Raw genomic sequence first — 144,179 nt, 5'->3', positions numbered from 1 at the left:
CATCAGGCCGGGGTCTTTCTGTGTGGAGTTTGCATGTTCTCCCGTGTTTGCGTGGGTTCCTCCGGTACTCGGCTTCCTCCCACCGTCCAAAGACATGCAGTTTGAGGGGATAGGTTAATTGGATAATCTAAATTGTCACTAGGTGTGAATGTGAGCGTGAATGGTTGTCTGTCCCTGTGTGTTGGCCCTGCGACAGACTGGCGACCTGTCCAGGGTGTACCCCGCCTCTCGCCCTATGACAGCTGGGATAGGCTCCCGCGACCCTGGAAAGGATAAGCGGAAGCGAATGGATGGATGGATGTGGGCAGCTACAAATTTCAGTCAAGCATCACATTGTCGATTTTGTAGCAGAGGCTTCTTCTTGGTCGGCGCCCTCTTAGTCCATGCCACTGTAAAACTAACTTTACTGTAGACAGTTTTCCTGTTTTTCCAGCAGTTTCCGGTTCATGTTAGGCTTGAACCTTGGTGGTCTTTTAGTTGTTCCTGAACATCTGAACCAATTTCTGCTCATGTGAGGGTGACAGTTTGGGTCTTCTTCTAGAACCCAGGAAAGTTGTGACGCGTCTGAATAGCTTGTACTTATGTAAAAATAGTTTGCACTGATTATTTCGGAATCTGCACTTCTTTAGAAATGGCCCTAAGAGACATTCCCAACTTGTGTTAATCTACAATTCTATTTACTAGATGTTCACTGAGCACCCATTGGATTCCATTGAGAATCCAATGGGTGCTGCCAAAGAAATTCACTAACAACATTGCAGAAACGCCAGTGCCGCTCATTATTATAACTTAAGCGCTTGTTCTTGTTTTTTAAAGTCATTACAGATTTATGCTGTACAATCACTCCACCCTGGAAAAAGAACGGTTCAAAGAAATCATTAAAAACCCCAAATTATCGTGACATTCAACCCCTCGAAGAGTGCGTGTAAACTCAGTCAGATTTACTGACCACAGTTTTACCTAAAGAGTGCTTCCAAACCACAGGCAAAGATGATGACAGGGAGCCAGTGTCCCCAGCTTTGAAGAAGAGGAAAGCTGCAACTTCTGGTGGAAAAACTGACGAGAGCTCGGCGTCTTCTGGTTCTCCGCAGTACAGTCGCTGGCTGATGAAGTCTGAGCCCGAGAGCCGCTTTGAGAATGGCATCGACGTAAAGGTATGGAGCAGCACCAGCTTTGTCAGCACATGTTAAAGTGTGAGCTGGTCTCACTTGTCTGATGCTTTCTGTTCACTCTGCAGTTTGGCATCGAGGACCTGAAGGCTCTGCCTGATCAGACCAGCTGCTGGGATGGCGTTCGCAATTATCAGGTAGAGCCGCAGCACCGAGTCCTGCAAAAAGAAGATGTTTATCTGAAATAAGGGAGCAATGCGCTTCTACTCCTGAAAAGGCGTTTCTGTCTCTGTTCACTGCACCACTGGGCAAATTATTTTTGAATTTGCTATGCTAATCTTCTGCAGGCACGCAATTTCATGAGGCAGATGAAAGAGGGACAGCTGGCTTTCTTTTACCACAGCAACTGCAAGGAGCCGGGGATAGCAGGAATCATGAAAGTGAGTCGCTCTTCTATATTTAGGTAAAGCTCGAGACGGGCCTGATGTTCAGCTTCATTTCCTCTTTCTAGATTGTGAAGGAAGCTTATGTGGACCACACTCAGTTTGACAGGAAAGATGTGCATTATGATGCAACCAGCAAACCAGACGACCCCAAGTGGAGCATGGTAAGCTGAACGCATTAAGCACAGTTAATGATAACACTCAAGCGTGAAGGCTGAGCTCGTTCCCTTCTCTCTCAGGTAGACGTCCAGTATCAAAGGATGATGAAGCGTTTTCTTCCTCTGTCGGAGCTTAAAAAGTACCACCTGCAGCATCGCGCTAAGGGGGGCCCCCTCAAGGACATGGCGCTTTTTACAAGGGCTAGGCTCTCTGTGCAGCCTCTCACCACCGGTATGACAGAAGAGGAAAGAAAAAAAGTAAATAAATAAACAAATAAAAAGAGAAATAGCTGTGAACACTGTTTCTTTCTCCACAGAGGAGTTTGACTTCATCCGGAGTCTGGAGGACAAAGAGCCACTGTAAGGATTTACTTCACAATGCAGCACAATCATCACAAGTACCATTGCTTCACTGTAACTGTTAAAGTCTATTAAAGATATTAAATGTTTTTATTAGACATCATAGTCCAGATTAAATCTGTGAAAACACAAACGTGTGGTTATGACTTGAGTTTCTAGGAACTGGATGGAAAGCAGTGCCTCTTTTATAAAGTATAAACAGAAGCAGCATTAATTATGGCTGGCCTTTGCTCTCAGAGTAGCGTCAAGCATCATTTTATTGATGTTATTTAACTCATGATTTATAAACGGCAGCATATTTTACGACTCCTGATACCCTTTCAACGCTTGTTTTATCACATGAACATAACTTGACATTGTGTGCTCGACTGCTGCCCGGTGATGACGGAGTGAGTGGGAAAATAAAACCTGCAAACAGCCTATGTGCCATGTCCTTCTAGGTAACATGCAAAGGGCTCTTGGTAAATTTTCCCCTTTGTAGATTGTGGGGGACCCGCATTAAATGAATTTAATATGCTGAATGCTGAAAAGTACCTTATATAACCTATAATGTTGTTCAATGAAATTAATGCTTGGCAGTCTGAGTGAGAAAGGAGATGCTGGTTTGGAAGTATTGATGCTGTTGCTGTCAGATCCGTGCTATTTTCAGTGACTTAGGTAAGGCCCAGCTTCACAGTTTCTTATTAGAAGTGTCAGGTATTGATTAGAATGTGCTGACGTTGTTTTTAACAGCAGAAGCACTGTTTTAAGTGTGAATGATCCTCATCAATAAACTGAGACCAGTTTATGCAGACTATTGTTGTAAATGAGAGCTAGGTGTCCACCTGTGACTGGGCAGTCCTCAGTTAGAGTTGACAGTTTCCAAGCCCAAAGGCAGTTCCTCAGGTTAGGCGTGAGACGACCTTTAACTGTAAATTTGCTCACGTCAGCAAAACTGTCAACTTAGTTCTGATTTGACTTCTTGAGAGAAACACTCTCCCTCTTGTGGGTCCCCAGAGCTCATAGAAACTACACCTTCCAGAGGTTCACAAGACGATGACCTTGAGTGTGAGATCGGCCAAATTTAAGTCAGATAAGGCTTTTGATTTTCAGACCCAGCTGCTGCCCGATGCCCTTTATTACATCTGTATATCACAGTCAGTCAGATGGTGTAGCACCATTTATCTCCTAACTGACATCACTGTTATTTAAATAGTTTTTATTAACTATTTACAATTGATTTACTTGAATAATTGTGTGTGCTGATGCAAAGTAGCTACTTTGAACAGCAAAGGCTGAAAAAGCCCAGCCTGCTTTGGAACCCGAGCCCTCGGGCACACTGTGTGTTTCCACTGATGAAGTGTGCCTGAGGGCTCGGGTCACAAAGACTGAATCAGTGTGTTGATATCTTCTGTGATCTTTTTCACAGTCATAGTTTTATGAAAAATGTTCTCCGTCGCTCTGGTTGTCACATTAGGATAACATCACCTCGTTAGTTGAGACCTTTCCCTTTACGTGTGCAAATTACACCTCAAAGCACATGCATGCGTGTCCTCTTTCACCTGTTACTGTTGTTAAGATAAAACTTATAATTTTGACACCGATCTCCTAAGAACTCACCCGAACATAGAAACCTGTTATAAAACAGATATACAGACAGTGTCTCATACCCTATGATAGTTGGGATAGATCCAGACCTGATGAGGAAAAGTGGAAGAGAATGGATGGAAGGACATTTTGATGATAAATTCAAAATAAAAATCCACTAATTTTGCAACTCATGAGAACTTAAAAATCAAACTGTACAGTGATATGAAATATGATGTCACGTGAAAAACTTCAGTATATCGTATCATTCAGTAGCTTGTAAAACCACCTTCAGCAGCAATAAACTGATCATTGTCTGCATCCCTTTATCAGTCTCTCACATTGTGGATGGATTTTGGCTCACTCTTCTTTACAGCATTGCTTCAGTTTTAGGTTTGCAGCATCTTGATTTTTCTCCCCCCCTCCTCCTCAGTCATTCTGTTGCAGATCTGCTAACCTGCTCACTACTCTATAGAAGTTGAACATTAAATAAATAAAACCACATTAGCTATAAGTATATTTTAATGAATGCTCAGGTTCATCAAGTCAACACATTCATTCGTTTTCACAAAACCACATCAGAGAATTTAATTCATTTGGCATCAATTTATTTGACTTTTGGGAACAAGGAGTAATCGAGTAGCATTTTGCAAAAGATATTTCTACTGTAACTTTCTCTGGTTAAAAGACTAAAATTATGTTAGAGGCAGGAGGATTCAATTAGCTTGATACACGTAGGCACAACTTTTAAGTCTCTAATAAAGAGGATACAGAAGACTTCATACTATCAGACCTCAAGACAAACACTTTGACATCCTTTCCTAACACCACTGGAATGCTGAGGTAAAGCTTATGGACATGAAATGTCATTTTGTAGCACTGTGTACTAGATAGTCTGTGTACACGAGCTGGAAACAGGATAACAGGTTTAACTGGCCTTATTTACAGGTTTAAAAACAAACGTGTGGATTAATACTTTAGCTCTCTCACTCAAACAGCAGCAAGAGATTAGAGTTTCCACTTCCATCCTTTTTTTGTGCAAACACACAAACACAGAAAAATGTGTTCAGCAAGGTAAAGCAGTGCAAAGTTATCTCGGATTTCTTGACCTTAGAACAATGTTAGGAATGCATTCATTAAATGTGGAATGTCGGAGATGCACTTCGGAGCATTCACTTGAAATAATTATGAGATTAGAAATCAATTGATCCCAAAAGTGTTAGAACGTAACAAACAGAAGGCTTAAAAATTCAATTTCACATGGTTTTACCCAGCGAACAATGAGACACGCGTTTACTTTGATTCCCAAAAAGAAACCCCCCCCCCAAAAAAATGCATTAATGAGGAAGGATAGGACCAGCAGCCTGAAGCCCATTTGAATGCCTCATGCAAACTGTTTCATAGTTCACACAGTTTTACCGTATGTCGGTCTCCCTTCTTTCTTTACCAGAAGCAGCAGCTACAAGTAAAGCAGCTGCCTCTCCAGATGTTGTACAGTTGACATGTACCCCCCACCACCCCAGTGCAGACCCTTTGTGAGTCCCGTGAGAGGAGAGCTGCGGCTCTACCCGCTCTCCTCTTTTGCAGCCTGTTCCAGTGCGCTCTCTGAAGCGGCTGATCCTTCGAACCTCTGAGAGGCGATGGCAGCCTGGTGAGACATGCTCTTCCTCACCACGTCCCCTTTTCTCCACAGTGTGATTTCCTGGAGGGGAGAGAAATCAAAGACAAATGTAAGGTGATGACACAAAGAACGCCTCAGCTCATGACCTGTAAATGAAGGAAAAGGTACCAAACTGAGCACAGAGTTTTCCTGGCTCTCAAATGTGACTGATAAAAATTTTAGCCTTTCAGAACCAGTCAGTGGGACATCAACCAATAAAAGCACCACTACTTCTTATTCGCTGTCAGACTTGTTTTCTAGTGTAACATTTTCACTCTCTAACACACAGAAAAAAGCAGAGCTCCACAATAGCGCATAAGGTACTGTGTTTAAGAATTGCTATCGATAAGATTTTACTGATGGTGTTCAGTTTCAAGGTTTCAAGCAGATTCTTTATTGATTACTGATCGATTTTCACCTACACGTTTTTTGTTTTGTTTTTTTTAGTGCCAGTGCAGCAGGTCTATTATCTCTTCAGCTCCACTGCCATGAAAAAAAAAAAAAGACATAAATAAAACATGCCAGCACTAATAAAAGGCACTGATAAGCTGGGGGGCATAAGCTTTGGATGGAGTACCATTCAGAACAGAACCAGTTGGAACCTGCTCTCAGTTCCCACCTCTGATTATTCAGTAGCGCTAGCTGTAACAGTCAGAATCGCGATACACTCACAGCTCTATCATAGCCTGTACCCCCACATTTAGAAAGCAAACAACAGGAGGATGTTCGCCAGCTTTCTTAGTGAAACAGTCTTCAGCTGCCATTACATCCTGGCTGTAGGCACGCTTCAGTTATTACAGTTACAGCTGTGACACAACAGGATGTAGCACTGATTGACTGCATGCAGGCGGCTTTGTGTGTCTATAGTGGTAGTTGGAGCCTCCTCTTGAAGCCACGCTGTCCTTTCACTCTGACACAATCAAACTACAGAGGCAGTCAAAATCAGAACCACATCCAGCCACAGCTGCACTAATGTCAGCCAGGCAGAGCAGCTGCAGCTGTGCCCACATCCACCAGCTGGATACTGTTTGAGAGCTACCCTTCACAATGACTAATAAGCACTAAAAATCACATTCACATGGATGTTTTTAAACTAGTGAAGTAGAAGATTGAGAAAAATGTAAAAACGCTGTCTGATGTTTTGCTTCCAATCGTACCTGCTGTTTGAAGTAGCGTCTCTCCTCCTCGTCAATCAAAACCAGGTTCAGGTAGTAGCGCACCGAGAACTTCTTGTTGATGTCTCGCATGGTGGGGGTCAGATCATATCCAGCCAGGAATAATCGGATGGGGATGGACTCTCCTGAAATGTTAAACACACTCTCAGAGGCTGAGCAGTGTTTGCATTGTGTGACTTGTTGAAACTGCGAATAACTTTTGTTTACCTCTGACCGGCGCTCCATCCATGATCTCGTACTTGGCAATAGTGTCATTTTCGTGGTAAACGCTTGGGCCTGTGCCTGTTGTCTCACGTTTGATGATGTCAATTTCCATGTGTTTAATCTTAATTCTCACCAGCAGGAAATAGATTTTTCCCACAATTACATCTTTCAGATGGTACCTGGAAAAAAATAAAAGAACAGGCACCAACTGCAAATGAGGTCTACAGTTTAGTCACTAACAAGCACAATGTTCAGTACATGCTTTTCATTTAAATTGATAATAAATCAATCATTGTTTCAGTCACTGGTTCAGTTTATAAATAAATAAATCTTTCACTTTAAAAGAGATGGTTTTGCTGATACTGTACAAAACTATTTCACTCTTAAACACAGCATAACAAAGTCACAGGGAAAAAAGTGAATGATAGTGGTTTGCTGCAGCCCTGCAAGCCTTACTTGGATTTGTTATACTCAAACTCGATGTGGAGGCAGTCCTCAATTCCAACTTCCATTTTAATGGAGGAGTTGAGCTCAGGGTAGGTGCTCAGTGTGTGGACCACAATGTCCATCTCTTTAGTGATGTCATTTAGTCTTCTTATCACCGTGGCACGAAGAAAATATCTGAAAATGAAGCATACACACAATCACAAAAAGTGCTGTCTCCTCCTTAGTAGAAAGCCACAACTACACACTAATTGACCATAATGTCAAATCCACCTGCCTATCCTATCGTTTACTGCTCCACCTCATGACAAAGACTCATCCAGATGTCTGGTTGCAACACTGGAATGCATATTCATAATGCTGCCACCTCTTACACTGGTAAAAGCCTACCTTCTTCCAGCACTGTTCCAGCTATGACGCTGTCACATTCATCTGTAGGAACCTTTGTGGTAGACCGGGCTCACCATGGTCAATCTGACCAGTCTGACACCTTCCAGTCAAGTTTACGTCATTTTCTGTTCATTCAATTAACAGAGCCCAACCCTATTATCCATTCACCTTGGACACGTTTTGATAGGTACTTATCACTGCATACAAAGAATACCCTGAAAGATCTGCTCCTGTCTTCAAGCATTCAGTCTAGCCCTTGTCGAACATTTGCAACACATATTAAGAAGTCACAGTTCACTTTTCACCCCTCGATTGGTGACACCATAATGATTTAACGTTACTCACTTCCACAGTCATTGGTCTGAGCAGCGTGCATGTACTGCAAGTCAAATGTGGGCAACATCAAGCTTCAAAACTGCTCAGTTTAAGTGTAACCACATGACACGCAGGTTAACAAGTAACGCACTCACTGTACTGCTGAGAAAACGACAGTGAATGATCAAACTTACCTTAGCTTGACATTCTGGCCTGTGTAGGACTCGTAAGGTTTCTCAACATGAGTGAACTCAAAGTCAAAGGTCTGGGACTGAGTTATTTCACCAGGTCTTGCGAGATCTTTCACCAGGGAAACAAATTCATGATGGTTTCCTCTGTCATAATACAATTCTAGAAAAAGAGGAAAGACAGTATTAAAAAAAACAACCCCAAAACAAACAAACAAACAAACATATTGTGCATGATTTTGGATACAACTGAGCTCTTGGACTCGTAATTGATTTTAGTGGCCAGAAAGACATACCATGTGAGTTTTACTCATAAAGCTAGTTTTAGTACTCTAACGTGAATTTTACTTATTAAAATCTATTTGTGTCAAAGTTTTCACACAGCCCTTTCACAAATGTAACACTCAAGCAGAGATTGCCTGTGTTGCTTACAATGTCACTGCGGAAACTTTTAAAAGTCCAGCTGCAGCTGATTAAGGACACTAGAGTGCAGCATACAGGTGATCTGAAACAGGTCTATGCAGGTGTAATATGCGTTTCCTTTCATGTCTAATATAAAGTTGAAAACTGAAGCATCTGTTTGTTTCACTGTTGAGGGATGCCTCCATGTTTCTTCACTCCACAGTGTATCAGTCGCTGCTATTTTTACATACCTATTTGTCCCACAAATTCAATTTTGATGCCGTGGTGCTCCAGCCTCTTCCCGGGGTTCTTCAGCGTCACATTCACCTTTCCACTGACAGTCTCGCCGTCGTAGAAGAGAAAATATTTGTCTTTCTTCCCATCTTCAGTTTTGTGCTCAACCTTCTTCCTCGTTTCGGCGTCATTCAGGACAACATCGATTTCTGCGCTTTGACCAAAACTAAAGAAACTCATTATAACGCTGCGTCCGCGCTAACTCTTTATCGTATCTAAGTGCGAGTTAACTGACTTGTTAGCACGCTGCACCGAACCTGCTAACGTTTCAAAGTAGAAAACAAGCGCACGCTAAGGCCTGCGGGGTGCGCGAGCTTGGCTGCTTCTCGTAGCACGAATTACACCGACTGACATTAAAAAGTCTCAAGATATGTCACAGAAACCTCCACACGAGCTACATGTCAAGCAAACTAGCGCATCGATGCTAAAACACACAGTATCGTGATTAGCCGTTTTCTTTTTTTCTGCTCTCCGTTGCTGAGCCTGGATCTCACCGATAAACAGCCCGCAGCAGCGACGGATGGGTCTGCTGTTCACACAGAGCTCGCCGCGTAAATGTATCTTACATGTTTGTTTTCTGTGGAGAAAACGACGAACGCTGTCAAACGACCAGGATATACCACCAGCTTTCGCTACCTGCGTTAGCTGAACTACTTCCGGGTGGCGTTTTTTCACAGTAAAAGCGGAAAGAAAGGCGCGGAAGTCGCTAGGCACTAGCAATTATGCTTGAACTACAGCGTGTTTAAGACCTGCAAGTGTTAAACGGAAAAGAAATATAAATAAACTGCATCATAATACTACACTCATGCAAACAATATAAATATTTATAAGTACTTTCAAATCATTAGCAAAAATTATGAAAATACTTAAATTATCAAAAGTAAAATTATTATTATTATTATTATTATCATTATTATGTACAGAGTATGTAGTATGTATGAATGCTATTATATTTAGCGCAAATAACAAAATAACTAGATTGTTTAAAAAAACCGATTTTGTGAACTTCAAAAAAATTAAAAAAATAAAAATGTCGAGGAAATATCCTCAATTTTACTAGCCAGTGTGGTTAAAATAAAAAAAAATTTCTGAATTGCTAAAACACTAAACTCTATTCTTTAAACCAAATTCTCAGTGGCCTAAACTTATTAATCAAACACTGTTCAGGTACTTAGACACAATTTCCGACACTCAATTACTCTTTTTTTTTCAAAACCTTAAACACGTTCTCAGTCACTAAACACATTTCACACTAATATTGCAAAACTGTAAACACTGGCAGCAAAATGTGAACACAACTCCAACACAGCTGTCATCTTTCGCACACAGCAACTCACAATTGAACATGTGATCAGACCTTTTGAGCGAAACTACGCAAGAGTTCTACGACATCAGTATGTGCGACCTACACACACTTTTAGCAGCGACGCTTAGAATTCTATGCCCATAGACTTACTATTACTCTATATTGTAATGTACATAAATGGAATGCGTATACTGTACACTATTTCATAATTCTGTCTTTCTGTATTACTTATAGTACACTACTTATTTATTTTTATAGAGTGTTTGAATTTGATTTCATGAAAAGGACCCATGAATATATTTTCATATGAAGCAGGGTTCAGTCTCACAAAAAGGAGGCGGAGAGGCAGGAACATAATTGGTCAACATGCCATTGTGGAAGTCCCTGGCCAGCGTGGTGGCAAAGTAACTGGGGGGGATCTCCACTATCATGCAAACCTGGGGCCATATAACACTGCACATCTTACATTTCTGGGTGGTCTACAGGATATTAGGGTTGCACGTGAACAGCTGGATCAGCAAACAGTGCATCCTGTATATGTCATAGTTTGGGACAATGTGAACTTTCACTGTGCTGTCCTGATACACGAGTAGTTCACAAACAACCAGCGCTTTATAAACGTTTCCCTTCCACCTTACAGCCCCTTCCTGAATCCAACACAAGAGTTTTTCTCTGCGTGGAGGTGGAAGGTCTATGACCAGCAGCCCTACACCAGGGAAACTTTACTGGAGGCAACAGAACACGCCTGCGATGACACAACTGTGGAGTCTAGTCAGTGCTGGGTTCTGCACACAAGACGGTTTTTCTCATGTTGCCTGGCAAGGGAGAATATTGCCTGTGATGTGGACGATGTGGATGAAGTTCTCTGGACAGACCCCACACAAAGACGTGATGATGTGGAATGAATCTGTGAATTACAGAAATGTGCTTTTCATTTAGTTTTTTTTTAAAGTAATTATTTTTTGTTATCTACATTCAGCACTTCTTATCATTCTAATTATGGTCATTTGTTAAATACACTTAAATATTTCCTGTTAACTACATGCCCTGGATGCCATGTCTTCAATTATCTGATGTAGCGTCTAACGAATGTTCTGTGGTGAATATATTTTTACTTGCTGTGTGTATGATATAAAAACATCATTTGGTTTTGAACGCAGCATAACTGATTTTGAAGTGATAGTTTGATTCTGACAGAAGAATCTGGGGTTTTGTGAATGTAGTTAAGGTTTTTGGATGTGTTTAAGGTTTTGAGAAAATGGGTGGAGGGTTCAGGAAATGTTTTTTAGCAATTCAGAAAAACTGGAATAATAATAATAATTACAACTTGCTTAATGAAGCATTGATTGACCCTTCAATGAAACTCTGGATGTCTTGGATGTCTACAAAACTATGAGCCAACTGATTTCAAAAAGCTTTTTTGTTTTACAGTAATACCTGTACTAATTTTCCTCCATGCTGTAATATTTAAAAAAGACTAAAACTAACACAATACTAAACTGAAATGAAACATTTTTTAAACAATAATAGCTAAACTGAAATGAGAAAAATTCACCCTGGATTTTTTGATTTGCTGATATAATGTATGTGTTGTGATTTTAGTTTTTTTTTTTTTTTTATTGTTTGAAATAAATCCATATAGTGGATGGAAACAACTATTGTGACAGAAAAATCGCAGCAAGCACGAAAGGGAAATTTTACAGGATGGTAGTGAGACCTGTGATGATGTATGGTTCTCCTGCCAGGCAGGAGAGTCTCTTGCAGAGAGAGCGAGAGCTGCAAGAGGAAGACCACAAAAAACATTTCTGGATGTAGTCAACATGGACAAGCTATGTTTGTGTTTGTGCATGATTTTCCCCTCACTACACAGAAACCTTGTTTGTCTGTGTATCTCTATATTTCACTTTAATCATCTGGACAAAATCCATCAAAACATTTGAGACTCCAAAAATTCAGCTGAAATATATTTAATAGTAACAAAATAACATTAACGTATAACATTAATATCAAATGAACAGTGGACATTGTACAACAGTTCCTGAGTTGTTACACACATCGTTGACACTAATGTCTAAAATGACACACTGTTGTTACTGACAGGCTCAACACTGCAGATACACACTGAACAGTGAATACTGTAAATGTATTTCCAATAAACAGTTTATTGCAATATTTACAATAAGGTATGGAGTGCTACGCATTCAAATTAAAAGCTCCAAAAAGTATATGTATGTATGTACATTTATAATACTGAGTCAAACCTGGACAATATGTCCAATACTCACAAAATAATTAGTAAAGCACAAAAGGTCACTTATACACAGAAACAGCACTCCAAGAAATCATCAACACCACCTTTATAGTACATATTGAGTTTGCAGCATATTGGAATATATTGTGTTAAAATTCACACTTTATTCTGTACTTGTACATGTTTGTTTTCATTTGTAAATATAGTCATAGGCTATTAAATTGTGCCTTCTAGTCAGCTCATGAGCCTTTTGCAGCTTGCTACTTATTGCCTGTTTAACTACAGTATGTACAAAAACATGTTTCGTCCTCTGCATGTGAAACAAACTAAGAACAAGGATGAAGTAAACAATTTACGTACACTGTAAAAAATTGAAGAGCTATAAAAGAGGATTTGTCCAAAAACAGTGGGGGAATGTAGTTTACAGTAACCTTTGTGATGACACTGTGATATAAACATCGACCTCCACAGCTTTGAAATCGTTTTATTGTACAGTAGCTTTATGTTGAGTATAAAATGAGAAAAAGATGTAAAAACCAAATATTTTCATGGAATTTAATATTAATAAACAACAACAAAAAAAATCTGTGGCATTACAAAACTCAACCAAGTGCCACAAAATGATATTAAAATTACTTTGGCAAGTCGGCTGATTTGATTTTGATGTGCATCAGAGAATAATGTGCCATGTTAGACTCCAAACTTCACCAAGTGGAGCATCGTTGTTGCAAGTTTATTTTGTCGCGGTTACATCGCGTCCTCCGTGTCGGCTGTCAAATAACGAAGGAAGACTTGTGGCGGAAATGACCCTGTGAAAAACAGGAAGTAGAAAGTTACCTTAAATTTTCTTTTTTTTGGATTTGACTTCCAATGAACGCGGCGTGCTTTGTAGGTTTACCTCGTCCGCGTCTCCATACTCAACACCGCTGTTCTGTGCAGGCCAATTGTAGCTGAAATAAAGTGAAATAGAATGCATTTAAAAAAATAAAAGTCAGGATTTTGTATCCTTTCATCAGAGCTGCAGATTGTACTCACTTATTTTCATTGTGGCCTTTTTTGTGGAAGCATCCACGTCTGAAGGAATGACAAATGGAAACCGCCAAGCATAAGAACCCAACCACAGCACCAAACACCTTGAGGAAAATCCCCAGGATGTCAACGTCATCTGCAGGAGGGCACAGAGAAGTGCTCATGAGAGAGTTACGTGGCCGGAGACATATCGATAGCCTATAACCATGACTTATATCTTTGCTGTATTTTCATTTTTATGTATATCTTGTGTAATTCCCACACTACTAAAATCCTCACTTAATTGTTATTGGCTTCAATGAAAACAAGAAGAATTTCATGTTCATTAAATACACCAACTCAAGATACCAAACAATGAAACAAATACCTTTGTCTGCCTGCTTATCACATTAAATAGGAAGAATTCAGATGATGTACAGTAACTAATTTTGACATTTAATAATAAATGTAATAAAAAGAACAAATTAGATTTTTTTACATGAATTATGGTGGATGTCTTTTGTTTTTTCTTTTCATTATTTTCTCTATGAAAATGTTCAAAAATGAACAACTCATACAACAGAATGAATGCCTATAGTGTGCACAAACACTTTAACTGTGTGGACAGCTGCTTTATCCTTTCTGTTTCATGTTCTGGCTGCAGAATACGCTGTCATGGGCATGTTAGCATATCAGGGACATGGGTGTCTGAAACTGTTGCTTCCCAGCGAGGTGCTGGGATCAGACTGACCTGGACAGCTGGAGCTTTCCTGCATCCAGTTCGCTTGCAAAGGGATGACGCTCAGCAGAGTGAATTGGTTTCCCTTAGCTGCCTCCAAATGGCAGTTATAAGCACAAAGTATGCTTGGCCTTCCAATAGTTCATGTAATATTTAGTGGGAACGGTGGTGCTTGGGGTAAAATTAATGAAAAATATTATGTTTGCTTTGAGATAAAGTTTATCTCATTCCTACATGTGAAGCCTCGCCTGTCTGTCCTGTCTGTGTCCATATGTTTTAACATCCTTCTGTTATTTCACACTTTTTCTCTTTGCCTGTGTTAACTTGAAACTTGAGAGTGAACGTGTCTGATTTTGCTTTTGGCTTAAAGTCCTGTCCAAAGATCTGCTTGGCTGGTGTGAATGTCACTCACAGACTTCCATTAATTGCGTGGGACACTGTGCATGCCCTGCATCATTCTTTGCCTGGCAGTAGTACTCCCCCGCGTCTTCCTTCCTGACCCTTCGAAATTTCTGTGGAGACATTTTTAGAAAACTGTCAGGGCACTGACACGCAGATGAACTGTCAACAATAGGATGTCTGGCTGTGGTTGAATATAGCGACATTTTGGCCTTCAGATGGATTTACGGGCTGCATTTAATACTGCTGTAAGATTTTAGATTAGAGGGCATCGCACTATGTTTTATAACATGGTTAAATTTCTGCCAGATGTTAAACTTTTACCTGGAAACACATCAGCTTGGCTTTAAATGCAACATTATCCTTGTTCCATATGCCAGGTTTTGGTTAAGCGTTCTTACTGGCTCTTTTTACACACGAGGGTTAATCCTGCTCTTAGTCATATAATGCTTAAGGTTTTATTTAGATTAAGCGGGTAACATTTACATTAGATAAGCTCTGACAGAGAATACTTGGCACTAATGAGTCCTGGCTACAAACAGAACAGACAGGCAGGGAGAAGAAGTTTATCCATTTAACAATAATAATAGTAAATACTGAGTGCTGCCATGCCTCAAGAGATATTTTGCACAGACAATAGGAACTGAAGTGATAAAGTCGTAAATGTAGCAACAACAGGATGCTTGTCATTTTTGTACCAGGCCTCCGGTGTCGGGGTTGATGCTGTAGGAAGAGTTGGCAAACTTTGCGCTGTTTTTGGGATCCTGTGGAAGCTCTTCATTGTTGTGAAACCAACGGTACTGAGGAGCAGGAAAGCCCTCATTTTCCAGACATCGCAGCTCTGTTGATGTTCCCACTGTGACGGCCTCTGGCACGCTGCACCGTGGTACAACAGGTTTCACTGCACACAAAAGCACAGATTCACATCAGACTGCTGAATGTTGTGTAGCATTTACACACTGCTGAAAGCGATACTTTTACTTATTAAATGATAAAGGATAACATTTCATCAGGAAGTGTGTTAAGTTTCACCAGAACCTTTAGACTGTTCTAAAGTATTTATGCTCACACACTGAACATAAAAGATGGACACGTGATAGATGTCGCTTCTACAGTCTCTGTCTTTATGCCTTGAATTCAGTATCTTGTGTTTTGAAACCGGAGGTGATGAGCGAGTGATCTGACTGAGAAACGCCGAAATCATATCCTGCCTTACTGTCAATTTTTATCTTAATGAAATCATAATTTATAGAATTAGCAACATACTTTGCTGGCCAGGATTTAAAAGTAGCAAATACGTCCATAAAATTAATCAGGAAACTGTTGACTGAGCTCAAAGATCAAGTGGGTGATTTCCTCATAGACTCCCACACAATCTGTTTGCAACCAGAGGTGTTGCCACCTGCTGGTCACTATAAAGAATGCGGGTTTAAAGAGCATCCACACTGGCTTCACTTTTCAGACACACAGGGTTATTGTCCATAGAGTCCATAGTGGTGCACAGTTTATATACAGGCAGTGGTGATGTCACATACAGCAAACACTGCTGGCACTCGTTTTTTGTGTTTCTCTGTGCGCAGGCCAGGGTCTGCTACAGGCTCCGTGTCCAAAGACAAGTCTGCGACTCCCTGGGGTAAAGTGTGTTCTCAGCCACTGTATGGTGGCAAAGAGAACTGTCATCAAGTGATACGTAAGGTTAAAGTTGGAATTGTTATAACGTCGCCACAAGCCCCTGATATCCCAAGTGATTTATGTAAGTGGGTGTTAAATGGTTGTGATTGCTGTCCCAGCAGGCCACTAGCTTAATCTACCAGCACCTCAAAGGCAACGGCTAGATGCAAGGCAACCTCACAGTGACAGCAATCATGATGTAGCTTTATATTTCAGGAGTAAATTAAGTGTAAAATGTCTAAACTGACACATAATCTAAATATCTATTCGATCATAAGAACAAAGTGTGATTAGAACTTTAGAGGGTTGATGATATAGACATGCAGTGACTTTTAGCTCTGCTCTCCATACCTCTTACTGCAAGACTAATAAGTATTTCATCAAAGTCCCTTTGATCATCGATGGCGGCCACCTCGCAGCGGTACTCTGCTGTGTCTGATCGAGTGGCGTTGAAGATCAGAATGTTGGCCGGCTCTCTGAGCTGAGCTCTGTTCTCCAAGTCCCCTTTTGGAGAAAGACAGAAAGAGAGAGAGAGAGAGAAAGAGAGAGAGAGAGATGGGGGGAAAAAACACTTTACAATTGCTCATTCAAATACACAGCGTGACTTCACGGCTTGAAAACAGAATTCTGAGCCAAGGTCTTTCAAGGTAGCATTCACTCAGCTAAACTTTGAGTGCTGCGACTTTGCTTTGAAACACTGTGCTCTACTGGTTTCTCTAAAAGACAGTTTCCAAGAGGTTTACCTGCTATCTTGTTTTGAAAGTACACATAACTGGGAACACCATTTTTAATCTTTTTCCACTCAATCCTTGGGTTGTTTGTTGAGATGGACTCTATTAAGCAGGTCAGTTCGATGGCTGGGAAGAAAACAGAACGCATGACAGCATGAGAGAGAGGCAGGCTAAATCTGGAAAAAAGAAACGGTACTTTGGTTAAATAGGTTAGAGTCATTTTCGAGCAACTCACGCTCAAATTCATTTGCCCAAACAATCTTGTCCGTGGTCCGGAGGATTACCCCAAGTGATGATGGAATGTGACCTGTGGAGAAAAAAAAACACAGGCAGTAAACGATGAGTAACCCCGATTGGACACGCGGAGCATTTTCATTAGCAGACATTATCAACCGGGCACGTTGCCTAATAAACACTGGATTAGACCGACAAATATAGCTGACATATGTGTGCCACATATGTTTAATGAACTCCTTGTATAAATATCCCATCATTAACGTTTAACTTGAATCTTTTGTGGTGTTTAATTGGATTATAATGTGACTTATGATGAGTCGTTGGAAGAGAGCAGAGCTAGTTGTAAATGATAATGAAAGAAAACAGAGATTTGACACGGAGGACTCTGTAAATATTTGGATAGTGACCCATTTTTTGTTGTTGCTGTTGTTGTCAGCTTTAATCCTGCGCAAGAAGGAATCCAGACCGAGAATGCAGCAGACAATGTAAGTAAGCGAGCAGACAAGAGCCAAAGTCACTTTAGCTCAGTTACTAAGGCTCAGCAATGCTCCTGGAATAAGTTGCAGGACAGAATAAAAGGATTTGTGTTTAGTGCTGCAGCACAGCCGGCTCAGACCAAGTAAATGACACACAGGCTTTAGCCATTAGCAAACATGACAGTTGCTATACTGACTTTATTTCACACTGGTTGTTTTATAACAGAAAGGCTCCAAACATTAACTGTATATAGAAGATGGATGTTGCCACTGTAACCTCGCTGAATTCCTATGTTGTAGTCTCAAGCTACACACTCACGTACAGTAGTAACTAAGGATGCTCCTGGTAACTCATTTGCTAGTTATTTAAACAAGAGAAAAAGTCAACCCTCAGAGAACAATCAGAACTGAAGTGAATCTAATGGATGAGGTTAAATATTAGCCATACAATAACTGCACATGTATTTGAGAGGTATTTGAAACCGCTAATCACATGTTTTGATAATCAAGTTGAGTTTTAAATTTAAATCTGTCAGTAACAGTCACAGTATTCTACGTCACAGTATCAACAAACCACAGCCCTGGTTTGTGGCTGGTGGTCTCACAACATTTCTCACCAGGATGGGAGCTGCCACTGCTTATTAATAAAAACCGAGTAAGTAACTTAGCTAGTATCTCTGGTGCCAACTAGCAAGAGGCGGAACACTTTAATGTGTAATCAAGTAGTCGCATGCATCCCTAGTAGCAACTTGGTAACTGCAAAAGCAAGCCTAACTTGTTGGTTTGTTTTCAAAAGGATGTGAAACTAACACAGATCATTCAGGAAAGTGTTTACTGAGGTCATAGGTCAAGTCAACAGTCCAGTAATTTTACTTTCTTTTTGCAACCAGGAGAAAATCCTGGAGAAAGAATGGAAGCAGATTTGAAGCAGATTTCCATCTGGCCTCACTTTTCCAGCCTGGAGCTTATGTTCAAATTTTATGCACAGCCTGTTGTTCCCATCTTCTGTATGGGCTTCTCTTGCACAATATCTCACCTGCATGTCAGGTTACCAGGTTACCAGGTTAACCAGCGATTTTTAACTGGCTGCAAGTTTGAGTGTGGTTGGCCGTCCAAATGTTTACCCACCCCAGCTCATCACCTGTGACAGGGATCCTTTAGCCATTACAAGTGAGTATAGTTAATGCACATATGGTCATATTAGTTGATCATAATAAGATAAGACACACATAACAGAGTTTTCTTCCTGTTCTCCCTTTCCACTGTCACATACTCGATCAAAGAGTGTCATTTAATTGTTGGGGTTTCCTCTGTATTTAACTTACAACAGGTGACTGATGTTGTGATTTGGTGCTATGTAAATACAATTTAATTGAACTGAATGCGAGTTTTAATTTCTTTTTTTAAGCGACCGTTACAGTGGAAACCATTCTGGGGACATTAACTATTAAAAAAGGGGAGTTAGAGATGATATCTTTATATTGATTTCTGACAAAAACATGGTTGCAGAGATAGTTTGCATCACTAGTTCACTACATATCACGATATTATGGATGACGATGCGCCCCTGAGGAATAGCTGGAAATGGTCAATGATGTGTCACCCAGTAGACCAGAAAGCCCCCAAGTCATTTCAGTATTTGGTGCAGTGTACTATTAAAGCGTTTACTCACTGAAGAAAAAAATACTGGTTTAGAGAAAGGGTGCGCAGTTCATCCACTTAGCTGTAATAACGCTCGTTTAAAAACCATTAAAAACCATATTACTAGATGTACATTATATTATTATAATGTATATAGTATATTATATTACTAGATGTACATGTACATTTTTTTTATTTTTTCAGGGCTCCTTCACTAAATCATAATACTAATTTATACTGAGGTTGCGAAATAAATAATTTATCAAGATCCCCAAACAAATCAAATCAGAAGCACAAGAATAACTTCACAGCGGGAATGAGCTCACATTTGAACCATACTTAATCAACCATCTTCGTTTCCCTCTGGCACAAACACAACACATGAGACGCGCTTATTTTAAGTTCAGTGCTTGAGTGAAATGCTGAAAGCAATCAGTGTTATTTTGCAAATGTCAGATTATAACGGCGAGAGGCGTAATTCACAAGTTTTGTTCAATTTGGGCCAGCCGAATGCCAATTTAAGTGGAAAATACGTGAATCTGGGGACGAGACGGGTGTGCAGTGTGACATCGAATTAAGGAAATGTGAAAACTACTGCTCAGCAAACACGAATAATTCAACAGTGTGTCTTTGCTAAGGCTAAATAAGTAGGTTTCTACCTTCCCCTGGTACCCTATAGTCAACATTTTTTGTTCCAAATTCAGTAATTACTGAGTACACGCACAACGAACAGCACCCATGCTGAGTAATGAAGGCAATCATGCTCCCAGTGGGGGCAGTAGTTAGGGTTTCAAATAGAGGCTGAAATTAGACAATAATAATCTGAGCCGCCCCTGAATACGACAAGACATCCCTCCTGTTTTCCCGAGGCAGCGTGCACTCTGACTAACTCCGAGGGATTTGAGCAGCCTTGTTAGGACACGGGCATCCCTGAGTTGTACATTGTGACTGGGAGCCAAAGCGAGAGCGAGCATATAGCCTGGAAGTGATGAAAACATGGGTCCAACCAAAGCATCCGGTCTTATAAGCACAGCTGCGGACAGTGATGAGATCTGACTCGCAGGTCTCAGCTTCCGTCTCTGCTGCTGACTTTCCCACCCTGTACATCAAGGGCTATTTTTACCACAGCAGTGACTGGACACCCCGAGAGACATGACGAAGGCCCGTCCAACTGAAGCTCCCTCGACATACGCACATACTGACCCTTCAAAATGCCCTTTGAACTGCTTCTTCCAGATCCGTGAGGTACTCATTTTGAGGAACGATATTTTTGAAAAAAAAGAAAGAAAGAAAAACAAAAGCTCTTTCAAATACTGGAACATTTAATTAAATCTGCAGCTGCAATCACACTGCAGACTCAAAGTATCACGTAAGAGAAAACAACTGCTTTCGCAGTGTTATGGGTTGCAACACAGCCGTGTGTGATGTGCTTTTCAAAGTTTACAGGAAACAGATCTGCTTGAGTTCATCTGTTTTCATAAGTATGTTGTAACACTGACAAAAACTCCTTAGAGGATACATCTCCCATGTTCATCTGAACAAAAACCATGGTGAAAAACAAGTTTTTAGCCTTTATTATCTGGGGCGAACAAAATCTAGAATCAGTGCGCACCGGTTGTATAAGCAGGCATGGCGTTAACAGGATGTTATTAAAGGTTTTTCTCATGTCTCTCCCAAATAATGCAAAATGTAGGACGTGGGAAAGAGTAACCAAGGTGAATTAACATGACAATGTATAACTAATTACTAATGCGAGCTTAAAATAAAAGCACACAGACAACAATGTTTGGTGCCCTCCCTTCCCCCGTGACACGGTGCAGGCTGAAGAGAAGACAATGTTTCTGAATTATGAAAATAATCTCAGCGCTTGCTGGAAAGCAAACAGGGGCTCATTTTTAATCCCTCTGTCATTCTAATGCAAAGACAAAGTAGGTCTATGGTCAGTTCTGAGAGAAACTGGCTTTTAAATAGCCACATTCAGCAATCCTCTTACGCTCTAAATATGAAAACAACCACCCATCGCTGTCCCTGCAACAAAAAGTTGTTGATCCAGTGAATCTATAAAAAGCTTTTTCCCAGACATTCCAGTGCAGTCGCAGCAAATATGCCGAGGACAGTGGATGGAGCGAGGAGGACCACTGGGATTCACAGCATACTGGAGTGAATGCGTAATAGAACAACTCAATGCTCAAGCAGATTTGATTAAGGCGGTTATGTTGTTATAAGAACTGGGAGGAAATAAACTGTTCATTCAAGCTACACACGTGACACAATGACTGCAGCACCTCAGACAGATGAAATATAAATGAAGTCTCAAAAAAGCACAAGGCAGATAAAATATAACTCATTTATTGCAACCTATAACTTAAATTACATAAAATAGCAACATTCACATTTTCATCAATGTAAAAATGTGAATCTAGCAGTTTTTTATTATGTATTGACAGAAAAATGTATCAATTGCTCCTGAAACAATCATTCAAGACAATTATCATTTAATGAAATCCTAACACAAAAAATCAACGGCCAATTCATTAGGTACGCTTTGCTCATACCAGGTTTTTACTTTTAGGAATGCTTTAATTCTTCATGGCATATGTACAACAAGGTGGGGGAAATCAGATATTTTGGACCATACTGACATGATAGCATCATGCAGTTGCCGTGATCTGTAACTCCCGCTCCACCACATGCCAAAGGCATTCATTGAGACAAGCTGTTGAGATCTGGTGAGTTCAGAAGCCATTTAAGTATGGTGAAGTCATTGTCATGTTGAAGAAGCCAGTTTGAGATGATTTGAGTTTTGTGACATGGTGCATTGCCCTGCTGGAAGGAGCCTTCACAAGATGAGTACACTGTGGTCATAAAGGGTAGACATTGTTAAAACTGCTCAGGCAGGCTGAGGCATTTAAATCATGCAAACTTGGTATCAAGCAGCCAAAACTGATCACAGAAATCATCTCCAACACCATTACACCAACAGCATAAGGATGGATCAATGCTTCCTGGTTGTTTACACCAAATTCAGACTCTACCATCATCAGATCAGATCAGTAAACATTTTTCCAATCTTCTCCTGTACAGTTTTGGTGAACATATCTGTTTCCTGTTCTTAGATGACAGGGGTGGCACATGATGTGATCTTCTGCTGCTGTAGTCCATCTGCTTCGAGGTTCAACATGTTTTGCATTCAGAATGCTCTTCTGCGTGTCCTCATTACTTACTTATATTTATCTTCTTATCAACTCAAAACAGTTTGGCCATTCTCCTCTGACCTCTGGCATCAACAAAGCATTTTCACCCAGAGAACTGCTGCTCACTGGATATCTTATCTTTTATAGTAAACCCCAGAGGTGGTTTCATGGGAAATTTCCAGTAGATCAACAGTTTCTGAAATAGTCAGACAAACCCGTCAGCCATCAACAATCATGCCGCAGTTCAGTTTAAACTTCAGCATGTTGTCTTGACCATTTCTACATACATAAATAGACTGTGCCATGTGACTGGCTAAATAGCTATTTGAGTTACCTGTTGTACCTAACAAAGTGGCTGATGAGCAAATTATTACAGATTTTTTTTAATGCAAAGTCTTCTCAAGCATAAAAAACATTTTTGTTCATTAAATGGGCAGTGATATCAGGAATATGCACCGACTTCTATTAAGTAAGGTAAGAGATTGACACGCTGCCCAATCATTACAATGTCCAAAGGCCAATTCTGAGTCAGGAAAATCCCAGAAATAGTATTTCTTTTTTTAACTTTTCAATTTTCATGCAACATAAAGGAAAAAAAAATTAACAATGTAAAAATTACATCCAATTTTCTGCACATCAGAATCACAAGAAGGCATCTATTTTTACCTTAACTTAAAATAATCCAGCTTTACGCATCAGTGCGTTCCAGTTATATGCAGCATGAATCACAATATGCTAAATGCAAAACGTTTGAATAACAATTCATTTTCATTATTCAAACATGACAGCACCCTAAAGCTCAAGGTCAGAACATAAACCAAATCGTGAGCTACATTCACACACAGCTCTCAGTTTTTACAACCAAAACTGGAGAGCATAACAAATGAACCTCTGCCTGTCATCTCTGCTTAGTCATTTGATTTACAGCTTGCAGAGCACCTGGGTGAAAAGTTCAACACTTAGTGGTGCACCCACCCGCAGCCAATTAGCCGACGCAACCACCCAGCATCAGCTGATCGCCACAAATCTCTAGCTGTTGCTGCTGCACATCATCCTGACACCGCTGCCCTCGACCTGCCTCACTCATGGCACCCCACTCACCATCACCATCGATCAATCACCACGTGATCAGGAGAGGTCAAACTACAATAAAATGAAATTCAAGCAGCCTCATATGTATATGATGCATATAGGCTACATATATGCAACAACCAAAAAGACTAAGCATTTTAAATATATATTATTCACAGGCCCGTGTTTCTGTGTACCACAGGTCTCCACCATGTGGCTGCCGTCTTTTCATACTAAAGTAATGTTTGCATTGTTTGTATTCTGGAAATTTCTTTAGAAATTAGTCGACAAGTGAGCACGCAATATGTGTGGTTTCTAGGCTATGTTACACGTTTTTAAAATCACGTAAAAAAAATTCAAAACGTCAAGGGTGCTCTGACAACTACGTCATTTTCCAGCTCGGATGTGAGGTTTGCTCAAGCGTAAAACAATCAAATACAGTCTCAAATCGATAATAAGCAGACTGTTAAAACGCCACAACACACACCAAAAACGTTTTCCTGACATTTCCCAGCCCGTTTACACGTCAAGCTAACGTTAAAAAACGTCCTTGTCGGCTCGTAGCGCTGACAGGACCGTCACAGCTCGGATTTAACTTGACTGTAGTCGCACCTCGCCGACTCCGATATGATAATAGCTTTGTGAATAAGCGGGGGAAAACTCACCTAGGCTGCTGTAAAGCACAAAACACGCTACGAGTCGCGCAATCGCCATCTTGCAGCGTATCATTTATCGGCTACAGCTGCACACACTCAGCACCTCTGAGAGGTAAGAGGAGGATGAGGGCACAAAAGACTGGTGGATGTTGCCATCGACGAGTTTCCATAGCTACAAGGGCTCCGATGTGGGGTTGCGCCCTGAACGCAGTCTGACAGGCGGTAGGCGGTGCCAAACATGCCCTCTACCTCCTCCTCCACACACATATTCACACACAGACACACAATTCTGACCGTATGTTCTCGTGGGAAAGTGGCGACCTACACCCTCTAGTGGTTATTTTTCTTTTTGGGACTTTAAAAGGCCATAATAGGAAGATTTTTTCCCCTTTATTAAAAGAAACAGGTTCCACCTTGTTACATATAACAGCTGAAAAACAAGCAGCATTTTGAGATCTCTTGCTCACGCTGACAGACAGACGCATTATATACATGATCATAAATTACAAGAAAAGCATGTGCAAGAGTCGCTGCAGATTAACAGACTGGATATAATCTTTTACGGATGATGCTTTGTTTTGTTCTCCCCAGTTCAGTGTGAATAAGAGGTACAGGTAATGCTAAAGTCTCCAGTGAGCTGACACTGTAATTGGTGTTTAAACTGAATCAGAGAGGAGAGGGAACAAGGCAATCTTTGCAGCAGAGTCTTGTAAATAAACATGTAACGCTGCTCTCTTCTGTTTGCTCGTGAGGGCTGTCCCTCTTTTTCATATGAGATAGAATGGTGAGAAGTGCAGAATCAGGGTGATTTAGGATGGATGTAGGTCAGTGTTGGATCATCAAAATCAAAACAGTGGATTTTACCATGACTTTACAACTAGTGGATGAGAAACTGATTCATTTTTATGAAAAAAAAAAAATCTAAATTCTCTATTTAATTTCCTTGATACAGTAGGTGTGAGTATATTTATGGCAATCAGTTTCAGTTTCAAGAGCTTTAAAGGGTTTGAATATGTTGTCTGGACATTTGAATACAGTGAACGGATGCTCCTGTTTTATGCATGGGATAGACATCGAAATTGGAATGAGAAAAAAGTCAAAAGAGTGATTTAAAGGTCCATGCACTATAGCGTCAACTATCAGTTTGACTTTTCACACTTTCATTTAGCTTTCATGACTCATTTTTTACACTGCCACTTAAAAAGAATTGTTATGATGAAAACCTGAGACACATACATGTACAGTCATGTGAAAAAGAGAGTTTTCACAGGCTTAAAAGGACTTGTGGAGTAATTTTGGCACACTGTTCTATACAAAATTGCTTCAGTTCTTCGAGGTTTGTGGGCATTTGTTTATGCACAGCTCTCTTAAGGTCCAACCACAGCATTTGATTGCAGCATCTTGGTTCTTTTGTTTTTCAGCCATTCTGTTTTAGATCTGCTGCTGTGCTTGGGATCATTGTCCTGTTGCATGACCCAATTTTGCCCAAGCTTTAGCTGCCAGACAGAAGGCCTTATGTTGGACTCTAGAATAATTTGGTATATAGAGGACTGAATATACTGAGTTCATGACTAGATGGTCTGGTTTTATGGCTGCAAAACAAGCCCAAATCATGATCCCTCCACCACCATGCTTGACAGTTAGAATGAGATGTTTGTGCTGATAAGCTTTGTTTGGGTTTTTGCCTAACATAGCGAAATATCTCCACTTCTGTCTCATCTGTTCCGAAAGTCTTTGTCCCAGAAGTCTTGTGGTTTGCTCAAAACAATTTAGCAAGCCCAAGCATGTAGTAGTGATCTGCTTAGATTTTCAAAGGACTGCAGAGTCTGAGAAAACTTTCTTTTCAACATGACTGTAAGAGCATCTCTATCTATCTATCTATCTATCTGAAAACAGTTGCCTGTAAGACCACGCTGAGGTCTTCGGCAACAATTAATCAACACTACAAGGGCATAAAGGCAGAGGATGCTCCCTTCACAGAAAGGAAATGCCTGTAGTAGTGTAGTGTAGTGCCGAGATCTACGTTGAATTCTTGCTCTCCCCCCCCCGCCAAAAAAAAGAATCCGCACCAAAACAAACATAACAAAAAAATCACTGATGATGCAACATTTATTTAAAAAGAACCTTATTTTTTTTTTTTTTATCTTTATTTCAATTTCAAAAGATTGCAATGGCCTCTATAAATTGTTTTATATTCCCGACATCAAAGTGTCCTATAAAGATTCTATTAATATGATTTTTATAGAGTTGTATTTCCTATAATTGTTTTGACAAATATCAGCTTCTTGGATTCCTGGAAAAAGCTGCAGGTGGCAGTGTGAAACCAGAAATGATAATCTGCCAATACATCACACTCACCCAAAGATCAACAGCATGTATGTCGACATAAGGACTATAATTAGGTATGCATATATTATATTTTGCATTTCCACAATTTCACAGTCACATGATGTGAAACTCTTCTAATGCAGTTAAGGTTTAGCCCACTGAATACAACCGTGTAGTCCACCCACTACAAGAAAAAAAAGAAAGAAAAAAAAGACATAAAAAAGGCAACATATTACAGATGAACTTGTTGCCCTCTTTGAATACTCATGCTCCATCAGACCATGCTGCCCTGCTTTCACTGTTGGTAGTGTTGCTAGGCAATGATTCCTCTGTTGAGAAGCTCTTTGTGGCTGCCCTTTTGTTGCGGCTCAGACAAAACTGTACATTTTGATTGTTTTACAAAGAAATATCCAGGTTTGTCATGTTCCTTCTCTGAGAAAAAATGTGGACTTCATATCTCTGAGTGAAATGCAAAAAGTATGTGCCATGCTTCAACTAATTAAAGAGCCAAATTAGTGAGAGCATCACAGTGTGACAGTGAGTCATATTACAGGTGTTGCTTATTGGCACCTGCATCTGTGCTATGTAGCTGTTGTACAAGGCGGTGGCTGTTTGCTTGAGCCATCGTGCATCATTTGCACAGTGATTATATATCTTCCAAGCTATGAATAATGCACTGCAGTTGGATTTAATATCCACCCAGTCTTTCCAGTCTCAAACCCGCAAGCCCTCTTCGTGCAAGCTTGATAGACAGGTCTAACACCAACTAAGCTATTTAAGGGGCTGAAATAAGCACAGGATATTAAAGCATATCAGCAGGTAAAACCTACAGTGAATTAAAACAGCAAATTTCTTTCTCTAGTTCGTGCTTTGCGCTCCTTCCTGTGAGTTTTGACATTTTGCAGTATATCATGAAAAACAGAAACTGCTGCTGAATGGATAAACGCCTGATAAACAGATTCTGGATTTAAAAATTTTGATTATACTCTTAAGCCTCAGGGTTTTTATTTGCAGTACAACGAAAATTCTGTAAAGACTCTTCATCTGTGAGGCCAAATGGACCAACCTTGGCCTTTGTGAATAGGAGACAAAATTCTGAACTACAATAAGCCTTTTGTTATTGACTGTTCTCTGCATCTCTCAGCTACAACTCCACTACATTCAATGCAACAGAAATAAAGCACAACAAACACCACATCTTTTTTAGTCAGTCCCCCCAGTCAATGTGCCATGCACTATAACCTTTAAAAAATGGTTGATCTGCATTAATCTGCATGCAGTACATGTATAATGTATTTTACTGTTTACTATTTTGTCCATGATTTCTATTTTTTCTTACAAGACTTAAATGGTTAGTCAAATGGAGGCACTTTAGTCCCTCAAGTGTAGCAGCTTCTAAAACCAGTGTTACAATGTGCTTTAATCTTAGAAAACAATAAAAACAGAGATACAGGAAACATGGTAAAATAGCTGTAATTGTACTTTTCTTGCTGCTTTTCTTGCTAGAGGTTTAAACTTGGACACAGCTTAAAATTTAGTCTTGATTCTGGCTTGGAAAAGCTATAAAACTATTCACTAAAAATCTTAAAATCAATCTCTTACAAAATTAAAAGCCCATGTGGCAATTCTCAGCATGGTGTGATCTCTTTTCCTGGTTTTAGTTGCAATTTTAAACACTCCCTTCAGAGTCATGTGATTTATTTCTGAAATCTTAGCAGTCATGAGACGCAGGTAAGTAGGGCATCTTCTGCCTCTTTCAACTGGACCAACCTTGGAGAGATTATTCAGGTAAATAAGATATTTAACATTTGCCCTTCTTTGCCAAAACAGTCGTATTTTCCACTTGCAGCCTACCATCTCTAAACTGCTGGAGTCATCAGTCAGTTACTGCAAAATACACAGCGAGCTGATGGTAAATATGTGTCTATTGTTGCAGAGAGTTCTGCAGGTTATTCACAGCAGATCGTTTCTGTTTCATTTCATTTTAAAAAATCAGGGCAGAAGTTAAAGAGCATGCCAGGTCGCTGTCTTGCACAACGGCAGTAACGCGCTGTTATGCTGTGCAGAGACGCATCATTATAAACCTGCTCAAGATAATGGACATCTATATCCAAACTTTAGACCTTATACACTTATTATATTGTGTATATAAATGCATTATATGCAGTTCAGGGCCCAGTATTTTTATATACTGCTGTTTCTCATGCTTTTCACACTGAAAACAAATGATACATATGTTGGATAGATGAAGGTACTCCACATCTTAAGGGATTCAAAGAAATGCTAATGTAGACTATCTCTGGCTTTATATTGGTCATAACTGTCACACTTCTTTGATGGATATTCTAATCTAAGTAACCTTCTGTGAGAGTCAGAAACCTGCTCTTTAAAGATTCCCATAAAGCCTGCCAGCCCCCTCCGTGCAGCCATCATTAGTGTGTGTGTGTGTGTGTGTTTTTCTCTTCCAAATATTTCTGCTGCATATTGTTCCTGTTCTAACTGTATAATGTAAGTACATTTAAGCTGCATTGTGCTTTTTAAAACTGCGAGATTCCCGAGGCTGTGTAGCTTGCGCTGCTTTTGATCTTTCATTTTAAATGTAACATTTTCCTGATTGCAGTTGACACACATTCGGCTGGAGCTTTCATTAAAAAGCTGCAGCCAGAAGAGTCGGTGGGACTTTAAGGTGCAGCTCAAAGTCCCAGACACAATGATCAGACAGAAAAGGCAGGAAAAGGAACAAATGCTGGGGAGGTTAAAGTTTCACATCATGTCAGATTGAAGGAGACGAATGTGTTCGTTAGGGAGGGATTCAGTGTCCTTCTGCGGCATTATGTAGCTATTCGCTTAAATTAAATTATCTCTATATAATCCTAATGCTTCAGCTCATTGTGACCTATATGGATATCCTGATAACTGTTTATCTGTGACCTTTATACTGCATACCCAGCATGCTTAGTTACCACACAGCAAGAAGCCCGGGGCACTTCTGTGTGGGTTTTCTACAGCTTCTCCAGTTTTTTCCCACAATCCAAAGACATGCAGCTTAGATCAGCTGGTGATTCAAAATACACCGTAGATGTGAACTGGTTGTCGGTCTCTCTGCATTAGATCAGTGACCTGCCCAGGGCGTACCCTGCCGCTCTATCCATGACAGCCAGGAAAGGCTCCAATCCAACTGCAACCCTGAACTGGATAAGTGGAGGAAAATGGAGGGATGCATTATTTATCTGCACTTTCTCTAAAGCTGCAGTTTTCTAATGTCATTCATTAGAAATGACAAATGCTCTCTGTATAAAATTTCAATATCTCAGCAAATAGAAGAGCTGAATTATAGATCAGGTTATGACCAAACTGAAATTACAAACTTAAAATAAAATAGCTTCTTATTTTACATCTGCTTCCCCTGTAAAAGCAAAACAAAACAAAAAACATAACCTGTAAAAGTGCAGTACAATTTACTGAAGGAATTTTCCACGTTCATTTTTATGGATTTGTTTAACCACACATGAAATTGAAATTTATGATTTAAGGAAGAATCTGTTTATAAAACAAAACTAACACTTTTGCCAGTACATTAAGTTTCCAGTTCTTTTGTCAATATTTAACAGCATCACTATCAGTAAAGAACCGAATATGTGATTAATAAAGCATAGACAGAATAACAGGTTAGTTTTTGTGACATTGATTTCACATATGAATCATGTGATCAGGATAAGGAAAATACAAGATAGCCACAGTGTTATTAAAGGTTTGCAGACGTAAAAACTTGAAAATCAATAAAATCAGCTGTGCCTTCATTGTCTGTATGATCGTTGTCATTAGAAAAAGGCAGAAGTTGGCTAAAGCTTCAAAATCACCTGTGAGGATATAAAGCTTATTTTATCTGTCGTGCAGAACAGTAACAGAGATTCTTTCACCAATTCTCTGAAGCCACTGACCCCTTACATCCAGTAATTTTACTGAGTGGGCCAAAGTGAACATACATTATCTGCTTTATACTCATTTATATGAGTATAAAGCTTTATACTACACATTTTTCAAGATGATGCTGAATGTGATGTGAATGATGTCTTGTGGTCTGACCCTCAAAGAACAAAAGATTTAGCCAAGTTTTTGTTTTCCTACTGAGGTTTTTCAAGAAAATTGAATGAAAAGTGTTGTGGTAGAGTGATGTGTTCAGAATAAATGCTGAATAACTCCATATTTTGCATATACTTGAATACTTCTGCACATCTGTGTTTACAGTACATTTTTTTTAACAAAAAGTTCACTGAATTGTTTGAGCTAGTGATGAGTGACAGTTTAAATTCTACTGTAACAAAAGGAATAAACCATAGCGGTATTAAACACTGGGAACAGACTTCAGTTTGTAGCACTGTAAAGTTTGTCTGCTGGTTGCAAATGGGATTAACTTTATAAAAGTTATGGGAAAAGTCAAAAGCAATAAGCGAGTTCTTTGTGTTCTTTGTGTTTTGCTCACGTGCAGAGATTCCCGCCATCGGCCACAACAGCTTGAACTCCTTCATCAACTGAGCCTCGCCCACAGTGAAGCTGATCACATTCAGAGAGGCTAAATATCACTGTGATGCTGCACAGATGAAGACTGAAGAATTAGACAGCGCTGCATCTACAGCTCTTTTTGCACTGTGGTATTTATAGATTTCACAAATGAGCCGGAAAATGGTGTGATGCACAAGGGAAAAAACTGAAAGATGTTTAGAGGCTTATTGATTTTAGGTTGAACTTCAAATTTCTGCTTTTCTTCCACACCCTGGTCTTTTGCTTTATAATGATAATAGCTGGGCGTGTTTTCATTAAGAGGAGCTATTTCTGGAAGTACTGTACACCTTTACAAACATGCAAAACCATGGCAACTACACTTAGCTAGATGTGTTTTAATATAACCGTCATGGGAAAGCTGAGCGCAGGGCTTTTGATGGTTGTAGAGATGCAGGTAGGTAGTTATATAGACTAACTCCAAATCAAAACGGAAAAAAACGTTAAAATTCAATTATTTAACCTTCTGAGCTAAGCTGACAGACACATGTGAAGGATGGTGCTGTGATTCGGTGCGCTGAGAAAAGCAAAGCGTGGCGCTTCGCTACTGCCATATTTTCCCTACAGATACACAATTTGGGCGGGCTGTTCACAGACTCTACTGATGACCACTGAACATGACAAGTGATTCTCATCTGAGGAGCACTGCAGAGAATCAAAGTGACTTTGAGGCCCTAAGCCCTCCTGCCAACACAATGGATGTGTCAGTCACATCTGCTGCTTCATAGACAAACAGAGACAAAGGACACAAAGATATCAAATTGTTTTTGGATCCTGGTTTTAAAGGTTACATTTAGCATTTACGCCTACTTTAAATTGTTCTCATCAATACAACAAATTCTGTGAAATGCTGCAGTGTGTCAGCAAAAACGAAAAAAAAAATTGTTCTAAAATAATTCACTTTATTTTTTCTCTGGGAAAAAATCTGCACTTATTCTGCAAGTCAGATGAGAAGGGAGAGTCCACAACAAGACATAATTACAACTTTTCGAAGGTTACATAAGATTTTTCCGAGACACCACAGAAATCTCTCAAGGTTTACTTAAGGATTATTTCTTTGCCTCACACTAAATCCAAATGGCCCACATGTTAGTTCACACAGTCCACAAAGTCAAGCTCAGCACAGTACATCAGCTGATCTCAATGCCAGCCCACATGAGCTGAGAGCTCAGCTGATGCCCTTAGCTAGTTTCAGGTATGGCACACTAATTAAGCTAATTATCCTCATACATGCTTATACAGTTGCAGCACATCTGCAGGCCACTTCGCAACCCACCTCCATCTTTCATTCTTTCTCTTAATTAGTGTCATGGCAACTCGATTTTGAACGTGCAGATATGGTCAACACTGAAGTTCAAGCTGAGCTTCAGAATGGGGAAGAAAAGTGACTTAAGTTAGTCTGAAGGTGACACGGTAGCAGACAGGCTGGTAGGAGTATTTCAGAAACTGTTGAACTACTGGGATTTTCCCATATAACCATCTTTAGAGTTTACAGAGAATGGTCTGGAAAGGAGAAAATATCCAGCTGTCTGGGTGAAAATGTCTGGTTGATTAGTCTGGACTGGTTTAAGTCTAGGGAACAGTGGCTCAAAAAACCCACTTGTTACAACCAAGCAGAAGAGCATCTCTGAATGTACAACACGTTAAACCGATGGACTAGATGGGCTGGAGCAGCAGAAATCCACACTGGGTGTCATTCCTGTCAGCTAGAACAGGAAATGAGGCCACAATTCACACAGGCTCACCAAAATGGGACATTCTCTGAGTCTTGAGTCATGAGTTGTGATTTCAGGGTCAGAATTTGGTGTAAACATGAAAGCATTGATCTGTGCTCAACAGTTCAGGGTGGTGATGTTGTAATGGACTGGTGGATATTTTCTTTGCACACTCTGGGGCTCTGAGCATTGTCCGAACACCACAGCCTGTCTGAATATTCTTGCTGACCATGTCCATCCCTTTGTGACCACAGTGTTCTCTTCTTTTGATGGATGCTTCCAGCAGGATAACGTACTATGCCACAAAGCTCAAATTATCTCAAACTAGATTCTTCAACATGAAAATTAGTTCAATGTACTGAAAGAGCCTCCACAGTGACCAGATGTCAGTCTATATAATTGACATCTGATATAATTCCTTGCTCTAGAACAAATATCAAAGTATAGCGTACTATTATTTCCCAGATTCCCCGTTTTATCCCATCAAAAAAAGTCCCACAGACTGAATATTTGACATTTGACAGGCTAATTTGAGGCATTTGTGCTTCAAATGTAAGTGAAACAGTAATAACAACAATAAAAACTAAAGACACTGAGCTAAAAGCAGTTCTTCCAGACTGACTCACGCACAAGTCATTTTGTCTATCATATGACAGAAATTTGTATATGTATACATGTTTTCTGTTTCTGTCCCAGATGGATCATCATTATTATTAAAAGTAGTAGGAGCACTATGAGTTAATGCAGCACACCATCTATTGATAATGACTGTTTCATCAGGCATATGAAAGGGAAAGTGAACTACAAGCTAATCAATACTCTGAATTTGTAAAACTCATAGTGAGAGCTGATTCATATTTTGAAAAATTAATCCCACAGTTTTTTTGCACCAACACAAAAATAAACCAACAAATAAAAATACAAGTTGAAAAGCAGGGCTATTCTGTTGTGTAAAACACTGCTGACCACTAATGGCCAAAAGTGTGAATTATTCTTAGCAACAGTCTGAGATGATCGTGACCTACGGAGCTTTTAAAAACACCATAAACAGACATGCAGCAGAACATCTGCTCAGCAGCCGACGTCCTTGACATCTTGTTTGGTGCAAGCAGGTTAGCGAGCTGCAGCCTGACTGACTGATGCTGGATGGGGCCCTCAGTGTACACACCCATATGTCTCTGTCACTAAAGCATCCGAGTCTGTGGGAGCATTTGAGCCTATGCATATTGCGCCGGATTTTAAATACACTGCAATAAAGGAACAGAGCCAGGATTTGCTGTGGGTTTTGTTTGGAAATTGTGGATTAAGGACACTATAACTGTATTCTTTCCCAGTTTTTAGAGTAATCTTCTGCTGTGGAGGACATGAAAAAAAAAAACTTGTCACAGTGGCGACAGATTGAGACGATCCCACCGGATGATGACCCTAAAAATAAGCAAGTGTGCAGGACTCAGATTTTGATCAGTGGTAGTGGAGTGATATAATCTTTTATTCAAGCACAAAAAAACATATAATAAGCCTCCTTTAAATGTAGAAATTCAGCAGATGCAACATGCAGCAATGTGACTTTGAATTATCAAAAGCAGAAATGCTGCACCAAAGTTTTACTGATACACTTTAAAGCATTCTGCAGCAAGGATGTGGTGAAATCGAAATCTGATTAATGATACATTTATTAAAAGAAATTACTGTTTTCCACAAAAAAAATCCCTGAAATTATTTTCCAGACAGCACGACTGGTTCGTACTACATTTAAAAATATAGACTTTTTCATGCTCTCTTGCTCCATTTGGTAATAACTATCCTCAGCCTCCTCGATTGGAGCTGTAAAACTAATAGAAGTGGTGTTACATAAGAGCTTATCCTAACTCTTCTCTTTTCTTTGCCATTCGTTATAGAAAATCAAGTTCTACATAGAAATTACAACAAAAAAGGCTCTCCTGTGGTCTTTTGAAGCAAATGTCATGTTTGTCCCTGTGGAAAAAGGCTCATCAAAGGTTCGGGCTATTCAAGGTATAGGCCTATAATGTGTCCTGGTGTTGTGTCAGCACTTCTGTAACTTTAGGTGAGGGTTGGAGAGGGAAGGGGGGTCTGGCGGTAATATGACCTTGTTTTGCCACGCAGCAGCCACAGCACAACGCTGCACAACTCCACCGGCAGCAATTGTGAGAATCTGATGGATGCTCCACCTTCCAAATGGCTCGAGCTGCATTGCTAACACTTCTTCCATGCACCTCTCTCTGCAGAGTTTAAATGTAGGGGCATGACTAAACAGGAGCTTCCTGCCACACTGCTATTGATAATTAGGACTCATAATTTATGACTCATAACTTGCATTGTATATGCCATTGAGCCTGCTGCTGAGTAAAGCCTTCCTTCCAGCAGCAGCAGCAGCAGCAGCAGCAGCAGCATTCAGGCTGTTCTCTTACTGGCACAACATGAGCTCAGGGAGGCTTTCTTTAGCATCCTGCACTGGGTCTCACACCTATAAGAGCTTGCACCGAAACATGTATGCAGCATGCTGTGAGGGAGGAGCAGATGCTACCTCTACCTCATATCTGCATGAAGTTTGATTCATTTGAATATGTTTTAGAGGCTTGATACTGCAAAGCTCTGTGGAATTTCACAATAAAGATATATTCAATATAAATTGCTATTTTACTTATTTCCTGTCTTCTAAATCCTTAAGCCCTCATCTTGTGTGAGCCCATGGGGAGGCTGGAAGCAATTAACATAGAGAGGGTGAAAGAAAAAGAATCTGAATGGGGGTAAATGCTTGCTTACAGCGTAACAATAAGTGGAAGGTTTCATAAAATTATCTGAATCATGGTGGGCGGCTTAGTGGAGCAGTGGTTAGCACAGTTGCCTCATGGCAAGAAGGTCCTGCATGGGTTCAAATCCACCATCTGGCCTTGGCCTTTCTATTTGGAGTTTGTATTTTGCGCAGGTTCTCTCTTTCAGTCCAAAGAGATGAAGGTAGTGGGGTCAGGTTAACTAGTGATTCGAAGTTGCCAGTAGATGTGATGTTAGTGTAAATTGTTTTCTGTCTCCACGTGTTAGCCCTGCTACAGACAGGTGACCTGTCCAAGGCGTACCCTGCCTCTCGCCCTATTGCATCTGCGATGGGCTCCAGCCGCACTACCACCCTGAAAAGGATGGATGGATCACAGCTTTGGTCTTGAAAGTAACCACACCTGAATCTGACACCTGTATGAGAATTTAAGGTGACATTAGTGCATCACCACCATCACCAAAAAAAAGAATGGGGAATTATCTTTTGTTTGAATATTCCATCAAAATGTTCCACATCTGAGATAAAGTGCAACTCATCTCAAAGATGAGTTAGAGACTGTATTCTGTATGATACTTCAGTACGCCTGTCCCTTTTAAATGCTACTGCATTTAACACATATGCCCGAGCTTATGTGGAGGCTTAATGCTTGAGGTTTAATCCCAGTAAAAACGGAGAAATGCGTGCTAAAATATTCAAATGCCTTATGACAATATCACTTTACTGCATGGTTTCCAGACAAAAAAAAAAGGGGGGGGGGTCTTTGATTTTTTTGGTCACATTTGTAGATTTTTCTTTGATTTCACGCAGGAGCAAAAAAAGAGAAAAAAGGAGGGAGGGGTGAGACAGACAGACAAGACAGACAGAAATGTCGAGGCAAAAATGAGACAAATTCAGCTGCAAGACTTTACTAAAATGATAGATCACCCACATGTTTATCTTCAGTAACAAGGCAGCAGTGGCGGCGGCGGCGGCAGGACCGTGTAAGGAGTGTAGTTTGTGCGCGATCTAAGCTGATGTGGAGCAACCAGAGACGCACAGGCGTTCTGAATCCTCTGTGGTCATGCATGTAGAAAAACAGAGGGGGTGAATCTGAGGCAGCCTTATCAGTGGCAACCATGTGTACGCAGTGGGCAGCGTGATGGAGCTGCATCCTCACGCTCGCGGCCATCGAGGAAAAAATAGGGGAAAACGCTCTCGCATGTGTCGCCACACCCAGCAAATAAAGCCAGACACGGCACGGTAGCGGAACCCCCCAAACCCCTAAAAAAACCACTGTTTTAAACCGGCAACAGCGACATGACAGCTACCGACGGCTGTGGAGGAGCCACAGATGAGTCACACAGCTCCACCAGCGTCCCCCATTTTCATTACACACACAGTCAACCTGCAACCTATGTAGGGGGGGGGGTTGCCAGTATTGATATGAGGAATAATGCAAAAGGCAAGTGGGTGGATGAATGGATGGCGTGCGGTGATGGTGCACGTGGGGACACTTTAGGAGAGGTGTTCAAAGATGTGGACACGGGCTCTCTTGTCAATGCGCATGATACTGCGGTTCCACTACTACGGCACGCTCCAACTCACCTTGAATCGGCGCACGGCCGATTCTCCTGTCATTCGGGTGCGGGGCGTAAGGAGAACCAATACACGCCCCAAAGACTCAATCAGCAGCCAATCCAGTGACAGGAGAGGCGGACCTGTGGCTGCATTCTCACACTTGGTTTCACTATGCGCTCGTAAAACGGCTCCGTCTACTACAAACGCGGCGGTGCAGGTGCTCTGTCTCTTCGGGAGAGGATGCGGATGGAAGGACGGGGGAGGGAAGGGATGAAGGGAAACGCCACGAGGAAAGAAAATAGGATATGAAAAGGGGCTTGTGCTAAGAGACCGCGAGGTGCAAGGTCGAATATGAGAGATTGGTTGAACGGGGCACTTTGCGTGGTAATAGCTGGTCGGCAATAGTACTATGATTTGGTATGTGGCCACTCTGATAGCAAGTGTATTCAGCACCAGAGGAACGGCCGCTCAAGGTGAGTTGAAGTGCAATATATCTTGTGCCGCACATAGCTTTTGATTTCTGCTGTCTTCGCGTGCGCTTGGTGCTGCTTGTTCTGATCGCATGAGATTTTTTTGCCCCCCCGTTCCTTCTTCTTCTGTATGTTAGGTCATAGGAACTGTGGGGCAATTTGATTCTAACAAATGGCTGCATATCTCATATGTCACGTGAAAGTTTAGCCCTGGTTAAAGGCTGTCAGGAAAACAAGAATTGCCTTGAAAACGGCCTGGCTCATTTACATGGTTACCTGAAATGAGATAGCCTAATTCTCGCGCCGGTGATAACACATCCATGTGTCCACGATGACTGATCACGGCAAAGATAGCTCTGTTAATGTGGCTGGTGGGTTTGGCCCGTGTATGTGAAATATGTGAGGCTCATTTGGGTGATAAAGCAGCGAGCAGATTGGAAGATAACGTCCCTGCTGCTGCTGCTGCTGCTGAGGGGAAATGTGTGCATTGTAGGCTATCATAGCAAGCAGTCCCATTTGAGTTCTCTAGAGAGGGGTGTGACCGTCTCAGCCCTCAAGATGGAAAAGTAACTAAATAATGCATCACGTGTCAGATAAAATGCACTCTTGGATTTGATAGAGCCCGCTGCAGCATGCATGGGATTCGTATGCTGAATTTCACATTGCACATGGATGGATGGAGGGAGGGAGGGGGGTCACGGTGCTGTATGTGATGCACTAAGCACCCAGGCTGCAAGACTCGCCTTGTGCTGATCTAAGAGCTTCGTAAACTAGTCATTCCTGCAGTTACAACCTGCACAATCTCCCTTTTGTTCATATTTATTTATTTATTTTTTACCGAGCACTCTGTATTGACCCATGTACTTACTTAACCTTGCTTTTCCACTTGTGTCCAGAGGAGGGAGACATGTGCCAAGTTGTCCCCTATTACTGATCCCAATGACCCCCACATACCCAGTCAAAACTGGTCTGCTCACAGGTCTGACTCCTCCTGTGATGTCAGCCAAGGCCAAGATAAGCCCAATATGAAGTCTTGAGCCAATGTAGTGAAACAAGTTTGATTTAGGAATAGAAACCACTCAGAGGGTGTTTTTTTAAACACTCATCATCTGCCTTACATAGATGGGGATGTGTCTTAATGATATCGATTCAAAGGTGTTGTCTGATATACTCACTGCACAGAAGGTGATTTAAGTCTCACAGGCTGCATGAGAGAATCACAAATCACGACATAGGCTATTAGTGACTACAAATGAGAGGCAGTCTACTTCAAATATTACAGGGAACCTAAATATACCATCTGATTGTAGCCTGCTACCACACAAAATCACTGACAAAGCATGAAAACACCAGCTGTGCCTTTTTTGAAGGTTTGTGAACTACAGCGCACACTGAACTGTGCTCAGTTTGAGGATTTCTGACAATAAATGAGGTGTTTTGATGTAATTTTTTGTTAATAGAGAACAAGAACAGACATGTTAAGTATCAGTATAGGTACAGTTGAAAATAGTTGAAAATTTAGCATAGTGCTAAAACATTAACATCAGTATTTACTATGACAGCTAATTAGTTGGAAGAATATTACTACTTTCATGTGTGTCCATTAATTGAGAATCTACACCCTGCCACTATTTAGCCTAGCTTAGCATATGCATTGTAGGCAAGGTGAAAGAACTAGCCTGTTATTAAAATGTTATATTTTTCATAAAGTTTGATGGATTTGCCACTGCAGATTATGTCATTTATTCTTGATCATTGCTTCCATGTATGGAGGCTTCAGGTCCGATTTTTATATTTCAATGGACAAAACAAATGGCCAGAAACTTACTTGCGCCAAAACAAGAGAATCAAAGTTGGATCTCAGACGAGCTGAGACTTGGCTCATTTTTCATGGCTGGGATTTTGTTGTATGTGCACTTTGCTCAGTGTTAGGGATTAATAAATGACCATGAGCCTACAGCAAAATGATGACGTTTCAAACTTAAATTCATGATGTCTGGTGACTTGTCTCAGAAACAGTTGCACGTATATATTTTATTGCATAAATGGAGAATGTCTTTTGTAATGAGATATAATTATTATTATTTTGGATACTATCACATTTATATAATTAATTTTTTAAAGCTACATAAGTTGTTTTTCAGGTTATTTAATGGGGAAAAAGTTTTTTTTTTTGCTTACTAATATACATTGACTGTGTGATTGTGTCTTCCAAAAATAAATTAAATTCTCATAAACTTAGACTTAATCAATTAAAAATGCATAGGATCAGACATCGGTTTGAGGTAGTGGCTGTGATCCCCCGCCTTCTTGAATATACTGGCTGAGATGGTTTGATTACATTCTCACATTGTATGAGAATTCATTCACTAAGTGTCCAAATCCAACAATGTTAAATCCACTTTAATGATTGTTGTAACAGAGGCTAACAGCAGCTAACAGAGGCTAACAGCAGCTAATACCCACAAAAACAGCAGCACTTACTGACAGAAAAGTTCTCAGCCTCAGCACCTCTGTATGGCTGTCATTTGAGAGAAGTGAGCTTCACTGACTCATCAACTCGTATTGGACTCCTTTTAAGTTTTACAGCCTCCTCCAGCAGAAATAGATGTAGACACGTATTGACAGCTAGGGTAAACAGCAGACTGACAGCCTACACTCACTACAGATGAATGGTGACCAGAGTTGTTTGTCCTACAGTGGCTACTGTAGCTAGGATTGTGCACCTAAATTGGGAGGGATAAAAACTTCTCGAGGTAAGATTTTACACAATGTAACTTTCAGATGAATTTGCATGTTAATAATTGAGAATGTATTACAATAAATCACATTTAGATATTTGAATCAACGCTACAAGATAAAAAGAGTTTTAGGAAAGACAGTTCTAATTGACCACATACAGGATAGATGGATGCCTCAGAAAGGAAATCAAAATATAACATACTGATAGACCTGCAGTGACAATAAAATAGATTTTTGGACTAGAATAGTCTTAAAACACTAAGTTGTGTTAATGGTACAACAGGGTTTTGCACAGGCCTTACGCCTCCTTTATAGGTACTTAAAGTGCATTTTGGGATTTAGACGAGGCATCATCTGCAAACGTGTTTGCTGTAATACACTGTGAGGCATGCACAGAGCTTATAAAATTACAATGAGTAGTTTAGAAACCCTTCTGGATAGGTTCTGATCCTTCATGGGTTGATCGATCTCAAACAGTTCTTGGCAAAAATTTGGATTTCCATCTGAAAGAGACATGATTGCTGGAGTGTGACCAGGACTCTTGGGTAAAGCAGCACTGAGTTATAAGAAAGTAGTCCCATAATTTGTTAATTGATTTTCAAGAGTTATAAAACCATTCCTCAAAGTATTCTGCAGAAGGTCTCTTCCTGTTAAAAGGGAACTTTTTCCTTCCCACTGTTGCCAAGTGTATATTCATAGGCGGTTGTTTGATTGTTGAGCTTTTTCTCTGTATTATTGAAGGGTCTTTACTTTACAATATAAAGCACCTTGAGGCAACTTTTGTGATTTTTGCACTATGTGAATAAAACAGAAAAAATTGAATTATTGAATGGAATTATTGTAAAGTGTAGGAAAGTTTCTGATAAGACTTCAAACTCATTAAATTATAATGCAAACTAATAGTTTATGATCTATCTTATTTGATCATCTAACGGCTATCTCAAAAAGTAGCATATTAGTGAACCACGAGGTAATCATTAGTTTGTAGTCATTCTTGTTTTTTAATTAGTAGCTCCCCTCAAGTCACACAACATTAACTACTCATTTGTTACTGATTACTTCCAACATTTGTTACTCTTTTTCTTTTGCCCCAAGTAGTGAAGCACCACAGAAAGAAGGTGTTTAGTAGGATTTAAGGATTACTTCACTGTTACTTGTTGTTTCCTTGTCCCCAAAAGCAAACAGAGACATTATTTATGGTTAAGCTTCAGCATCCTCTTTATAACCTCTTCACCAAATGTAATCAACAGCTTCAACATATTTTTGTGATTCGGTGAACAATCAGTCACAGGAACTAGACATTTCTTATTTTTTATTTTTGCCAAGTGCCCATTGGGGAGACGGCATATGGTGAGGGACAGCTGAGGTTAGCTCAACAAAGTCAACAGTGACTTGGCAACCAATGAAGGTGAAGCGTGAGGGACACTGACGGCAATACAGAAGTAATTAAATGTCATTGGCCATTGTTGGGAAGTGGTACACTTGAAGGACTATTTTCAGAGTCACTGATGGCTTACTGATCTCCTCCCTGGTCCTCTGCTGGGACTCTGTGTTTTTTAAGAGTTTGTCGAGCTGGCTTTTGGCCAGATGGTATTCATCTGTAATTCTCTTCTTGTGAGCCACCTCCTTGATGTTTCACTGGATCCGGAACTCCCTCATGAGCCATGGCTTGGCACGCTTGCTCTTAAACGAGATGGATATACAGATGCAGATGGGATTTATGAAGGTGTCAGAAATGTCACTCACATATCTGAGGGCTCCCCGAAGCACCGAGGCACCGTGTGAAAGCCCTCCTACTTGCTCTGTGGGTCCTGCTTCAGATTGTCGTTCAGATAAATGGGTCTGCCTTCGGTTTTTGTCTGGATGCTAGAACTGTCTGGGACATTAAGTGAGGCTGCAGTTCGTGATATGGTTGAAATACTGTTTTGACAGCAGAGTTTTAATTTGTCTGACATCCACTGTGGCTTCTTTCTTTAAACTTCCACTACAGTTGGGTTTAATGATGTTTTATGTGATGACTGAATAGGAACTGTGATTTGTCTATAAGATCTAATCTTTGTGAACAGCAGTCAAAAATTAGGTTTAGGGAAGCAAGGCTAATCTGGTGATAGTTTCACAATTTATTTAAAATGACTAAAAACACAACAAAAAGAGTTAAATTTGGTTTAGATTTAATTTATGGTGTAATGTGATTATAGATTTATGTGATCCATGTTTGATTTTTTTTTCCTGCTTTTGATTTGTTGAAACCTGATTTTGATATTTTATGCATCCAATTTCCATGATTTTCTGACTTCTGTGTCAGACAATCTTCAAGTCAGACAATCTGCACTTAATGAGCACACAGTTCACTGTGGAAAAACAAGCTGGAATAACCAAAATTACTATAGGGACTGGGTGCCAGTGCGTCTGCATTAGAGCTCTTTGGCGTTGACACCATGGCCTCACTGGACCCAAAAGTTAATTTAATTAAAGATTTCAGATTTTCTTTGTTGTCAGTGGTTTGGATTGGATAGTCTTTACTGTCCTCCAGGGAAAATATAGTTTGGAAACTGCACTTAGCCAAGAGGCCAATAATTCACATCATAAAATGAGTTAAGAACATAAATAAATACATATGTATACAGTCTGGACTCACAGCAGTTCATAATATAGTCATGACCTTTTATCTATTGATTCGTGCTGCAGGACATGAATTTTCCATTTTTTCTTTGTGCCACTGAACATGACGTTTGAAATGTACTGATTAAAAGAGAGCAAAAAAATCCAGCTATTTAGGGTGAAACAGGGTGGAGGAGAAATAAGTCATCTTTCATACCGGAGGCCCAAATACAACTCATACATGTCACAGTTTCATTTTTATGATTTTTAAATGCATTATAAATTGCAATTAAGTTAATTTATTAGAAATTACTGAGTTAGATTTACAAAAGTATCATGCTGTAGGTTAAAATACTGGCTCCCATGTCTTTTCCTGGTTGCCACAGTGACAACTTCCTGCTTTCTCTACAAAAAAAAACTGTCATGTTTTTGACATGAAATACATTTCCTATTTAAATGCTTTGCTTACAAATTCATGTTCACTGACATGAAAACCATAACAGCTCGTGTCCATGAACACAAAAAATTGGATTAATTTTATGTGGCTGTTTTACACACTGTCATGTGACCCGGCTGATATATCACGTGTACATCATAATAAAAACATGCAGCAAACTTCTTTCAGACACACAAAACATAAACAGATTTCGCTAACATTTGTTGTGTGTAGTTATTTATTTAATAGTTTACACTCTGTCAGTGACTCTGATCAGATCAGCTGTTCCTGTGTTTGTGGCCCTCCAAACACATTTGTGGCCAACGGGGAAGTTATAGTGGGCAAACTATGAAACATCAACACTCATAACATGGTTAAAGGTTTTTTTCTCCCATCACTTCTTTTTAGGTTTTCATTATATTTGTTGACAGTATGAGCCCAACAGTTTAGTTTCTCTGAATAAGAAGCTTTCCATTATTTAATCGCCCGACTGAATAAAGTTGATTGGTAATAGAGACAGTAGCTTCTGGCCCACACAACCTGGGCAGTTCAAAGTCATGTGAAGTCCTTGGTTTTCTTTCCTGTTGTCAAGTTGAGCGTAAAGTTATAAGAACATAAACCTTTTTTAAGTTTTGGGTTCTTAGTTAAGAATGAAAAAATCCAAATGATACATTGATTAATTACTGATTATTCATTTCTCATTGATTTTTGTTTCTGCTTGTTTTGTACCAATTTCTAACAACTTTCAGACGTCTGCACCTCCCCGTGTGCATCAGAAGTATTTATCAGACCCATATTTACCCAAAAACCACCTGTATCAGTAATTATAAGAAAACTTACGTAATATATATAACCTACTGCAAAAGTCACAAGTTCTTTTAAATGCTGCAGACAGCTTTGTATATGGGCAGATGTGTCTAAGAGCAATAAAAAGAAGCCTTCTCTGCTGGCCTATGTACTGAATCAGTTCATGTTGGTGTCTTTTTTAATTAGTTTATTTTTTAATGCAAATTAAAGTTGTATGTTGTTAAAGAAAATCATAATGAAAAAAATTCAAATTATCATCATAGAACTTGAGCAGTATTGTTAAATCAAGCCTCATCATACTCAATCCTCATCATGTGCTTCATGACAGTGCTACCTGCATGAGTGACCCAAAAAACAGATTATTTAGCCAATGGCTACACCAAAGTAGATAAATATATAAATAAACAATGAGAAATTAGTTTCTGTGTCCCAACAAAAGTAAAGCACTCAGCCTGTTCATTGCTATTTAATTATGTGCCTCTGACACTCCACTGCAAGTTTAACTCTTAAAAGCTACTTAAATAGCCATATTTGTAGTGGCACAGGTTGAAAGTATTAGCAATGCATTCATTGCACCGATTGTTTTCACTCCTGCTCATACATATCAGATTAAACTTGAAATATTTGTCCAGTGCGACTTTGCTTGATATGCCTGCCAAACAGTTCTGCAATGATCCCCTCCTGATTCTGTCCAACCAATCGTTTTTCTACTGACATACTGTACAAACTCTTTCTCTCACTCTCTCAGTTTTTCTCTGCGCTTTACGTTGTCGCTTGCTGTCGTGAGAGTAAAGCTTAGTAAGCTTAGGAGAGGGGCCGTGCTCAAGCTGTGGATGGCAGACTTTCAGTACTGGGCATGTGCCAGCTCTTTCTGCTGATGCCCCCTCCCTTCTCTACTCACTCCTCCTTCAGCCAGTCCAGTCCCAGCGGAGTCTCCAAACAAAGCCTGCAGCATTCTGGGAAAGCCAGTTTTTCAGATCATGTGGTTCTCGTTGGATGGACTGACACCCGCAGCCTTTAGATCCTCATCTCTCTCGAAGCATGTAGCAGTTCACTGCTTGCAGTAATAAGAATAATGTAATGTGCTTCAGTATGTCAGGTTTAGTGATCTGTACAAGTTGTCAGGTCGGCATTTCTTCACATGTGGCTAAAAAGTAAATAAAAAGTGAATTTGATTAAAAAGGCAGTGGATCAAAAAATGTACTTAAAGATTAATCAGGGATTTAAACTGAGAGGAAATGAACAATAAGTGGGTCACTAATTCAGTTAGGTGTGGGTGATACAGCTTCAAAATTCTATCATGATATTTCAAGCAAACTTGTGATAACAATATTTCTGACAATATAGAAAAAATACTGAACAGTGTTTCACTGATGCGTGCACCTTACAGGCAGAAGCATTTATTAGTGTAAGTAAATGCACTTTCCATAAATCAAATGGACGCAAATGGTAATATAATGTGTTTCAGAAGTGTTTTTCCTTCACATTACCTTAGTTACTTTGGTTTAACGGTAACTAAAGTAACAACTAGGGCTGGGCTATATCATACCGTTCACGGTAATACCGGTGTAATTTTGGGCAACGATAGGAAAATGAAATATCGCGATAGAATATGGGTAAAACGCGCATGCGCAGTGCCTGTGTTTACATACGCACATGGCGGCGACGCAGAATGAGAAGAGCGAAAGTGGATTGACGGGCTGACATGCTGCTCTCGCTCTTAGACATGCCTTGGCTTGTGTTGCATTATTGAACGTAAAAACATGGTGTTGCTATAGCAACTATGTTGCTATATGACATTTTTATATCATGCATTTTATTAACATGTATTATCATGTACATATATATATATATATATATATATATATATGAACACCCAGCACGCCCCTGCGGGCGGTTTATCCTTCAAGCTCGGGTCCTCTACCAGAGGCCTGGGAGCTTGAGGGTCCTGCGCAGTATCTTAGCTGTTCCCAGGACTGCGCTCTTCTGGACAGAGATCTCCGATGTTGTTCCCGGGATCTGCTGGAGCCACTCGCCTAGCTTGGGAGTCACCGCACCTAGTGCTCCGATTACCACGGGGACCACCGTTACCTTCACCCTCCACAACTTCTCGAGCTCTTCTCTGAGCCCTTGGTATTTCTCCAGCTTCTCGTGTTCCTTCTTTCTGATGTTGCTGTCATTTGGAACTGCTACATCGATCACTACGGCCGTCTTCTTCTGTTTGTCTACCACCACTATGTCTGGTTGGTTAGCCACCACCATTTTGTCCGTCTGTATCTGGAAGTCCCACAGGATCTTAGCTCGGTCATTCTCCACCACCCTTGGGGGCGTCTCCATTTTGACCTCGGAACTTCCAGGCCATATTCGGCACAGATGTTTCTGTATACTATGCCGGCCACTTGGTTATGGCGTTCCATGTATGCCCTGCCTGCTAGCATCTTGCACCCTGCTGTTATGTGCTGGATTGTCTCAGGGCATCTTTACACAGCCTGCACCTGGGGTCTTGCCTGGTGTGACAGACCCCAGCCTCTATGGATCTTGTGCTCAGAGCTTGTTCTTGTGCTGCCATGATTAGTGCCTCTGTGCTGTCTTTCAGTCCAGCTTTGTCCAGGCACTGGTAGGATTTCTGGATATCAGCCACCTCCTCTATCTGCGGTGGTACATACCGTGCAGGGGCCTGTCCTTCCATGATGGTTCCTCGTCTCCCTCCTCTTTCTTGGGTTTCTGCTGCCTGAGGTATTCACTGAGCACTCGGTCAGTTGGGGCCATCTTCCCAATGTATTCTTGGATGTTCGTTGTCTCATCCTGGACTGTGGTGCTGACACTCACCAGTCCCCGGCCCCCTTCCTTCCGCTTAGCGTACAGCCTCAGGGTGCTGGACTTGGGGTGAAACCCTCCATGCATGGTAAGGAGCTTTCTTGTCTTTATGTCAGTGGCTTCTATCTCCTCCTTTGGCCAACTTATTATACCAGCTGGGTACCTGATCACGGGCAGGGCGAAGGTGTTGATAGCCCGGATCTTGTTCTTACCGTTCAGCTGACTCCTCAGGACTTGCCTGACCCTCTGCAGGTACTTGGTGGTTGCAGCTTTCCTAGCTGCCTCTTCATGGTTCCCATTCGCCTCGCGGGATCCCCAGGTACTTGTAACTGTCCTCTATGTCTGCAATGTTGCCTTCTGGTAGCTCGATCCCCTCAGTTCTGACTACCTTCCCTCTCTTTGTTATCATCCGACTACACTTCTCCAGCCCGAATGACATCCCGATGTCATTGCTGTATATCCTGGTAGTGTGGATCAGTGAATCGATGTCTCGTTCACTCTTGGCATACAGCTTGATGTCATCCATGTACAGGAGGTGGCTGACAACTGCTCCATTCCGTAGTCGGTATCCGTTGCCAGTCTTGTTAATGATCTCACTGAGGGGTTCAGGCCTATGCAGAACAGCAGTGGGGACAGAGCATCTCCTTGGTAGATCCCGCACTTGATGGTGACTTGTGCTATGGGCTTGAGTTGGCCTCTAGTGTTAACACGCCACATCCCCATTGAGTTCCTGATGAAGGCTCTCAGAGTCCTGTTGATCTTGTACAATTCTAGGCATTCCAGTATCCAGCTGTGGGGCATTGAGTCATACGCCTTCTTGTAATCAATCCAGGCAGTGCACAGGTTGGTCAGCCTGGTCTTGCAGTCTCGGCTGACTGTTCTGTCTACCAGTAGCTGGTGTTTTGCGCCTCTGGTATTCTGGCCAATCCCTTTCTGTGTCCCGCTCATGTATTGACCCATGTGCCTGTTCATCTTAGCCGATATGATGCCTGACAGGAGCTTCCATGTAGTACTGAGGCAGGTTATTGGTCGGTAGTTGGATGGGACCGGTCCCTTCTTGGGGTCCTTGGGGATCAGGACCGTCCGACCTTGGTTAGCCATTCCGGTGTCTCTCGTCAACTAGCAGCTGGTTCATTTGTGCTGCCAGACGCTCATGGAGTGCAGTCAGCTTCTTCAGCCAGTAGGCGTGAACCATGTCGGGGCCTGGTGCTGTCCAACTCTTCATACTAGAGACCCTTGCTTGGATGTCTGCCACCGTGATGGTTACTGGACCCTGTTCAGGGAGGTTGCTATGGTCTGCCCTCAGATCCACTAGCCACTGAGCATTGCCGTTATGGGTTGTGTCCTTCTCCCATATGCTCTTCCAGTATTGCTCCGTCTCCAGCCTTGGTGGTGCTGTTCTCTTATTGTTCCCTTGCCACTGAGAGTAAACCTTTGCTGGTTCTGTGGAGAACAGCTGGTTTATTCTCCTGCCTTCTATCTCTCTGGTGTACCTCCTCAAGCGGCTGGCCAAGGCTGTGAGTCTTTGCTTGGCAGTTTCAAGGCCTCAGGTATGGACAGCTTGCTGTACTTCTTAGGCACCTTCTTCATTGTGCCTTTCTGCAACTCCGATAGTTGGCTGACCTCCCTCCGTGCTACCTTGATTTTAGCCCCTAGCCTCCTTTTCCATGGAGGGTACTGCCCCTTGTGGCTGTTCAACTTGTAGCCAAGCATCTCACTGATCACTGCTGCCGTATTGTAGATCAGCTTGTTAGTCTCGCTAATTGTGGCTGTAGGTATCGTCCGTAGTGCTGCATTAACATCATCTAGCAGACCTTCTGAGGGTACCCCACGCAATCTTGGTAACCGCCACGGGGGTCCAGGTTTCAAGCTTGGCCAAGATCCTATCTTTCAGGTCAGTTCCTCTCGCACTCAACCGATCCTTCTCCTATCGCACTTGGGGCTTGGTACCCAATCTCGGGTGGGGTGATGATATCTCCTCCTGACCTGGCGTCCTGGCTCCCCTTGCCGTAGCATTTATGTTGTACCTCGTCAATCTCTAGCTGTGAGAGCAGTCCCTTCTTTCGAATGTTGGAACACTGAGCTACTAGTTGTTTCGCCGTCATTGTGGATGTTGGGTATCGAAGAATCCACAGTTCCCTCATCCTATTCACGTAACCCCTTCCGCCAGGGTTACTTGCGTAGTAGCACTCGAATAAAGCCCTGTTTTACGCGGACCTTGTTGATCCGGGCGACGTCCGAGCCGGCATGCCTTCATATTTATCTGTCTCGCTCATATCTTAGCATAGGGGGTCTAGCCTTAGGACCCTTACTGATACAGACGCCCCAGGCAGGAATCGAACTTGCGATCCTCTGCTCCAAAGGCGTGTAGTCTATATGTTGAGGGTGTTAGTAGAGCCGTGGTGGTGGACGGCACTGCGTTATATCAACATATCTTGTCCATCTGATGTAACATAAATAAGATTGCACAGATACCGGCTAAAGGAGTATGAGACAGAACAGAACGCTGTTTGTAAAGCTCTTCATTATTTAGGGTGGATTGCAAAAAAATGGCATTTTGGGCAGTCAGTGTTTTCTCACTGAGCAGGACATACCTGATATAGTAGAAGGAACGCAGCATCTCTTAACTCTTGCTGGATACTCAAACATGCTGTCATAATCTAAAGTGCTGTCACTGAAAGTCTCTGTTTTTACTGCCTGTGTTTTATTAATTGCATTCTTGTGTTTTTGTGGTTGTGTGTGAGTCTCTATAATGTTATATGGTTATGGTTTCCTTTTATCATTCATGTTTCTGTCTCTTAGTGTCTAAGCTTGCGTGCTTTTGCTTCTTAACTTGGTACTGCAGCTAAAAATGAGCTTGTATGGTTGAATCTGGCATATTTGCACGATGAACTTCATGTTAATGAATGTGCAGGTTCCTTTATAAATAACTTAAACATTCAAAAAACAAATATGGTATTATATAGATCAGTGCATAATATTGAGGAGATCCCAGTGGTAGCACCACCATGGACTTCTGGGAGTGTGGCGTCTTGGCACTGGGATGTTGGCAGTGGATCCTTTGGGTTCTGTGGGTTGCACAGTGGGGTCTCTATGGATCCTGCAGATGTTCAGTCAGATTGTGTTCTTGTGCTAATCAAGCCCTGTAGCTACTTCCACTGGCCTGTTTGGGGAGGCTGTTGCCATCAGGGAGTGCTTTAACAATGAGGGTTGTGCTGGTCTGCTAGGTTAGATCAGCAGTAAAGTAATCCCCAAATAAATAGCAAACTAAAGTCTCATAGTAGAACATTGCATTGTAAAGAGGTGATCAGTGGCATTCACTTTGGCTGTCAAAGGTTTTAAGTTTGTGGCTTATTGGCGTGCATTTTAACAAAACAAATACTGTTATCTTATTGTTATCTTAATATAATCACTGCTAATTTGATATAAAATGAGATTTGACAAATTGTGTGTGTTAATATGTACGAAAAGGAATTAAACATAGTTTAACTACAGTTTACGGAACAAAGTAAGGCAGGAACAAAACTGCATATGCTGAATGATGATAATACAACAGTTCCTATTCCTATCCTTCTAGGTCATTAACAAGACATACTCCTCCTAAGAGTTAGTCCCATGTCTTACATCTTAAACGTGTGTATTCAGGAGAAACATTCACATGCATATGCATATGTCCAGCGATAGATGTGGATTCCACACTTACGTCGTGCTGAACTGCAGCTTGAGTGTGACAGTCAGTGAAAGAGGAAGCAAGCGTGTGAGAGAGGGAGGGAGTGAATGAGAACTGATGGAAAGATATGTGCAGTTGATGTATGAGGAGCTTATATGGAATATAGAAGCTCTGTGTCGTGGTTGCATACGGTTTACTGATGCAGTCTTGTGTGCAGCTTTAATTAGACAAGCCATGTGAACTCTCTAATATGTGTTATTAGCTGCGGTGTGTTTTTCTAAAACATTTATAAATCATCTAAAAATTGCAGTGAGAGACTTTAAAAATGACTGAATGGTTTCTGTGGCTTACAGCTACTGCCAGAGATCCCCTATAATGTGCAGCTCTGCCAGAGCAGCGCCCAGTGATGTTGGTTTGCCCTTTGTGCCTTTGGCAGGCCAAGCTCATTTCACACATCCATCTTCTTTCTCCTCTTGCTGCACGTTCAGGTGTCAGCACATCCACTGCATCCCTGACTGAGCATTGCTTGTCAGTGAAAGGGAACCTAGACATTAAAGAGGACTAAATAATGAAGAGATCTCTGTCAGATTGTTCCTGTACAGAAGAACACAGAGTAGACACAAGGTGCAGCTTTAATTTATGTGCCTTTTTTAGATTGTACAAAAAGAAAGAAAAACAAGCAGGAACTTAAAAAGCTCACAGATATTTAACTGACAGAGAAGTTTTTATTCCTATCTGAGGTGGAAAAGTTGGTAGAAGAAAGGAAGAAATTCAAAATTCTGTTTTAGATGTTTTCTGCAGTGGAGTGTTTATTAGCAGGATGGTATACAGTAAACAGAGTATGAATCTTTGAAATTAAATGATCAAAAGCTTAAGAGAGTACAGCACATAGGACAGCATGGAGACATGATGTGGTAAAAATGGCATCCAAACAGGAGGGGTGGGGGGGTGTCTGCAAAGATGGATGCTGAATTTTTAAAATACAGCTATGTCATAACATGTATATAAACTAAATTAATAGAGAATTTATGTTGGTTAAAATATTATTCATTCAAAAGTAAAGTGTGACAAAGTGTTAGTACAAAAGGTAAATTGAAAATAAAGTCATCGGTCATTAATGATGTTATAATTATGTAAAGTAAATGGCAACTAAAGCTAACAATCCACCAGAACTGATCCTTCCAATACCTTACAAGTATGTTTTTTAAGTGCAGTAGGGAGCGTATGGACAGCACAAATGTCATACAGTTACTAGTGCTGTGGTCGTTCCTTTAATGCTGAGGAAGAAGGACAAGGATCCTCACAAGCACACGAAAAACTACACATGGAAGATTGCGGCTAGTGTAGCTGCTGCTGCGACTCAGTAATTAAAAAAGGCAATTATGTTCACACATGGAAGTACTTTGCAAGGAAAGGGAGATACTTGATTCACAAAGGTACCATATATATATATGAGTGATGCTTTTGTGCATTTTTGAACCAAGTGAGGATATTCTTCCAATTTAGCAAAACGCCTAAAAGACTGGCATCCAGATCTGTTAACAAAAATTCAAATGCAATGAGTTTCAGTTTAACATCCAGTGTAATATCCCTCTTAAGTAGTCCTAAAACACACGTTACTATTGCTGTTGTGCATTCAACTGTGGTCCATAGGCTAAAATGTTTAAGCTATTTTTATGCAAGCATTGATGCTGTTAAGCTACTTTGCAACCATCTTAACATTTTAATCTGTGTCCTTTCAACAAAATATAATGTTACATTTGAAATAAGCAGTCCACCACTACCTTAAACGATAATCTTTATTTTTTAATTATGGTATCAAATTGTGTATTGAGTGGCATTAATTCTACTACATTTCTGGGATCGGGACATCCCTACACTTCACTGAAGAACCAAAATATGTAGAACAATGTGGAGACTACAGGTTTGTCTAAATCCAGGATTTTCTGTGTGCAGTTCTTAGGGTTCCACAATCACTTGAAATGTAATCACAATGAGTCACAATAGCTTGCCACAATTAAATGAAACCGATTGAGTGATACTGAAAATGCGTGCTCTGCCAACAGAACACAAAGCAAGCGTTCACTGCCTGACGACATGTCTGTATGTGCCAATCACAGCTGTTCCCTGAACCCCTCAGCTTGAAGTTGGGTCTGGAGAAGTACCACCATGTTAAAAGACAACTATACCAAACAATTCAAATGTCTGGCACAGTAGAAGGCTAAGAGCTTGTCCTTCGAAGCGGATTATTATTCGTTATTAGGAACTGCTTTGGATTTAGTGAAAGTGATACTAACCACGAACAAATCATATCCAAGCAACACAGCTGACTTATTCAGCCGCTTGCAAAGAGACCATAAACTAATCTGTACTCAATGTTTGAAGGCCAAATAACTGAAGCACCAAGGGGCAGCTAGCTTAATGTTAGCAAAAACTAGCAAGAAAAACTGCCAAGAATTCACAAGCTCGTTTCATGAGAAACATGTTTGTTTGAAATGTTTGTACCATACAGAACTAAAAGGTCTTGGACACACAACCTTTAATTTATTCCACAGTAACTTGGAAGTTTTAGGTATTACTGGCAAAAAGTAACTCAGTCCAACACAACTTTTTAAATCACCCAATGACATTTTTTGATTTTAGAGCATTTCCAACGCATCTCATGACTTTCACTGTCATCTACACGTTGTAAAACCATTTTCATTTCCTGTTTTTCTCTTTCCATCATTTTTACTACATTTCCTTCCATTTCTGTTTAAACCCTTGATCTGTGTACAGATGACGCTAACTTCCAAATCAGTGATTACCCAGAATCCCCCACACCATCTTCCATTTTTCCTTCGTATCCTTTGGTATCTCTTTGATTCCAAAACATGTGTCAGTCCCCATGAAATTATGACTGCCGTGTTAATTCTGCATGTGTGTTGTTTATAAAGATGTAGTGATGAGCTCGGGTCGTATCAGTTTATTACATAAAGAGTTTTGGATCCTTAATCCAGTGCAATGCTACCAGTCATAAAATGTTAGTGACTCACTGGTGCTCTTCCTTGCTTTTTAAATTATACTGTGGGACAATGAAAGCTGCTAATATAATTATACTCTTAGATGCACTGCTATAGTTATAATTGTAGTTTAGGTAACTATATAGATAAATATAGCATGCTAACTACAAATAAACGCCTTGCCTTTTCTTTGCTAATATGGTATCATCTTTTTGGACCAAGGTTTCCAGTTTCTTTATAATAATTTCCAAATAATGTGTTCCCATCTTGCACATTCCTCTGTAATCCATTCTTTGTTTCCTTCAATGTCGTTATTTTATTATAGTTTTTTTTTACATTATTATTTACAATATATAGTAGTGTTTTATTTTCAGCAAATATTTCCTAAATAGTTATTTCCTATTCTGATTTGTGTTATTCTTTTGAGATAAAGGCCTTAATCCATATAGTATATCTGACCTTTGATACTCAATTAACAAAGTCTGATTAATAATCCTCTTTCACACATCAGATTATAGGCTTTTCTATACACAACCCATACACCTACACTCTGTTTATCTGTGCATTTTTGAAATTCCTCTCAAATAAGACGGTTTTAAATAAGCAACTTAAATGTAGTTTATGTTACTCATTATTATACTGACACCAATTATAATCCATTGAATTTTTTAAAGTTTGAAAGCATTTTTGTTAATTCTTTAAAAAAATATATTATTTTTACATGGTTTTTTTTTTTTACTTTCTGCTGCATCTTTCCTTGAGTGGAATAGTTTGTATTCTGTTGTAGTTTAGGTGCTGCGTGTTTTAATTGTGCAGGCCCAGATTAGCGCAGTAACACAGATATGTATAGGCACACACAGACTCAGGCTATTTGCTGATGTGACCTTCAGCACATGCAGGCTGGCATTCAATTACCGCCCTGTCAGTGGCCCCTCCAGCCCAGTGGCTGCATGTCCTTGAGATTCTCTCTCCAGCCTCTGTCCAGTCTATATTCCATTACATCCTCCACATCAGGAGCTCTGTCCAGCATAAAGCGCCATTCAGCTCCCCATCACTGAGAAAGCACGCACACATGCACCCACCCACCCACCCACACACACACACACACACACACACAGCATTTTAACGTTTGATGTATCCCTTACAAAATCTCTAACTGCAGTGAGCAATGGTTATCCTCGCTCATGTGCTGAATCAAATCCAAACACGAGGTAAGTATTAGATTTTAGTTTTACTGCCTGAAATATTGCTCCAGTTTCAAAAACAATGTTTAGGCTGCCTACATCAAAAATCTGAGCAGAGTTAATCAAAAATTGTTTCTCACTGAACTCCCTTTATTTTCATATTTTGTGTTATTGGGCCTTATTACTGTCAAAACATTTTCCCAGCTCCTCTCTGCCTGATTATTGCCCAAAATTGCCTTGAGAGGCTATTTACGTTACAAATCTGGGACCATTACTGAAAGTACACTGTAGTGTTCTTTTTGTGTGAAGAGCCATTTAACCCACTGCCATTTGAAAAACGCTTTGAGTTGAAATCTGTGGCAGATTTGACCCTGCGTGCCACTGCTGTTCTGTCGCAATGATCCAGGTGCTGGTCTGGTTGACCAACAGCTGCTATTTTATTGATTCATGGTGGTTATGACATTGCTATATGTGAGTCTTTATATTTTCCAATTGTAAAAAAATGTGTAGTATACCCAGAAATTATATCAAATAAACTTTGTGCATTTACCACCTGATTAAATTCAGTTTTGCTGAATCATGTGAAAGCTTGTTTCCAGCACTGAAAATATATTTTTTGCTATCCATAAATCAAATTTTTGGGTCACTATTCATAATTTTCGATAAAAATACAGTGACCGTGTCTTTTCCCAGTAAGGATGTGTTAAAAATCCTCAAACCTCGTTATGAACATTTTCATATAAGAGCTATTTCCTTTACAACACATTAGAACCATTGACTGTGTCTCTCTGCATAAGGAAATGTTTGCATTTACCAGTAATGAGAGGCTTGAAAAAAATGAAAAAAAAAAGTCAACATTATTGGCATACCTGTTTAGCTGAGCTATATTGTTAGCTACCTGCATGTTGTCTATTTTTGCCAAGTGAAATTTGGAAAAATAAATAAATAAATCCATTTTTTTTGTTGAACTACTGGCCAGAGGACGAACTTGTGTTTGATTTTAGGGTTAATTGTATCATTAAGGGGTTAGAAGGCATAAAGGGGTTGATTCAGTCAACTGGATTTTGTTGCTGTTGGTTTGCAGTTTTGCAACAAAAAAAAGTAAAATGTTGGACATTTGCAAATGGGCATATTTCGATATCTTCTGACATTGTGTCAGCCAAATGATTCATTGACAAAATGATTTGAGGATATAGAAAAGTCAAAGTCCAAACTAGTATCTAGTTTACACTCTGACTAGCTCACTACCCCTTTATTCCTTTGTGTGCCAAACACAAGAGACGACTTACTCCCTCTGTATTTTGCTTTTGTTCCTGAACTACTGCCCGTATAGAGGATGTATCTTGACAGGTAACTGAATTGTTACCCTTCAGAAATTCATGATCTTAGCAGTAAATCCACTTCAGGCTGAGGACAGAAACATAAAACATAATAGTCTGCAGGATTTATTAGGTGTCTGATTTATGCAGATCTTACTCAACAGATTTCTACCTCTGTGTCTTTGAATAGTTTCACTGTGCAACTTGGGTTCAGCTGACATTTACAATGCCAAAGCAATCACTAGTTGCAACCATCCTAACTGCACCGATTCCTTTATATCTATAGCACTCTTTATTTGGAAGATCTTAAGCATGGACCCTTGTATCACATTTATGAGTTGTTGAGCGCATAAATATTTCCCCCTGAATAAGCCCCTATAAACCCTATCGGGTCGCCGTGTCTCCATTAAGGAAATGAAAGTGGTGACCAAGCCTGCGCTGATTGTTCCCTCATGAGGATCTCATAAAAGAACTTGAGAATTATTGGCCCTGCCATATATTATCTCAAGCCCTGAAAGCCTATTCTGTGTCCAAGGCATGCTCTCTCTGCCACATAGATCCAAAAATAATGTGAGCTAGAAATCTGAGCTGCTAAACTCCTGCAACCTCAACTGTCTGCAGAGAAAACAATGGATTTCAGCAGCATGCACTGCTGTTCCACCGGGTTTGAGCGTGTGCTTTATGTCAAGTGACTCTACTTACTCAAACCAAACAATGTATCCACTGTGCTTCATTATGGATAGGAACTTGTTTTTTTTTCCTCTGAAAGCCTCGAAGTACAAATGCTGAACAATGTTCTACACCCGAAACACTCACTGCATTCACCCCCCAAAAGAGATAGCAAAATGTTCTTTTATGATCACCCTGGTCTTTGGCTAAGTTTGTCATCATCAAAGAAATTTTAGTATTAGACAAAGATAACCTGAGTAAATACAAAATGCTGTTTTTAGATAATGATTACATTGATTAAGGAAAAAAAAGTTATCCAAACCTGCCTAGCCTTTGATGAAAAAGTAATTTCCCACTAAACCTAATAACTGGTTATGCCACTCTTGGCAGTAAGAATTGCAGTCAAGCATTTCTCATAACTGCCATGAGTCTTTAACATCACTGTAGAGGAATTTTGGCCCATTCCTCTCTGCAAAATCCAGCTATATTAAGGGGTTTTCAAGCATGGACGACCTGTTTAAGGGCATGCCAAAGCACCTCAATCTAAAGTCTGCGCTTTGATTAGGCCGCTCTGAATTCTTCATTTAGTTTTGGACTTGCTGATGTGTTTCAGTTCTTCTGCGTATCAAGGGTCCACCTGAAATTTAGGGCACAAAATGATGGTCAGATCTTCTCCTTCACGATTTTCTGTTTAAGAGTAGAATTCACGATTCCTTCAAAACTATATCAAGTCATCCAGGTCCTGAAACACCAAAGGCATCTCAGACCAACACACTACCACCATCATGGTTGACTGTTGGTATTGTATTATTTTCATGTAAGGGGGCTCAAACTTTCCAAAAAGTTAAACTTTTGTCTAATCAGTTCACAGAATATTTCCCCCAAAGTCTTGAGAAAATCAAATCAAATCAAGATGTTTTCTGGTAAATGTTAAATAAGCCTTTGTGGGTTTTTTTTTTTTATCAGTAGTGGTTTTTGCCTTGGAACTTGCAGTTCTCTTTCTTGTTATTGAGTCATGAACACAGACCTTAGCTAAGGCAAGTGAGGACTGAAGCTCTTCAGATGTTGTTCTGCGCTTTTTGTGACCTCATGGATAAGTTAGTGTCCTTCTGGTAGTCCAGCCACTATTGTCACTAACCCGTTTAGATTGGGAACACAAGGAAACTACTAGCCTGTCTTTGTTTGGAGGTAACACAATCCATCTACTAACATGGATTATAGGGACCTTTACTGTTCCAATGGTGTGTGCAGGATTAAACATTTATCAAGTCAGTGTATGTGCAACTAATCCCAAAAGGTCAACCTGTGGACACACACAATTTAATTCTACTCTCGAGTTTGTATGATGCCATAGAGAGGGCACTTGTTTTGTACGGCTGTCTAAGGCACACAGCTCTGGCTGTGAGTATAGAAAGCCCCACCAACCTATTGTTAAAGTCTTCTGCTCGTGAGGGGCAGCCAATCAGGTAGCTAAAGCAGCTTCTTTCAGACAATGTTTTATGTGTTAAATTATTTTAAACTGTGAATCACGCCAAGCTGCTCTAGTAGAGTCCAAGAAAAAAAATGGATCTGAAAATAATGATCAAAATTCGCCCTCCAATAATTACAGCAGTACAAGAAATATGGTTAAAAAGTGTATTTGGCTGCTTTTTCTGGACCAGTCCAGCTCTTAGTGTTTGGGTGACAAACAGTTTTCAAGAATGCGAGTAGGTCTGTTTTTTACATTTTTTGAACCGAGAGCTTTAAGGCACTCTGGGATTCACTGATCTAGAATTACTCTTTCATCCTTGTTTAAATAGAATTTAACAACTGAATGTTGTGTGATATGCCCCGGGACAGTCACCTGATGGGCGTTGAGGGGGTTATTATAATCGTTGTGAAAGTGTTAGAAATGAGCCTGCAAAGGAGCATGTTCAGGTGTGAATTTCAGACTTTTGGCGAGCCTGAAAGGATTAGTATAGCAGATTTCTGATTTTGCTGCGCTTATATGGACTGGACAGGTTTCTACAGAAGCTCATTAAAAGGCTTGTATCGCTTGCAGGGCAGTTTTATGCCCACAGAAGCACTTTTCAACCATTAGCTCCCTTCAGTGTTCAGTCTTAGCAATCTTTGTCCATTTTGACATGCTACAGTTTACTTATTTTAATGAATAATGTTTTATTACTGACATGATCTAGATTGTACAAAGTGGTGTGTTTATGCGATTTCTTTCCTTTATAACTTCTTTTATAGGCTTGTAAAAATTGCATCACCCCAGTTTTAGGTTATAGGCCATGTTTGAATGGTTACAGGGAGTCAAGCACACTTGTTTCATTTGGTTTATGCTGCTCATTAGAGCTTAGTGTTGCACAGTATGCCTCCTTTTCCTTGTGACTAAAGAGGCACAGTAGCAAAGCAGATTCCAGCACTGAAGGCTGTAACTGGCAGACCATATCTCCACTTTAAAAAGTGTAATTTGATTAAATCTGCTCTGTTTCAGTCTAGAATCTGTGCTGAAACGAATAAAGTGGATTAACTCTGTCAAAGGATAATGCAGATTAAGCTGGTAAACACAATCACTAAGTGGTGCATATGGCCTGTAGGGGTGGAGTCAAAGCTTCATGTTTTTTTGATAGAGGAAATGGGTGAAGAGATTTGCCCTTTTTTATATGCACAGGTGAAAAAGCATGTGTTCATATTTTCAATTGTGACAAGGTGATCCAACATCATAACATACACGCATGGCCGGTGTGTAACAGCAGCTCTGCTTGAGCCCAAAATACCTCCAAGTCGTCACACATTTGTTCTTCAGTAAAAATGATCCCTGATAATGCAAACGTTACTGCTAATGAAAGTGTTAAGTTATTCAGCTGGTGTTTCTCTGGAGTGAAACGTCAGCATGTCTCTTGATCCCTGAAGCGATTTTCCCCGTGGGTGAGGGCGGGTGGTCATGCTTGCTCTGACGGTGGAGATACAGCCAGCTCAATGGAAGGCGGGGGTGGCAGCTGGAGAAAATCCATTCCCAGAGTGAGCGTTCTGCTGAGGCAGGTATGCCGACCTTTGAGTCATCTGATAGGTCAACGCTCGGCAGCGTGCCTGGACATTCATGGCTAAACGCCAGGCCTGGTGGTGCTCATAGTAAAGCTCATCTGAGCAACGGCCAGCTATGATCAATGGAACCCCTTGGCAGCTCATTTATTGTACAGTATGGCACAGCCGCAAAACACTCAACCAACAGATGCAGGTGACAGATGATGATAGGCTGATAGGATGAGGGGAGCTGATGAAAAAGTGTTTTCACATGTGCGCGGTCACCGGTGCACTGCCACCTCACTGTACAGTACAGCGCTCTTTGAATAAAATGTACTTTTAATCCATTAGTTTAGTCGATCACGTTGAAGTGCCACCCCAATTATTGTTTGTAAATTAGTCTTGGTTGACTTGAATGAAATGAGATTTTCCTGCTTAGTCTGCAGGATTTCAGCGCATGAAGATTTTCCTGCACCTTGTTCTCCTGCATGTCACGCACCAGCTGTGCTGCGATGAACATGAAAATGACGTGTTTGCCCACAAAACGTCTTCCTTCTCCTTCCAGGTGCCCACGGAGTGAGAGAGGAGCCCCGGTTTGTGACGGCGCGCGCTGGAGAGAGCGTGATCCTGGGGTGTGACGTGTCCCCTCCCCTGGACGGCCAGCAGCCCCCCTATGTGGTGGAGTGGTTCAGGTTTGGAGTGTCTATTCCCTTCTTCATCAACTTCCGCTTCTACCCTCCTCATGTGGATCCAGAATACACTGGTAAGACAACTGTAGGTCTGGCTAAAGTAAAGTAATGCGGCTACAGAGAGCAGACAAATACAGAAACATTGTGAGTAATAAGTTTTATCCATGATGGATTTAGTCTAAAACCTCTGAATTAGTGTGGACTTGGATGCCTCCTGGGATAAGTGAGGATCAAAATCTTATCAACTGCCAAGCACGCTGAATCTGAGACTTTTTATTGTTGACACTGCAGCAGAAACAACGTCGACAACAATAATTTCACGCTACATACAGCAGCCAAATTGAAGAACACCCCGAGGGACGAGCACACATGTTTATCTGTATGTAATATGAACTGAATTCGAGTGCATATCGAACAGTGAATGGTGCCAAAATCATAGTTAAAGCTGCATATAGGTTAAGATATATTTACCTACTAGCACCTCTAAGACTCTTTACATTGACATCTAGATATAATCCACACTTGATTGTGATGTATCTATCTTGAACTTGCTCATATAAACCCAACTGCCCCATCTAAGTTGTTGATAGGTGGATTCTGTCACTTTTCTAACTGCTTCTTTCTTCTCCTTTAATTCTGCATTGAAATAAATCTTTCCCCACATGCCACAGTAATTCTATAAAGACAAAAAAAGATAACAAAACATCTCATTTTTTCCTCGTTTTAGTTGTTTCACCTTGTTTCAGTAAAGACGTCTTCGATCAACCTGTCAAGTCAGCCCCCGATCTTGTGGCTCATGGCTATAGTAATGATATATTAGTACAGAAACATTGCAATGTTTAGCTCAAAGGGTCCTGCATAACTATAATCATTCGGTAAACATTTCTATGATTGCTCAGGATATAGATTTCCCTGCACTGCTGCAGACCTTATTATGAGCTTTTGGTTGAGAGCGGGACCATTTCTGACAGCCGGTTTCAAACAGATTGTAGTGCAAATGTGCTGTGTACATGTGTACCTCTCAGTCGTATTTCATTGAGAAGATTGACCTGCAATTTCAGCTTGATCCACAGTGTTTTCCCCTCAGAATCGTACTTCAGCTGTTTGAGCATCAGGCGAGTGGCTCATCGGGCACCGAGGCTTTTATGTGGCTCGAGAACGACCGGGTGTTCAGAGCTGTGCAGGAAAAGCAGAAAAAACCAGTCACAATAATTGAATAGTGCATTGAACATGTATGCCGTCCCACACACTCATAAAATATACAGAGCACATAAAGTACAGAGTCAGTAAAGTATATCAAAAAAGCCCCCACATGTACATGCAGAAAAAGTAATCTCATGTTAGTAAAGCCTAACAATCTTTGCTTTTATAGAGATGTAACTGGAGTTTAGAATGATTTAGATGAATGTGCCTAATGTGTGAAGCTGTATCTTTTTAATGGGGGATTTATTGCAAGTCTGTTTTTATTTAAGCAGATGTGCAGATGGGGAGCAACATGAGCATCACTCTGTTTTTACTTTACTTGTTTTTTGGTCTACCAGCTCCTGAAAGAATAACCTGGCTGTTAAATGCATTTCTATGATCACTACCTATGTCTTAACCGTGTCTGTCTGCTGCCTGGTGCCGGCACAATACTTAACACTGGGATTTTTCTAAACTTAGCTGACAGCTGTGGCCAAAGTGATGTCCTAAAGCAGTGAGAGTGAACGAAAACAATAAAGCCGTGCGCTGTAAAATTAAAACTATGATGCCGCAGAGCTCCGCAGAGCTCCGCAGAGTCGAAATTGAACCGCAGAGTCGGGCGACCCCTTTTAAATTTGATCCGCTGTTAATATAAAATTATTGATTATAGCTGGTTTAAGGTTAGGGTACAAAATGTGTTTACCTCACATTCATCACAGCGTAACACAAGTCAAGACAGTATGTCTGCAGCAGCCTCTGTGCTGAGTCCTTACAGCAGGAAATTGGTTCTTCTGATGTTGCCTCAGCGGCTGTGATAAGATGGTGAGTTGTCAGAACGAGGTCAGATTTAGCCCTTCCCTTTTCTCACCTCTTTATAAGTACAAAGCTTCTGGCTGACCTGGTAATAGGCTGTGAAATAAATGAAGACGTGGCTTCTCGAAGAAGCCGAGGATTTACCTCCTCAGCTCGAGTGTCCTAAATGTGGACGCGAAAGCGTTTTCTGCTTTTATTTATATGAATCATGTAAAGCGTGTGAATAATACAGCAATCACTAGAATTCTTCCCGGTGGGCTTTTAATGCAGGATCAGCCTAATGGCAGTGACTCACTGTCTTGGGAGCGCCCCTTTTTATTATACAGTGGCTACAGTAGACGTTGCAGCTGCTGAAGTGTTTCACTGTTTAGGCTCGTGACTAACAGCTTTTTGTGCGAACAAACAGCACTTTTCAACACTTCACTGTGCTCACTTGGACTCTGCTAGTGGGCCTTTGCCATGTGGCATTAGGTCCACTGTTGAGGAATTACCAGTGAACAGATGCAACTTGAATATGGCCAGTCTCATTACATAGATTAAAGTGTTTCTGGGGATTGCATGTGCATGGTGACAGCGTAATAATGACACTGGACTGCAGTTTATGAGATGCTCCTTTGGGCGCTTAATGGGCCCGTGCGGTCTCAGAGCTCATCTGGGCTATTCCCATGAATCGTTATCACTCAGTATGAATAAAGTTGATGAATAGAGTAAATGTGTGATTATTCCATCACACAGCTGCTACCAAAACAGAGAAGATTATCCATGAATACTGTACTTACTTGCACGCATATTTTTACTGTGATGATTGCACTTTTGATTCCAGCAATCCATTCGGGTTCAATGCATCGGTTTGTCTAGGCCAATCAGTCTTGTTAATTATCCGGTCTTAAAGACTGTTAAGAGACCTATAGCACAATCATTTCGATGTGTCATTCAAATCTAAGACGAGATGTTTTCATTACAGCTGTGTGTGTGTGTTTTTTTTGCCTCTTTAACTCAATGCAAAATGCAAAATTATACAGATCTCTCTGCTATCCCGGATCATTTTGTTTGCCAGTTTGTCCTGCAGCTATATGGAAATTATAACATTAAAAAACATCTATTTTTGTGCCTGCTGTAGCAAAGACGCAATCAATAATTCAGATGTGCAGCTTGTGAAATTTTAGTGTCAGATCCTGCCGCTTTGGGACAAGCTGTTGGAAAACTGAATCATATCTCTTTTGCCACCATGTTTAGCCCCAGCTTGCATGTGGATAATACTGATATGTAATAATCAGTCATCTGCAGATGGATGCAGAGATGATGCAATGTGTTGCATTTTTCTTAATATTAAAAATAAGAGGAGTTGTTTCAGAGAGTTTGGTTTTGCTTGTTCGGGGCTGAGTTACGAGCAGCCTGTTAGTAGTATTGCATCAATAGTGGACATTTTAGCATGACATAATTCAAAAAATGTAGCAAAATGGGAATTTCTGACAGCCATACAATATGCTGGTTTTAATGTGGTAAAGCAATTAAAGTAAAATAGCCATACATTCACGTTAAAAAGCAGCAAGGTGTGCTTGATTCGAAGAGAAACCCTGCGTCCACACTGCAAGCGATGTGGCGACCTGAGATCACAGAAAGTGAATGACATTTGGTGACTTCAAGCAGCTGCGAGCAAAATAACCGCTGGTGATTTGTAGTGGGCGTGACCCAAGATACATTTATCTCAGCTTCCTAGCGAGCGACTGAAGCAACATCCAATAAAAGCACGGCAGCACTGTTAATTGACGTTTGAACTTGTAGTAAATATTTTAGTGGGTTACCGAGGCAACCAGAGCCTGGAACGTTCTCCAGCATCAAGGCGATGTACCTCCAAGTGTGAACTGTGTGGTAGCTTTAGCATGAAACTAAACCAGGCGGCCTCCCTTGCTTCCAAGCCCAGCACTGTTCACAATATGAAAACTTTCAATGGAAGAGAAATAGTCATAAGGTACAACATGGACTCTGGCTCGACCCTCACCGATCTGACTTTTGGTATTGGGTTTGTTTTGGGAAGAAGCAAACGCAACAATCTACAAAAAAGGTCTCTAATTAAGCTGATTCAGGGAATTAAAAACTATACTAGCTTAAACACTTTGTTTTCCAAAGTTTTGCAAAGGTGTAATAAAAAGCCAGGTTTAAAGCAGGTAAAACATGAAGATCAGAAGGTCCCAATATTTTCTTTATGATTTTGATGAAGTTGGTGCTTTGGTGCTCTGGATTTATGTGTGCCATTGTTTGCATGTTCAAATGCAAATGGGAAAAAAGATGTGTGAAAAATTAATGCAATATACAATAAAATAACCACTGGTGACAGAAAGTAACCTGAGATAATCTTTTCTCAACCAGTGACTGAAAAATTCTCAAGTAACCAACTATCAGGTTCAAAGGAATGCACGACGAGCGCCTAGCAGTGAGAGCTCATGTAAAGTCAATGATATTCAGCGACTTCAAGCAATGATGGATGGAATAACTGCAGGCAATGTGAAATAGGGAGCCCTGAATTAAATTTTTTAAAGTGACCACCAATAAGAGTGCAGGACTGACAAATGACTGGGTAGTAAATACATAAGAGCGCTACCTAGACAACCAGTCTACTAGCAAACCACGGGGATGTTTGCTGGTGACCAACCATCGGTGACTAACCCAAAAGCAATGTGCACCAGGCTTTAGATTACTGAATTAACCATGATGTGTTGTTTTACTCTATAATGGGGAAAGACTGAATTCAAATTTTTTTGTACTCTTACTACAACAACTTTTTCCTTTAGCCATATTCTTTTTACTCACATTTGAAACTCAGCGGACTTAAAATGTGTCTTTTCTCAATGTGTTTGCCAACTTTGTCACTTTGGATCTTCAGTATTTACTTTTCAAAGCTTTCCTATCTGACATAGCCTGTGATGTGATCTGAACAAGGTGTTGGCCCCTCTGTTTTCACAGCAGACAGAACCCTGTGCTGTGTAAGTGGTGTATACCCAGGAGGCCGATCCTGACGTGGATACAGTGCTGTTAACTCTGTTTACAGCAGCACCCTCTCACTCCTTGACAAATAGAAGCTGAGACTGATCCCTACCCTTCATGCCACCACCCACCCCACTCAGCACTTCAATGCCCAGGCAAAAATAGCCCTGACTTTTTAAAGACGAGCTACCTTTTTACTGCAAGACTGCAGTCCGCGCTCCTCTCGCTTCCTCTGTGCTGTATTGATTTTCCACTAACAAAAAAAACGTCAGTTTTCTACCCCAGCCACGGCAGCAATCCCAGGGTTGGGTATCTATCTATTGCATTTTTGTACTGGTAGAGCAATTCAGCCCGCCCTCAGCGTCGATAGATTTGCCTGACACTTAGTCTGAAGTAAGAGGAAACAGTGCTTACAGAACATCTACACATCAAAGTTGGGAAAAATGCTCCATCTCCAAACACTCGTCAGACAGAGGAGATCCGAATGTTTTAGTCTGTCGGGCTGTCAGATGCAGCCATGTGAGCAGCGGGCTGGAGGCTTGAAGACAGACAGCTTAGCAGCTGAAGATTTCACCATGCCTGGCTTCCTGAATGTCTCTCATCCCTTGTGATTTCCTCCTTTTAGAATTCCAATTTATCCTCAGCCTTGAAGTAAAAAGAGTTGGGGATGGAGAAGTTTCGTAAGAAAGATCATTTATGTGAAGTGGAAAGCTGGTCTTTTCCCACAGCGACACCAAACGCTGTATTAAAATTCAGCTAAAGGTGTGACTGGCAGTTTTAAGGATAAACCATAATACTTCGGCCCATGTGGATGCTCGTAAAAGCTGTGACATTTAATAAGTTAAAGAACTAGTTTTACATTTTGGGAATATACATATATATATATTTATTGGGGACACTCATAGGGATTCTGTTGTAACCCTATGAAACAGCAGTTTGGCTTTTTTAATAAACTTAGAGGAAAGACTTCTACAAACACCTATTAGCAACAAGTAAAACTTCCTGTTCAATTAGTAGTTCGTCTGATTGCTATACAGTGACATTTGGCATAAAAAAATCATTTGTGTCAGTATTTAGAAAGAAAGGGTATTGACAAGATTGCATGCAAGATGTGGGATCTCAGAGATTTTTGTGACTGACATTAGCGCACAAACTGATTTACCAGCATCATTCCTAATAAATCTGGCCCATAGGCACCTTTTGAGGTCTTTTTTGTGTCTCTGCCACTTTAAGCACATACACTCTGCTGTTTGCACTCACTGCAGTGCCTGTGAACCAGTATCGGTCCCATAATATGGGAAAAGCTGATTATAATTAAGGCTGTATTCTTTTAATTGTGTATTAAGAGGACTGAAGAAATCTTCAGCTGGATCTAGGTCAGCTGTTTAATGTATTAGCGCAAACAGCTGTAAACTAAAATAACCATCTCCTCTTTAAAGCAGGCTATGGGCTTGACATTCGGACAAGAAGGAAAATGTCCATATTCCCTCATAATATCAAAACCATTCTGCTCTTAAATCGACTCTGCGTGCTGTTTATATCTGTGTGTGTTTCCTTTGAGTTCAGAGACTTAGAAGTCAGGTTGATTGAAGGCTCTAAATTGCCCGTAAGTATGACTGTACAGTAAGTGTTTGGGACTGTCTGTCTGTGTTAGCTCTACAAGAGACTGGCAGCCAGTGTTTTCCTTCCTTCCATCTAGTCCTTGGAAAGGCTCCAGTCTGATGTAGTGCCTGAATACAAGTAAGCAGTTTTGAAAAAGACCTCAAAAATGAATCCGTTTGTCATACCTGACTTTGCAGATCAAAAGGCTTGAGTTTATGGAGCCCTCGCAGGGAAAAGGAAAATCTAAGAATCTTTAGTTTATATATATTCTTTTTTGAACATCTGGGACACGCTTAGAAATGTTATACGACTGTGAGCTGTGGACTACTGTCAGAGCAGAAATAAAACTCACACTCTTACAGCCACTGCCCTAAAATAAAGCACTTAACCCCCAGCTGCTATGATGGATCTTTTTGGTGACCCGCAATGCTCTTGGGTGTGTGTATGGTGGTATCTGTAAAGATAAATTTAAAGTACTGAAGTGGTTAATTCTGCTTTTTCCCCCCCCCCTGCTGTCTGCAGGTAGAGCCTCTCTGCATGGGAAGGCCTCCCTGCAGATTGACCCAGTGCGCTCCGAAGACCAGGGCTGGTATGAGTGCAGGGTCCTGATGCTGGAGCAACAGTACGACACCTTCCACAACGGCAGCTGGGTGCACCTCACAGTCAATGGTGAGTCATCTTGCCAGACAGCCTACCTTGTGACCTGGAAGTGTGAGTCTGTGAAGACAAAAAAGAAAAGAAAAGAGGATCGGCTTAAGCTCCGTGTGTTTTTATGATAATGATAATCATGTAGATTGGCATTTCAATTAAAGATGTGGGAATGGTACATTGTTATTAGAAAAAATCTATTTATTTATTTTGCTTTAAATATTAAATTTCATTTAATCTTTTATGCTAACTGGACCTTTTTTAGTTGCTTACAGGCCTCCTTCTTTTACTTATTTTTCATTTACAGAAAAATTCAAGTTTATCAGTGTATTTGAGTCAGGCACTGTTTTAGATCACTCCTGTAGCTCCTTTATAAAAGGCCTCGAGGAAAAAAAGGGATGAGCGTCTGGTTAGAGGAGGATTGATTGTGTCTAGTTTAAGGCGGTTCCGGCAGGGATTGTCTGTGATAGTCTGAGAGCTATCAAACTGATGACCAGGCGGAAAAAAAAATCTGCACCTTTGCATTTCTCAGGAATGCCCCAGCGGCACAGAGACTCCTGTGTGAAGTGTGTCTTCACATTGTTGCGGCGCACCAGAGACAGCGATGCCTTTGTACTCTGTGCGTTTCAGCCTTTTTCGGAAAGATATTCGCATTAAGCTCCTGTTTTACAGTTGATGCTTGCTGCAGATGCACGGCGCAGCAAAGATGCAATAAAGAAACCGCGGCACACTCGTGCAGGAGACGAGATTGTGGAGTACTATCAGTTGCAATTCTTTTGTTAGCTTTTCGGTTACTGATTTTATGTGTCAGGGAATGTTTCCTAAGCAGACTTTTGGAAGAGAAACCTTCAGGCCGAAAGCGGTGAATTCCTTGCGTTAAAGCTTCACAAGACTCTAAGTTCAGAAAGCTGTAATCCTCTGTGCTGTTAGAGAGAGACTTTAGAGACAAAGTACTGTCAGGCTCATTCACATGTATATTTTTGGTCTGTGAACTTCGAGTTTGATCATGCATATGTTTTACAAGATGCTCATATTTTTCTCATATTTGAATAGTGATTACACTGCAGTGCAAAATTCTCTGTGAAAAAAAAATCATTTATACTGTCCAGTGCACAGCATAATCACTTTGTAAAAATGGTGATTATCGGTGCTTTGCTTTGAATTTGTGTTTTGCCATATGTTAGTACATGGGGCATTGCAAATGATTTTCTAAAGCGTGCTCCGTGTAACGGACGTTAACTCAAAGCCGACACGAGAGCATCCCATTTCGCGTGCTTGTGTGCGGCTGAAAGAAATCTCTGTTTGCTGGTTAAAGTCGGATAGGGTGAATCGGTCATAGTGAGCGTCACCTGCGCACTCTTGTGATGTTTGGAGTTTGTGAACGTCAGTAGGCGTGTGTGTATGAATGTCTTGTTGTGTAGGCATACTGCATCTCTGTAGCTGCTTCATCAATATTCACTTTCAACTGCCCCCCTCCCCTCCCTCGTGTGCTGCTCTCCAATCCTGTCAGGCCTTTCAACAGAAACGGAGCTCCTCTGGCTTCAACACAACTAATAATATCCCTGAATCTCATGTATATTTGGCATTTTATATGTCTGCATTTTGTATGACCTCATGTATGTATGCAGTGCGGCTCTCTATAGAGGCCATGCACAGCTCTACTCACAGATGGACATGTTTTGCTGGTATAAATATTTAGTTGGAGTTTTGTTATGTAAACAACAGACAGACATTCATGAAAAAAATCAAAAGCTGTTTCAGCGTCTAGACATCTAACAGGGGAGTTCATATGAAGCCTTTTTGCTACTGTTGTCCCCTAAATGGGAGTCTGTGAAGGAAGCAGGTGCCATTTTCGTCTGGCCTAGGCACAGACACTAAGGGCACTCATTTCCTTTGGCCGTTGGTATTTGCATATACTGCTTCTTTGAGTTCCTGTGACTGGCCTTAACTTCCTGCCAAGCGGAGAGGGAATTCATGCCCACTCAGTGGCAGGTGTCAGATGGCAAGGCCTTGTGCCCGAAAAAGACACTAAGGCTACTCTCTCTCTGTTTTCTCCCTCCCTCGTCTTCTTCTTGCTTTTGCAAGAAGCATAGTCCTCAAGCATCAGTAAGCTTTTTAAGAAAGCAAAAAGAAACTGCACCATCATTGTCACATGATTTTAATTTTATCCATGCATATTCAAACTTGGAAAAAAAAAGAGACACAATCAGACCTTGCCACCATGTCACTGGGTTAGTGATGGCCTGGCATTTAGGTCCCATTTGGTCGATGCAACTGGGTCCCAAATGTCAGCTCCATTTATTACCCGTGTGTATCTGTCTTTGTCAGTCACTGTGCTGTCCACTATGGTGAGTCTGGGGTGAACAATCACCCTTCAGACTTTAAATTTAAATTAGAGGTGGGCATACAACATGTATTAAATACTGTGTGTGTGTGTGTGGTGAATAAGATGCCCTGACAAAAATAATAAGCTAAAATTAACAAATGTTTTTCTCTATTATGACTCTTGTATAACCGTGTGCTAGTATTAACCAGAATGTTAGTGATACAGTAGCTTATCTGGCTCACAATCCATCACAATTCGCAGGTTATTATATATAAAATGACAGATTTGATTTTGACCTTGAACACATTTTGGGTGAAGACTTATTTGGTGAACCTTGTCTGCAAGTTTCACTAAATTCAGCAGCAATTCTGCAGAATGTGCATAAGCTCGTCAGTCCTTCTGCTGGATGAACAAACAATGACAATGAAGCAATAAAGTATTAAAGGTGCACAGGTTGTAATTGTTGCCCTGTGGATGCTGATGCTGATATGAATTTTTGCCAATACTGATTTCTTTTTAAGTCTAACTGACAGCATACACAATCAAAAATTCACTTTTCTTCAAAAGTCCATCATTAAGAAAATTATTCTCGGGTTCTCCTAAATTGCATTAATTGCATTAAGTACTGCAGGATATTCTCTAACTGGAGCAACTGAAATAAAGTGCTCTGGTACTGGAATAAATCAGAATGAGCTGAAGCTTTACTTGACATATTTTGCCTTAGCAAACACAAGCAGGTGTAACAGATTGATATAACAAACAAATGTCAGGTATTCACATCATTTTCCAGCGTATTTGTAAATTCACCTGACAACAGGACTTTTCTCTTTTTCACTCGTCTCCATAGTTTTCATCATAACTGCTCTGATCCTTTGCTCATACCGAGGCTCATACCGAGGCTGCTATATTGTCGCTGGCTTAAAGCACAGGAAAGCTTTATCCTTACGCACATTGTATTTGTTAGTTGTTTCAAAATGTCCGTATTCAACTGGTTGAAGATTTAAATGATTATGTTTTTTTGTCACAAAAGTCTCACTGTGATGGAAATGAACAAACGTTTTAGTATTAATTTAAATGAACAGAAACTAGTCTTACATGTTGTAGAACTTGTAAGCCATTTATTACTCAGAATTACAGTTAATGATTCAGACATTCAAATACATAGTAAGTAGGGATAACTTCCAGCACAGCCTGTTCCAGAGTTCATGTCAAATTTCTAGAATATGTTCAGGAATTTTCCTAAAAGCTATGATGTATTCCAAAAATATGCCTAGAAAAGACAAATGTGGATGACTCACATCAGTTTTTCACTATTATTAAAAACAAATCTGACAGACATAAGTACCTTTGTGCTCACGCAGCTCTTTCTATAAGTTTGAGGAGGCAAGCAACAAACCGAGATAAACGCACATTTGTTTTTTTAAGTTTATGTTAGTATGATCATCCAATCTACAAAATAACCTAAGTCCACCTAAAGAAAAGAGATGGATGGGATTGTGGCAGTGAAGAATTGAGAGGAAGTAAGTCCCATTGTTTCTCCTCTTAATTACACATGAGACGCTGTGGAGTAACTTAAGTATGCTGACATTAGAAGAGGGAGGAAAGTGTCACTGAGTGCCTCTTTCTTCTCTCTGCAGCAGTTTACACTTAAACCTTTGAGACTCATGATGTGAAATCAATGAAAATATGTACTCCATTTTTCCATATTCTCTTAGGAACAGATACAAGAAAAGGAAAAAAAAACAAAAAAACAAGCAAGGAAATAAAATGACGCAAACACAGTCTTGAGTAAATAAGCCTTCAAAAGAACAGCCTGAAGCCTGCTTCTTAGCATCCAGGCCATCTGCTGATGTGCTGCGTGGCCTACAGAGAAGAACAGAGGGAGTTTGGGAACTCCAAACATCTTTTAATGTATATAATTGATGAAGAGATGCTGTAAGTAGGGCGCTGATTTAATGCTCAGCTTACTTTTTTTGTAGAGCAACTCCCAGGTTTCCCAAGTATTGTGACACTTCCTCTGTGACGAGCTGTACCTGACGGTGTGAAACAAATCCCAGGTTGACCAAAGTGCCTGCTGCTGTCACCAGCACCACCATGTGTGCCACCTATTTCCTGTCAGCTGGTGCTTATTCCCTTGAGAAAAGCTTGGGGATTAGAATTAATAACAGCGCTTACAGTGGAGGAACAAGTACTCAGGTGATTCACTTAAGTGAAAGTACCAGTGCTGTAAAATTTCCACGTTACAATCAAATGTCTCACGAGTAAAAGTGCAGAAATATTACCTGCTAAATATACCCACCCATACTCTATATGTAAAAATCTTGAGCCATCCCTCATTTCCTTATATTTTGCTAGGAAAATAGGTAATGCAGTATATGAAGCAAAAACAGTCCAGTTTTAATTTCCTTTTCTTCAAGTAGTCTTCAGGAATAGTTCTCCAGGCATCTTGAAGGACATTCAAAGCTCTTCTTTGGGCGCTGGCTGCCTTTTGTTCCGTTCTCTGTCAAGATGATCTCGCAATGCTTCGATAATGTTGAAGACCCGGCTCTGGGGAGGCCAATCCATGGCATGGTCTTCCACTGTGTCTTTTTCTATCCCGGCCATTTGTGATCAGATTTCAGTGAACAGTAGATTGATTAAGTGAAGAATCAGATTCTTCTCTCATATCTGGTGCCAGGTCTTTGCTGGATTTTTTCTTCTTTCTTAAGGACACAACATTCAGATAATGTTCACCAGGTGTGTAATGCAGCAGCATTATGCTATTAATGCTGCTGCATTAGAGTGCAATCAGCATTTTTCTACTATTTACCAATATCTGGTTTTGTTGAGTGGTTCCCAACGAAGTCAGTCAGGTCAAGAAGATCACAACATAAATTGGACTTGTTGTGAGATGACTGATGAAGTAGGAAAGAGGAAACACCAGCTGTATTATTATAAATATTTATACATTTCTCTCTGAAATACTGGTATAAATTAAAGCAGATATGGTAAATTAAAGCAGATACTCAGTCCCTAAGGACCCCAAAGCGCTTTCATTCAGTCATTTCAGAAACACATTCAAATGTCCTGTAGCCACAGCAGACAGAAACACAAAATGTCCTGGAGCAGAAGCATGTCACTGTTTATGAGCTTAAAGTTGCTTTTCTTGAGTAAACTTACTTGGCTGCATACATATTGCAGCCACCAGTGACAATCAGTGACATATATCATACTATACATGCAGAAACACATAGTGAAGGAGTGGCACAGGGTTGCCTCTTAACTAAAATAATGCATCATGACCCGTTTAATGTAACCACCGACCCATCAACTGCATGATACGTAAATCAGTCATGCATTTTATTAGAATCTCCATTAATCCGCTGTATCATATAATGTAATGAGTGTTAGGGAGTGAGAGGGCAGTATGGACAGGCAGATGTCTAAATGTGCTAATTGGCCAATTTGTTTACTCCATGCCAGGTGCTTGTGTGCAGTCTAAAGCATGGCAGCACTCCCAGCGGCAAGCGGTGACCCACTTGTATAGCAGTGCCTTTTTCCCCCTATTTAACTAAACACAGTGCCACTATTTATAATCAAAATATTATGTTGAACCACTGAAAGCAGCTGGCTGAGGAAGCTACAGTTTATTGGCCTGCAGGAGCTGGTGAACAGCTCCCGTGTGACTCTTAGGGAAGCTCGGATACATCAGGTGGAAATGCAGCAGTGTTACAAAGTGGTTTTGAATTAAAAAAAACAAAAAGAAGGAAGCCTGCAGCGGAGCTTGTTATCAACCCTGGTACATGTCCCACTGTGCAAGTGTTGCTCAAAACTGTCATTGCCACATCATGTCGTATCTGAGGAATGCCTGTTTGACTTAGACCCTGTTTACTTCAGATTTCTGAAATGTGTCTTGGACAATTAGATCGTGAGTGGACAGCGCTAAATACAAGTGTAAATGACCGCTGAGACACATTATTCTCACTCAAACAACTTGCCGAGGTGGCGTGGGACACATTTGGCCTTGTATCTTTTGTACTGTAAACACTAATTTGTCCTGATGCCCAGCGAAAACACAACGGGAATATATGTCACCACTGTGTCGGTTTTTTGGCTTGGGTCCTGTGTCTCAAAGTCACAAATGACTTTGGCCTGACAGCTTCAACGGTTGAATCATGCGTACACATGTTCTTCTTTGCTTGACACATTTTGGATGCATTTTCTTAGCTACTCCTTGCTCAGTCAATATAACTGTGGACAGAAATCTTGGGGTCACGTGGGGTCAGCTGGAGATTGAAAACGCACGATAGACACAGGTTAATACCACTTGTATGTGCTCTCCCTAACCCTGATCCTATCCCCCACTTTGGGAGAGCAGCACCAACCACTGCTAGCAAATGCTGCTTTGCAATATCAAACTAAAACATTTAACTGAATCCTAACTATCTATTGAGATGATCTAAAATATAACACACAATGTTTTATTTTTTATGTATTGTTTTACATAGTTTAACATTATTGGTATCACATCATAAAACATCTAAAAAGCCTCTAAGATGTCTCCACAACATTAGCATGGTTATTTTGTTGGCTTCAGATCTGTTTTTCTGGTGTAGGACTTACATGCAACAAACTCTCAATAAGATCCACATTTCCACTGTTAGGATTAAAAACTAGTACATAACTAGTAAACTATTAAAACAAAACCGCACTTTTGACAGGAGTTGAAATGAGCCGGCGCATTTGTTGACTGGGTTAACCTTTGTCTAGTCCATCCTGTGCTTTGTACTTTTGTTTGTTTGTTGTTTACTTTAGAACTGCTCACAGCAGATTGCTGCACCTTCTTCTGCTGGAAGTCTCTTCCTGTTGATAGGGAGTTTTTCCTCCCCACTGTCACCAAGTGCTCACCCATTGCTGGGGTTTTCTTTGTAATATTAAAGGTTCTTCAGGATGTAAAGTGATTTTAAATTACTACTATTGCGTATTCAATGGAAATGTCCACTGGCTGTCCACTTGTGATCCTACTGCCCAACCAGCTGTAAACAGATACCCCCTAAAATGGACAGCTGTACTACATGTGCCTGCAATACAACAGCCGTGCAGAAGAGCCCAATGGCAGAATGCCTGAAGCCATCTTGGTGTTGATTCAATGACTCTGTGTCATCTTGGAGCCTGTAGTTTGCTGTGCTATTTGGGAAATCCCTGAGTGTAACACAAATTCAACAGCACTGCAAACTACAGTACAGTTTTCCAAACTTCTCCAAAACAAAAGCAACAAAAAAAAAGGACTGCACTCATAAGTCAGCTGCCATGCTACCTCAGTAATGTTGTTCTTAGCCATAGAGATACTTTGCTTGATGGTGTAGCTAAACAGATGAAACAGGTGCTGCAGGAGTATTATTGAGGACCGGGTGATTCCACCCCTGGTCATTTGGTGTGTCTCTTCCACCTTTCTCCAAATAAAAAATGAGCATCTTTTAATTCTAAACACAAGCTGCATGTGAGGCTTATGTTAAAGTAATATACAGGTATTTAGTGATGAACCAAAGTATTTAACATGTGATGATGATTATGAGGTAAGGCAGCCTGAAAAGTCAGAAGTAACATGTGATAAAAGACTTTTTAACACATTATCTGGTTACCATTGAATCTATCCAATCAATCAACTGCACCAGTCAATCCAGGACAATGTAAGGACAACCTATGATTGTGCTTAGGAAGCAGTGAGGGAAAAGGCCCTGTGCCAGTCCATAGAATAGCTTTTGAGATTTTTCTGTCTGGATTCTGGGATGGTACCAAGAATTCCTCGTCCTGTTCTCCCCAGCTCCACCTTCATTCACGGAGACGCCGGCGCAATACGTGGAGGCGAAGGAAGGGGGAAGCACTGCGCTAAGCTGCTCTGCCCAGGGAAATCCAAAACCAATGATCAGCTGGCTGAGGGAGGGGGAGGAGCTTGCAACCAACGCAAAATACTCGGTAAGAAAATATCATGGCCATAACTCAGATTTATGATTGTGTGCAAAAATAGAAGTGGGGTTTGTGCACAGATGGCGTCATCCGCTGAGCCCATCTGTACTGACAGTATGTTATGGACTATGTCTCACTCCGGCTAATGTCAGTTTATTCTATTGTTGAGCTGCTTCATGAGCTGTGGTTTAGTCTCTAAACCTGATGTGTCGTCCGAAGTCTGAAAAAACAGCAAAACCATCCCATCGTTTTTGTACATTTAAAACATATTGCACCACAGACTTGGTGTACAAGTAGTGGAAAGCTGCAGATATTTGGCTATTTAGGAAACAATTATGTCATCGGTCCAGGATGACTGACAGTCAGGCTGTTCTGTTTTCCCTGTGATGTCGTTAGGAAAAATAAAAATAAACCCTGCATAATCTGAACAATTTTAAGCACAGCTAAGTGGCGCACCTCACATTTCTGAGCCCTCTTTGTTGTCTGGTGATGCCTGATTTTTACCTTTTTTTTAAACTCCCAAATGCAGACAGCCTGATGTCATGGCAAGGATATTTCTGGCACTGCCTCAGTGCTTGCAAACATTTAAATCAGGTTTGTGGTGTTAGTTGCAACAAATCAAAGACAGTCAACCCACAGCTCCATGACAGATGATTCGAAAGCGGCAAAAGCTTCGACGAGCGATGATGCATTAGAGCCACAGGATGTCGAATCTTGAGTGAGCGGTGCAAGTGTCACTTTCTCTGGAGTGGAGGATCGCTTGCTCTCACTATACTATGAGAAGCACTACCCACACCTACACGTCTGAATGCAGCAAATTCATCTGTGGAGTTAGTCTTGCAGAAGTTAAGTTAGATATGGGAGGCTGACTCAAAGATCAGCTTATTGCTAAAACAAAACACACACACACCACACGCACAAACGCCTGTAACAGATGCAAGCAGATTGCTGATCGTGTCTAACAAGTGTAGCAACGATGGTAATTTTTCATACTGCTTGTAATTGTTTTTAGGATTTTTCAAAGGTGCTTAGATGCCTTCACATTCTCGTATGTGTCTGATATTGCAGTCTGCTGCGGGCACTATCACCTTTTCGCAGCTGCCTGTGTAACATACAGCAAAGGAAGTGACAGCAGCTCAGAAGCGTGTCTGTTAAAGGCCTCGTTTCCTTTCATTTTCGCCTTTTTTGCCCCACCATCAGTCGCCTCTCTTTAACACCATTCCCTCAGTAAACGATTAGACAACATTCTGATGCATTATTAATCTCCCCTTTTCGGCATCAATATTACATTAGCCCTAATATGAATGTTGCACTAAAAAGGAAAATCTTTAGTGAGAGCCAAATGCCAAGTTCTAATAACCTCACTTTGCATTTATCGCCTCCCCTCGTACATTCGCCTGTTTCTCGCTGCATCTCCCCTAAAATTCGGGAGAGCTCCTTTCTGTGCTGAGAGGAGAGCTGTGTGTGTGTGTGTGTGTGATAGGGAGCATTAGGATATGTTTGCTCACCCACATGCTCAGATCCATGGAGACGTCATGGAGAAAGGGAGGAATGTGACAGACGGGGTTAGAGAGGAGCAGAAACACTCCTCCTCCACATTCTCCTCCTTCTTCTCCTCTCTTTACTTTCCTTATTTTTTTAAAGCCTGGAAAAAAAGATGTATTAAGTAACCAGGAAACTGAAAAAGAAGACTTTTAAAAAACTCAGGAAGGCAGTGGGAGCCAACCAAATGTCATTCTCACTGGAGTGAAGTGCATAGGACAGAAGTTGAAATTCTGCCTTCATCTTGTGCCTCACCTTGTCGCATGAAAAGTTCCTGTTTACTTTCCTCACACTCACCTTGGATTGAGTTCAGCTATGGCACAGAAACTATTGGATCAGAATGACGACTAGTACATCTTTAGATTCTGTTAAGATTACTGTGTGCTAACATCACTGCTGCATTTGTGGTGTGAATGAGTTTAATGATTTGATCTAACAGTGGTTTAGACTCTTTTATAGATTCAGTGCAACAACAAATGCCAGGATTTAAAAATATGCTAGACCACGCTGTCCCCGAAACATGCTTGATAGCTAGCAATGACAAGCTAGCTAAAAATAACCTTTTGTGCATGAGTGTCTTTGTTTGTGTTACACTCAGCCTCTGACTGAACGTTTCCAGCAAACATTTCAACACTGAATATCTGTCAGATGGCGGTCTTTTGTCGATGTCTATTAATGGTTGAAAAATAGTTTCAAAATAAAAGTTGTGGGACCTCAATGTTGGCTAAACATACCTCTTAAATCTCACATGGATGTGGTTTGTTAGACTTTCTAGGAAGGGAAGGTTTATGTTCCAGAATAGTTTCATATGATCTCTTTATTGATTAGAACTAAATGACCAAAACATTCTGGTTTAAAAGAACAAGAAGTCAATGGAAAAAAACAGACACCACAAGGTTGCTCATGACCTTTCACTTCTACTGTGCTAACTTATTGCACAGTAAGGGTCATGGGCCAATCACAGTGGCTTTTGGTCAAGACCTTATAACCGATTGGTCACCACTTGGAAAGCGCTGGTCACTAGAAAAAGTGTGTATTCCCCATTTAGTAGGTGAGTGGTTACTGGCGCTTGTTGGCAGATTGCCGTAGTTGCTCATCGTCTGCATAGACCATGCAGAATTGTATACCACTGTGTGGTCATTTTCACCAAGCGATAGCTAGCAACCTCCCACAGCTGCCAACTGGTTGGAGAATACACATGTTTTCTTACATCCACTGGCTGACAGACAGTTGTCAAACAGTCTCTAGGCCTGTGTGCCTGAGGCTCTATCAAAACACAAGCTAAGTTTACTTACTGAATTGAATCTATGTTTTTCAGTCTCTGATGTTTCCTTTTTTCACTGTTCGGTCCAAATATAGACTGTATGTAAAAGATGGATGTAGCCACCGTTGATATTGAGCTTCATGCTTCATAACAAGACAAAGAGCAAAGGAACCAAAGGCTGTTTTTCCAAAGAACTCTGTGTAAAGACAGGTTTTATTTACAACTCTCCTATTGGTCATTTAAAAAAATAATGCAGGTTAAAGCACTTACGAATTGGCTACAAATTTTTATGTCTGCATTGAATCTATGTAGAGCCTACATAGATTTTGCTGCCAGTGCACTAGTTAGCATTAGAGTTACGAGGAAACAAGGGTAGTGAGTGGGCCAGTCGCAGTTGTTGTGAGCTGCCCGGGCTGCATAGTCACATTTCTAGGGAGCTATACATCATCTTATGGCACAAGTTACAGTTTAGGTTTTCAGAAGGGATTACTGGTTACAATACCCCATGGCATAGATAGTGTAGAAGCATAAATTCAGACCAGATCTCCAATTCTCACCTGGTATCCCAAAATACCTGATGATTGGATGATGGGTGATGATTGGATGATTGGACTGCAATCATTCTTTTATGGCATGCTCAGTTTGGCTCACCGAACAATTTTGCACTAATCACACAAAGAAATTTTTGATTTCAATTTTAGAGAGTGAATGCCGCTAACGATCAACGTAATTCATTTTAGGCTTTATATAAGCCTTGAATAAGAGAAGATCATTTAAAGTAAATTGCATGTGAAGGAGGTGAACTGGAATTGGAAAGAGAGCATTATTTTTCTATTAAAATAAAAACAGTTTCATTCCTTCAGTCATGTTTGAACCAACAAAGCAATAAATTCACTTTAAATCAGTGGTTAGTTTACACTCCTAGAACCAAGTGTGCCACACACAAGGGTGTTATCTCGCCATTAACATTGTTATGACGACGATGCTTCTCCCCAACAACCTCGCAAAAGTTAAGCTCTGCTTTGTTTGCTCTGGTTGTTCCATAAAACATCTGAGAGACAGATGAATAGCAATAATTCTGCAGGCACAGCAGATTCTCCGCTCAGCTGTGTGAATGGACAGACTACAGCTGTGTGTGACATGAATGGACAGAGCCTCTTGCCACCTGTTGCATAATTTATGAGGTTTGGTTAATGTGTTTTTCCTCGCCACTGATTGGTTCTCATCAGTGCCTGCACGCAGGGATGTGCGGTAACACTGAGTTAGACGTTACCAAGGTGACCATATGCAGGAATCACACCTGGAGCTAATAAAGCATGACACACTCGTGACTTTGAAGTCTTTTTTTTGGCGTGAAACTTTGACCTGTAGTAAAATTTAACAAACTACATGATCTGAAATACTTTAGAACACATTTGAGGAACAATTGTACTTCTATTAATCTATATGATGTCATTCTAATTATAACATAACGAGGGCTTTTAAGTTTTAAATTTGCCACTTAAAGGCTGGATGTTTATCTCTTTCTCCTGCCCATTCATTTGCAGGTACACGATGGCAGACTAACCATCCTTGGCATCACCAGAGATGACAGAGGGGCGTACACATGCCGAGCCTACAGCGACCAGGGAGAAGTGCTCCACACTACCCGTCTGTTGGTTCAAGGTGATGTCTCCACAGGATGAGTAAAACAGACATACAAGTTACAAATATAAAAGTCGAATCCGAATGTGTTTGGATATTTTGCCAGATTTTTCAATGAAAAGAAAAATCTTTCCCCGTCTCTACCGGAGGCATACCGCTCTGCTCGCATCGATATAGTAGTTAGGTTTCATTATTTATACTTAAAGGCAAAGCTCTGCACTCCTCTGGTGTACTGATGTATGTAACATACCTTCTGAGTCTGTATCGGGCAGTCAATAGCTCAGTCTGGGGCCTCTGTATGTGAATGTGTGCACAGCCATGTGTATACAACAGGATCTGTCTGAGAGCGCGTCACTGTCTGTCTCCGGTCCATTAACCAGGCTCTCTGCTAGACACAGATCAGATAGATGGTTGTGATAGCAGCCTCTCTCGGTCTCTTGATACAGCGCGGCTTGGGGGAGTTAACAGTGTGTATTTAACAAGCAACTGAGCATCTTGCTTTTAAGGTGTATTTTAACGCTTGACTTCTGTAGGTGCAAACATAGCAGAGAAATAACTCCACTCCTTCGCAGTACAGTAAATGGAGGCACGCACACACACACACTGCAAACAAGGTGATTGTTTTGTAACTTACTAAAGACTCTAACTGCTGGTGCATGAGATACAACTGCATTAAGGCTTCAGGCCTCTGGTGGAAGTACCAAGTCGATACCTGTTCTCTCCTATCTTCATGCAAGAGGTCTCAGTCATGATATGTCTATATGATAAATGTACAGAAATCTTTCATAGTAGTTTTGTAGACATTGCAGTGTTTTTGCAATATAACAAGACCAAAACCACAAAAAGAAAAAAGGTTGATGCTGTAGCTTGTTTGAATATTACCACGAATAACACCGTGAAATAAGAGACACGATTACTTCGCACACGCGGAGCAATAACCAGGAGACATCTGAGGAGTCATGGTTCTCAGTCTGGTGATCTGTTTTTAATTGTTATGTGAGACATCTGCACAGTGATGTAAAAGGCTGTGCATGCTCAGAGGTGAACAAACAGGAGGTTTGTATCTGGGCCTTCTCATAAAAGACAGCTTACCTTTCATGGCTTCTGCTGTTTTATTGAGCGCTAAGAGCAAATCTAGAGCACCTCAGGAGATGAAAAAGGTTACAGTGTGAAGCATGCGAAACCAGAATGCTGACTAGTATTAAGTTTACAACAGTTGGCTGCTTATTGTATTTTAAATCAGACTGTGATGATATATGCTGTAAATATTACTTAGTGTGTGCCTTTTCTCACCCTGATTTGCACCTGAAAGAACAAAGTTGGTGTGAAAGCCTGCATGCAGTGTAGCTGTCTTCTCTATTCTTTATGTAATTACCATTTTATTATTTTAGATTTTAGATTTTTTTTAGAAAGAACCTGTGCATAAATCATCTTGATGTATCAGTTGCAGTTCACTTTAGTTGTCTTAGCCCCCAAAAGACCCCAGGGGACATTATTATGAAGGTTCTTGTTTCACTACATTGCTTAACCCATTAACCCCTAGTTTACCATCTTTGATCCATGAAATTTTGAGACTTAGGTATTATCAATGTAATTTTTCCTCCCAAAAAACCTGAATAGATTGTACTTTTTTAAACAATAAATTGCAAAACAAACAAGCATATATATATATAAATTAATATTCATTTATGTTATTTAAAAGAAGGTTCAAGAAACACTTTATTTTGGAAAAAAATAAATTGTTCAGGTTTTAAAAGATTAAATTATTATGTTGGTGTCTCATGCGAAGGTGATGATATATGCCTAACATTCAATAATATATATTTTTTTAAAGTAAAAATAAAACAATAGCTTTGGGTGGTGCAAAGTCCACATTAAATAGGTTTAAATAGGAAGAACAAATCCACAGGAAGGTTTTAGTATCTTTGTGCTCACTGTTTCATCCACTGTCAGCTTTACTGTATTAGTTTGACCTTATGAAGCGGCATAAAACATCTGCTACAAACCTTTCTAGACAGTGACTGTTCATCCACAAACAAAAGATGTTAGAAACCAGCTGAAACTATTAGAAAGTATTCACTGGACACTTTATTAGATACACCTTGGCTGTCTTGTGATCCTCCGCATCCCAAAGTTGCTACAAATATTTGCATCGACAAGCAGTTGAACACCTATAAAAACGGCCGATGAGTGTGTACTGCAAACATTATGGCTGATTTGGTTTTAAAATGCCTTCTTTGGCGTTGGCAAAGCCTACACAGTATATACCTAGATTAACACAGTGCCATCTTTCTGTTTCGTTTTCTGGAAATGGACCTGAGTGGATTATTTAGCAGCTGGAAAAGCTGAAATGGAGATGAAAACCAAAGTTGTAAAAAGACAGAAATTTTGAATTAACATTCATCAGGTGGAATGAAAAAAGACTGCCTGCTTCAACGCTTTTAACACTTGTTTCTGTTTCTTTCAGGGCCTCCATACATCGTTTCACCACCAGAGAACGTCACTGTAAACATATCCCAGAATGCACTCTTTACCTGCCAAGCAGAGGCATATCCAGGCAACCTCACCTACACCTGGTTTTGGGAAGAGGACAACGTCTACTTCAAGAAGTAAAGTTATGATCAAGTTCACTTCTGTACTGTCGCTGTTCTCGCTCTCAGTGTAGGGAAACTTGTTAGTTAAGCACTTGTGTGAGGTTAAGACTTAGTGATTTAAATCAGCACCATGCAAGCTGCATAAGGCCTTTATCCCTGAGCTTTTGTGATGTGATTGACATTGCGGGTCTCTGAGCCCTTTGCTGTGCTGTGTTTTGAGCGACTGTCCAAGGGTATTTAGTTTGTGTGTGCCATGCCCTGCTGTGACCCCAGAGGCAGTAAGAGTGGGCCTGCCGGGGGTCCGTCTGGAGCGTGCCAGGCGAGTTAGTGCGCTCTGGTGACAACATCACATGACTCAGGCCTTGTGTCATCATATGCCTCTCATGCGGTGATGATATGAAGCGTAGCCAGGACCTCTGCAGGCTCCCCAGAGCTGGTGTTTAGAGTCTGAGAGGCTTTTGCAGTGAGAAAGTGACAGACAGAACAAGTGGGAAGGAAGAGCTAGTGAATAGGGTTTTGACTGGCGGTGAAAACAAGTGTCTGAATTACTTTCACAGAGGAAGTTTCCATACTAATTTTAAACAGCTTTTGTAACGTCAATCTTGATTTTTTTTTTTTATTGATTTTTATTTTTTTTACAGGATGGGAAAGATTTAGTTGAGGGACTTGCATAAAATTCAGTCAGAATTTATGCACTGAAGACTGCACTGATCTAACTTTTAGTGGTTGCACACCAAGAGCCTATTGCCAAGTGTTAGAAGTAAGACACGTTTAATTTAAGCAGCTTACAGCAAAGCATAGCCTTTAAGAACAGCTAGCAAATGATCACATGATTTGCTAGCTTGGTGCATATATATAAACACTCTGGCTATATGTGCCATATGGTACTTAAATTTGGCTTATTGATCTTTTTCCTTTCAAAACCAGCAAGTTGTAAAGGGCTTGATCTATATAAACACTTGATAAAAGGAAAAATATAATAAAAATGTGCATTAAATGTGCATATAAAATGTAAACAGCAGCCTACAGTACCCTGTTCCTAAGTGTTTATAGACTAGGTGTGTGCTCCTCTGCAATAGACAAATCCTCTGTTTGTTTGCCTGTGAACTAGTCCTACATGATCAGGACTTGAGCAGCCAAAATTAGCACACAGTTACACCTTCAGCCCATGAAGATTCTTGACTACGTTAGATCTTGTGATGTCACATTTTAGCCGATTGCTACAACCACTTAGCTGTTGGCTAAAATGAACAGTTTTTAAAAACATCTCATCATTTTTATTTCACACCTGTAACATTTCCACAAAAATCTGATTATACATAAAAATGATGTGATTACATCATGATGAATTTTAATAGTTAATTGTTGATCCCTTCATGCGTGTAACAGAACCGATCCGGTCATGTGTTCTGAGCCAAATGTTCAGCCTGTGTTGTTGTAGAGAGGACCAGTGTGATTTTTACATCTTTTAGCTCATCCAGCCAAAAGACTGATGAGTTTATACCAGGGTGAGACTTCCGTCGTCCATCCTGTCGTCCACAGTTCACAAGGAATCGCTACTCCTTCTGGATTAAACTTTAATGTAACCTGCACACAGTGATCGCCTAATGGGTCTTCACCCTAACCGGTGAACTGTGACGGATCGTGAGCCAAATGAGCCACTATGGCAGTGACCTTCTGGCGTTCTCTTGGTTTGATTCTCATTTTCACTTTTGCTGATTGTTTGGTGTTGGAGAAAAAATGAGAAATGATTGAAAATACACTTTGGCTGCTCTTTTAGTTACTAATAAATAATATATAGTCAGCATTAATGTTAATGATCCTGATTTAGTTGCAACAAATAATTAAATAATTGAAACCAAAGTTATGTAACTTATATATGGGGTTTCTAATTTTTTGTTGCTATTTAATTTAAATCAAATTTACTGATTTACTGATGCTGATGATCATTTTTGTAGATGCTCAAAACTCTCATTAAGTACAAATAAGCTGAAGGCAGGAGGAAGCAGATACCAAGTATCAACAACAATTTGTGAAGCTCAGTGTGACAAACATGTTAGTTACCGATAAAGTATTTGACAAAATAATCTTTAACAGCTCTTTTCTAGAAGTATTAATATCATCCCGTTAAATAAATGTGATAACTCATCTGTATAATAAATGATCAACCATTAACAAGGCCCTGAAGGTCTTTTTTATGTTTACTTTTTATTTAAAGGCTTTTTTAGTTTAAAGTAATTAAATATTAAAGTACTGAGTGAGTACTGAGTATCTGTTTAAAACAAACAAACAAAAATAAATAAATATCGTCTGCTCTGTCTTTTTTTTTTTTAATTTAAAGGGAAACCACGAGGGCTGTACCATTTGGCAGTTATGGCAATTAGCAGATTTATTTGAGTCTCTTGCTCTGTACAGAGTGTTCTTTGGACCCCTCTCAGCTGGCTTCTGTTTGACTCTCTGCTGCTCTCTTATGGCACCTTGATGTAATTTAGCTCCATAGATGTGTGCCCTGTCCTGTCGGTGTGCTTCAGTAACACGCTGTGATAAAACGTCTGTGTCTTCTTGCAGCGATCTGAAGCTCCGAGTGCGCATTCTCATCGACGGCACCCTTATCATCTTCCGGGTCAAGCCGGAGGATGCTGGGAAGTACACCTGCAGTCCGAGCAACAGTCTCGGTATCTCGCCCTCAGCATCAGCCTACCTGACTGTTCAGTGTGAGTGTTGCCATGACGACAAAGTGGGAGGGGGGAGGGGCGGGGAGCTGGTACAGCGAGCCGTGTGAGGAGCAGCAGCAGCAGCAGCAGTATGGAGTCTGCTCGTGCTGGAGGCTGCTGTAGTATTTGGCTGCGCTGCTCCTGTAATGCAAAGTAACCTTCTTGAATTTCAAGGTCAGGTGTTGCAGAAAGGCAGCAGAGTTTTGATTTGACCATTTTCTCACTCTCATTGGAATTTAGGAATTGTATTATAATCTATCCAGCCTCATTCCTGTGCACAAACATGGAGACAAACTCGTCCCCAGACTCAATTTTTCCAGCTCTCCTTTGATTGTGGCTGTGAGTGATGAGAGAAGAACGCCACTCCCAGACACATGACGTTTCATCATAAGTCCACTGTGCAGAGCTAATTTGCTCCCAAGTTGCTGCTGGTCATTGATTACTGTGCTACACTATGAGAGGGAGCTGGGGGATTCACAGCACTGCAGGCACTGACTTCATCACTAGCCTCACATACAGCAGGCGATAAACCAATGTCCTGATGGTCCATGTAAAACCAACTCCGGCTTTATATATGAAGCAGCTGAGAATCACCCCCAGGAGAGACAAAAAACACTCCTAACTCAGAGTAAACAACTTCTTGGACTAGCAAAGCAGAAATTCAACGGTTGTGCAATAGTTTTCTGGATGTTTTATGGGTTTTATGTGCGGAGCCAAGTATCTTCTGTAAGTTTATATGTGCAGAAATATGATGTCAAAATTTCAGTCACTCGGCTTAAAAAAAGAAGCGATAGTACTCGAGAAAATTTGCATTGAACACTAAAAAACCTTTTGGAGGCTGTAATGCTTCACCACATCCTGTGCACGCTGCTCACACACATGCATGTGCAGTGATTATGTTGAGAACTCTCTTGCTGGCTGCTGCCTAATCTTCTCTTCCACTAATTCCCCTTTCAGCACCCCTTTTATGTTCCTTACATGTCAGGAGATTTTTTTCTACTTCTCTGATTTTTCCCAGTCCTTGAAAATGCTCCGGAGATGTTTTAATTTATCTCTTAAACATGAACAGAAACAGCTATAGGTGAAGCATTTATGAAACAGCATCTTAATACTATTTGTTGTGGTTGATGTAGATTCATGGTTTGGGAGCAGACCTTAGAAGGTCTTAAAATGATTTAAGTGCAACCTCAGGTGAACAATTATAGATGACATGTAAAGCAGTGTCATCATTTGTTTAGAAGAAACCAAACCAAATCATAGGTTTGCAGAATTGTATCTGAACTAACCACAAGACTTCTGGAGGAATGTCCTTTGCAAACCAATCGCAACATTTCAGCACAAATATTCGTCCTGACTGTCGGTGCAGCGAGGAGGTTTTTTTTTGCAGCCACAGGACCTGAGCACCTTGCACTGATTGCGTCGACCACAAACTCCTCTTTATACCAAAGTATTCAAAGAGTCAAATGCGACTGTCTGACAGCTAAAGCTGAAAAGGCTGAAATTGGGTCATGCTACAGGACAGTGATCCCAAGCACAGCAGCAACCGAATGACTGAAAAAGAAAAGAATCGAGATGCTGCAACGGTCCAGTCAGAGTCCAGACCTCGACCTGATTAAAATGCTGTGGTGAGACCTTAAGAGAGCCGAGCAAACACGAATACCCACAAACCTCAATGACCTGAAGCAACGTTGTAAAGACGAGCGGACTGAAATTCCTCCACAGCGATGTGAGAGACCGATAAAGTCATACAGAAAAGTTATTACTTCTACAAGCTGCTGAATCATGGGGCGCACTTGGTTTTTCACACCTTGCATCTCCATCCTGGCTTAGTTTATATAAAATAATGACTGTAAATATGTGATGTGCTGTTGTTTATCTGCATGTAAATTATTTGAAATTTAAATGTTTTTGTCCTGATATATAAAACGAGTTGTGAAGATATTAGTTTTGACAGAAATGCCACATGCTGCACTTTTAAAAATATGTTAATGCTGATTTTACCTGCCTCTGTTTATGTGTTCCTAAATTTTGCAGTGATAGGCATTTAGAAAATTGATAAGACCCTAACACTTCTAGCTGTGAATCTTCCATGTTTAATTTTTTTGTTAATCAAAACATGTTGAATCAAACATTTTCAGAAATTAATGGTTATTTATAGTTTATCGATTTACCACACGACCCTTATTTGTCGTCCAGACCCTGCCCGAGTGATCAACATGCCCCCGGTCATCTACGTCCCACGGAAACTGCCAGGCATCATCCGCTGCCCGGTGGATGCAAACCCACCTGTGACATCAGTGAAGTGGGAGAAAGATGGATACCCACTCCGAGTGGAGAAGGTGAGTCTGAATAAGTCATAATTATCTTATCGGTTTAGCACAAGGGAGTCTTTGATTATGCTAAAAATTATATTTCTCAAATATTGTCCAGTAAAGATGATTTTTTTTTCCATTTTTATTGTAAAACCCATAAAAACAGATTTTACAGAAACTCAGAGAAGTATGATCTAATCTAATATCTTACTGAGTTTGAGGAATTATTACATTGTTGGATTGTTCAATTTAACAGTCCTCTGTGGATCTTTTAAATTACGAATTGGTTTTCTTTTGGGAAACAAGCATTCAAAAAGACACAACTATTACTTTTGTTTCTTGCCAATAGTTAAGTGACTGTGAGCATTTAGTCAAATACTGTACTTGAATACACATTTGGGGTCCATTAAACTCCTGCTTTATACTTCTGCTTCCTCATATCTGACGTATGAACTGTTACTTATGAACTGCTCACTTTTCAGAACTGGAACATTCATTAAAACGTTGAAAGTTGATTCTGTTCATCGGGTTTGCCGTGTTTTCAGTGGGAGCAATGTCTCATCGCTCATCCAAGTGACTTTTTCTAGTCTCTTTGATGAGCGATGAAACATTTCTCCCACTGAAAAGAGGCTGAAAAAGTCACTTGGATGAGCGATGAAACACGTCTCCCAGTGAAAACACTGCATCCAACAAATTCAACTGTGTGAGATTTCCATACATGGATTATTGAGCATGCATCAAGACGTTCATAAAAGCAAAGAATAATATGAGACATTATTGAAAAAGCAGATGTTCTTTGTATTTTGGGTCTAATTTAGGATCTCGCCATGTTTCCGATGTCTCTCATTTCCCTTTTTAAGGTTCACAGATAATTTCATTTGAGTAAGTTGTTGGAAGCCCAATGAGGTGAAAAGTACAAATATTTGTAGCAGATGTGTTCTTCTGTCTTGTGTTTCTCAACATTATCTCAGTACACGCTGAAAATATAACAATAATAATAATAAAATTAGCAGCAGCATTAACAATCTACTAATGTCACTCACCGGGGTATTTTTGATTTTAACATTTTTGTACATTTACTGATAATATTTCTGTAGTTTAGCTGAAATGAGATTTTTAGTCACCAGTTTTTACTTACTTGCAGTGTCCCTTCACTGGCTACTTTATTGGTTACATCTTGGTATTACTGGTTTGAACTCCCTTCTGCCTTTTTAAACATTCCTCAAAGATTTTAGTCCATTTTGACCTGATAGCATCACACAGTGCACATACATGCTGGGACTGTTGAAGCCATTTGATTAGAGCGAACTCCTTGTCATGTGAAAGAAATTAGTTTGTTAATATTTGAGCTTTGTGAGATGGTGCATTATCCCACTGGTCATCATAATACAGTTCATAACGGGATGGACAAGGTATGCAGCAGTACTCAGCTAAGCCGTGGTATTTAAATAGTGCTCAGTTGATATTAAGGGGCCAAAAATGTGCCAAGAAAACATCCCCTACACCAAGTAGATCCGCAGCATCTAAAATACTCAGACCAGACTGTCTCAGACCAGCAACCATGCCATTTTCAAAGTCTCTTAGATCGTCATTCTTCTCCATTTTCTGGTGCTCGTTTGGGACTTCAGCAGGTCGTCACGACTATACATGCCTAAACTGAGTGGGTTGCTCCCATGTCATTGCCATATTAGTAGAACCCGACTGATATAAGATTGTTGAGCCTGATAGTGATGCCGATATTTAACATTCCAGTGTATCGAACGATATTTTTCTGTTTTTCAGACACATGAAACATAACATTTGTTGTGTAACATGAGTCCTTAATAACATGATATTACAGTAAAATTCAAAATTAATCTTATTTTATAGTCAAAAGTCATAATGTCTATCCCTTGTTTTTACGCTCTGCCTGACTCTGCTTGGATCAGCCAGTTGTTGTGTTTGTAGCGTTCTTAACACGTTACCAACAGGGAAGTTGCAGAGTACCCTCTAGTGGACAAACGTTGCAACATAAACACTCATAACATGGTTGAAGCTTGTTTTTCCCACCTGTTTACTTTTTAAATTTTCATATATCGGCCATTTTAAATGCAGATACCAATTTATCGGCATATAGCTAGTATCGACCGATATATTCTCCACGCCGATATATCGATCGGGCTCTGCTGATTCCATACTTGCTCAAACAAGCAGTTGAACAAGTGTAACTAATGAAGTGGCCAGTTGGTGCATAAATTAACAAGTAAAGATTTTTTTTGCATACACAGTACAGCAGCTGCATACATAAAAGATTTTTTTAACATTTCAAAGTGCCACCTGGATATAGCGTCTTCGTGCTCAGAGCTCTCTATCTGTTGCTCTGTTTTTCTTTTATCTAAAATGCTGCCAGTGTTGAGGGCAGGTCTGTATTAAATAAACATTAACTTCCATTCATCTGATTTAAAGGATCTTTGGGGATCTTTGTTTTCTCGTGCAGTTGAAAAACATTTAGATGGGACCCTGAGAGTTCAGGAAAACCCCTGAAATCAAGCATTTCAGATGCCCCCTTGTCTTATAGTACCCCGGTTGGAGCTTGATGCCAGACGGAAGTATCCGGGTGGCGGAGGCCACAGAAGACTCCCTGGGCACCTACACCTGTGTGCCTTACAACGCCCTGGGTACCATGGGCATGTCCCCCCCTGCCACTTTGGTGCTAAAGGTAGATCACTGTTTAAGTCCTATATAGTCTCTCTTTTCTAACTTGTGCACACTTACTTGTAAGTGTTTATGATTTGTGTTTCTCAAGGATCCCCCTTACTTTAATGTGAGGCCTGGGGGGGAGTACCGTCAGGAGGCTGGGAGAGAGCTAGTAATCCCCTGTGCTGCTTCTGGAGACCCTGATATACCATCTATCACCTGGAGAAAGGTGCCAAACAGCTAAACACACGCCATCGAAATTCTCTTGAAAATATGTGCTTGTTTTCACCTATAATTTCTTGACATTTTTGTGTGTAACACTGTAATTTTCATGTCAATTGAAGGTGGGGAAGCCAAGCAGGAGTAAGCACAACATCCTACCCAGTGGCAGCTTACAGTTTGTGTCCCTCAGCAAAGAAGACCATGGAGAATGGGAGTGTGTAGCCACAAATGTGGTCACAAGCATCACTGCCAGCACGCGTATCCTAGTCATCGGTACAAACAGTCTGCACAGCGCTCTCAGCTTTCTCAGTTTCCTCAGCCACTGACCTTTCTTACTTATGTTGAGTTCACTTTGCTGTGGGATTTGCATGAAGAAGATGTCACCCTCATCCCTCAAACTCTTTGCCTTTACCCAATTTCCCTTTGGCCATCATTAAAATTTAATCTAATCTTATCTGCAGTGGCTTTATACAGTTAATTTAAAGCCTGAATCTGTAACTACTGTGTGCTGAAACACTGTCACTGCAGCCTTTGTCTGTTGAGTCATTGAACCAAGGGCATCTTTTTTACTCTTTGAATTGACTGACTGAAGTGTTGACAAAGGCAAACAGGGTTATTAAGTTTGAAACAGGCTGCTGAAAGCCTTCATGTGCATTGGTAGAGCCAGGCTTACATTGTGGATCTTCTTATTTTATTTGTATTCTGCGATCAAGTTGCAGCATTCAAACTGATCTCAACGATTTTACCTTTAAGTACCTTTTGTTGTATTCTTTGATCCATATTGATTTCACAACACTGACGATGCCTTTTACTTACTTAAGATGTCACAATTTCCTTATGTCTGGAATAGCAGCCATTTAAGTGAGCTGCACACTGTAGCTTCATCGATGTATAACTATTGTGGCAAATGAAGTTATGATGATTTGCAATTAAATTTCAGATTCTTGTCTGGACTTTGAAAAGCTACTGTTGGTTAGAAGTTCAATTTATCATAATTCAAATTCAAAAAGGTGAACTTACAGTTTCTTAGTTACAATTTATTGTCCTTCATTGAAAGTGAAATATTTCAAACTTTTTTTTGGTTTCATTTGTGTTGATTACACCTTAATCTCAAATCTAGTATCATTTCATTTTAAATTCGAGCAGACACCATAAATACATCTCTCTCTAGTTCATGCACGCAATCACAGTCACGAGGAAGACTGCTGACTATACAGATGATAATTCACAAGATCCTGTGTGTAATGAAGGATAAAATATATAAAAGTTTATATAGAAAATATCAAAATATAAAAGTTGACCTTTTTAAATAAAATTATGAAAAAAAAAATGCTTTAACTTGTGACTAATGATTGTTAAAGATTATTTTCTGCAGAGATAGATAGGAGGCACTGGGACAAAGATGGCCGCTCAGCTTTTCTAATGCTATCACCCCAATTAAAAAAAATGCTGTGAAAAATGTAAACAAAAACAATGCAATGATTCGTAAATCTGATAAAGCCATATTTTATTCACAATATTACATTAAAAACACATTTAAATGTTTAAACTGAGAAAATGTACCATTTTAATAAAAAAATGTATATTGACTTTGATGGCAGCGACATATCTTAAAACAGTTCAGATGTTTTCCGCTGTGTAGCATCAGCCCTTCTTTTAACAATGCCCCATAAACTTCCGAGCACTAAGGAGAGCAGCTGTTGAACGTTTTTGGGGAGCAATGTTGTCCCATTCTTGTCTGATATCGGATTCTAGCTGCTCAACAGTCCTGGGTCTTCTTTATCATATTAATATGTAATGATTTGCTCATGAATATATGAAGTTATGCTGTTCTAATAGGTGCAGTAATTGGTTTAGCTTTGTTTTACTGAAATATGCAAGACCTTCACTGGAAACAAGCAGATGTTGCCCTTAAACCTGTGTGTGCAAGCTGATGGTCCATCTCCTCTTTAGTCTGAAATATGCGATTCCCATGTTTTCCAACAAGAATTTCAAGTTTTAAGTCATCTCAACAGTTTTCCACTTTGCCTCAGTTCATTTTAAATGAGCTTTGTCCCAAAGAAGACAGCGACATTTCTGCATCACATAGATAGAGCTCTTATCTGCATACATGGATGGTAATGTGCTCACAAACAGTGATTTCTGAGCCCACACAGTGATTTCCATCACAGAATACTGCCTGTTTTAATATACTGCTGTCTGATTGGACATCCAATATAGATTTTTGGCCTTGCACACAGAGATTTCTCCAGATTCTCTCAGTTTATTGATGATATTATACTATAGATAATTGGATATTCAAAGTCTTCACAATTTTACCCAGATGCAGTTTATTGCAGACTGGTGAACATCTGCTCATCTTTCAGAGGTTTTCTTCTGCCTCTCTGAGATGCTCTTTTATACCCGACCATTAGCAACCTGCAAAACATGCCTCAGCTGTTTCCCAGCTTTTTCTTGCCCCCATCTCAGCTCATCTCTTTTTGTAGATGTGTTGCTGCCATCACATTCAAAACTAGCTAAAATGTTTAATAAAAAAAAGTTTGTAAAAAATCAAAATATTAATGTAGTTTATAAAAGAAATGTTTAATGTTTTTCAAAAGGATGCGAGAGCTGTACAGGTAAATCATAAATTCTGTGAACCCTCCTCTGGTAAAAGTGAGCAGATCAGTAAGACTGACACCGTGGTCCATTGGCCTATTTTCCAAGGATTCATCATAGTGTTGCACAGCTGGCAACGTTCAGCTCACCTCCATGTGACCAGCACTAAGCTGGCAGGTGTGGCAGGGTGGTGCAGACAGCTGTGCTCCTCCGACCACCCACAGGTCTCTCTTTTATCCCAGTGAGAACTAACTGGCTTCAGGCCACACTGCACAGCTGCTAGGCCTGTTTGGTGGGACGAGATGAGCTGCAGATAGCACTGCTGCACTTGAATTGCCTGACCTTACGCTGGTCACCACCTCAGCCAGCATCACATGATTTGCATAGAGCTGGCAGATGCATGACACAGCAATATTTGGAGGGTGAAAATAGCATAAATAGCATAAATAATTTGCGTCATTTGCATTATTTGACTAAAACACAAATCATAGTAATTCAGAAACAGACAGTTATATGTATAAAATGTCAAAACAGTATTAGTATTTACAGAATTTCTATAGCTTAATCACTGCAAGTGATATTAAGTGATGTGTGGGTGTAAGATGTTATATTATAAGTAAATTAGTATGTGTGCATTATGAATTTATTCCCACTCTGTCTCTGTCTCTGTAAATCACTCAGGCACCAGCCCACACGCTCCTGGCAATATCCATGTACTGCCCTTAACAACCTCTGCTAATGTGTCCTGGGAACCAGGTTATGATGGCGGCTTCGAACAGACATTCTCTGTGTGGTATGGTCCAGTGTGAGTACTCTCACTTTGCTTTAAATCAATGCCAGCAGTCTGCATAGATGCAGAAACAGATGGTAGCTGGAGGTAGACGCGTACGTCCGGATTAGTCGGAGCTCTTCTTCGCAAATTCAGTCAGACGCTCACAGCGGGATTTTTTTGACTCGAGGTATTTAGTGCATATAGATATAGATGTGCATAATTCATGGTGTGCACTGAGAACTTAATGGAGTGGCACTGCAGGAACACCCCACATGGCATCACAAAAATTCACCAGCTTCTGGTCAGAATATTTTTCCCTGTGTGCAAATCATTTATCCTGGTGCATCCAGAAAGACATTTGTTGACTGTAAACATGAAGACAAGGACATCACAGACATGAATATGTGAGTCACAGTCTGCAGTTGTGCCTCTGTAAGCGATACTGTAATTACATACTGAGCACATTTTTTAATGTCGAGCAAAACACATTATGGCTGAGTGGAGTGCAGTATTGTGGACACAATAGATACAAGAAAACACAATAAAATAGCTCTGACTTACACAAGACTTACATGATAGAAAAATACACATAAAGTATGTATTAATGTATCTTTAATAACATAATATTTATCTTTTTATGTACAAAGAGAAAATTTATAGTTTTTTTAGCCTAACAGGAAAAATACTTTTTTGGAGAAGATTTTTGGTTATCACTAACACTCACCGGTACACTAACCCTGTATTTTGGAGAAAAAAGGCAAATTTATGTTTATCTGATGTTCTTTACATTTTTATTTTCAATTTTTCCCCCACTTACCAAGACTCTGGAAAACAACTTTCAAATCCAAACATTACGTATCTCACAATATTATAAAAGAAAAAGAAAATCAGGTTTCCAGTTTATATTTAGGTTTTCCTTAAAACGATGCATATCAGGAACTGTTCTGTGCATTATTAGATTAAAATTCGAATTTTTTCACTGAACTAGACCAGGCGTATATATTTATGGAATAGGAAAAGTTGCTTACACCTCATGGGGCTGATGATGTGAACTGTTTCAGCTGCTCTCCATTTCTCTGGCAGGCTGTTCTAACAGCTCAGAGCTTGAAATTAAAGGCTGCCTCTCCCAAAGTTTTTCTCCTACGCGTTACAGTGTTTCAAAGAGTCGAGCCGGAAGGCTTCATAAATCGTAAGCATGTCAGGTTGATCCGAGTCTCTAAAACGGTACAAAAGTTACTCTGTTTGGTGCTTCACCTTTAAATTAGATGCAGCTTGTCATGTGACTGTTTATAGTTAATTAATCATCATAGCTTTTCTCCTTCATAAGTTTCTCTTTGTCTGCTTTGTTTCTCTGTCCGCAGGTCAAAGAAAATAGACTTCGGTCCTCATGACTGGCATTCGATGCCAGTTTCTGGTGCTCAGACCTGGTTGGTGGTGCCAGGGCTGGAGCCTGGGACAGAGTACCAGTTCAGTGTGTTGGCTCAAAACAAACTGGGCACGGGCCCATTCAGTGAAGTTGTGACAGTCACCACTGCAGGTGGGTACTGCTAATCAAAGGATGTTCCAGCCATGTTTGCTGCTTTTTGACTTCAGAATCAACCCGCTGAGTTGCACTGAGACACTATTTCTAATTTTAGACTAGAACCAGACACAGTGTGGAATATACTGCCCTCTAGTGATGGTTAAACTCATCCTGTCCTATCCTTAGTTTTATTGTTTAAAGGTGAACGCTGTACACAGATTTCCAGATGAGATACAGTCCAATGTGATTTTTTATGTTTGTATGTGTTCATCTCCATCACCTTCAAAAGCTCAGAGCAACAAATTAAACGAACAAATGCAGCCACAGTGGCTGTATAGGTTTATTTAAGCCCTACTTTACAGTTCTTAAGCTTACTTTATTACATAATACAGGATACCTTGTTGGTAGAGGTTGTTGGACATGATTACTGCCCACTAATCTGCATTTTAGTTACTTTTAATGTTATATTAGAAACACTTTGCAGTAGAAAATGCAATAGTTACTTAGTGAGACTCTTTGTATGTTTTATTGTAGAAATGAAATGTATATCGAACCCATAAGTTTATCCGTATCATCTAATTCAGAAATAATGGAGGTTACATGAAAGATAGAGGCACACTTGTGTTGTTTACATTTAAACTGTTAACAAATTGGTGTATTTGGCCATTTCCTAACAACTACTTACAAAATCTGGTTGAGATCTTTAAGTTTTATAAGAAAATAAGGTTGAATTGGATGCACAAAGTTTTTTAGGAAGGTTTCCTGACTGTAATAGTCATTACAGTCTGGAAACAGCTAATATGGATGTTAATTAATAATGTTAAACATGAGATCCTTCAGACACTTTGAATGGCCAGACAGGAAATGGAAGAAAAGCCGCAGGTGGTAAAGCCTGTGATAGAAGTCAGCCAGAGGCATTTTTGATGTTGTGTAATAAATGTTTGCCTAAGGAGCAGCCTGCTTGTGAATTCAGCTACATGGGGCTAGTTTGAAGAGGATCTTGACTTGAAATATAATGTTTTTGCTTTGTTTTGTTGTGTTTTTCAATTTTAACTGTTCTGTATTTATTAAGTGATCAGTTTCTAAGCAGTAAATAGTTAAATTATAACAAGTCTACAGTATTACTCTTGGGAATTGTTTCTGTTTATTTGTTTAAGCAAAGAAACCTGAGAACCAACATGACAACTGATTCATTCGAAGGACCTAAATGCAATAAGATCCTTATAACGCTGGGCGCAGACCCCTGATAACTGACACTTGGTACAGTCAAGTAAACACAATCATCCGAAATCAAATGCAGTAACAAATCCTTACAAAAGAAACATAAAAAGAAGTAACGTTGACCAAAAAATGAGTTTCTTGCTCGGTTAAAATGGACTTAAACTCCCGCATCATAACCAGTTCTGACAGTTTCAGGTCCTTGTGCAGATTATTCCACGAAAAAGGGGCAGAGAGAGTTTAAAAGCCTGTTTTCTTAATTCTGTTCTGACTCTAGAGACAAACATTTGTGAAATATGTTTTCCCTTTCAGTGCCGCTTGCCAGTACCACTTCACTCCCTCTATCTGTTGTACTTGTTCACACCCCCGAGTGTTGTCACAATATATGAGTGTTGAAGCAATAATTAATGTGCAAGTAGGGCTCTGAGAGCTTTTCTCATGAAAAGCACACTTTTGGGATGGGTCCACTTAGAAAAGAAATAAACACATTTTTATCTTTATCTAATAAAAAATGTAAGCACAGCATAAATATCCCCTGGATAATCACTTCTTTGGTTGTGAAGGGCAGCAGGCCTTCCACTGATGAGAGTTGCTTGGCTTCATCATTTAGCACAGACCAGAGCTTACTCAGTGACTCTGGCTCCAACCAGAGTTTCAGGTCAGAAAGTCCATTGTGACTGTCAGCTGCTGCTACACTAACATCCAAAGTGACTTGTATATCATATTGCTGAGGTTTTTGTAAATGTTAAAGTTAACTGCAGTTTTCATGAAAGCTGCACAAAGCTGTTTATTTTCCAATTTTTACCAAAATAAAATTCTGTTTTTTTTTTTTTTCATTTGGCTTTTGGATGGCCCCCTCAACTGGTGGGGTCCCCTGGGTATGTGCACATAATGCCTATTGGATAATCCGGCCCAGATGGTGGGGGTACTTTTTGCCTCGTGAGCCCTGATTCAGCCTCACATTGCCAACTGTTTTCCTTCATTTAGCAAATGTTAAATGAAGTCTGCAAAGTTCTGACCTAATTCACACTCTCAGATGGAAACAAGTAGACTTCTGCTGTTTAATACATTTCTCCACAACCCATAATGAAAGTTCATTAACCAATCAGCTTTGACTAACCTAAGAAATGTAAGAAAAGTCAATGCTCTTTGTGTTGCTATTTTTGATTTCTTGGTAATTGTTACGTCCAAAGTGTACTCTGATGCTCCATTGATGGAGGCCCCTGAGTGGAGCCCATCCAGAGTTTTTATCTGGACTCTAACTCTTTTAAAAAAAAAATTTGATCACATTAGCAACACCCTGTTGATACATCAGTAGTTACAACAGCATATCTCTCAAACTCATTCAGTTGTTGACATGAATGTAACTTATTTTGTTTGTTTGATGTTTTTTTCCCCATTGAATACATTTTAATAATACATGGTTGGTCCACAGGCTCTCCTCTGGGTACCCCAGAACCACTGGTGCTTCTTACTCCACCACGGTGCCTCACAGCCAATCGCACGCAGCACGGTGTCCTCCTCACGTGGCTCCCTCCAGCCAACCACTCCTCGCCCATCGACCGTTATATCATGGAGTTTCGCCTTGGGGAGAGGTGGGAGGTTCTGGATGACTTAATCCCTTCAACTGAGACCGAGCTCATAGCCAGAGACCTTGTTCAGGTCAGTATATGGAAATTTAGCTGTGTGTAACTTTGTACATTCATATTTTTGAATCCTAAGGGGAATAACTAGGGGAATAACTACTTTTTGTCGATCCAATTAAGGAAAAGTAGCTCCTCTTTGGTACGCAAACAGTTATGAATAAGAAGCTGCTTTCAATATATCATGTGCAGCAAGGCAATGCCTTATAGTCTGAGCACAATACCCTGCATTGCAGCGCATCTCTGCATCTCTCTGACAGGAGTCCTGGTATGAATTTCGAGTAATGGCCGTTATGGATGACCTGATCAGCGAGAGCAGCAATGTTGTGGGAGTTTCTAGCACAGGTGAGTGTCTTTGTGCTCGGCCCTTATGAATAATATATTTTTAAGTTGTTACTCCATATCTCCTTTTATGCTCTCAGATCCCTTCCCTGCTCCAGAGTTGCCCGATGAGGGTTTGGCGCGGCCTGTTGTGGCAGGGGTTGTGGCAACTATCTGTTTTCTGGCAGCGGCGGTACTGTTCAGCACTCTAGCAGCTTGCTTTGTCAACAAGCAACACCGTCGCAAACTCAAGCGCAAACCAGGTTGGTCTCCCCTTTCACTTAAATTTACATAGATTAGGTAAAAGTTAATGTTTGACCTGGGACGGGTTTATCAATGGGCTCAGAGGCACAAAGAAAAACACAAAGCAAGCACAAAGAGACAAAAAATGACAACAAAGAGTAACTAAGAGGTAAATTGTTCGCAGTTGTTTTTGGTCTCTTTCAGTCTGAGTGTCTTGCTTTTTGTGTTGCTGGGCGGGGTTCCTTTATCGTCTGCGCCTAGAAGCTCATTGTCTCATAATTCATCCCTGTGACTGACTTTTACCTGTGGTGTTCATTAGAGAAAATCCTAAACTTAAATGTGTTTGTCCTCTCAGATCCTCCCTTGTCGGTGACACACTTCAGGAAAAGCATTGAGTCGCCGTAAGTAAAGCTACCCCAGAGCCTCTCCTGTCTGCTAGAGGTCGCCACTACTGTTCGTCCTCTCTTACACCTGTTATAACTATCTGTGTCCTTGCATGCTGTGACAAGTCATACACGTTAACATTAAATAACACTCAGTTCTGACCTGTCACCTGAAAATACCTTTTGGAGCCTACTAGGAAGAACTGATTTTTACCCTCAGCATGCTTTCTCCAGTGCTTTTAAACAAGAAGTCGATTGGAAAGAGATGGAATATTTACCGAGGTATATCTAACATGGTGTATCAGAGGACAGCCTTACAAATGAACCAAAAAAACCCCCCTATTGATTACATGATTGGGCTTCTTGGTAGGTGTAAAAGAACATGAACAGTAGCAACCTCTAGCGGATCACGGGAAAATTAAGGAGAGTTCAAAGCAGCAAAGTCTGCATTTTAAGCACATTACCCAGAGTGCTCAAGCTGCAGTATGTGTATTGATTTTTGATCCATCTGTATTCTTTAACACTGTCTGCTTTCTGCATGATTCTCAGTGTTTAATGATGCTGTTTCTTTGTACAGTATCAGCTACACGTGTGTACCTGTCTGTCTGTATATCTTGTGTACATGTATGACTGCATTTCAATCTCAAAAGAAGCTCCTTTCTGACTCTAATCTGTGTAAATCCCATTGCAGAGTAAATGTATGTTTGCTTGTGACTTTAAAACCTAAAACATCAGTATCAGATTACTTCTGTCTATTTTTTCATGAAATGGTCCAGGCTGCTCAGGGAGTTTACACTTAGTCCTTCCAGCAAGTAGCATAGTTAAAGATGAACCAGGCCCGTGTCGTTTGTTTCCCATCGCAGGCCTCCTCTCACCCCCTTGCCAGGGGTAGAGCCCTGCTGGGACGAGCCTGCCAGGAGCAGTTTCTTGCCCCCGCCGGCCAGCCCCCTGTGAGTGCCTGCCTGCACCAAAATACAGAGTGTGCTGCACTGCACTGGCTTGGCTGCATGGTTAATGCATTGCATAGAAATGATTAGCTCACAGTGATTATTTGTAGTTGTAGGGGTGCCTACTATTTGCATGCACAGACTTCCATGCACCATACAGGGATTAAATTGCATTAGCTCAGCTGCATGTACAGTACAGTACTGTGTATATGCACTCACATTCTAATTGATGTCTACCCGATGCATTCAGTGACCCAGTACAGTAAGTGTCGAGTATGCTGCTCCTGGTGTGGGCAAATGAGGCCTGGTTAGATGTCATCTGCTTTCCACACATCACCATTTGGTGCAGCATATGGAAATTGGTCTCACGTCTGCTCAAGAAGATGTAGACTCAGTAGATCTGTGATACGGTTGTCATGGTTGCGTTGTTGGCTTTTCTCTCATCCCGTCACTCTTTGGTTCATTAGCTGCAGCCCCTATCAGGAGTCTGCTGCCGCCATAAACTGGCCATTATATCGTAATGAAGTTCATTATGGCTGCCTTGATTGAGCGCTTTGGCTTTCTACTGTGTCATCTGTTTACAAACCGCAATCACATCAGTTTATTTAAAGTATCGGAGATTTTGGGGGATTTGTTTTAAAATACTCCTACCACTTTCCGCTTCATCTGTTATGTGTTAAATTAAGCCAGTGTTCTGTGTCTGCATTTTTATTTTTTTTATCAGGTTATCATCGGGGAAGATAAGTCCAGAGAGCTCCCCTCCATCTCGGCCCCGCTCTCTTTCGTCGGAGGGTTCCCACGGTCCGGGCCTGTATGTCAGGAAGCTGCCGAGCCCTCAGAGAGAAAAAGAAAAAGAGCTCTCCTTCTACAAGAAAACCAAGCGTGCCATAGCCAGCAAGAAATACAGTGTGTCCAAACATGAGGCAGAGGTCACCACGCCTATTGAGCTGATAAGCCGTGGCCCCGATGGCCGCTTCGTCATGGAGACCAGCCCACCTCCCCGCCGCATCCAGGGCTTCCCCTTCGCAGAGGAGTCTGACATGTACCCTGAGTTCCGGCAGTCCGATGAGGAGAATGATTTTGACCCAGGGCCTCTGCCGCCCATCATGCCCACGCTGCGGCCCCAGCTCTCCCCAACGTCCTCGAGCCTGGAGTCAACGCAGCCCCCCACCTACAGCCCCCGCCTACACAGGCCCATGGAAGGTATGAGCTTTGCAGAGGGCAGTGCACTTCACGCCTCAGGGCAGGCCCCGGCCTCCCGCTACAGGGGCTTTCCCCAGGGCCCATTCTATGGGTATCTAGGCAGCCGCGCTGAATCAGGGATTCCACCACCATTCTACATGCCTGACATCAGCCCACGTAGCTCCGCTCTATCCTCACCCCCAGGCACCGCCGAGGGGCCCTTTGGTTACCCCTCCATCCCCGAGGAGAGTGGAGAGATGGAGCACCATCAGTACACTGCCTCTGGCCATTCTCTGTCTCACACACACAGCCCTCCTCCTCGCTCACCCGAAAGCTGGCAGCCTCATGAGTTACCCTTCCTGGGTCTAGAAGGTCCACGGTTCATATATCCACCTCACCATCCGTTACATCATCCCCAGGACCTCCCTGACCCACCCCCATATCCTCCTCACTCTCTCCCTCCCAGTCGCCTGCACCTCCCACACCTAAAGGATCCAACAAGCCCTGGACTCCTGCAGCTGGAGGTTCCTGTGGCTCCCCCAGGCAGAGACAGGCCCCCAGGGCCTCCGGTTAGGCGTTTAGCTATGCAACAGGCCCAGAGTCTCGGCCAGCTCAGACACACGGCCCACGGTGTGGGTGTACCAGTGTTGCCTTACCCTGACCCGGCAGTCCGTGCAGGGAGCCCAAGCACAGCCCCCAGTAGTAGCCCTCAGTCCTGGCTCAGCCCGAGGGCGGGGCGCCGGGCAGACCCCAGCCTACCCCCGCTAGTACTCCAACCCTCCCGCCTCTCTCCACTCTCCCAGAGCCCACTTAGCACCCAGCCGGGTTCCCCAGATATTCTTGTAAGGCCCCCTCCGCGCCCCAGCATCCTCCGCACCTCTCGGTCTCTGGAGATGCCTGAGATCACCCTGCAGCCCTCGGCTACTGTCAGTTTCTCTCGGAGGTCCTCCCTGACCGCCTCTCCTACTCAGAGCCAGGGCGCCAAGCAACCCAGCCCCAGTTACCACGCCCACATGTCCTATGCCTCCACTGCAGCCAGTTACCCCTCCCAATCCCCCTCTCCCCCTCCGGAGGGCAGGGATGTTTTCGGGCAGAGGCCATCCCAGAGAAGGACAGAGGAGGAGATGCTACCCTCAGAGCCCTCCCAGCTCCAGATATCAGCCTCAGGGTAGGTGATCCATTGCAGTAGAGAATAGTCACACATTTTTTTAAGGAGGAGACTTTTCGTCTGCTCGCTAAATATCCTCAGTATCACTTTGATGTTTCCATTAAGAAGTAATTAAGATGCATATTGTACTTTAATATGCAGAAGGCATGTAATTGCATTTAGCACACATTGTGTCAATTCATTAAAAATTCTCTAAACATTAACATTGAATAGCATGTGAAAGCTCAGTGTGATTTTAAGATCATGTATTTTTGTATATAGTACTGATGGCTCATAATCAATAGAATCAATGAAATATTGATCATAATTCAAACTTAAATCAACTTTAAAAGCCATTTTTTCTGTTTCCCATGTTGAACCTAAAATCTTAAAGTATTTAAAAACTGAGTATAAATTGTATTAAATCAGGTCGGTTTATTGCTATAACTATGAAATTAAAAAACGAATTTAAAAAACTAGCATTTATAGGTTTAACCTCAACAATTTATTGTACATTTAATGAACAGTTACATTTATTCTGATGTGTCACCTTCCAGACTATTTATTCATGGATATTAAATTGCTTACTTATTCATAACTCAACCAATATTACAGCTAGTCGCTTATAGCCGCTTGTAGCAGAACACTTTTCTTCTTTGTTGAAGAAGATTGAAATGGTAAAAATCTATATTGTAGCTTAGCGATGGAAAGAACGTGTAGAATAAAGCAGTTGGTAATTTGTACGCATTTTGTAGTTGACACGTACTCATTGTGTTATGTTATTCATTAACTTTTGCTTCTTGCTCATAAACTAATAAGATTGTTTTAAAAAGAATTAGTAAACAATTTATGAACAAATAATGAAGCCATAATCTCAACTTATCAATACTTTATAAGGATGGATAACAAACCATCTGGTCTTCAGTTATACAGTTGGATGAGTTGTATTTATAATAGTAAAGTCATAAATAGAAGGTTCTATGTCTGTTTGAGGAAGATGACTTGGCAAAATAGTTGGCTTTAATCAGTTGTATTGCAGAGTGATTTATTAACCATTAAAGTAATACATTCAAAAATAATTAGTGTCAAGTTATAAGGCATTTATAATGGCTGCATTATTAGAAAGTGGCATCCGTAAGGATAAAAACCGCCTAACCCGCTTAAATAGAACAATAGATTTCTTTTCTCGTAGTATTCGTAGATCAGTGGCCGTGCACATTTACTACATAAAGGAGGAAGTTTTATGCTTTACACCCACATTTGAACATATCTGAGACTCATACACATCTATACGCCATAGAGTTTCTTTACTGCACACACTCCTGTGGCCCCTCACACCCACCTCACTACCCTAGAAGCTACAATCACATGGTAGCTAAAGCCACGCAGCAGAGCCTCGCTCCTGCACTATCACTGGCCTTTAAGGGAAAGTAGCTTATAGGGCTGCTGCTTTATAGAGGGTAAGGGTCTTACCTGATTTGTTTTTGATTGATCTCAGCTATCTGGGCAGCGTTGTTGTGACCCGGTCCCCTACGCCGCAATAGGTAAGGGTCGGACCCATGTCTGAGAGGGGAGGGGTCAGCAGGGGGAGGGCTCTAATCACTCTCTCCTTTAAAGGGGAATCGCTTTGGGTTGTGCCTCTGTGCTGGATTCAAGTGAAGTGCAACTAATGGTAATAATGACTGCAGGACACATTTGTCAATACAGTTTCAAGGCACAGTAAGCCTGCTGTGGTGTAGGCTACAGTAATAGGAGGAGTGGTTTTGGATTGTGGAGAAGCATTTGATTTTGTCCTTTTCATTGTTTGAACGCAGACATGTTTCCCTGCACTAAAAAAAAAAGAAAAAAGCCTTGAATCAATAGAGGACGCACATGAATGATAGACTGGAGTATTCCCCTTTAAAGTTTTGTTCCATGTGCAAAATGCCATGCATGCATTCTCTAAACTTCTCTCTACAACCAAACAAATAACAACAATTCTCAAACTAAATTCTTTGTCACATTTGTTGTCCTAAGTGCTTTCGTTTTTTCTGTCATGTGACTGTTTTTAATGGCCATTTCCTCTTCCTGTCATGTGACTTGTTCTTTAACGGCCATTTCCTCTACCTGCCATCTCCTCCCGTCAGCATGGTGAAGCCTCTGTACGCAGTGTTCATGTTTCTGAAAGTGTGCTGTATAGTGTTTATGTCTATGGAAATGAGCAATATTTTAACACTGTTGCCTCGGCACACAGTTTATGTGATGATGATGGAAATGTTCTCTAACTGTCCAGGACTGTTGCAATTCTCCGATTTGTCTCCCCCTCTCTGCTAATGGCTCTCAATCTTTCTCTCCACAGTGACAAATGATGGACAGCATCTCTAAAGCTTTGTGTTCCCATGCCTTTTGAAACAATACATGTTTGGCACGACAACCTGACTTAATGAAAGCATTAAGTCAGGTTCGACGCTGTTTGTATTCAGTTCTTTGAAAGGCAAAGAGCCAACAGTGAGCCTCGTGAACACAAGCTTAAATGTTTGTGAGGTTATTGGACTTTTTTTTATTTAACTTTATTGCATCTTTCTATGAGAGAGATGGACAACAAAAGTACAACAAGCGTATTCGAGTACGAGGTAAAACTGCTTCTAAGCAGACCACTGGAAGTGAGGATACCTTAACGTGATGTGATTACTTTGTGCTGATTAATTAATTATTTTCATTCAACTTCGCATGCATCACTCATGAAATGAAAATAGTTCAAGGTTTCAGGAACACCTTCCTGTGTGTTTTCTGTTTTTTTGTTTTTTGAAATGTGCAGACCTGTTAGGACACTGAGCAAACAAAGAAATGCAGAGTACATAAATGGACTGCAGGGGTTGGCAACCTTTTTTTATGATGATGAGTTTGACCTCATCTTCAATTGTATAATATTATATGCACAGTTTGGGTTGCAAAATTATAGCTGTGATGCAGCTGACTAATAAGTAAAATACAGAAATTTACAATTTACAGAGGCAAGTGTTAAAGGAATTAATTAAAGCCTCTTTTATGTAATCATCTTCTCTGACTCTGAGTTGAAAACAGGGGTGTCAAACATAAGGACTGGGGGCCAGAATCAGCCCGTTAAAGACTCCAGTTCGGCCCTCTTGAAAATGTAAAGGAGTGTATAGATTTTGAACTTCTAACTGGCTTTTCCTATTGACCAAGACCTTCCCATGTCCATTCGTACTGTACTAAAGTAACTAAGGAATAAACAAACATTTAAATAACAGAGAAAACTCAATTCAGTTTTATTTATATAGCCCCAAATTGCAACAACAGTTGCCTCAAGGCACTTTATATTGTAAGGTAAAGATCCTACAATAATACAGGGAAAACAGAGAAACCCTAACAACCAGATAACCCTCTATGAGCAAGCACTTTGTTGATAGTGGGAAGGAAAAACTCCCTTTTAACAGGAAGAAACCTCCAGTAGAGGCAGGTTCAGGGAAGGAAGGCCATCTGACGGGGTGGGGGTGAGGGGAGGAAGACAGGACAAAGACATGCTGTGGAAGAGAGACAGAGACTAATAATATCAGTAATAGATTAATAATAACTAATGCAGAGTGGTGTATAAACATATAGTGAGTGGAAAAAAGGGTGAGTGAGAAGTAACAGTCAGTGCATCATGGGAAGCCCCCAGCAACCTAGACCTATTGCAGCATAACTAAAGATGGATTTGGGGTCGTGTGATTGAACCGTAACTGTGAGTTTTATCAAAAAGAAAAGTTTTAGTCGAGCTGGTTCCACAGAAGAGGGCCTTGAAGCGGAAAGCTCTGCTCCCCATTCTGTGTTTAAATACTCTAGGAACCACAAATAATCCAGCAGTCGGAGAACACAGTGCTGCATTGGGGTGAAATGGTACTATTAGGTCTTTAAGATAAGATAGGGCCTGATTATTCAAGACCTTGTATGTGAGGAGCAAGATTTTAAATTCAATTCTGGATTTAACAGGGAGCCAATGAAGTGAAGCCAGTGTGGGAGAAATATCCTCTCTCTAGTCCCTGTCAGTACTCTTGCTACAGGATAGAAATTTCTATGTTTTAAACTGGGTCCCCAGTGGAAAGAAAAAACAAGGATATTTTCTGTGAATTAACAGAAACATTTTTATTACATTACATTTTATAATTCAAAGGAAATGAGCTACCAGACCTTTTTCTGTAATTTTACCCATTAATTTCTTTCAATTTAAGCCCAATTTACCATTTACTAAATCAATATTTCTCTATGATGTACATGAAGATATCTGAGAGATAGTGGAGGATTGTATGGCAGCCTAAAGGCCTCTCAGCATGAACTGTATGGTGCTTGTAAAGTCACATCACCATGTCAGCAAGTCTTTTGCTGATTCACCAAAACAAGATAACAAGAAGCCCTTTTATTAGTAACATTTAGCAACAGGGCAACCGCCACTTACTTTCATTATATTTAAGGCACACATTTCTTGTTTAAAAAAAGTGACCCCGAACTTTTGATTGGTAGTTTGTATTTTATGAACCATTGTCCGTCTCACGGGCCACTACTTGAAAACCAGATTGTGTGCTGACGCAGGTGACGGTCAGAGGTTGCCCACCCCTGAACCTACGGTCTAGTAAAAATAGCGCTAATAGAGAATTTTGTACAATTTTTTTAGACGACTTCATTGGTACAGGAACTGTCAAGTTCCAGAAATTATTTTCATTTTATGAGTTTTATACAGCAAAGAGGCCAATATTGCTCGCATTTCTGAAGCAGTCACTATTTAAAGACCCAAATGTTAAAGCGAAAGCTTGCTGTAAGCTAAGCACGTTTTTTATAGTTTTGTCTCTAAAACTCGATGAAATGCCAGATTTTAAAGAGTTGTTATTCCACCAAAATCAGAAGAAAATGAACTGATTGAATGAACTAAATTTGAGAACAAATACACTTTAATTATAAATCCCAGAGTGGGTCTTTAACATAATGACTGTTTAAGAAAAACAAACGTATAGCCAATAATTCACCAACTCCACTGCCACCTTAAGTCAACTATTCTTTCTTTCTCTTTTTCGTTCTCTTTCTTTCTTTGTATCTAACTTTTCTCATCCATCACCGCAGATAGAAAGTGGAAATTCATCATCTTAGTGAAAGGGCTCTCAGTAGAAGTTCAAGAGCTCATCAAATCATATGATAGCACCTTCTGGAAATAGAAATGAAAGTGCCATTTTGTCTGTTCTCTCTGAGACGTGACCGAACACGACTGTTGGATTAATGCAGAACAATGTGTGCTGTGTCTTTCATCTTCTCAGGGAACCTCTAGGTGCGTCTAGCGATACTGCCGGGTCTGAGAGCTTACCAGCACTGCTACAACACTGTATTACTAAAGCCAAGGGAGTGGCTGCCAACAACAATAACAACACAACCTCCGGAAGGAGAACAGGTTTGTCTGACGATCGGAGAGCAGCCACAAAAGATTACCGATCAAACGGCCGTCCTGTGTATGAGTCCTTTGCCTCTCTTTCAGGTGCGTCTCCCTCTCAGACCCAGCAGCAATCTCAGACACCCCAAGAGGGAGAGGATCTTAACCTCCCGAGAAAGAGGAAAAAGCAAAACAAGAAGAACCCCTATCTCTATTTGACCTCCTTCCTGCGCCGCAGGCAGTTCGAGGAGGACCAGACAGGCATTCTGGCCAGTGCAGACTCAGAGGGCCCAAATTATGGGACTCTACGCTGACCCGTGTGCCCAACAAGCCATTGGACTCGACTAAACTGACCACCCCTGAGAAATCCCACCTCAGCACGTCCTGCTCTACCCAAATATCAAACGAATACCTTTCTTATAATCCTTAAAAAGTTAATCTGCGTTTCGGGGAGTGGGAAACATTGAGCTGAATACTCCGGGGTTGGAAATCTTAACTGAAGACAAGAACAATGGCTTTTCCGGGTTGTCACCGCGACTTGTCTTTGAGGAATTTCACTTGAAAATGCTCTGAAAATATATAATGTATATAAATAGTAAAACAAGGGAATTAAGCTTCCTCCTACAGTAATAAAAAAAAATGTGTTGGTTGAGTATGTCACAACACGTTCAAGATTTTTCACTCACTGGTCATTGAGGGGTCCATATCTTTAGGTTTTTCAGTGATACAGCGTACTGTTAAGCCTGGTGCGTCCTTGGACAGGGACATGAGTCTACCTTTCCTACAATACAAATAGATTCAGTATTTAAACACAGGGTTCTTACCACAAATATACCTCAGAGTAAACGCAGATTTGCTGTAATTCTTGTGGTATACTGTACGTACTTGACCTTTTTACATATGGATAAAAAGGTTTATATCACATGCCACTCTCATTCTCTCAAACGGATAATATGGCCTAACTTTATCTACTTTAGAAGCTTTTTATTACCAGTAAAAGCTAGCATATTGTGTTTGTTTTGATTTGTGATCCGATGCCAACAATTAGAGGACGGTGTCTTCATTTCTATGCGCGATGGTTCAAGTGTGTTTACACTCATCACTGCGGCGCTGCGTTAAGACAAAGATCATAGCCTTCACCAGATCGCTCAAACTAACTTGGGACTCAAATGCTCAGCGGAGGTTGGACTTGAAGGGTCAGAGGGACGGGGGTGACAAATTGTGAACTGTACTGTATGTATTTCATTATTAAGGAAATCATTTGTGAAACGCGGCACAGCTCGAGGTGCCTTTTTTGTTTTTGCCTTGTTTTTATCTGTTGTGTTTGCTTTTTTTTTCGAACATAAACTGCCTTTTTCTTCGCCTTCTCACGCTTCTCTCACTGTAGGAGTGAGGGAAACCGATAGCGTGTGTGTGTGTGTGGTTTTACTTTCTCTGCCAAGGACTCACGAGAGAAATCGCTACGGAAGATGCATAAACACTCGTTTTGTTTTCTTTTAACATGGGCTCGTGCTTCAACTGTGTATATCCAAATAATAGGATAGAACCAGATTAAAACTTATGAAAAACAATAAAAAAAATGCGCACAGTCAGATTGGGAGGGAAAAAAGGCAAATAAATCGACACATTTTTGCACTGTACATGCAAAAGATTTGATGCAAAAATAACCAAGCAGTACAGTGAGGGTGTTAATGTTTAGCAGCAGCTCTTAGAGGAGAATGTGATTGTTTCTAAAGCTGTTAACAAGCAATGGGAAATATTCAAACGACGGCCACCTTGACTGTTTATCTTTAACAACTGTATATTACTTGCTAGCTACTTCTCTGTGTGTTTGTTGATTTTTCGACACTAACCGATACTGAATGTATGTTTTGCTGTACAGGAAATGAATGTCCCAATGTCACAGAACATTGAATGACCCGTTATTATTGCTTCTAGTGTAGCTGAGATTGGTGAGGTGACCAGTTGGCGCATCAAGTCCAAATTCCTGTATGCAGTCCCACACAGTTTCTGAGCCAAGTCCCCGCTTTGATCTGCAGAAGAGGAAACGCAGTTATCATCGTATTGTCACCGAGACATATCAAACAGTTTTTTTCTCCCCACCTCCTAATAACGACTCAAAGGTTTCCAGCTAAAAAAAAAAATCCGCGCGAATGACTCGACTCGACGTCTGCTCGCCGAAATCTTTTGACGAGCGAGAAAGCGGTGCTTGCCTGAAAGCGAGCGTCAAAGTGCATATTCTACTGTAACAGAAATTGGTTTCGTGTAAGATACGAGGAAAAAAAAATCTATATTTGTTATGTACTGTACATGGTGTGTATTGTATTTGTAAAGATGACGCAAACCATGGAACACGTTCTTGTATGAGGATGTATGAAAAGGATCCCAAGGAAAAAGAAATTAGATTATATATAAAAGTATTTGCTTACAGTACGGCTTTAAGTGGATAATGTTTTCAAAACATTTTAAGGTGCCTAATTTGTCATACTTTAGCGGACGTTATTTTATCTGAGAAGAAAAGAAAAGTTCATGTTAGTACCGTACAGTGTGTTATTGCCATAGCCCGCTGGCTGCACAAGTTGAGTAGTATTTTCTCTGATGTATAGTACGTGAATGCCCATTGGAAAAAGCTTTAGGAGCAGAAGTGTGTTGCCCTCTACTATAATATTTCTGGAACAAAGTAATCCTGTATTTCGCCCGTTCACGAGCACACATGTAGATTCACTCCAGATCTCTTCGCCTTCACGTGTCCAAAGCAAATAAACTTTTTCTCTAAGAGTCGAGGACATGCTAGAGTCCTGTACAATACGTGCTGTGGAGGAAATTGTGTTTACATTAGTTCGACGACGAAACGTGTGTTAGGGCATAGTTGCTTTGAACATTACGACTTGGTGCTATGTTTAACTTTGTGGTGCTGTAGAATAGAGGTCTGAAGATTTTTTTCCGTTCCCTGTTTCCACAAGCGACTCCGTCGGCCCCTGGTGTTTTTGAGCAACTAGACACTCTAGGCCCTTTTCGTTAACGGTATCATGGTGTGAAGACAGTGATAGACAATACTGGAAACTAGTAGTGTAACCTCAAATAATAGAGACTTGTGACATTCAGATGAACTCAAGACGACTTGTTTTCTATAGCGTGTTTGCAATGTCTGTCTGTGCTTCCAAGGTACCCTCTCTAAACTATGTTTGTGCTGATATTGAGACTATTAACCCAGCCTAAAAGGAGAAACATAACCTAATTTAGATTAGTACACGCCACAGGACACATGAGAAGGAATCTGAGAGCATCAGATCATGAGGGGATCTTTTCTACACACTTCCTGTAGGTCTTTGGTTAACAGCACTGTTTTTCAAGCACACTACTGCAGGGGCGCTGCCGTCTCATGTCACACCGCCACCTTTTTTCAAGGTAGAATTGCTACTAGTACTGTACAGTATAGCCATGGGTAGTCACCAGTCCACATTTGTAATTATCCTCCTCGTAGAAAGGAATCGGGAAAGCTCATACATCCTCCTCCTCGTGGGTTTTTAAGAATGGATGTTGTCTTCCGGGCTTTTTTTCCCTCTCTTCTGTTTTCCTTGCATCTTCAACAGAAACATGTACAGTGTTTAAGAGGGCTGCTTTGGATGTACTGTTAGCTCATTTCTGTTTGTTTTTGGATTCGTTTGTTTTCTCTCAGTTTTTCTGCTTACAGCTTTTAGTGCATCACTAGGTGCTGGTAGGATGATACTTAGAAGAGATTTGTTTTTTTCCTTTCGTTTTTTTGAATTGTATTAATCTTGCATGTAGAGACAATACAAAAACGCCTATTTAGCAATCATTCATGGACATCCGAGCTGGTTGTTATTGGACGGAAAATAGAAATATGTAGTATTTTCTATATTCTCTGTTTTTGTGTACCAGCACTGAGAACTAGAATGTATTATTATCGTAGGCTACAATAAGCACTACATCGTTGACTGTTTTAGCTAAAGCTCATACTCAAGCAAACCAAGTAGTGCTTAATTAAAGGAAGAAAATTTACTACATTTCATTTCACTTCCATCCACTGAACTCTGTGCTGTACATCACATGTTTACATGCTGTATTATATGTTTTTATTTTGTTTTTTTTTATGTGCATAATCTGTCTCCATAATGTTCATATGTAAATAATTCAAAGCAAAAACATTTGTCTGTTTTTTTTTTAACTTCCTCTTTTTTTAAACAATAACCTGATGTTTCTGTTTTGTTTTTGGTCAGTTTTTTAGACTTGTCTTTCTTTTCTGTCACCGCATCAGGTATTTATGCTTCACTTAACTTTTTGTGAGCAATTAACTCATACTGTATGGTGCTGTACCAAAGCCTTATGTATAATATTTGTATTACTTTTTTTCTCATTTGCCACTGCTCTCCAGTGAATTCGTCTCAGATCATGTCTTACTCACTCTTCATGTTCAACTGCCATGGATCTTGTTTCTTTATTGAGTAAAACTGAAACCTGAATGAACTATGATGTAAAAACCACTCTGGGCCGTTACCAACTGGCCTTGGATGTACAGCGGCAGTCGTTGCCATCTCAAGCCTTTATAGGGAAAACGCACAGGCTCACTTCCGGTGGCTCGTCATGACGTAGACATGGGCTTAGCACATGCTCTATGCTCTATCTATGGCACGTCTGTGAGAATATGAAAGCAGTGTTGTGTTCATGTCACCATATCATTTCAAACGTTTAGTCCCATATGAAATTTTCCTCTCAAATTTTTGTATTTTGATATAATAAAAAAATCAAAAGAGGTCCTGTTTTTTCTGTGGTTTTGTGTGACCGGTGAAGAAGATGCTGTAGTTCATACGGTAGACACAGGGTGTAAGTGTTGGGCAGAGAGTGAGGATGGGATATGAGCAGCTTAATCAGGTCAGGGTTTTTTTTTTCTTTTGTTGTTGTTTTTTTTTAATTCTAGGACACATGAGCAGGATGATTACAGGAGTGCCAAGTTTCGAATGACCTTTTTTTCTTGAATAAAAAAAAAAGAATAAAAGTTATCGTGTGAATGTACTCTTAGATCCGACGGACACAACCAAGGAAGATCAAAGACTCTGTTCAAATGCATGCTTGTTGTTCAATGATTAATATCCCCACCCAGACTTTGAGGAATGAATTGTCCTGCGGCTGAGCCAGAACAAGGAAGACAAATAACCTGAAAGAGGATGAGGTCTGTCACACTGACCTTTGTGCTTTTGTTCAAATTCCCTCTGGCATGCTCGGAAGCAAACAAATGCAAAGCCATCTGCATACACCTTAGGAAAATAAAAGTTCACCTAATCCACTGGTCAAACAGACGACGTCACCTGCATTTCAAGAAGATTGCTGAATAGACAGGGATAATTGCTCTGTATGTTATTCCTGCTGTTTAAACTATGGCATTTTTTGTGTAAGTCAATAAAGCAAATGTGAGGGTGTTTTTATTTAAAGAAACGAATAAACATTTATTTAACATTGAGTATTTGCCTAACAGTGGTAAATACCACAGTTTATCCGAAGCCTGGGAGCATCAGATATTCATTACAACGATATTATGATATGATGAATGATATAGCCCAAAATAAAATAGAAAAAAATAACATTTTAAATAGCATGTTTACATATTGGCAGTTTTCTGCCTCAGAGTTAGATGATAAGACCCAAATACATTTTGGATTTGTCTGGTAAATCCTTTAATGTGGCACAAGTACAGGATATGTGAGGGACAGGGGTGGTAAGTATAGCAGCTTTAATCTGTGAAAGGTGGCAAAATCCCCTTAAAAACTCTTAGCACATATTCATAAACGGTGTAACTGTACAAACAAGGTTTCACCAGGAAACCAGCTAATAAACCAAACATCAGGTTGTTTGTTTTTTGTTCAAATCACATTCAGAGCGACTGGACAACAGCAGAGTATCTGAAAGTTACTCCATGTTTTTGACCTTTAGAACTAAATATAGTTACTTGAATGTGAGTGAAACCTGAACAAGATGAACGTGAACTGAAAACACACAGCAAGTGGGTCCAAAGACAAAAACACAGACAACTCCCAAAAACATGTTAAAGCCGTGGATGCATGACTAACGGCTGTATCCTGATTAACAGGTCTAGAGAACAAAAATTCATTAGGAAAGGGTTTACTGAGGAAAATATAGAGTTGGATTTTGTGTGAGACCTGTGTGGTGTTTTTGCATATTCACTTTGCTCTGAAAGTTTGCATCTCTTAGAAAATAAAACCCTGGGAAAAGCTACAACTTTACTAAGTTAACATGATGAGGTACATTAACAAGGCTAACCACTGGGCCTAATGACTAAAACCCGGGTTTTGACAAAACTTTAACAAGAGTTGAACTTTTTATTGGCTTCTTACAGCAGCTTGAGCCTTTCCTGTGAGTTCACCACGCTGCATACCAGCAGCATCAGACAGCAGTAACACACATCTGTCAGGTTCTCCAAAGGGACAGACTTCAGCTGGTTTGTACTACAGTACAGTACTACATTCATTTATTATTCATAACCATGAAATATATAGCATAGGTTCTAACAGCAACTGATTTGTCACAGTTTACTTTCTATAACATCTGTCCTTTTCATCTTCTATTCAACTTTAAGTCAAACGTTTTTTTTTTTTTCATTATTTTTATTTCACAGGTGATGTTATTACATATTCCAGTCTCCAGTGGATTATTTGCAGCAGTGACATTATTGTGGCTGTGGATGCAGCACTGTATGCAAATTAAGCCGAGCTGATGTTTGTGCAGGTTAGACCAGGCATTCATTCAAGCTGCTGGAGAGGCAGGACATGAATAATTTGCATGGTACCCTAACTAGTTAGCAGGCAGTAGATTTATAATCAAAATTACTTTCCACATTTTGTCCAATCTCCATCATATGCTAGCTACTTTTGGAAGAAAAATAAATAACAGAGAGAGCACAAGCTGTTCACAGTATATTATGATGTTATTTAATGGTGCCAAAAATGGCTGTGCATGAAAACATAAGCTTCTGTTAAAAAGGTGGATTAGATCCTATCAATTATGCTAGCTGTATAATCGATTTTTTTTTTTTAAATTAAAGTAGGCCATAAATTTTAGCACATGTTTGCAAGGACCATAAAAGGTCATCAAAAGGTCCCGGTGCTCCCACAGCCTGAAAGAGAAGAGCTGAATTTCACATTACCTCCTTCAGTGGACAAGCACAATGAGATGCTGTATTAGTATGAGTGACTTGCACACCAGGTTTCACTCCTCTCTGTTACCACCCACCTATTTTACAGGGTTATGTAATTCCTTACTGAGCATTACCTAATGCAGCACGGGGCTCTTCGGACTGGTGAATATTTCTCCAACAAGCGCTTGCACTACCCTCATGCCTGCCTCATATGTGGGTCCTTGACTTTGAAAGGTCTGGGAAACCCTGAGGCTAAAACATCCTAGGCGCGGGCACGAGGTCAGTTCAGCAGCGCGCGCTCCCGGCACCGAGTGTGCAGATTTCCCAGCCTTTCAGTCAGTCCGGTCGCGGCTCCCGGAAAGACTCCCACACTGCCTCAGCGATGCCGCACCCGGTCAACGGTTTTCTCCGCAAAACGTCTACCTCAGATGATCAGCCGTAGCCCGAGTGTGAGTCCGAGGTGCGCATTTCTGCAGTGCGATGCTGACAACATGTTTCCTCGTCGAGGAGCCCTGCGCTGTGCAGCATAGAGGAGGCAGCAGAGTGGAGCAGCGGGTACAGTTACAGGTAGGCTGCTGTTTGAGCAGGGATCGTAACTGGCTGTGCAGACATAACCACACCGGGTTTAATGTGCTGTCAACCCCCGAAGGTGTGACCATCGCGCGTATTTTAGATCCCCCTCCCCACCAAGCTGATGAGCTTTTTCACATTAGAGTTGACTAATGATCGTGTGTTTATGTGTGCGCGTGTGTTGCGCACGCAGCTGACCGCTGATCTGTCAGGCCCAACAGGTCAGAGTACACAGGCTGTAAAGTTTTCCCAGCGGATCCCAGGAGTCGGTTTACGGGACTGCAATATGCGCATGATTGCATCACAGGGAATTAAAACTGACTTTGTCTGTCAAGAGGATTTCGTTGCTTTTGTGTGTCTGTGAATCACTGTTGTGCAGTGCGTGGACACAGTGTAACCAAGACCCGTGTTATTTACTGCAACAGTGCAACACTTGCCCTGCAACAAGTGTTGTGACACCTGCACTTCTTGTACTCGGATTTCTGCCATGTGTTTATTTATTAGTCAGAAAGATCATTAGTATTGAAAGGCTAAGAATTGTGTTGTAATTTGTGAGGCTGTGTTCATTATGTAAGATATGGCATGTGTGGTGGAGGCTTGAGCATAAAATAGCTGTAGAGTAGAAACAAACAGAAAGCAACAGTTTTGAGTGAGATGCTACTGAAATATATTCAATGAACTGTTAATGTATTCAAATAATTATTCATTGAGGAACATGTAATGTATACCAGTCAAGTGAATTTCATTTGCCCACATTCAATTAAATGTAAAATTTTACATTATACTTATGTAACAAAATCACATGTAACTAAATTAGTCAAAGTCAGAAACTTAGGCAGATTTTTGAGTGAATGGTTAGTCCATCAATCCCTCAGATAACTGAAATATGTTAACAACATTTGAGTAGTCATATATATGCATTTTAAATGGCTTTGTTTTTAAGATTGCAGATGCACCAGTAAAGACTTTGAGCTATATGACATTCTGTACTGACAAACTATATTTTTATCCAGTTGAAGACGTTTTACACAACAACTCCCAGAATCCACTGGGTCCAGTTTGTCATACCGGAACATTACGTTTGTAATGTCTGTAGGACAAAACGTGCTATTTACAGACACTGTCTTTGGCTTTAGGAGATAAATGGATTGGAGATGTCGTAAAACAAATGATTCATCGTAGAAAATCTGCATATTATTTAGAAATGTGTGTTGGAGTGTGTGGGCTCGCTGTAATAATTGCATTGGTCGTATTCTATGGTATAATGTGTATTCTGTGTAATGTGGTCCAGTCGACTGTACAGTGCAGCCTTATAAATGCATTTCCACAGAGCTGAGTCAAAACCTCCCTGGCAGCTGAACACAAGCTTTACAAATTTTGTAGTTGTTGCAGGGATTGCTGTATTAGATTGCACTAGATTGTAAAGGGAGCTGGGATCTTGTCCTCTGGCATTCCTACATTTTTTCTTTTTTTGTCTTACACAGTAAAATGGTAAAATGTGTCATCTGTCTTTTTTTAGACAAAGTAAACACTCGTGCTCATACTGGAAAGACCTTCATCTTACTGTAAGGGTTAGACTGTCATCCAGAGTGACAGATCAGCTTGTTGATTAAATATTTGGCTGTGTTGCATACAACTTAATCGCCCTGCTGATCACCCCGCTCTCTGCCTGGCATCGGGGATCACTGTAACTCTGGAGGTTGCGGGGCAAAGGCCGAGCTAAATTTAATCTCACTGTGGTTTGATTTCAAGGAGATTATAAGATCAAGTGACCCCTCGCCACCACCATCTCCCCCTCCTCCCTCTATGAAGTGATTTGAGGCCAAGCTTCAGTAACTATGGTTGATTTTTTTTTTTTTAATGGCATTGTCAGAGAGCAGTGCCTCACCTGCTGTCTCAGTCCTGCCGTGCAGAGAAGCGACAGATAGACTGTCTGGTGATGTGTCGGAGCTTCTGGCCAAAGGTTCCTCTGAGGCATCATTTGCCTCCTTGTGCTTACCTCATCCTCAGTCTGGAGGAGCATCAAGTCACGATGGACGGGAGAGAGGTTACCATGGTAACCACAGGGCTTTCTCCTTTTCGTCTCTTGCCTGTGTTGACTGCAATCCAGAGCTCAGAATGAGAGCATGAAACCAAGTTTCCTCCATGGGCCAGTCACTTCCTTTTTGGGGGGTTCTGCAGAAAAAATAAAAGAAGTTTATTAAAAGTGCAGTTTAAGCTGATACAGTCAGTATTTAATAAACTTCACAGATACCATGGCCATGTGTATGTGAAGGGGTCACTCGCAGTCTCGAACCCAGAGACAGTTATCACTATAGACTGTATATAAGAAATGGGCATCGCATTTGGGTCTGAAAAGTAGAACCAGTGCTCAAGGGCCTTAAACCTGCTTTCTTTCTAATAGCAACTATTGGCAACTATGATATAGTCATCTTGTTTTTCCATTCAGGACCTCAGTAAACACTTTGCGAATATATTTATTGTCCCAGTCACCAGTTTCAAGTCTTATTGAATCCAACACGATGTTCATTTTGGTAATCATAGTTCCATGTAAAGTAAATAGTTTATAAAGCAGAGTATCTGATTGGCTGTCATGTGATTTAAAGTCACAAGTTTATGAGTGTGCCGTGCCCTCTCTCCTTATTCGGATTCACCCCTCACTTGTGAAATGTAGTTTTAAAAGACCCTGATGGTGACGGGCAAAATGCTCCGCTCACAGATGAGTGGGTGGTGTCATGGTGACTCCTCCTCCCCATCTATGATTATCACCACACTTTGGTGTGTACCTCAGCTCCTCAGATAATTTCAGCCTTTTTCTAGCTCATTTTGGGTTTCTGACCTGCCAACTTTACTATTTTGGGTCATTCTAACCACAACAGGCCTGCAAACCTGCTGCACACAGCCCAGTTAACACTGAAACACAGACACCCAAATGTGGTGAAAACAGCAGGACAGAGTGGAGCAGATTTACACTTATCATGTAGCCAGAAGTATTTGTTTAGACGACTTCCAACAATGTGTGTTTTATCATCTGGCCAGTAAGGGATCAAATTTAAAAAGTAAAAATCAAAAGTTCTGCAACCTAGCAGTGATAATTACAATGTAGCCTTATTGTTACTCTTTTTGCTCTTTCATTAGACTTCTGCTAATTCCATAATGAAGGTGTGATTAGGCCATGTTACACTGTTTACTGTAGGTCCACAGAATAGGAGCTATTTTTGCATTAATGTGTGCCAGTTAAATTCAATTTTTACAGAGAAAGGTAAAAAGACATTTTCATATTCCCTCTCCTTCTTCTTAGCTTCCTTCCTTCCTTGGCTTGCCTTCCTACCTCCTCTCATATGTGATAAAGTATCTGTGACTCACTTAGACACATCTGCTGTGTGTTTGTAGCTACAAATATACAGCCAGTCATTCTTCTTGTCAGCACACATGCTGATAGCAGTTTCATAAACAGTGTGCACGACTGTGTAGGCTGCCCTGTTTTTCCTTAAAATGCCATCTAGGCCATCAGATACCGGGGTGACATCCTTTTACGCTCTCTGTTGCAGTCTCCTGACATCAGAGCAGCACTACTTTTTTTTTTTTAAAGTGACAGGTAGAGTGTTTCTTTATTTGCACATCTGGATTAGGTTTGCTTAACACACTGAAAATGGTTGATGGAGATGTGGTGGAAAGATGATTTCTGCTTGATTTACAGCAGCTCTGCAGTTTTAGTTACATGGTTTTGATGCCTGGTTTGACGGGATGGTGTTTTTCTCACCTATACGGCTGCATCAATATGTGCTACCTGTTTCACTGCCAAGATCAACTAGAGTAATGACTTTTTTTACAGATGTGACAGCTTTATCTTTTTATAGCTCAAGCTATTTGGGGCAATTCCAAAATAGTCCTCCTGTTTTTTTTTCCATGTGTTGTGATTTTCATGATGCTGAGAGGTGTTTGGTATAGCCCTCAATCATATGTTGCTGTCGGCTATCTTCAGCTCATCCCCCACAAGTTGTCAGGCTTCTGTTTCTGTAAGGCAGCTTTAAAGCACACAGCTAGCCTGCCTCCTCTGCAGTGTGCAGTACAGCATGTTCCTATGCTTGATTCACTGTCTTATGCGGTGCCATCAGCAAGGTCAGGTATTGTACCATGTGGCACACAACATTTTTTTTTTTAAATCATGGAATGCACAATAAAGAAAATATTGTAAACAATGAAGAGATAATGCTTGGATCTTTTTGTGTTGACCTAGATTTTTAAGCTGTAAATGGAGACACTAATTTTATTACATGTCACATTAATTGGCAGCATACTGTCTTCACTTCTATATGACTTTCCAAAAAAAACATTTCCCCCCCGTGACCCTTATGAAGCAGTGCTTGATGCAACACTTCTAAACAATAAATTAGTTTGCTGTTTGCTTGTATAGTTCGTTGGCTCTCCTTTGGCAAGGTTACAGTGTCTATTAGAGAGGAGATGCAGCATGAGATGTGGATGAATTGGAGTCTGATCTGGCCCATATTCCTGTCTGCCTGCTCACATTCTGCTGAGTCAGGAGGCTTTGTAGAAGGCCGTCAGCAGCAACTCAGTGAGGCTCTGGGCCAGAGGGGCTGGTGGGAAACTGCTACTACAGCAGGCGGTCAGTTGGGGCTGATGAATCTACTTGTTACTCCAAACATTTCTGTGCTGATTAGCAGAGCTGCTTAGGGAAGGTAAAACTGCCTTAGAGTTAAATGGAGGGATTTTTAGTGCCGGAGATGAACCTCAGAGGTGTGAAAAAAGGCTTGTTTTTTCCACCCACACGCCCTTTTAACATGCACTGTTTCACAATGCACACCCACATTGGTTAGAAGCTAGTTATGGGAAGATTGTGGTGCTGAGTTTGCTTAATCAGGGCATTTCTTCTGTTTGTTTACAGTACATAAGGAGGTCAGTAGTGATACTGGACTCCATTAGAAAGTAAGATAGATCAGGGCCATATTGGTTGAGCCTTTCCAAGTAAGCATTCTTACACTTAAAGTTAAATACAGTTACACTTAAATATGAGTTTTGGAGTGTGAAGTTGTGAAGTTCTCCTCATGTCTGTGTGGGTTCTCTCCGGGTACTCCAGCTTCCTCCCACAGTCCAAAGACATACAGTTAGTGGGATTAGGTTAATTTTGTTATTCTAAGTTGCCTATAGGATTGACTGTGAGCATGAATGCTCGTCTGTTTCCTGTGTTGGTCCTCCGACAGCCTGGCGACCTGTCCAGGGTGTACCCCGCTTCTTGCCCTGTGGTAACTGGGATAGGCTACAGACCGTGAGTTGGAGCCAAGCCGAGCTCATAAGAAATAACCCCAGACCAAAATTGCACCTGGACAGCACCAGCATGAACCTTATTTAGTTGTCTGTGACTTGCAACAGACTGAAGGTCAGTACAGGGTATACTCTATGACCTCCCAACGTGAGGTGGTGCCTTGATAGGGATAACTAGAACTAGATAATGGATGGAGTCCATATTAAGATGACAGCATTACACAGTTGCTGCAGATTTGTTGGCTGCACATCCATGATGTGAACGTCCACCATAGATGCTCTATTGGATTGTGCAGTACACTCATTGTAATTTTAAAGGAATCAGCAATCAGAGGATCAGTACACTGTGGTCACAAACGGATGGACATGGTCAGCAACAATATTCATGTAAGCTGTAGCCCAGTAAACACTAAGGAGCCCCAAGTCTGTCAGGAAAAACCTCCCACACCGTTATGACACCGGCCTCAGTTTCCTGTTCTTAGGTGATTGGAGTCACACCTGGTGTGGTTTTCAGCAGCTGCAGCCCATCTCCTTCAGGGTTCAACATGTTGTCCATTCAGAGATGCTTTTGTACATAACTTGGCTGTAATGATTGATTATTTGAGTTACTATTACCTTCCCATCAGCGTGAACTATTTTGGCCATTCTCCTCTGATGTACGAAGTCATTTTTAACCAGAGTACTGTGCTCACTGTACATTTTCCCAGTTATGGACCATCTCTGTAAACCTTACAGATCCCAGTGGATCAGCAGTTTCTGAAATACTCAGACCACCAACAACCATGCCATATTCAAAGTGATTTGAATCATCTCTATTAACAATTTGGACGCTCAGTTTAAACTTAAGCAGGTTGTTCTGAACATTTCTACATGCCAAAATGCATTGAGTGGTTGCCATGTGATTAGCTGATAAGATATTTGCATTTACTAGCAGCTGAACAGTTGCACCAAACAAAATGGCCAGTGAGTGGATATCTGTGAGCAAAGATAATGATGCTAAATGAACTAATTTTATCCCGGGGCTCATACTGAAACTGCCACGACAGCCTTGACATTTTCTTGAAGGTGCATGTTTTCTCCAGCTAACTCCTGTCAGTGCAAAAATGCTAAAAAAAACAAAGAAAAGAAGCTGATATTCTCATGAAATCATCTTATGAATGTGCCGTCTGACATTCTTTATATCCCTGAAGCAGCTCCTGGCACTGTAGCATGATGTCATCGCAGATTACAGTCTGGGCTATGTGAATTGTAGCCTTGAGAGTCGCGCACGCTGCAGCCTCAAGTGGGTTAACGTCTGGCAGCTTCATAGGATCGGACTCCTTCTCCCATGCTCTACTCTTACGCTCACCCACCCACTCTGGCTTTGTCTCCCTCCCTCTCCTCCCACTCACGTTTCTCTACAGCGGACAGTTGCAGTAAAGCAGCATCATGGAGGCTGGATGCGTGGTTGCCGCGGTGATTGAGAATGCTGCCTCAGGACCCGAGGGAGAACCAGGAAGTAGTGACGTCCTTGAGAGGTGAGTTACTCTCTCTTTTTTTTTTCTCACATCATGTCAGCTGATGTGAATCATGTAAAAACATAAAAATGCGTGGAGACAGACGTGTGCGTGCGTAGCTGTAACTATCATGTGCTTGTGTGCTCATTTACATGCGTGTTTGCATTTGAGATGCTGCATGAAGGAAAGTAAGAGCAGGACAGTGTTAAGGCTAAAAGATGACCCTGTCCCCAGAGAGATAGACAGACAGACTGTCTCTGTTTCAAGCTTCATCATGTCCAGACTTTACCATATCTCTTCTTCTCTTATGCAATTCACTGTATCCCTGTGGATCACATAAATTACACTGTGTGTCTGTGTTCTTGGCCTGGAGTCCTGATCTCATCATGCTGAATTACGCTGACAAAACCGTGCTCTGTCTCTCTCCTGGCTTTGTTGCTCATAAAAGTTGAGCTGAATGGAACCTCACCCTGCCCTCTTGAATACACTGAGTCACATTTCAAGTGACGGTTTTGTGAAGCACTCCCTTGTGGGTGAATTGTCTTTATGGCTCACTGAATAGTCAACCTTGGCTTTCCTAAGGGCATACAACAGACCCCAAATGTGCTACAGTTTGTTTTGTTTTGTTTTCAGATTAATCTGGATCACGGACATTTATGCAACATATGTTTCCACCTTGACCTGATTGGATTAAACTAGTATTTTCACATATTTCTCAGTTATCATATGTGATGCAATTTAAACCTCGCAGTGCTTGTACAACATGTTTTCTGGGCCATGCTGTTGCAATGTCAGGATTTGAGACCAAGCCACACTTTGTGAATTCCTCCTCACTTGCTCCCTCTGGTGTATTTTTTTAAAAAGTGACAAGCCTTATTTTAAAGTCTCTGTGGCACAGCAGTTGATAATGTGACATGTTATCTCTCTTTTATTTAAATTCCTGGCCTGTGTCTTCCTGTAGTGACGTGTTACCGTCTACCGAGCTGGACAAAGACGATGCCTTACCTCAAGTCACTAACAGTAATCCTCTAGAGGAGAAACAACCACAGGAGACATCCACTGCCATGGTACACGCCTACACACACACACACACACACAAACACGCCTCTGACTCATCACTTATACAAGAAAACACATAAACAGCAGCAGAGATGGATGTCTCCCTTCTTCCATGAGGCTGCCTGGTTCTGGAGGTTATTCACAGCATCTTGCCACCGAGGTCATATGGCGGACATGTGAAAGTCAGCTGTTATGTAAATTTGCATTTAAGGATATCTCACCAGAGACTGAGGTGACATGCTTGATAGCAGCTGAGGTAAAGGTGTGATGACGGTGTCATGTCACAGACACATGATGTCATCTTTTCTCTCTATTTGTCTTCTTATATTTATGTATCTGAAGGGGGATTTTAAGATGTAAAATTAGCAAATTTTGTTTGTTAATTACCATCTGTCTTTTCCTATCTCTCTCTATCCATATTAATCTCTCTTAACTCTGATATCTGCAAATGAATATGCAGAATCTGTTTGCAAGGGACTTGCTAGATTCTTGTTCCTGGAAGCGTTCTGGTTTCTGCTTAAAGAAGTATTAACCATTTACATCTGGTCAATGTTAGACTGCAAGCAGGGAAACAGTCCTGTGAAGAGCAAAGGTGGGTGGCTGTGGGGTAGTGTCATTACCGTGGGACAGCATGTATCTTGTGCCAATACTTCCTGTTTGATTAACCGAACATAGATGCATTTTAAAATGCAATTAAAAAAAAAAAAAAACTGCTGGCAGTATGTATGATTATTATTTTTTAGTTGCTTATGACTACAAAAAACAGGAAGTCCTGGCACCAGATACCCGTTGTCCCATGGTTACCTCCTGAGGGATTATTAGGCAAAGTGGTCACATGATGTGTGCTTTTTTTTTTTAAATGTATACTGTATCTTTACAAATAAAATTCCAAGTTTGCGTTTTGATTTTCAAGCTATGTACACGTGGAGTGGGTGGAGACAAGTGTGACGGAAGGATAGCGGCAAGAGTGTTAGTGGAAGTTTGCTCAATGGTAGAGAAACCTGCTATAATACATGTTTGGAGACGGTTGCACTTACCAAAAGACAGGAGGCCGAGGTGGAGGTTGCAGAGCTGGCAGGATTAGAAATGAGTACATCAGAGGGACAGCTCAAAGCTAAAGAGGCAAGGCTTAAATAGTTTGGACATGTGCAGAGGAGAGATGGTGGATATATTAGACAAAGAACGCGGATTATAGAGCTGCCAGACAGGAGGAAAAGAGGAAGACCGCAGAGAAGATTCATGGATGTAGTGAAGGAGGGCATGCAGAGGGTTGGTGTGACAGAAGAGGATGCTAGGGATAGGGTGAGGTGGAGACAGGTGATCTGCTGTGTCGACCCCTAAAGGGAACAGCTTAAAGAAGAACAAGATTACAGCTGATACGGCATTCATGCATTCACTATTGAAAACTTGATTTCTAACTGGAAAAATTCCAATGAACTCTGCCTCAAAATGAACAAGTTTGCTGCACAAGTTTTCTGAGTTGTTGACATCATGGTGGTATGAAATATGCTGAATAAAGTACATTTTTGGCTCAAAGTAATGATATATATATACTTATATTGTAAATCCTAGCTCCTCAAGTTGTTGGAAAAAGTCAAGTAAAGCAGTATTTGTTCATTATGTACTAGAATATATATCTGTCCATTCAAATTTAAATGCACATGAATGCACTGAAATCATTCATGTGCATTCATGTGCATGGCTTTCCAGCTCTATGGAGCACAATAGCAACACAGTAAAGTAACAGAATCCATGGAAAGAAAAGGCCTAATGTTTACAGGAATTGCTAATATTAGTGTAAATGACATTTAAACACAACATGAACACACATGTGATAACACAGTATAGGATAGCAAAGAATGCAATACACCACAGCTTATAGTAATATAACATATTAGCCTTGCATAATATGCTGTAGCATAAAACTTATTGTACTGCTTAGAGTCACTCCTTTAGTGTGTAGCACTTCATTAGCAGCACCTTCACTCTTTCATGTGGTCGACATCATTACTGTGGTCACTGCAAATGGTTCTGCATCAGCTGTCCTGTGACTGACTGACATTTATCGAAGTGTGCTGTCTCCGTTTGGCAGGCAAGGAGCGATGACATCACAGAGCACCCGGCTGAGCCCATCCTGCGTTCCTGCGTCAGCACAGCCAGCATGAAGGTCAAGAACATGAAGAAGTAGGTGTTCCTGGAGACAGTGTTGCTGCTATTATAGGCTGTAAACCAGGCCTCTTATTCAGGCCACTGAAATGAGGACCTATAAAATGACGGGTGTGACACAGACAGATAAGTGAGTCTGTTATCATGTGCAGACCTAATCTCTCCCTTCTTCTTCTTCTTCTTCTTCTTCTTCTTTTATGCCAATAAACTTTGCTCTTCTCTTTTTCAGTGTTTTGAATACTGATAAGTTGCTGCGTTTGCTATTTTTTTTGTTTTTGTTTTTCAGGCTGACTTTTCCCAGAGGTCACTTTCCCAGATTGGCAGAGTGTGCCCATTTCCACTATGAGACAGTTGATTTTGGCAATGTTGAGGTGAGACCTGAAAATACTTACACCGTGACTTCAGCAGCAGAGTTTCTATGTTTAGTAATTGTGTCTTTGGCTCGAGTTCAGTGGCCGTTTTAGTGAATTGCTCCAGAAAGGAATCATTCTTTAAACGCAGTGTGGCAGCTGAATCGATAACCTTGTTTGCCTTTCCTGGACAGTTACTGCTCTATCCTTCTTTCTCCTTAAATGTCACAGTAGAGCAAATACTCTATTCTATCCAGGAATCATAGGAGTTTTGTATGAGACAAAATTTAAAATCTCAGTCTGATAAATCACATGTTACGTGTGTGTGTGTGTGTGGCTGCAGTTATAGCTGATGCAGGGGAAGAGTAAACCTGAAGGCACAGACTAAACCTTAAATCCTGCTTCATAATACAGGCCTCTGGAGTCAGTGATTGTGATTCCTTTCCTTTAACCACGTAATAAATTATTTGGGCATATAGATAATTTTCTAGGTTTAAGAAAGACTTTGTTCACTGCAGTGATAATGAGAAGCGGTGAAGCTTTAGTGGTTGCTCATCCATGTGTGGAAGTGATTGTTAGTCGCCCGGTTAACCTCGGTGTAGTGCGGGTTGCTTGCCAGCAGAGTGCATCAGTCACCTCTGATACAGGCTGCTCCAACTACAGGCTGCCAGTGTCAGCTTTAGGCTGCCAGAGCAGTGTATGCATGTATGCACACATACTTTGAGGCTGAATCCCTACATCTAGTATCAGTCAGCTACAGCATAACAGGCTGGACGAGACTTCAATTCTTGGATGCTCTGACTCTGTTGAGCATCCTGTTGTGGTTGCCATGATTGTGATGGATGCATCAGCAGCGTGGAGGGAAGTGGAAGCAGCATAGTTCCAATGACCTTGGAAAGCACCACAAGGAGACAAAAGGCAGAGTCAAGCTGAAATAGAAATATCGGTGTGTGGAGACGTTGCTGTGGGGTGTATCGCACGCACTGTGGGAACGCGCCACAATGCAACGTGATGAATCCTCGACTTAATCTGAGAGATTAGTCTTTGTCCCGTGATGCATTTCTCTGTCTCTTCATCCACATAGTGCAGCAGCCAGGCGCTGATCAAGTCTCATATATCATGATTGCAGAATAGCACGAGGACAGCAGACTGCCTCTGTCTGCAGCCTGCCTGATTGATCCCTCTCCAGATTAGCTTCAGTCTCGCCTTGAGAGCGCAATGAAGGAGAATTGTTTTGAAATGACAAAGGGTCGTCTTTCTGTCTTGTGCCTTTGTATGATGGATGAGCTTGTGTATCTGTGTGTGCCGGCTGAGCCCATTTTACTGGCAAACCCCCTTTTGTTGCCGGAGAAAGGAAAGAGGGTTAAGAGAGAGAGAGAGAGAGGGAGAGCGAGAGGAGGAGGGTGATGGAGACCGAGCACAGGAGAGGGAGGAGGGGGAAGAGATCGAAAAAGGGATGCAGGAAGGGGGGTAACGCACACACACACACACACACATATACGCACATACACACACACACAGTTGGGAGCATCCTCTTTTCATATATTCTGCTTTTAGAACAGAGCATGAGCGCGCGATGATCCAAAGCACTGGAAATGAGCTTTTTGGGTAAAACGGCAGGGGACGGCAAATAGGCGAGCTGCGTTTGAGCTGCTGCTCTGAGCTAAGATTTGGCTTGTTGGAGGAGCTTGCTGAGGTCCAGGACTGCGGCTGCACACAAAGAGAGAGCCACCTCCTCCAGCTGCGGGGGAATATGTGAGATGCCTTAGTGGCAGGTAACATAAACATGCGTTTACTATGTATTCATTTGAGCTTCTGGTGGTCGATATTCGTGAGGAAATAATGCCACGCTTGTGCATTAGCATGCTCTAGTTTGAAGAGAGGAGCCTCTGAGGTGTGAGCGTCATGGAAGAAGTGATGCTCAAGCGTGCCTTCGGTGAAAACTTTGAGATTTTTGCTGTTTTATTTTTATTCTAATCTTTAAAATTGAAATCTTCATTTTTATCTGTGATTCAGTCCGTAATCCTTCTCATCATAATCTCTTTGGCTCGTTGACCCGTCAGTACCTAATTTAGCTGTTTGGTTGGGACTGGTATTTCAGATTCTCACAGTGTACAAGAGCTCTTCCATCATGAATTATTTAGATACAAATTTCTCAGACTGCGTTCGTTGTCACTGTGGTTAGCTGTATTACTGCTGAGCAGTAACTGGGTCGCTGCGTGTTGTATAACAGTGTATCTGGATGAGTTGCTAACAGATATAAATAACCAGAACTTCCCTTGGCTTCGAGGCCTTTGAAGTCCTTGCTACAGAATGTCTATCAACAAATTCCCAAACTACAGTGAAGCTTTGATCTTTTCAGTTTTGGGGCATATTAAAAATTAGTGAGGAGGAAGAGAAAAAGAAATATTCTTTAAATCTGCACCACCTCCAAGTTCTGAAATGCTAACAGCTGATCTATTATACATTTCATACTGCAGGATTTATAGATGATATATATCCTCCTTATCCACCAAATAACTGAACCACGAAGGCTGTCAGTCATATTTAAACATCATTTGTCGGAATTCCTTTTTTACAAAATCTTCACATCCTCCTTTATTAATGCATTATTTCCCCACAGTGCCTTGGTGCTTGATTTTCATCACACTTTTCACTCCTCTGTTCAGCGTAAAAGTAGTTTTACTATTTCATGCAGAAATGGGTCCTTACATGAAGTTCTCCTTGTATACCAGGTCATATACAGAGAGGTTGTTGTATTAAACTGATCAATTATTTAGCATGACAGCCTTCTCAGCGTTAGCTTCTCTGTCTCTCTGTAGCTGGCCTTTGCAGAGGGGCAGAGTGAAGGACCAAAGGCTGGGCTGGACTCCAAGGAGCTGGTCTTTCTGGTCCAGATCACTTGCCAGGTAACATTACTTGCTGCTTTTTTGAATGAGATTAGATCGCAACATGTCGTATATTTCTTTCCATTTCCGTTTATCACTTGTTCGTCCTCTCAGGGTCGAAACTGGCTGGTGAAGAGGTCTTATGAAGACTTCCGGGTGCTGGACAAGCATCTGCACTTGTGTATATACGACCGTCGTTACTCCCAGCTCACTGAGCTGCCGCGATACGACACGCTGAAGGACACCGATGAGGTATCTATATCCATAACATATAATTTATCGGTTTAATGTTACAGACAGTTTGTCTTTTACAAATCTTGATCATGTGTTTCCTTTCAGTCAGTAGCCACAATGTTGGCAACCTACCTGTCCCGCTTCTCTAACATCGCTGACAATAAGATCAACTGTGGTCCGGTATTAACATGGATGGAGGTATCTGTTTATCTTTTTGGTGATTTTTTTCTGACATTTAGTTCTTGTTGCACAAAATCTTAAGTTTTTGATTTTAATCAGGAATTAGCACAACCACACAACAGTTGTGCTAATGTATAAAAGCACAACAGAATTTAGAGAGTCCTGGGCAAGACTGGTAGCATTAACGCTCCACATTTCTGATGGTGAGAGAAACCAGAGCTCCAAGATTATATCAACACAAGCATGAAAGGACTTGGGCGGTTGTCAGTGTATTTTGCCAGTGAAATAGTGCGTCTCCTGTAGCTCATTTGCCTATAAAGATGACATTTGATGCCCTCCCCTCTACCCTTAATGACGATTTTGGACATTGAGGCGTTATAAACATGCTTTGAAGGCCGTTTAATAATAGTTTTTCCAGGAGCAGCTGCATAGGCAGAGATCTCCCTCACTAACGTCCGATGCACACCAGTTATTTTGTTCTCTAAGCAGACCTGAAATATGATAGAAGCCACTCAGTTAAAAAAAATAGCTTCAAGCGTTACCCCTAGAAGGCTTCGAGGGGTAAATAGTTAGAGCCCAGCTTGGTAAAGAAACAAGCAGTAAGACACAATTCAGCTGTCTGCTAATGAGAACTGTCAGTTCAAGTCGAACCATAATATGCTGGCTTTTGTTGGACTGAATTCTTTTTCACAAAACAAGGCAGTCACTTAATGTCAAGCCCTTTAAACCATTTTAAGTATTTACTGTCTGATCGACTGTTGCTAAAAACAATCAATCAGTTTGTCTGATAGCTTATGCTACATGTAGTGCATTGGTCAGGCTCTGCTTTTAACAGGAAAAAACTGGTATTAAGTCAAGTTGGGAGTAAAAAGAAAATACTTTTTTTTCTCTCTTCTGCTGCCTGTCTCTGTCGCTTTTACTGCAGTGACAGAGCTCCCGTTCCCTGCTTCCTGTGCTTAAGAAAAACTGGGCTAACACGTCTCTGTTGTAACACTTTTTATTTTTAGATCGACAACAAGGGGAACCATCTGCTGGTGTCTGAAGAAGCTTCAATCAATGTCCCCGCCATTGCCGCTGCCCACGTCACCAAGCGGTACACAGCCCAGGCCACAGACGAGCTAACCTTTGAGGTACCAGCTATTATAAAACATCTATGAGAAACACACTCCCACTTGTTTAACTTGTTTTTTCTTCTTTAACTAGATTTTATTTGAGTGTTTAGCATATGCAGATTTCTGATTCCATCATGATTCCTTTTTAATGGACTCACCTGTGATCAGACTCATCATCACACACTTTGTGATCCAGGTGGGGGACATTGTGTCAGTCATCGACATGCCGCCTAAAGAAGACACAGGCTGGTGGCGAGGGAAACATGGATTTCAGGTATAATAAATGCACAAATGTCCTCTTTCTACTGTATAATAATACAGTTAAAAACAGGTAATACCTTGAATTTAATTGAAGAGAACCCATTTCCTCATCTAAGATCAGTGGAGTTTATAATGAAGTTATGCTTATTGTTCTTCCATAATATTGTGTGGATCACATACAAGAACGCCAGTGTTGTATGTGTGAATTAGGCAGGCAAGACACCATAGGTGTCCCACTTTTTTACCTTTTAATGTTTCTGAGTCATTCCATCATCATGGGTCTTCTGCTCGGCTATCTCTGGTTTGCATAAACATTTTGTGTCTGATCCAAAAAGAATGAATAGTTTCTAAATGGTACTTAGTTATAACTAAGCAAATGATTTTTAAAAAATATATTTTTTCATTTTCGAGTCCTACTGCCCTGGAGCAGTGTGATGATCCAGACTAAATATATTCAGAGAGACATTAAAAGTGCAACAATGTAGCATTTTCATATATTCTGGCAGTTAGTGTGTGTCCTTGCTTGCCTGCAGCAGTTGTGGCTTTAGAGTTACTGTTGGGATGGGGAGTTAAGGTCTTGTATTGGCATGTGGAAACGGCAATTTGGCCTTGCAACACTTATGACATGAAAGTTAATTATTAATTCCTTTCTTATTACTGTTAATTATTTTGCTGTATTTAATGTATAAAAACATTTCAGGCGTTTTATTTTGGATACCTTTTGAGATATTCATATTCAAATATAGTTTCAGATTTCAAAGTGTGAAAGAAAAACCCGCTGGGAGTGGCTCAACAGACCAGAAATACAATGTATACAAAGTAATTAGCATATGAAGCCTAAATTTCACAGCAATCATTATATCCTCAGACTTTGGATCCACAACATTTTTATGCAAATTGGAGATGGGTGAGCAGAAAATGATTTTAAAAATTTGATGCTTTGAAATTAAATGAACCATTTATAATGTTCATACAAAGTCTGTGGAAATATTTAATAATAGGTTTGGCCTGCAACTCCAGGATGCTGTCCAAATCTTTTGACAGACCTTACCAAAGTAATCAAATGTGTTGTTGTCCCTGCTAGAGTAGAAGTAGTTGCTGCCAACAGGAGCACGTTTTGCAATGAGGATCTAGACGCAACGAGACAGACTCACAGGTTTTGTGTCTGTTTGTCACAAACAATGCCAGCCACACTATTGCAGCTGATAGCTGACAATTTAGCGTCTGAGGCAGCGTCTCATGCTTCCTGACCTATTTCTGCACCCTCGCCGTATAACAGTCTGCTCCAGCATAAAACACCCCCTCTGGTCCTTTTAACATTCAAGCGTATCACAGTTTCTGTCTCTCCTCTTTAGTCCTCTCAGTCTCTCTTCTCTCTTCTTCCAGGTTGGTTTCTTCCCCTGTGACTGTGTTGAGCTGATAAATGACAAGATTCCCCCCAGTGTTCAAAGCTCAGTGCCAAAGCCAGGTACTTTTCAGTGTGTGTGTGTGTGTGTCGGTGTGTGATGATTTATTTAAGACTTGCTTCCAGGATATGAGTCAGATTGATTTCACTTGCCTGTTATATGTGTGTTGGTTGTGTGTTTCATCTTAATCAGTGTGTAAGAAGCATGGAAAGCTGGTAACGTTCCTGAGGTCTTTTATGAAGTCTCGCCCGCCGCCGCAGAAGCTCAGGCAGCGCGGCATCCTCCGAGAGCGTGTGTTTGGCTGTGACCTGGGGGAACATCTCCACAACTCAGGGCATGAGGGTAAAATGGATTTTTATTTCTCATTTTACAGTAAATCATTTTTACCTGCTGGCTGTTCACATTTCAGTGTAAACTGCTGGAAGGTAAGAACTAATCCCAAAGCAGGGATTACCCCGTGAATCTGTGGCTCTCTGTAGATTTTTATAGATTTGCCAAAACTGCTTTGTGTATTTTGGGCTTTTAGGCCTTTGGGTCAATAGGTAGACAATGCTCATGTGACTTTCACCTTTCTAATCTTGTGTATTATTTTTATTTCATACATTTCTTGCTAAATATTGTAGTAAAATCTGTTCTTCACGCTGGACAATGTAATTTCCCACCTTCACTATGTTGTGACTCCTTACAATGAAGCGATGCCTACTTGTAACCTTTCCTCATGGGAACACTTCAGCCAGTGAGTAATGATTCATAGAAAACAGCTGAAATAGGAAAAAATCCAGTTGAATTACAGTGTGTTTTTACCTGTTGAAGGTGGGCGATGTATGTTTAAATGCTGCGTAAACACTTAGTTCACTCAAGAGTCTTAACAGCCTCAGGACTGTGTGTTGTGGATTCGCTCAAGGTAAACCACAGTACCTTGTATTTACAGTGAATGAGCCTGTTATCCACTGCAACACAGTGGCTCAGTGAAATGTTTTTATTTGTCGCATAGTACAACAACCCACGCTGTGGTACGGAGAAATAAGATCTGGCTTTTTAGCTTAGGCTGCACATGCATTACTTACTGCAGGATGACATCTTGATATGGTTGATTTTTGTCAGGGCGTCCCATTGAAATGCTTTTGAAAGAACCAATCGAGGTATCAAAAATGTGTGTAAAATGTAACAAATGCAACATGATATAGAAAACCTTCAACTTATAAAACACCTGAAGTCTCTCAAAGAAAGCACATTTTTAATGATGACTTTCAATTCTACAGTACAGTGGTTCCCCGTTTATCGCGGGAGTTATGTTCCAAAAATAACCCACGATAGTTAAAATCTGCGAAGTAGCCAACTTTATTTTTTACAATTATTATAGATGTTTTAAGGCTGTAAAACCCCTCAATACACACTTTATACACTTTTCTGAGACAGGCATGAGCATTTTAACACTTTTCTCTCTTGTTTAAATACTCTCAAAGTTCTAAACTTCGTAGAAAAATAAGTCCAGTATCATAGAATGAAACCAAAGGCACCCACGGTTGCTTTTGGCGGTGCAAAACGTTTCATCTACATTGTTCTGTTTGTTGGGGAGAAAACTTACAAACATACAGTGCAGCACTTCAGAGTCACACTGCTAGTGATCAAAGATTTATGTAAATTTGACAAGCTGAATGCAGACACGGCATGAGATCGATTGATTATGGTCTACAGCCAATCAGGACGCAGAACACAATGCGCTGTCAAAAAAACCAAACAAAAAACAGCATGCAAAATTGCACACAAAAAAATCTGCAAAACAGCGAGACCACGAAAAGTGAACGGCGTTATAGCGAGGGACCTCTGTAGCTATAAGCGTGTTTGAGTCCTCCTGCAAAGTAATCCATGTCTAAGGTGCAAAAATAGCAGATTATCACAAAAACACACTAAAAAGCAGCTATTTAAATGTGACTGTTGGAGTTGAAACAGAGAATGATGCAGAGGTAAGCTGGACGTTTACCACTGTTACCTGCCAGGGGTCAGTGATGGCCAACCCAGTAAACAGAATGGAGTGGTTAGGAAAAGTCTTGGCTTGTAATAACATGTAGAGATGCACAGTACACTGAATCAAGACAAAACTGATGTTTTATTGTTACATCTATCATTTTCTATCACCTCTCTGAGTCATTGGCCACGGGGCCAGCTGTCTAAGCAAATAAGTTCAGACCTCCCTCTCCCCAACCACCTCCCTAACTCATCCAGTGGACCCCCTCTCAGTCAAACATGTCAGAATCATCTCACCAAGGAGGCATCCAGGAAGCCACCTCAACTAGCTCTTGATGTGGAGGAGCAGCAGCTTTACTCTGAGCCCCTTTCAAATGACTGAGCTTTTCATCCGATCTCAAAGAGAGAGCTTCCCTTTGGGGGAAGCTCATTTCTACCAGCAGGCTGTATGGAGTGCAGCTGTGCAGTAGCTGAAGCAAAAACTTTGATGTGGGAGGAGTTTGTTGAGACCATGGTGCAAAACTTTTGGTAGACTTCGGGGAAATTGTGACAAACCATCAGGTTTTCCAGGAGGGGAAAGCAGGGCTCTACTCACATTGTCTATAGTAACAGTAGTGCACTGCTGACTTTAGGAGGAATAGTTCGATCCCAGTAGCACGGCTTCCATAGAAGAATCACAGACTGGGGACCAGGGGGAAGACTCGCCCATCACTGGTGGCCAGGCTCCTGGGCTGGATGAGATTCTTCTTGAATTTCTTAAGTAACTGGATGTTTCAGGGCTGTGTTAGTGGGCATGCTTTTGCTGCAAAGCACTAAAGTTGTGGACAATATCTCTGGACTGGCAGACTGTGGTAGTGGTTTCTCTTTTTAAGGCGGACCGGAGAATGTGTTCCAGCTTCATGGGGATCACACTCTTCAGCCTCCTCGGTAAGATCTACGGCAGGCTGCTTAAGAGGAGAGTCCATTTGGTAGTCAGAGGAACAATGAGTTTTGGGGGGTTGTTCTTATGTGGTAATGCATAGACAACTTAAGATATCCTAAACGAATGAAGCATGTCGCTGACCGTCTTTGTCTCTTGCAGTTCCCCAGGTTGTTAAGAGTTGTGCAGACTTCATAGAGAAGCATGGAGTCGTGGATGGGATCTACAGGCTCTCAGGGATCTCTTCCAACATTCAGAAACTGAGGTTTGTGCCTGTTTCATACATGCTGCAAAATCGAAATATAGCAGGATTCCCAGGAAGGACCAAATTCCAGAACTGGCTTCTACCTTCTAAAACATTCCCTCTAGTCTGAGTTCCCTCTGGGGTTTCAGTGTCTTTTTTTCTTTTTGCTTATTGTATTTTTTCTTTCGAAAGCTTTGTTGGTGACTGAAGAATGATAAGTTAATAAATTAGGAAGCACTAATTGGAAATATACTGAGATTCATTAAATATTGTTTTCTTTTTGAGCTGCTTCTCTTGAAAGCCATCAAACACAATTTGTTTCAAGCTGTGCAGCTCTGAACGGCTGTAATGGTCTTCTCATCTATTTTATGCTTGCCAGGAGGAATTTGTGAAACAATCCCCCATCAGTTCATAAATTAGGCACAGAACCTGATGGTGTTTGACAGCCAATCAAAACGACTTTTCTCACTTAAAATAACTGACTGTCACCACATGAAATTTCTCACAATAATCAGCAAGCTTATCAACAGATTTCCTGCATTAGATGCAAGAATGAAGATTTTGTTTTTCAAACAAAGGCACTGAAAATCTTCAGTGGTCTCGAGGCAAATGATATTAAAAGGCATAAATTATCATGTGGTAAATTAATGATTTCTGCCTCAAAAGGAGCTTATAGTCCTGTTTCTGTTGTTTGTTTTTCTCATATATTGACAGATGGGCAGTAGGATGACTCCCACGCTGTTCTGTTTTTCTCTTTATTTTGGTCTCCATGTAGGCATGAGTTTGACTCTGAACAGATCCCAGACCTGAGCAGAGACGTCTACACACAGGATATCCACTCAGTGGGCTCTCTCTGCAAACTGTACTTCAGGGAGCTGCCCAACCCTCTCCTCACCTACCAGCTCTATGACAGATTCTCAGTAAGGACCACAGCACGGGTTTACACTGGGAATAGAAGCTGGTATTGCAACAGTGTACAAGTAGGGCAAAAAAGCTGCGAGGAACATATTTCTAGTTATTCAGTGGTAACAAAAGAACAGAGGAAATCATTTCAAAATTTCTGCTCATTTTGAAGTGCTGCTCAAAATGGGGTCAGTGCATCACGCTGAGCTTTCTAGGAACAGCGGGGATTGTGCATGTTAAAACCCGAATAGCAGATTATGCGAGACGAAACAGTGGCTGCTTTGAATATTTTAAAAAAGGGGGGGAAAAACGAGAGCGGGGATGTTGAGGAAGCTCCCTCGGCTGTGATTAACGGTCTCAAAGTCATGTGCGCTTTATCCTCTGTCTTTTTACAGGAGGCTGTGTCTGCAGCCACAGATGAGGAGAGGCTGGTCAAAATCCACAATGTCATCCAGCAGCTGCCTCCTCCACATTACAGGTCAGCTTTCAAACTCGCTGCTGCTGCACCCTGGTGGTGTGAAGTAGAAATGGGATTTTGTAAACAGCATGTCGGACCCTGCTGAGAGTCTGATTTGGTTTGTGGGAGCCGTGAGATCCCGTTTTCCTACACAAGCCTATATCTCAGTTACAAAAATGTCTCTCATATTCACCAAATAGAGCAATTTCAAGTTATTTTATTCAGCTTGAGATTTGAAAAACTGATCCTACCAGTTTCAAATCTTTTTATTGGTAATAGGAAGGATAACTGTGTTGGGTTTGAGCAGATACAATAAGCCAAAGTTGGCAATTTTAAACTCTTAAAAAGAAAAAACGTTAGATTAAATATTTACTTTTTTTCTGCAGGACACTGGAGTTCCTCATGAGGCACCTCTCCCAACTTGCCACCTTCAGCTCCATCACTAACATGCACACAAAGAACCTAGCTATCGTCTGGGCACCTAACCTCCTCAGGTGACTATCATAGCGTCGCAGCATTAGCTTTTCTGTTTCATTCTAGCCTTTCTGTGACGGTGAACTGGGGCATGTCTCAGTGGTACAGAGCTGTGAAATGGGTTGCGCTGTGCTTTGCTGTGTTTCAGGTCCAGACAGATCGAGTCGGCCTGCTTTAGCGGCACAGCCGCGTTCATGGAGGTGCGTATCCAGTCGGTGGTGGTGGAATTCATCCTCAATAATACAGAGGCTCTCTTCAGCCCCAAACTTAACTCGATCATAAGGGAAAGTACTGGTAAGTGTTCTTTTTAAACTGTTTCCCAGTCAAGGATTATACATATATACCCTATATACATCTCTAACACACTGAACATTTCAACTTTAGGTAACAACACCTTATCCAGACCAAAGTCCCTGATGGTCTGCTCCCCATCCACTAAGTTACTGTCTATAGAGGAAGCTCAGGCTCGCACACAGGTACATCTGGGCTCCCCGGCTACCACCCCCTGCCTCACCCACAGTGACTACATCGAGGTCGGAGAGGGACCAGGAGCTCTCCTCGGCAAGTTCCACACAGTCATCGAGTTTCCGATGGAGAGGTTGGTATACGGCCGCCTTCTGTGATATATGTGAAGGAGTCCTTCTGCTTCTCGAACCGCGACTCGCACGCTGTCACACCCGATCTGATCTGTTTATTGATAACAGTTAATGGATGAACAGCATATTTGGCACTTAATTAAAAGTCATTTACAAAGCAAAGCTGCAAACTTTATAACTAAATTATTCTTTAATTAGATTCCATGAGATGAATAATCGGCCAAAACAAGTATCTGAAAATGTCAAGTTCACTTTCGGGAAGTTTGCATTTTCTCTTTTTTTTTTTTTTGTTTTAATCCAATCAGATGACTGATGAGCCATGGTGAGACATCCGTCATCTGTCAGTCCGTTTACAGTATTGGTCACAGTTGAATCACACTTAACGATGATCACGTAATGGGTCTTCACTCAAGTTTTACAACAATTTGTCTGAATACAAATTGTAACACATAAAAAAATGTGTGGATAAGGTCAATTTCAAGGTTTTTCCATTTTCACAGTGTGACCTTCATGCACACCACTTACAAATTCTGCTCCTGACGTGCTGAAAAATCAGCTCAAACTATTTAGTCATTCAAGTCATTAACATGAGATCCTCCATGATAATAAACATGCTTGAACAACATGAAAAAACCAGAAAAAACAAATGACAGGAGAGTTCGAACTTTCACTTTGCCACACATTTCGTGTATCCTGTTATATCCTGTTAGATGGTGATGAACATGCTCCTATTGGTCATAATCATTGAGTCAGTGCTCGTATTACTGGTCGGGGGTTTCCTATCATCATTGTGCTAATCCGGTCCATTCTATGACATGATGATCATGCCTTTTATGGGCGTGGCAGGATCCTCTTTGAGTTTTGAATGGATTTGAATTCTAATAAGTTTGTGTAAAACAGCCAATCAGTGACAAGAAAACTTTTCACTCTCTTGTCATACTTCACACTATCATGCAATTTGTGATGGATCGTGAGTCATCGCTAACATTCTGGTTGTAGACTAGATAATTAATCGCATCATATAATGAAAAAATAGTAACTACTAATGTCTTGTTTTTGTTCTCAGCAGTTATTTCTTCTTCTTGTACTTTTAGAAACAAGCACCAGTATTGAAAACGATGCATTTCTGTGTTGCAGCAGCAAGCGGCCTCCTGCTAAGGCTAAGAAGTCTCCAGTGGGGACCTGGCTCTCTTTTTTCCACCTGGGCAAGTCCCATTCTGTGTCCAAACGTAAACTGAAGCGACACCCCAGTGAGCCTAACGAGATAAAGAGTATTGCACTGCCAGGTCAGCTCACTGCTGCAGTTGCGCAGCCAGAAAACATGCAGCTTCTGTACCCCAAATCTTCATTGCTTCCTTTTTGCATTTTAATTTATGACTTTCTTGTACTGATTGATGTATTTATTAGAGATGCTGATTAATTTATTAGGAATAATAATTTGATCAAATGTTTGCAGGGGGAAGAGGAGATAGTGGCACTTTGCGCTCTACCAAAAGTGAAGAATCTCTCACCTCTTTGCAAAATTTAGAAGGTAATTAATCTTTAATATTGTCTATTTTCCACACTTCAAACATGCTGCCGGTGGTTTATAATATTTTTGTACAACTTACTACTAAAGAATCAGTATAAATATAATATGAGTATAATTTTATTCCATCCCAGGGGAGCCTCCAAGTTACCGTCCTCTCAGACCTCGTTCAACTAGCGAGGCCATGTCTGCCGTCAGTAAAGACGACCTCCACAACGGCGGGAGTAAACGCGACCGCAAATCAAAACCGCCACATGAGAGTCACGCTGGTGCTGATCGTGTCAGTACTGCAGCGGGCATTTCACCTCCACACCAGGAGGATGACCTCGACCTTTCTCCACCGGCTGCAGGCATCTCTACTTTAGACTTTGACCCCATGTCTTTTCAGTGCAGCCCACCCTCAGCAACCCCTGGACCACAACACAGTAAAGATGCAAACAAGTGGAGGAAGAATGTTGGTTGTTCTAGTGAATCAGAGCTCATCTCTTCTCCTAACAACAACCTGGCCTGCCTACAGTCTCCAGACATTAGTCCAGTGCTCAGTAAAGGTGTGAGGAAGGTTAGCTACAAGCAGCTCTCCCCTAAACTCAGGAAGAAATCATTTAAGACGCAAGCAGATGTTCAGTCTGCATCCATGCCTCTGCCACCTCAGCCGGTTACTTCTACCCCAGTGGATAACAGTGGAGCTCCACTGGCAGATGGAAAAGGGCCCAAAGCGTCCTATCAACACTGCAGCCCACTCAGCACAGCGAGCCAGGCATCAGCTGTGACAGACCTCACTCAGTCTGCACAGAACATGTCCGATCCAGGTTAGTGCCATTCCTCTTTCACATCGCATACTTGATTTATACTGTAAAGTTAGTGGTTATTTAAATAAGAATGCCTTTCTTAGTTTCTTATGAAAGCTTTTGTGTCTTGTCCCATCATGTCTTACCATAGCTTTGTTTGTCCTGTCATACTGTAGCGTTGTTTGTCTTATCCCTCCCCAGGAACAGATAGACTTATGAGTTCAGTCTCTGTTCTCCCTCCTCACCCTCCCTTGACGAGTGCTGCACGCAAGTTGGCTCTGGCTCTGGCTGAAACTGCCCAAAAGGCCAGCAGTGGCTCCCAAAGAAGAAGCAATGTCCCTGTGCATCCGCTTCACAGACCGGAAGCATCTCACGTCCAGGACAGACCACCACGGCCCTCAGTTCTTGATCTCAAAGCGTATCCCCAGGAGTACAGCGGCTCTAATGTCTCCCCTGCTTCCCAGTGGCAAACGTCGGTGCACAGCCCTGTGGAGACCCACTGCTACTCTCATCCTCTTCATTTCCTGCCTCCACACCTCTGCTCAGAGTCGCTACAGGTCACCGACGGACAGGAAAGCATGTGCAATTTCACTCCTAATGTCAGTCCGCTCGGGTCAGGGAGCTTGGATGAAGGCAGCGCTGAGAGGAGGGACTGCAGAGAGGAAAAAGAGCTTAGCGATGTCACACAAACAGAGCACACCTATCAGAGTGTTGGAGTTTCAACACCCACTCAGCCCGTCTACTCGCCTCAGAGCCCATCAGCTTCTGCTGGATACGTCAACCCGGACTCGATAAACGTTTTTAATTTCCGCTCCGTTCTGGCAGAGACCTCCATGCCTGCATCCATCGAGGAGGTGTTTCCGCGTCCATTACAGCCCTCCTTAACGCATCATTACAGCCCAGAAGAGGAGACGCCGCTCGGCATGCTCGAGGATGTCTACAGTAATCAACATTATCATCATCATCATCATCATCATCACCGACCAGTTCAGGCAGCACGAATGCCTGCACCTCACTGCCCTCGGCCTGATGCTCTGCCGCTTCACCTTTCTGGGCCAAAAGGCTTGTACAGGCAGGCCTCCGAGGGCCGCTACAGCAGTTTAGGTTTAAGGCACCCTTTGTCACCTCAGTACAGACGATACCATAGAGATGAGCACCTTATCAGTGGCTGCCACAGGCAACAAGGCCAGTGGCAGAGGTCAGATGATAGAGTAGTCGGGCACCCGGCCATCCGGAGGGCTCGCTCCTTCCATGCCCCTCAGATTAGTCACTACGAGTTGGCAGAGACAGAAGTCCTGCCCCCTGACACCATGTTTTATGTCGAGCAGACAGCAGGCCAGGAAGCACCTTATCAGAGGCTGATTCAGACTGGTCTTCACCCTGTGCAGCCGCAGTTTGAGAACACACACGCTGACTACCACTACAGTCCCTATTCAAATGTGAACCCTGCAGACGGCTCTCGCTATTACGCAGATCCCTGCCGGCAAAGCGGCATCCGACACAGTAAGTCTTACACCGTGCGTTCCACAAGAGAAAGCGGACAATCAGATTACTACAACTACTCTCCTCAGCGCGTCCCCCCTGTGAACAGAGAGCTTTTCATAGAAAGCAGGGACACTGTTGTTTATGAAGCGAGAGACGCAGAAGTTTTTGAAAGAGTCGTATATCAACCAGTCATGCAGGAGAGTAAATCCAGACATAAAAACACATATCCAGCTGCGTCTCCTTGTGAGAGTCCCATCTCGCTTGCTGACACAAGAAGTAGAGACATTGCGCACACGAGAAGCAAGTCAGACCCTGGAAATGCCTTCCTCCTTTCCGCTGACAAGATGGAAAGACAAAATGTTATCCTTACATCCCCGACTTCCCAGAGGTCCCAACAGGTAGACCCCGAGGTCACCAGGCGGCAGCGCGTTCACCGCTCGAGCGCGGACTCGGGGCCTTCCAGGCGGATTCACATCAACGAGCGTTCCTCTCAGCAGCCACCGCTTCGCAAAGTCCCCTCGCTCCCAGAAAGAGGCTGTCCTAACTTTAAGACCGTCGAGCACAACGACAGAAGCCATACGCGAGGTCATGACCAGGATCGGTTAATGATGACCAACGCTGTCAACAGCTACTCTGGTATGGTGAAACCCAGCATCCTCAGGAGACCCGGGAGGTCACAGAGCACCAGAGAAAACCGTCACTACTACCATTACCACGCCAAATCCCAAATGGATCCCGAACATCTGGGATCCTTTTCCAACAGAAGGACTCAGAGCACTAAAGTCAGGCCCACACAATATGACCACATGGAGGGGTATTACGCAGCACCCAAGCCTAAACCCACAAGATCCGTTAAAGCCGTGGCAGGATATCTGCCTGGCCAGGGCTGCATGTCGCCCCGCGGGCACAGACTGTTGTCCCAGGCTCTGGGTCACGAGGCTTTTTATCACGCTGCACTGAGATCAGAAGCCGGGGTCTACGAGTGATTCTGACCACTGTTTTGTTTTTTTTGTTTTTTTTATCTGATTCCACATTGGGGCCAAAGGAGAACAGCACTTTATCCTCAGCCAGACCAACAGACTGTTCCTTTGAAAGTGTGTTTGTTTTAACCTTCAGGAGCTGCTACAAAAAGTGTGAAGTGAGGCTGCTGCTGGGGATCATACTGCCAGCGTTAGTGGTAGTTTCATATTTTTCCAACGGCTTCCAGGGAAGCTAGAAGGCAACAAATGAATCATATGCAGGCATTGTATTAAATTAAACAATAAGAAGCATGACGAGAAGAAAATGTGTTTAAAAAAGAAGAGATTTTATTTAATGTCTAAGCAACACAACAAGGGATGACAAGGTAAATTAACTGGTTTTATGAATATGATTTTAAAGTTTAGAATGTGTATAAAATAACAGTCATTTTAAATGTATATTTCTATAAATAACACACATCTAACATGTGGCCAATGTACTGTACATTTGTTTTTTATTCTAGTCTGCTCAGACTTCAACAAGCACTTTTAAGGATAACTGTGTATGAAACACATTGTCTTAACGTGGTATACATGAAGCCTCTTGATATACAGCGTATCTATTTTTTTCTGTAAGAAACGGCTTGCTCAGAATCTTTGTTTAAATTCCAAATTAGCACTTTTTGGGAGGGTTGGTAAAACGGAAGATAACCTCATGCTTTCTAACTTCGTGCTTCTTTTTCTTCATCACACATTGTATATTGCAAAATAACAATGAGTGCTATGATTTTTTTTGATTTTGTATTTTCTTTTTCTTTTGTTAAGGGCAAACGCACCACGGCAAAATATGCTTGAGATGTACATGCGAGTCAGCTCATGCGGTTCGGTGTATTTTGTGTGGCATCGTGCTTTGGTCACGTAATGAAAGTTTCTTCGCTCTTCATGGGGAACTTTTAACAGTGTGGTGTTTTACATGTTTTATTCATTTAAAAATGCTCTTTTAAATTCTTAATGTAGACGAGGATATTCTGTTAAGACATGTTAATTGAGTTATTTTAGTGAGAGTAAAGAAAAAAATAAAGATATATTATCAATGATTACAGTGTGTCAAACTCTTATTTCATGGATATATTTAGAGGACATGACTTACTGTATATGCATCTTTTTGCTTTACTTTACCTCCAACCCTCACTCATTAGTGTTAACGTCTAAAAATGGATGCTTAGTAACCAGAGATGTTACTTTCTTCGTGCTATTTATCAATACATGACTCCTACATTACCCACAATGCAACAATAGGCCGCAGTGCTGTCGAAGAACACACTTTAATGGTTTTCATCTAAACTAATTAATTTCTATGGGTCTCTACAGTCTTGGAAAAACA

At 41.0% G+C, this 144,179-nt stretch overlaps 5 protein-coding genes across 8 annotated transcripts in view; 3 read left to right on the top strand and 2 right to left on the bottom strand.

Annotated features, from left to right (window-relative positions):
• Positions 1-2,203, top strand: part of thyn1 (thymocyte nuclear protein 1) — a 3,780-nt gene extending 1,577 nt beyond the window's left edge. The window contains exons 3-8 of the mRNA XM_031759720.2: positions 985-1,154; positions 1,238-1,306; positions 1,457-1,549; positions 1,621-1,716; positions 1,792-1,942; positions 2,028-2,203. Coding sequence (XP_031615580.1) covers positions 985-1,154; positions 1,238-1,306; positions 1,457-1,549; positions 1,621-1,716; positions 1,792-1,942; positions 2,028-2,074 — 626 coding nt within the window. The 3' untranslated portion in view covers positions 2,075-2,203. The remainder of the gene's footprint in view (positions 1-984; positions 1,155-1,237; positions 1,307-1,456; positions 1,550-1,620; positions 1,717-1,791; positions 1,943-2,027) is intronic.
• A 2,019-nt stretch (positions 2,204-4,222) lies between these two features.
• vps26b (VPS26, retromer complex component B) lies at positions 4,223-9,371 on the bottom strand. The gene is made up of 6 exons (XM_031759937.2): positions 8,666-9,371; positions 8,019-8,175; positions 7,132-7,296; positions 6,679-6,854; positions 6,454-6,596; positions 4,223-5,338 (listed from the first exon to the last, which is right to left on the bottom strand). Exons 1-6 carry the CDS (start codon positions 8,886-8,888, stop codon positions 5,201-5,203), a joined length of 1,002 nt encoding a protein of 333 aa, XP_031615797.1. The 5' UTR covers positions 8,889-9,371; the 3' UTR covers positions 4,223-5,200.
• Positions 9,372-12,983: 3,612 nt separating this feature from the next.
• Positions 12,984-24,303, bottom strand: jam3a (junctional adhesion molecule 3a). The gene is made up of 9 exons (XM_031759709.2): positions 24,098-24,303; positions 17,049-17,120; positions 16,826-16,939; positions 16,434-16,586; positions 15,110-15,312; positions 14,425-14,524; positions 13,301-13,430; positions 13,164-13,215; positions 12,984-13,074 (listed from the first exon to the last, which is right to left on the bottom strand). The coding sequence occupies exons 1-9, from the start codon at positions 24,159-24,161 to the stop codon at positions 13,039-13,041; spliced, it is 924 nt and encodes a 307-aa protein (XP_031615569.2). The 5' UTR covers positions 24,162-24,303; the 3' UTR covers positions 12,984-13,038.
• A 12,937-nt stretch (positions 24,304-37,240) lies between these two features.
• igsf9ba (immunoglobulin superfamily, member 9Ba) lies at positions 37,241-113,119 on the top strand. Of its 2 annotated transcripts, none has more exons than XM_039622293.1 (20): positions 37,241-37,515; positions 60,334-60,531; positions 67,562-67,708; positions 75,817-75,968; positions 80,313-80,430; positions 82,877-83,018; positions 85,572-85,717; positions 87,914-88,056; positions 90,587-90,727; positions 90,815-90,934; positions 91,050-91,200; positions 94,207-94,330; positions 95,659-95,834; positions 98,473-98,699; positions 98,941-99,025; positions 99,103-99,264; positions 99,600-99,645; positions 101,299-102,924; positions 108,189-108,319; positions 108,404-113,119. In XM_039622293.1, exons 1-20 carry the CDS (start codon positions 37,452-37,454, stop codon positions 108,610-108,612), a joined length of 4,308 nt encoding a protein of 1,435 aa, XP_039478227.1. In that variant the 5' UTR covers positions 37,241-37,451; the 3' UTR covers positions 108,613-113,119. The 2 variants fall into 2 exon arrangements, with proteins under 2 accessions (XP_039478227.1, XP_039478228.1); XM_039622294.1 differs by lacking the exon at positions 108,404-113,119 and adding an exon at positions 104,402-104,447 and having other exon boundaries at positions 108,189-108,291.
• A 2,375-nt stretch (positions 113,120-115,494) lies between these two features.
• arhgap32a (Rho GTPase activating protein 32a) lies at positions 115,495-143,885 on the top strand. Of its 3 annotated transcripts, none has more exons than XM_031759929.2 (22): positions 115,495-116,036; positions 122,726-122,839; positions 123,780-123,885; positions 125,970-126,061; positions 126,330-126,414; positions 129,216-129,302; positions 129,396-129,533; positions 129,621-129,713; positions 130,703-130,825; positions 131,004-131,081; positions 132,455-132,536; positions 132,667-132,816; positions 135,524-135,626; positions 136,381-136,525; positions 136,904-136,986; positions 137,352-137,459; positions 137,588-137,733; positions 137,824-138,037; positions 139,173-139,321; positions 139,492-139,566; positions 139,698-140,372; positions 140,503-140,688. In XM_031759929.2, exons 2-22 carry the CDS (start codon positions 122,751-122,753, stop codon positions 140,568-140,570), a joined length of 2,889 nt encoding a protein of 962 aa, XP_031615789.2. In that variant the 5' UTR covers positions 115,495-116,036; positions 122,726-122,750; the 3' UTR covers positions 140,571-140,688. The 3 variants fall into 3 exon arrangements, with proteins under 3 accessions (XP_031615789.2, XP_039454164.1, XP_031615782.2); XM_039598230.1 differs by having other exon boundaries at positions 115,504-116,036; positions 139,176-139,321; positions 140,553-143,885; XM_031759922.2 differs by having other exon boundaries at positions 115,504-116,036; positions 140,553-143,885.
• Positions 143,886-144,179: the final 294 nt, after the last annotated feature.

The sequence above is a fragment of the Oreochromis aureus genome, linkage group 14, assembly GCF_013358895.1.
Source record: "Oreochromis aureus strain Israel breed Guangdong linkage group 14, ZZ_aureus, whole genome shotgun sequence".
Lineage (NCBI taxonomy): Eukaryota > Metazoa > Chordata > Actinopteri > Cichliformes > Cichlidae > Oreochromis > Oreochromis aureus.
This window is presented reverse-complemented; position numbering and strand designations above follow the sequence as displayed.

What these genes read in the sequence shown, in the direction of transcription:
- igsf9ba (XM_039622293.1), top strand. Translation starts at nt 37,452, where the DNA reads ATGATTTGGTATGTGGCCACTCTGATAGCAAGTGTATTCAGCACCAGA. An exon ending in GACAACGTCTACTTCAAGAA is followed by an intron (nt 83,019 to 85,571) that starts GTAAAGTTATGA and finishes GTCTTCTTGCAG; the next exon opens with CGATCTGAAGCTCCGAGTGC. An exon ending in TAGCCAGAGACCTTGTTCAG is followed by an intron (nt 98,700 to 98,940) that starts GTCAGTATATGG and finishes TCTCTCTGACAG; the next exon opens with GAGTCCTGGTATGAATTTCG.
- jam3a (XM_031759709.2), bottom strand. Translation starts at nt 24,161, where the DNA reads ATGATACGCTGCAAGATGGCGATTGCGCGACTCGTAGCGTGTTTTGTG. An exon ending in CACGCAATTAATGGAAGTCT is followed by an intron (nt 13,431 to 14,424) that starts GTGAGTGACATT and finishes GCCCTCCTGCAG; the next exon opens with ATGACGTTGACATCCTGGGG. An exon ending in AAAGGCCACAATGAAAATAA is followed by an intron (nt 13,216 to 13,300) that starts GTGAGTACAATC and finishes ACTTTATTTCAG; the next exon opens with CTACAATTGGCCTGCACAGA.
- arhgap32a (XM_031759922.2), top strand. Translation starts at nt 122,751, where the DNA reads ATGGAGGCTGGATGCGTGGTTGCCGCGGTGATTGAGAATGCTGCCTCA. An exon ending in GAGGGAAACATGGATTTCAG is followed by an intron (nt 131,082 to 132,454) that starts GTATAATAAATG and finishes CTCTTCTTCCAG; the next exon opens with GTTGGTTTCTTCCCCTGTGA. An exon ending in AGCTCTATGACAGATTCTCA is followed by an intron (nt 136,526 to 136,903) that starts GTAAGGACCACA and finishes GTCTTTTTACAG; the next exon opens with GAGGCTGTGTCTGCAGCCAC.
- vps26b (XM_031759937.2), bottom strand. Translation starts at nt 8,888, where the DNA reads ATGAGTTTCTTTAGTTTTGGTCAAAGCGCAGAAATCGATGTTGTCCTG. An exon ending in TGAATTTGTGGGACAAATAG is followed by an intron (nt 8,176 to 8,665) that starts GTATGTAAAAAT and finishes CTCTTTTTCTAG; the next exon opens with AATTGTATTATGACAGAGGA. An exon ending in GACGCTACTTCAAACAGCAG is followed by an intron (nt 5,339 to 6,453) that starts GTACGATTGGAA and finishes TCTCCCCTCCAG; the next exon opens with GAAATCACACTGTGGAGAAA.